This window comes from Balaenoptera borealis, assembly GCF_965194805.1.
Source record: "Balaenoptera borealis genome assembly, chromosome: 1".
Taxonomy (NCBI): domain Eukaryota; kingdom Metazoa; phylum Chordata; class Mammalia; order Artiodactyla; family Balaenopteridae; genus Balaenoptera; species Balaenoptera borealis.
In genome coordinates this window covers 62770283-62892178 of record NC_138860.1, presented here as the reverse complement: position 1 = coordinate 62892178, position 121896 = coordinate 62770283, and the positions used below count along the sequence as shown (strand labels likewise).

The window sequence follows — 121896 nt, the reverse complement described above, 5'->3', positions numbered from 1 at the left end:
GGCACACAACTTAGCTCCCTCTATCCAGCTTCTTGTAGCCAACATTTAGTGTCTTAATGCAATTAGTTGACTGCATAAAAAGGAAAATTTGAATCTTAAAATGAATTTCCCACAGAGAGAAAACTTCAGCTTGTTGAAGACCTTTGGGAGGCATCCTGTTTAACTAGTGTATATGAACTGAGTCTGTGCGTCCCCCTTGAATTAGGAGACAGAGAGACTGAAAGAGAAAGCTTGCGCTATGGTCTCAAGGTATGGCTGCTGTCTTGAAAGGGGCCCAAAATGGGAAGACAAATGCTGGGTCCTTTTCTCCTCTGCTCCTACGTCAAAGAACGCCTCGCTCTTTTCCATTCCACCCTGTCTTGTATTTATAACTTGCTTTTCAGTTTGTAAAGTTACTCTTAAAACAATTTCAAGTTTTAACAGGAATTGGCTGTTTGGTAGAGACAACAGCGGGCTCACAAGCATGAGGACTTGAGAAGGCAAAACCCATTTGTCACGGGCTAAGGCATGAGGATAAAAGCACTGATTCCATTCTGTTACCCTGTAGTCCTTTGTAAAAAGGTTGTTACATTCTAACCCACTCCAGTGGTATCTACCAAGAGGAACTACCCATGAGAGAGTGTGACTTCTCCAACTGCAGCCTCTTCTCTCTCCGAAGACTAGGGCCACTCTCAGCTTGATTGGGGCTTCACTGTGCCGGTGAGCCCTCTCCCACCGGCCTTCTCTGTGCAGTTGTCTTGCACAGAGTCCAGTAAGTCCTCTGCCCCACCCACCCCGGGCAAGCTCCCAGACCCATAGCTTACAGCCAGCTTTCCTCCTACCTCTTGAGTCAAAATCTTGATAGAATTGGGTCAAATTCTTATCTTCAGGCCAGCCATATGGGTCACACAGCCTGGGTGAAACTCAGCTGACCTTAAAACTAGGTATGAGGTTGAGGCTTAACGTTGACTAATAGAGGAAGCCAACTTCATGTTTTATAAAATGCCCAGTTGAGTAGAAGAGAAAGCAGCAGCAGCCAAAATGAGGCTCTCACTTGTCATGATGAACTTCAGTCAGTGGAAAGGCAGCTAAAACAACGTAGTGTGATTTTCCCATTCCTTTGCCCCATGACCAGGTTACATAATCAGGGCTGATTGATAGTTTTCAGCCATTCTCTCCCTCCTCAGAGTCTGTTCCTTCCACGAAACCTTCCACAGCTTCTCCCATACCTTGCCGAGCTCTGTCTGCACCCCTTCATTGGCAGCTACTCACCCCCTGCCTCACTCTGCTTCCACCTGCCTGTCCTGTGTGCATCACGACAGTACACCGTGATGCCGAGTTCTTTACACGGTGTGGATGAAATACAATGACAAAAAGTCCCTAACTCTGTGATGATACTTCTCTAGCTTCCCTGGTAGCTTGCCAAGCGCTGGGCACAGAATAGGAAGGTGCTAGGTCAATACTTGGTGAATGGAACTGAATTCCCCTCTGAGGCCAGGAAATGAATCGAATGCCTTCTCTCCTGGCAGAGATGCACATCACTCCTGTTGGAATCCCAAATGCTCAGGGGCTTTTAATAGCCATGGCCTTCGATTTCAAAGTCTTTTCTGATTTCAAAGTCTTTACCCAATATTAATAGGTGGCTTGATGAGTTAGGGCCTTATAAAACAGTCACTGCAGTTAGAGGAAATACTGCTGGGGACGGGGTCACTTTTTGTGGGAGAACCTGACCTAAAAGACCTCTGTTGTCCCCTCTCCTTCCCCAAACCCTACGGACTGAGGTTTCTGTTTTTGTTTTCTTGGCCACGTTCGTGTCTTGCAGCTTGCGGGGTCTTTCTTACTTCCCTGACCAGGGATTGAACCCAGGCCCCCTACAGGGAAAGCGCAGAGCCCTAACCACTAGACCGCCAGGGAATTCCCCAGACTGAGGGTTTTTTTTTTTTTGTTTGTTTGTTTTTGTTTTTTGTGCTGTGGCATCAGCAGCTGTTCGTAACACCCAGACACCCTCTGACAACGATGCTCCCTCGTCCTGATGCCCTAATGCTCAGGTGGTCTCTCTCCTGCTCTTTCCTACACGCTACAAGCTGGCTCAATGCTGTGAGCCCCGCACCCGGGGAGCTCCCCATCACCTTCTCCTGGTTCCTGCATAAGGACTCCTGGCGTATCCAGACACCATGTTGCCCCAAGCCCAGCCCCCGTTTGGGCCACTGTATGCACCCGGCTCTCCTGCATTTTCCAAGGAGCCATCCTGTTCTCTCCTAGCAGCAGGCTGATCTCCTGATGACTAAATGACCATTACAGGCTTGACTGCCGAAATGAAGCTTACGGTAAAGCAGCATTTTCACTGAAGCATTTATTATGCAAAAAAGTAAGGCTCTAGCAAACCAGTATAAATTAAGACCGAGCAGAGCAAAGAGGGTTTTCCATCCATAGCCGCGTGCCCTTTTATCACACAGCCCTGTTCCAGTTAAGTCAGCTGAGGCTTTTCCCACCGTGCCATTGTCCTTTGGGATCTTTCTAGGTCTGAGTGGTGCGGAGTCTTCTTTTGAGGCCTTTCCCAATACGGGTGTGTCTTTCACTCAGTGTGAGGTGCCCAAGTGCCTGCAAGGAAGGTGGTCTCGCTGCCCCCTCACCTCGTTCACAGTCAGCGATGACACTGCTGTGTTTTTTCACACCGGACTCTTCACAGCTCGCTTTCCTGTGAGAGTGTGGGCTCCGGGAGGGCGAGGCTGGGCTTCTTCAGTTCCTGGTCCCCACAGGGCCTGGCACTCAAGTTCTATCACGGGGAACGTATGCTTGATTGCAGGAGGGCCCCTTCCTGCGCCCCGAGGCCTCTGGCTCCCCTTCTCCCGTCCCTGATCCACCACTGCTTCCCTTCTTCAGCCACCACCAGCTGCCACCTACCCACCCCCCCTTCCCCTGTGCCCTCACCCTTCACAGGGAGGCAGCACAGCCTCCCTGGCCCATCACCAGTTACCGTGGAATGACGGGCTACGCTGACAACAGAAGCCAAGTTTACAGCAGGAGCGAAGCCACTCAAGTACTGACAGGACAATACAGGCCATCAGGACACGCGCTAACATCTGTGGTTTCTCTGGGGACTTTACAGAACACGGCCTGAACTCCTCGGCTGTGTTTGAGAAGGAGGGTGCCCGTCTCCCAGGTAAGAGCCCAGAGCCCCTGGGAGCGGGGCCTGCCCACAGCCTCCAGCAACCAGAAAACCCCGGACCATGCTGCACCCCCAGCAGGCTCCTCAAGGACAGGGCCCAGGGGACGCGCTCCCTCCCGGCGTCCAGGGAAGAAATTGTGTGTGACAGTTTGGAATTGGATATGACCGCACGTTACAACTTGAAGCATCCCGGTCATAAAGAAGAATACTTGGGTGGTGGAGAAATATGAGTGAACTGGGTTGTAAATACTTTATCCTGTGTCTTTAACCATCTGGGCATCTGCAGGTCTGGCCTGTGAGTGGTGAAATTCCAGGTGCTGTTAGCGAGGGGGCAGGTCCTGCATGCGGAGGGCAGCATAGGTGTCCTTGGTGGCCGTGCTGAGCCCCTGGGGAAAGCAAATCAGAAAAGAAGAGGGGGTCAGGAGCCCTGTGTGGGCATGAGCCTACCTGGAGGCCAACAGGTGTCTGCTGCAGCCTGGCCTGTGATCTCCCGCCCAGCTCAGAGGCCCAGGAACTGTCCCCTCATGCCACAGGTGGGGCCTTGGCCCATGCAGCTGCAGCAGAGATGGTCCTGTGTCCCACTGGGAATGGCCTTGGTGCAATTCCTTCCCAGCTAAATTCTCACCTTCTCCCGGCTTCCCAAGTACTGTGCCCTAAAAAGTTGCCTGTCAGACCACAGAGGAAGGAGAGTCACCCAGCTGGAACACTGAGCTGGAAATCAGCGGGGAGACCCCAGACCTGCTCCAGACAACCTACCGTCCCTGATACCGGGGCCTCCAGGAAGCCGGGACTTGTCACGGGGGAGAGAGTGCCTCCTTCCCAGGCCATGCTACTACAGTTATGTTCTTTGCCAGGGAACAGGCAGGCTGGTCCCAATCTCACTGGAACGTCTCCCTCTCTGGTCCAGGAGACAGATCAACAGCAGTCACACGCAGTAAAATTTGGGGGCCCTTTTGACATCACTCTGAACTCAGGGAAGCCAGGTAGCCTGAAACTTTGGAGTCAATCAAGCAAGCTGTGAACAGCCCCAGTGAGGCAGAAAGAACCAAGTAAGAACCCACTGGGGATTGTATTTTAGAGAAGTAGGTTGGCTGTGCTTAGTTTGCATAATTATTCACCCTGATTTGCAAAAACTAGGCACCTGACTACAATAACATTTTCTTTTTAAAGTTACTGTTCTTAATTTGTCTACTTCAATCTTCTCACCCATCTTCCCATCCTATTAGGTGTGAGGATATGAGGCAGAGCAAGGTTTCTGCAAGGGCCCAGAGCAGCGGCGAAAGAGGCAGGAAGTGGCTTGTGTGGTGTCCTTTGCCTGCATCTGCCCTTTGCTCAAGACCACACAGCCTCTTGGCAGCTGCCGCTTGTCTGCTGTGCCCAGTTCCCCCCGGGGCTCCCACGGCCTCCTGACTAGAACCAAGTCATGTGCTTGAATGGCTGAATTCCAGCCCTGCCCCAGGGGCTGACTAGCAGAAGAGTCGCCACAGGCCCGAATGGGTGCCCTGGGCTTGCCCAGCCCAGCTGCTGACAAGAGCTGGCACTGCCAACAAGCAAAACAAGGGAGCCTGACCTTGGCTCTGGTTAGATGGTGCCACCCTGGGAAGAAGGGCCAGCAGCACTCACCTGGTAAAGGCCATCATGTCCCTTGCCTCTTCGCCGCTGGTTCTGTGGGAGTGAGACAAGAAAAGGCTAGAAAGTCAGAGAGTCAGCAGCAGGCTTCCTGCTCAAGAGTCCTACTCAAAGGGCCCCCAGAGAGTCAGAGGTGACTGTCTCCCAGTCAGCACCCCTGCCCCGGGAGAGTAGGGTCCTCAGGTCACTGGTCAGACCTCGGCCTCCGCAGAGTAAGCTGAGGCCTGGCTTTGATGGGGCCCAGGTTTGCTGTGCCTGACTCAGACCCTCACAGGCATCAGGTTCTTGGATCTGGGCCGCACTGGAGCTGGCCACGCTGCCACTGCTTGGAATAAACAGGGCTCCCTGCAGCTCTCAAAATTCTTGGCTAACTAGGAAAAACAGTATGGAGGTTCCTCAAAAAACTAAAAACAGGGTTACCGTATGATCCTGCAATCCCACTCCTGGGCATATATCTGGAGAAAACTATAATTCAAAAAGATACATGCACCCCGATGTTCACTGCAGCACTATTTACAATAGCCAAGACATGGAAACAAGCCAGGCAAAGAAAGACAAATACCATATGATATTACTTATATATGGAATCTAAAAAAACTATACAAATCAACTTATTTACAAAACAGAAACAGACTCACAGACGTGGAGAACAACAGGCTTGTGGTTGCCAAGGGGGAGGGGGTGGGGGAGGAAAGGACTGGGAGTTTGGGATTAGCAGATGTAAACTATTATATGTAGGATGGATAAACAGCAAGGCCCTACTGCATAGCACAGGGAACTGTATTCAATCTCCTGTGATAAACCATAATGGAAAAGAAGATGAAAAAGAGTATAGACATATATGTATAAATGAATCACTCTGCTATAGAGTAAAAAATTAACACACTGTAAATCAGCTATACTTCAATAAAACAAATCTTTAAGAAAATTCTTGGCTAATCATCAATGCTCACTGGGAAAGGCAACCAGGTCATGGGTACAAGCTTGGGCTGTAGAGTCCATTCAAATTCTGGCTCCCTGATCACCAGCTACGTGACCTTGGGTAAGTTATTGGACCTCCTGTGCCTGGTGGGTACACATTTCCCATTGGGTTATTGTGAGAATTAAATGAGACTATCTAGCTGGTAAAGCACTGGCCAGGCCAGCTTTGTGGGCATGCCACCTATGCAGTCACCCGGAGATCAAACTTAGAAGGATTCAATGCTCTGCTCTTACTTTTGGAAATTCTGAATCATTTGTGAACAAGGGGCCCCACCATCCTAAGTGCTGAACATACACTGGCACACATTATTGACTTGATAATTATTATTAACGTTGATAGACTTGGCCTGTTTTTGCAAAGCATGGACCGTCTTAGTATTTAACTTGGTTTTTAATCCTAAAAGGGTATCAGCACTTTCTGAGTACCTAATATACTATCAAATGGATGACAGCTGGATTAACCTTTGCCTCTGGCAGCCACCACGTGGGCTTTTGCAGGTGACGGGAGGAAGGGATGGGACTCTTTGGAGCATGCCCCATACCACCCAATCCTGGGGAGTGAAGAAAGAGCAACGCTCACCTCGCCCTTCATCCCGAGCTCACTGTAGGCCTCCGCCAACTTGTCTTTTCGCAGCTCCTGGAGAAGAAGAGGGCGTGAGACCCTGGTCTTACCAACTGATGTAGAAAACAGTGGGCTCCCCTACAAAAGGAAACCTCTGGATTCCCCAGTTGGTTGGGGGGGGGGTTCCACATTCAAGGCTCCAGAGATTCAAACATTTCTGCCAATAACCAGCTCCAACCCCACCCTCCTCCTCCTCAGCCCTCTGGAATCTTCTCTGAGCTGCCAGCCCTTTGCACTGAGCTCAGAAGCTCAGGTGAGGTTCAAACAGATAAGATGTGGAGTCCTAGCCAAAGGACACGCGTGCTGGACAATGCAAGGGCTCACCCCAGAGCTCCCGCAAGCATGTATCTGAGCAAGTTGTCTCTTCACACAGCCAGCACCGTGGGCTGTGCGTGAGCCAACTGCAGGAGGGAGGAAGAGTAACCCTCTTTGCAGTAGCTCACCCTCTGCAAGGGTCCCCTGTGTGGCAGACCCAGAGCAACACCCAGGATGGTGAAGTTTTCAACAAGAGGCCACACTCAGGACACTCCTCCGGCCCCTAGGAACAGCAGCCCTCAGAGGGGCTTGCCCAGCTTGACCTCGCTGTCCCCCCAGGTCCCCACCAGGCTGATCCGGGAACTCCCGCAGCAGGCTTAGGGGCCGAAGGAAGGAAGGCAAGCCAAGGGGCCTTCCTACGAGCAGCCACGGCACACAGCAAGCAGGTGAGGCACCATTTGGCCAGGGCAGCGAAGGTCAAGTCAGGCAAAGGCCACGGAGTAGGGAGCAAAGCCTTCATCCGAAGCCCTCCTCCAGCCCTACCCTCCAACTTTCCAATGAAAACTGTGCCACGTCCTCTACTCACATTGTACACGACTTCATGGGGGTTCTTCTTCCTCTGCCGGGAGAGACGAGGGGAAGAAGTTAGAGATGGAGAAACAGGGATCCAGGCCAGGAGAGTTCCAGCGCCCTCCCCAGGCCCCTTCCCCACACCCTCTGTGGGCTCTGCCATCCGCCTGTGCCCTCCCCGTGCTCCTGCAGCTGTGCTCCGCCACTCACAGGCCCTCACGGCGATTACCACGCCTCAGATTCCCTCATGCACACGGACACGCTCTCTCACACCCAGGCTGAGCTCTGCTCTTAAGAAGACCCCACTCGGGCCTCCTCCAGCCGCTCCCCTCCCCACAGGGTGTGGAGTCTACAGCCGAAAAGGACAGAGTTGCTGGGAGCCCGGCATAAGGGCCTGGTTGCCGCATTAATGTGTGTGAGGCCCCTTGTGATGCAGGAGGGAGCCAAGGGCGAAGGAGGAGAGGGGCAGCGGCAAACGGGACCCCCATCTGTCTGCACGGCCAGGCCTCTCGCACGTCAGGGTCCAGCGTAGTGGCAGAGTGTGCTGGCATTGAGGACCCCTCTCCTCACTGCCCAGCTGAGCCCTCACACACACTCACACACACACTCACACACACACACGCAGAAACAGCAAGGCCCTACCGGTTTCCCCCCCATCTCAGGGTCCAGGCCCCCTCTCCTATCCAAGACGTCATACTCCTCTCTTCGTCCCAGATTAAGCTCCTGAAACAGAGAGAAAAGCGTCAGAGACCGGAAAGAGAAGCTCAGGAGGATGGGGCCAGTAGGACTGGGAGTTCCTTCTGGGTGGGGGCTCACAAAGGAGCACGGACTGGGAGCTCCATCGGCTACCGTCATCTCGGAGAACATCTCAAAGAACTTATTACCATGGCGGCGGGGGTGGATCATCGATTCAAAGTCCCATTGCACGGAGAGCGTGAAGTCGCTTCTCCACCAAAGGGAAGATTCTATACTCTCCTCCTCCACCCCACCCCTCCAGCCTGTGAAACCGCCGCCAGGCGGGGGCCCGCTAGGAGCAGACACTACACGAAGCAGGCGCCTGCCGTGCATCACACCGCTAGCGCGCCGCGTCCTCAGAGTACCCCTCCGAGGCAGGCAGGCACCATGACTACCCCCGTTTCCGGGGTGAGGAAACTGAGCCCCAGGGAGGTTAAAACAACTTGCAGGGCTGACAGCCGCGGACGAGACCTGCAACCGAGCCCCGGCCGCTGTTTTCCCCACGTCCCAGCAGAGGACCGCACTTTCTCCAGACCGGGCTCTACGGGAGAGGCGGACTTACATTATAGACCTGGTTCTGGCCCTGCTGGTAGGCGGGGACGTCGGCACTCCTGCTGAACTGGACGGAGAAGAGGAGAGAAAGCGCGTTACTCTGCGTAGGCAGCCTCGCTCCGCTCCGCGACGGCCAACGGCGCGCGCCCTGCCTGCGGGGGGGCTGGGCCCTTGCGGGAGCCGGTGGCGCTGCAGCTTCTTTTCTGAGCTCAACTGTCCTTAACACCTCCCAGAGGTCAAGAGCAGCCACCGCAGGGGCCCGCGGCACTGGCCGCAGCTTCCGGTCCCTGGCCCGCGCCCTCGCGCGTGCGCAGAAGCGCCGGGCTCGCGGGCCGCGCCCCCTGGGTTCCGGGAGGTTCTCCAGGCCCCTTCCTCCCAGGGGCTCGGAGCACACCTCGAGGAGGATGGTAGCTGCGCAAGGTCCCACCTCCTATCTTGACCTCTGCAGCAGGGTGCTTTCCGTGTGGCACTGTGTCCTGAGGACCTGCCCCGGGCGCATGGCCTCGATCTGTTTTCAGTTCATGCCCCTCAGCTGAAACTGCACGGTTTCGCAGATTCAGAGCATTGGGAACCACCTGAGAGATCATTTAGGGCAGCGTTGCTCAAACTTAAGAAAATCTATAAGACACTGTTTCTTATAATAAAATCTTTTGCCAAAGTCCAAAATCCAAAAGAGAAATGGGTTGAGGCACGGAGGTCATAACGACTGAGGCCTCCTATCCGGAAGTCCTTCCACCCTCTGCCCAGCCATGGCCACCCCCAGTCCCAGCCCGTCCAAGAAATGCAGGGTCTGCAGGGCACTAGGTGAAAACCCCACGCTCTGGGCCAACCCTCCCTCGTACTGATAAGCAAACAGGTTTGAAGAGAAAAGGCTGGCCGAGCCTGGGTCAGAAGTTGGACAGCAGAATCTGGAAAGAGACCCCCACCCCACTGCTCTTCACTGCCTGAAGCATAACCCCCTTTCCTGCCAGCAGAAACCCTGCCCTGGGACGCTTTGATGTTCACACATCTGTATGTCTCCTCACTAAGGGGCCAGCACTAGGCTCACTGTCCCACTCAGCCAGACATCCCCCCCTTCCCCACCCCCCCCGCAGTGAGCACACTTGTCTGGTCCCTGCTTTGCCCATGTACACCAAGACTCAGGTACCACCCACGCTTGAGACTTTCCAACACCAAGGCCCTCTGCACATCCACCGAGCTGGGGAGCCCATGCCCTCCCCCCAGAGCCCAGTGGTACCCACCTTCGCTCTCAGGAACAGGGCAGTGACAATGACACCGTAGATGAAGAGGATCCCATCCAACAGGTAGCATAGTTTAGGATCGAGCAGGCCGAAGCTCTGTGCCGCTGTATCGAGAGATGAGATTGGTCAGCCAGGCTCAGGTGACGGAACACGCCCTCACAACCCCCGGTAGAGGGGGGGGGGTGTCCCCTGAAGGGTCAAGGAAATCACGACAGGGTGCTGGGTCCATTCTCCATACCCCACCTGCACAACCTCTCTCCCCACCTTGGACCAGCCCCTGGGAAAACCTAACCTGCCCCAACAGTGGACATGGCACCCGGTAGGGCCACAAAGCCTGGAAGGCAGGAAGGTGAATGGAAGGTGAAATTGTCCACTGTGCACAGGGCGGCTGCCTCATGGCACGGGAGCCCAGCTGGGTGTGAGCCCCATCTGAACCACGCATTCCGGAAGCCACCCCAAATTACCAAGGGGCTCCTAATCCCTACTGCCATAACAACCTCGGTCAAACTGTTCCTATGCAAACTGGAGTACAATGGAGTTGGGGAAAGAGATACAGTAAATATTCTGGTTAAATAAAAGTTAGCATTTCTACTTGAAAGCTCACACTGTACTATGAGTGAGGAGACACGGATTTTACTCTAGACTGTTCTTCCTACCAGGTATGTGTGCACAACTCAGGTGTAAAACGGGGCGTAGTAGGCGTCTCACTCCACCCCTGCCTGGTATCAGAGAAGCAGCGGTCCCGCGGCCACAGTCTCTCCCGGGCCCGGGGCGCCCTCCCATGGCCGCCTGCAGGACTACGTCGTGGCTACGGGAATGGATAACGTGCACCGGAACAAGGTCACATCCTTACTAGTTTTGTGACTTGGGGCAGGTTATTTACCCTATTTCGGCTGCCTCTTCTGTTGACCAGGGTGAAAACTGTAACATTTCTTTAGTGTTTACTCGGTGCCGGACACCGCTTTGATGTAATAACTTGTCAGATTCTCCCAACAGCACCACACAGACACGGAGGCACAGAGAAGCTCAGGTTTCGCCAGGAGCACGTACACAGCAAATGAGAAGCAGCCCAGGACAGCCCAGGCAGCATGTCTCCCCTCCTTTCCCCCACTGGCTTCTGCCACAAGCCCTGGGAGCAGGTGATTCAAGGCTGCTCCAGAGTCCCCACCTCCACCTTGTGACTCCCTCTGTCCTCAAACCTTTGACTCCTTCCCTAACTCAGGGGCCCTCCTGGCGCCGGGCAGCTGATCTCTTTGTAAACTTCCCATAGCCCCTTCTCAGAAACCATCCACGAGCCAGTCTTTCTGAGCAAAGTCCAGCCCTGACTTAGCAGCCCAGGTCCAGGCCCCAGCACGCCTTCTCCCCACACTGCCCCTCCTGCTCTACCCGCCTGCCTTTGCTGGGGCTGGTTCCTCTTCCCCGCCTACCATTGCTAGCACCACCCGCTCCACTCAGCTCCTGGAATGGGACTCAGGTTCCGCCATCACAGCCCCTAGTGAGAATTCAGTGTGCTGATGGATTGCAGGGGCCTGCATCCCACAGAGCCCTCTACAGACATAGTGTGTTGGGTTATGAAATTCCCCTCCATCTAGGCTGGAGTAAGTGCTGGAGAACAATGGCTGCATCTTCTTCATGTTTGCCTCTTCCTTCACCCCCAGCATCAGAGCACAGAGCACAGGGTAGACATTCATTAGATATATGGAATTTTCAGGGAAGATGCCAGGCCCCCTACACGAGGTTGGCCTGCCTTCTGGCCCTGAGGCAGTGCCGGAAGCCCCTGCTGACCAAAGGTGGGTGTCTGAAGTCCTCGAGGAGACAAGCCAGCCCCCAGCAAAGGCCACCAAAGCTGGGGTGAATTTTTTTCCTTTTAGGACTGGAGAGGAGGTGACAGAGGCAATTTATGGGGGTGGTTGAGATTCAGAAAAAGGGTTGGGAGACAATCGCTCAGTTGCCCGTCACATGAAATGAGAACAGAAAAATTACCGGACAGTAAATTTGTAACAAATAAGAAGAAATATTTCTTGGTGTTGTGCAGAGCCAGTGCAGTGGGGGAGGGGATTGGGCACCTTCCCAGAGATAAGTAATAGAAAAAGGTTTTCTTTCTTTCTTCCTTTTTAAAGAGCAGCATGATTTTATGACCAAAGACAAGTGTGCTGTGTGTGGTTTGGTCGAGGAAAGGGTATTAATAGCCACACGCTTCCCAGGGTAGGAAGCTTCCCTCTGCCTAGTCCAGCTGTGCCCGTGCAGGGAGGAATGGGACTGAGGAAGGCAGTGATCATCCAGAAAGCTCCCTGAAGGGGCCCAGAACCTAATTCAATTACGTGACTAATTAAATGTTTATTGGCCCTTTGCTTGATGTCAGGGGATATTGAAATAGAAAGAGCCCTGGATTGGGTATCAGATGTGTTCTAGCCCTTCCCCTGCCACTAAGTAGCTGTGTGGTCTTGGGCAAGTCCCCTTACCTCTCTGGGCCTCAGTTTCACCATCTGTAAAATGGTGGATAATCATGTCTATCTTAAGGGTGTGGTGAGAATCAAATGAGAGAATGTATTGGTAGGTGTTTTTGTAAATTTCCTCCATAAGGCTAATGATGTCTAGCATTTGGGTAGGGTCTTCTGAGTCCCTGCTCTCATGGAGCTTATGGTTTAGCTCATGAGGCCACACCCAGGGTGGAGGGGCTTCCCTTGAACAGCAGACAGCTTTCCAAGATGACAACTCAAAGGCAGGAGCCACAGACACTCCCGGTTCCAGCTTCTTCCCAGCCCCCCACCATCCCCAAGGCAGAGACCTGTTCGCCTACTTCTGTGAGCCATTTGTTCTGCTGTTTCTATCCCCACCACATTCGGTCCCAAAGAGAGGTATTTAAAGGGGTTATATGGTGGCTGTTTTCCTAGACAAGTGGAGAAGCTGTTTTATTTCACACTTCCCATCCTCTGTCCCAAGTCCACAGCACCCCAGAGAACCCCAGCATTTGAACAAGTACCCAGATACTGATTGAGCGTTCTTGCTCTCAGTCCTGGCTGCATATTAGAATTAGCCCACTCCCTTATGCCCCCAGGTTCTCATTTAATTGGTCTGCGGTAGGGCCTGGGCATGAGCACGGGCCAGTGCACAGCAGGGTTGAGATTCAGAGCTGCAGCATCACTCGGGTGCAGCCTTCCATAGTGATACAGCCATACCCTATAACAAGTATAAATTCCACGCTAAACTGAGACAAAGAACAAAATTAAAGACTCAGTCTTTCACATGCACTGTAATTTTTGTGTACTTCTGAACTGTGTATTATTGAACTTCTCTAAGTCTTGGTTTCCTCATCTGTAAAATGAGGATTAGTAATATTACCTGTCTCATTAGGTGATGGTGAGGCTTAATTAAGATAATTATCACGGGGTGCAGGACCTGGCATGTAATAAGTGCTCCATACATCAGCCATTGTTATCACCATGATTTTTTTTTCCAAATCACCACCAATACATTTATTTGAGGAAGAAAGGGTCAAATCATACCAAGAACTTTTAAACTAGGTAGGACTAGGGACACGAGTGGTCTTACAGGTGCTCCAGGATCAGGCCTCACGCCAGGTGGCCAGGCTGAGACAGAGGCGATTTAGAGGTGATTCCAGTTACTCCAGGGCAAAGCACGACCCTAATGTCACCTGGAGGAAAAGCAGGCTGGAGCTTCAGAAGAGCTGGCCCTGCATACTCAGGTACTTCCCGCAGTGAATCTGAGATTAGAACACTGGGGACAAAAGGGGACCCAGCCTGCAGCTTGTGTTTTCTCATAGCCAGGAGGTTGCCTGCCAGCATGCTCACTGCAATCCCCACCACAAACTTGGTGCCCCTCCGGCTGGCCAGGGCCTGGCTGAACCGGGAACCCGGATTCCAGGTGTTTCCCAGCCCCCCTGTCATCACACTGTCATCCACCAAGTAGGCACTGGTGAAGTGGGCCGACAGCATGATAAGCTGGAGCCTTCCTGCCAGGTAGCAGGTGTGAAAGGAAAATCAAAATTGTGTCAGCATTGCTAAGAGAGCTCTCTAAAATGGAGCCAGGAGACCATTAAGAAAGTGTGACTTATGCACGTCTCAGCCTGGATGGAATCTGACCTTTTGACCTGATGATGTCATCCAGAACACCTGCCAGAAACTCAAGATACTTTTTGGACCCTCACCCTAAAATAACACATGACAGTCTATCTACTTATGGGACCCGCACTCTAGAACAACTTGAGATTCCTTAAGGACAAATAGTTTCCAACTCATGTCAGAATCAATCACAGTTCTCTCCAGGCAACTCTTAACAGCCTGGTGGCTTTTCGTCTTTATAAGTCCCTGATGCTTTCTCTTCCTCTGAACACTCTTTCAGGGTTACCCGAATCTGTGTCTCCTGAATTACAGTGCTTAAGACCCCAGATAAACTCTTTCCTTATTTGCAGCCTCCTGCATTATTTTTTGGTTGACACAGGATGCCTGGAACACGCCCTGTGAGACTCCAGGGGAAACTGGAGTCAGATCACAGCATATCTGTCCGTACCTTCATTGCATCTAAAAATGTTACGAGTCTTATTAGTGAGAGTGAGCCCAGCCATCTCTATATACCCTTTTGTCATCTTCATAAAAGCCCTGAGTTCAGAAAGTTTCATGGCACTGACCATTAACAGGAAGATTCTGGGGCCCCAGAAGGCAGCCCTGCAGGAGACACCTGCCCTTACAGGGTCTGCTTTCTCTGGGTGAGATGTATTAGAATTGTGTTGTTTTTCTGTCTCTCAGGCAGACTGTAAGCTCTGCGAACAGAGAGAACAGGACTTAATCAACCTGGCCCTGCTGTAGCCCGAAGCTGCAGACACACACTGGTACCCATCTCCCCCTCCAGCAAGTCCTTTATAGGAGCAGGGCATCTGCTGAACTCCCTCACATCCAACTAATAAGGATACCTCTCATTTGAACCCCAATCTGTACTTTTAAAACGACTTCCTGTGCCTGATCAAGTTTGATTCTCATGAGAGCCCAGAAGGTAGGCAGGGTGCTATTACTGAGTCCAATTCACAGGTTGATAAACTGAGACCAGAGGAACAAAGTACCTCTCCTGAGAACACCTGCAGATTAGCAGCAGAGCTGGATGGGATTACTGAGTCTCCCAGTTCCTGGTACTTGTCTAAACTTTCTGCCTTAGGTGCACCTCACCTTTAAGTGTAGGACACAGAGTTTTCGCCTAGCTCTGAATTCACAGCCCTTACTGTTTGCTGGCTTTTGACACTGTCACAGCAGTTTGTGAACTTTTCACATCGTGTCTCCCTCCCCGACAAGCCCTGGAAAGCACAGATGATGCATTTTGGTTTCACTTGCTTATTTCCCCTTCTCACCTAGCACATATGAGGCCACTTGAGAAGAGGAAAGAACACAAGCCTTAGAGCCAGAAAGGCTAAGATTTAAATTCTGAATCTGCTTCTTACTGGCTTTGTGGTTTGGGACAGCTTTCTTAACCACTCTGAGCTTCAATTCCTCCATCTGCAGAAGGGGTTTTAATAAGACTGACTTCACAGGATAGTTATGCAGATGAAATGAGTGACAGTGTGTGGAGAAGCGCCCTGCCTGGTGGCACGTGCTGAGCCCAGGGGTCTCAGGTGACCTTCTTTGCCACGATAGAGGCTCTGAAGATACAAGCAGCAGCAGGAGTGGACCAGGACTTCCCACCCCATCATGCCCCATCAGGCCCAGGCTGGGGACGGAACCTGGTCAGCTTCCCCAGCTCAAGATGGAACGACCCACCTTTCAGGGTATATGAGGATAAAACCAGACAATGCATATGTGTAAAGTACTTGGTATAAAACAGGAGCTCAATAGTGTGTGGATATCCTGAGAACTCCTGGCTTCACCAAATGATAACGAGGTAACTTACATTTGCACTGTGTCCAGTTTAGAGAACTCTTTGTCCTTACGTTATCTGGTTTAATCCCCAGAACAACTCTGTATGATACGGGCAGAATGACTGCCAGTTCTATTCAGAGGAGGAAATTGAGTCTCAGAAAGATCACTCAGCTAGAAAGTTCCCAAATTTCGTCTGATGCAAAGTCTCTCCACTTTACCCTGGTGCGTCTGGGGTTTCTCTCATTCAGAGAGCTTCCTAACTTTAGTAGGAGTTTCTTCTCTAATACCTCCAGCCTCTGCTTGAATAGCTCAGGTGACCAGGAGCTCACCACCCATCAATTACTGGTGAAGAGCTCAAATTTTCGGAGCTTTTAAAAAACAACTTTGGTCTTAGTTCTGCCTCCAGAAGCACAAAGAACACAGATTCTCCCACGTCTATAGGGCCTTTAAAAATCCCACCCATGACCAGCTTGTCTCTGCCTTCATACGAAGCACTTTAGCATCACAGCAAGAGTTAATCCTTTGAAGGTAGACAACTTGAGACCTGGCTCTGCTGCTTAACTAGCTGTGTGAACACGGGATAATCATAGCTACCTCCCAGGGTGGGTGAGGTAAATGGGACGGGCTGGTAAGCTCTCACTACACAGGAGCTAATGGCATAAATACAAATAGCCTATGATTCCGGTAGGAGCAGCTTCCAAGACTCCTGATCTCCTTTTGCATCTCCAACCTTGAGCCCAGGGTCCAGCTGCTGCCCAGCCCCACCTCCAGACTCACACACAATTGGTGATGACATTGCAGGCTAAGAATTTAGAAAACAGGAAGTCATGTGTTTTCAGGAAGGCAGCGGCAGAGCAAAGGGGGTACCTCTGCTGGGTGTGATGCTCAGCCAGCCGACCGCAGCCTCACAGGCACCCAGGGGAGGGCCTGGCGAGTTGCTCTCTTTCACTGAGCAAGTAACTTTCACTGCAGCAGGAAAAATACAGGCTAGACACACAGGGTAATAGTTACAACCACTAGCTGAAGATTTCTTTTGTGCCAGGAAGCATGTGTGAGTTTTCTGATTTGATCTTTACAGCAACTATGATTTTACAGCTGGGATGTCTGAGACTTGGAGAGGTTTAATAACATGCCTCAGGTCTAGAGCCAGGGTTGAACCCAGGCCTGTCTGAATCCATAATCCCGACACTATGTGGTCCAGAGTCCTAACCACCATTTGGTAATACCCTTGGACCACTTTCTGGTCTTCAGGGATGGGGAGAAGGGATCCTCACCAGGCTGTGGAGACCTTCCTTCTCAGAGGATCCGTATGAGTAGTTGACATCCTGACTTTACAAATGACCTTCCTTCTTGGAGGAGGCAAGGGGCTGAAAGGTCTAGGGGGTTAACAGGTACAGCCGACCTGCTGTCAAGTGTGAGGCCAGGACCCACACTGGCCAATGCCCAGAGAGGCTGACCCACTTGGAGACATCCTAATCACCTTGACCTGCAGAACAAGTCTAGGTCATTTATCAGTACCATGTAATTTATTGCTAATCACTTTAATTTGCCAGTCTCCTCAACTCCCTCCTCAGTGTTGGATTTCAAATATTCATGTTTCATTGGAAAGCTAATCATCTGGTCACAATCATCTACAAATTATTTCCCCATAGACAAGGATTCTAAGGGAATGGGGGAAAAAGGGAGCTGTTTGATTTCATAGAGATAATAGGACTATGAGTAAATATCTCCCTTTCTCTATTTTTATTTCCATTAAATTTGTTATGTTTGTGCAATAATTTAAAAATGTTTTCTGTGATCACTTTTTATTTTCAAGTAAATCGACTCATTATAAAAGTGCAGGAAAGTAGAAAAAATCAAAATCACCCGTAATACCATGTTCAAACACAGCTACAATTAATATGACGGCAGATTGCCTTCCAAAGTGTTTGTTATTTATAAACTATAATCATTCTACATAAAAAATTTTCCCTGAAAAAAACATTTTTTCAGTTAGCGCTATAATTTAAAATTATATTTCCATGTTATTTCACATATTCATATTTATATTTCATGTTACTTTACAGTTTTACTAAATATTCTTTTTAAAGGTTGCATCATAATCCTTCCACTATTTATTTAACCATTCCCCAATGGATGGCCATTTGTTTCCAATTTTTCACCATTGTAAAAAATTCTGTGATGAACCACTTCATTCCTAAAGCTTTTTATAGGTTTAGAATTTAGTCAGTAATACTTTGAAAAATGAAAGCTAAGACAACTGGTCCAAGAGAAAAATCAGCTAAAGATATAAAAGTAGGCAATTCTCAGAGGAGGAAAAATAAATTGCTTATAAGCATATAAAAAGACACTCAATCTCACTACTGGTCAGGTAAATAAAAGTACAAAATGACAAAGAGATGGATCCCATTTTCCATAGCTGGTTAGAAGACCACAGCTGTGAGGGTATGGGGAAGAAGGGCACTCTGGGCAGAGGGACAGCAGGTGCAAAGGTCCTGTGGTGACCCCAAGCCTGGTGTGTCTGAACAGAAAGGAAGTGGGTGTGGCCAGTGTGGCATGGAAGAGGGATAGTGCTAGAAGATGAGGTTAGAAGGTGACAAGAGGGTGGGGGCATTAGTTAGAACCTCTTTGGTCAGTGGATTTTACTCTTCATGAGATGAGGAGTAATTGCAGGGTTTTCTCTTTTTACAACAAATACACATTATTTTTGTAATTTCAAAAACATGAATACAATTTAAAAGAAAAAAATTGAAGCCAATTGGATAAATCGGGTTCACAGTTGCCTTGGGCCCTTGGGTTGGCTGGAGATGCAAGACAGGTGAGCTGCAGGATGGGCCTAAGATCCAGGCTGCACTCCCAGGGGGCCAGCCTGCTCTGTGAGGTCCTCCGTGATTTGCCTTCATCCACCCGAATGTAGTTACTTTATCTTTTTCTGCCCTCGTCCCATAAACGAAGCTATGGTTTCCACGCAGAGAGTGGTTTATTTCTGCTGAAGGGATGGATGCAAATCCATTCATTCTTTTGCTCGCTCATTGTTCATTACACTTATGACCACCAAGCCTTTGTTTCTGTTATGGCTGAATTGTGTCCCCTCAAAATTCGTATGCTGAAGCCCTAACCCCCAGTACCTCAGAATGTGATTGTATTTGAAGATAGGGTCTTTAAAGAGGAAAGTAAGTTAAAATGAGGTCTTAGGGTGGGCCCTAATCCATTATGACTGGTGTCCTTATAAGAAGAGGCGATTAGGACACAGGCATGCACAGAGGGAAGACCACGTGAAGATACAGAGAGAAGATGGCCACCTACTAGCTGAGGAGAGAGGCCCTTAGAAGAAACCAACCCTGCTGACACCTTAAGCTCAGACTTTCCAGCCTCCAGAACTGTGAGAAAATTAATGTCTGCTGTTTAAGCCACTAAGTCTGTGGTACTTTGTTATGGCAGCCCTAGCAGACTAATAGGGTTTCCTTCTCTGAAAACAGCCACCATAATTCCTAACTTCTGAGTCATTGTAAGGAGGGGGCATATTGCATGTAAGCAAGAACCTAGCACAGTGCCTGATACATAGTGAGTACTCAAAACACCGTGATAGGCCATCGTTATTAGCAGAAGGTGCAGGCACTGTGCTAGGCAGTGAGGAGAGAGTAAAGACACAGATCCAGCCTCACAGCTGAGCAGGGCGGTGAGCAAGTAAACGGATCTTCCCATTAGGAGAGATGCACGGGGCGCTGAGGAGGCCCCAGGGAGACGACGCCCTCATCAGTGCTCTGGGAGTAACACAATGACAGGCAGTGGTCTCCCTTGGTGAGCAGAATTCACGTTTCAGTTCTTTCCACTCATTCCACCTTCCCAGCAGCCCCTCAAGGCCCGTGGACAAGTCTCTCATTTTAGTGGACAGCACTTGCTCTGTACCAGGCACAGTTATAAGCAAGATACACACACACACACACACACACACACACACACACACACAGAGAAATATATACATATATGTGTATATATACATATATGCATGTATGTATACATATACATCTATATCTATATCTATCGAGAGAGAGAGGGAGAAAGAGGGACTCATTCTTCCCTCTTGCTGCCAGCTTGGACCCGTGGCTTTTCCCGGTTGACTCCAGGGATTGACACTATAACCATTGTGGTCATACCAAACATTTGCTCTACACTTTCCAGTTACAGAACTCTTTTACGTTCTTGATTTCATTTGATCCTAACAAGAGTGAAGTGAAGTTAAGCCGGGAAGATCTTATTGCTCCACTTTGCAGATAGAGAGTCTGAAGGTCAGGGAGGTGAAGTGACTCTCCTGAGGTCCCGAGGTGCACGCGGAGCAGAGCCTAGAGGAGAGGCCATGTCTCTCCAGGCCTCTGTTCTTTCACACAGCACACAGCCCACAGCCCTCTCATTGTGCTCTTGAACATTAGCACCATTTAAAAGAAATTCACCCTAGAGCAAAACCCTCATGTAAAAATTCCAAGCAGGATTTTGCCATTTCTCTGAGACTTTAATTTATTCTGCAGATAAGCCCTCACAGTATGCAGAGATATATGCACAAAGATATTTACTGCAACATTATCTGCAGGAGCAGAAAAAAGAAAAAAAAAAAAGAAGAAAAACAAGGTAAACGTCCACCAGCCAGAAACCACATAAATAAATATTGGTGTATTCACGTATAGTAGTTCAAAAAAACAAACACAACAGATAGTTCTGTGTGTGCTGCTGTGGAAAGATCTTCAGGATAATTAGGTGAAAGGCAAGCTCTGGAATGGTGTGTTTAATATTTGTGTATAAAAAAGAAGAGTTATATTATGTAGGCTGCATATGTATACTTATACGGACATAAAAACGTATCTGGATGGAGTTTCTGTTTGGGATGATGAAAAAGTTCTGGAAACATTCGTGATTATGATAAATCTCTCCATTTAGAACTCTAGTTTCTGTAAACATGGTTTGTGCTTTTCAGTGTACAAGTTTTTGCACATAATTTGTTAAGTATATGCACTTTGTCTGAGGAGAAGCCACTGGCCGGGAGAAAATATTTTTGAATCACACACATAAAAGAGGATTGAATCCTGAATATATAAAATTCTAAAATACATAAGGAAATTGGGGAGGGAAATTGCTCTGTATCCTGTTTGTGACCATGGTTACATGAATCTACCCAAATTTTAAAACTCAAAGAACTACACACCAAAACTAGTGTATTATTAATTATTATTACTATTAAGTGTGTAATTTCTTTAAAAAATAAAAAGTCTATAAGACAGTAAAAAAAGAAAAGAAAAAGTTCTGGAAACAGATAGTGATGATGGTTGCACAACATTGTGAATGTACTTCATGCCACTGAATCATACACTTATAAATGGTTAAATGGCAATTTTGTATCATTTATAACTTACCACAATAAAGAAGTATCTATATCTATCTATCTACCTATCTATATATCTGGATAGCTACACACACAAAATATATTTTCCATGGTTAACTCTGGAGAGGAATGAGTGGAGGAGGAGGTCAGGAAAATTTTACTTATTTTCTACTTTGCACCTTTTTGTGCTCTTTGAAATTCTATGATAGTTTTTACATTTATAATATTAAGCGACCCAAACAAAAACAAATATCGTGAACGCTTAAGTCAAACCAGGTGTGTGTGGCACAGTTCTAAACAAGCAGAAAGTGGAGGGACAGGGACTCGTCCATCTAGCAAAGCACCTCGAGCTTGGCTGTGGCTCCGTACATTTCTAGTGATGACTTGCTGGCATTTGGAAGTATTTCAAATATACAGAAATTTTCACTCTAGTGGCATTTTGGGAAATTTTAATACATTTACGCATGAACATCAAAACGATTACTGCTGATGAATAGCACCATCGTTATTGTTGCTATTATTATCCAGTGCTGCAGAAAAGAGATGCTTTCATACGCAAGTCCCTCCTTGCCCCATCCCTGACGTGAGCACCAGCCCAGCCAGGTGAAAGCAGCTCTGACCCACCCACGGCCTCGCTCCAGCCATACCACTGCTCGCTGGGAGTCGGGTACCCAAGAAGCCAAGCAGGTTTCTGGGCATCAGGAGCTGAGCTGCCTGAGCAATCGAAGGAAGACCATAGGACAGAAGGGAGGCAGAGGGGCCATCTCTGCAGCCCTCATCTGCCCTCTGGAAACCATCCTGCTGGCCCCAGGCGACTGAGGGTACCCCTTCGGGGCTCCGGCAGCACCCACAGTAGAAACCCGTGTATCTATCTGCTTGACTGATGCCGCCTCCAGCTGAGGGCTCCCTGAACCCGGGGCCGTGCCTCCTCCACCTTTGTAGACCCTGTGATGGGCTTCTCTTGCTCTACTGTGGCAGGCTGGGGGCGAAGCCCAGGATGAGGCCCCGCTGAGCAGCTTCCTACTGCATCAAGTTTCAGCTTCTCCGAGATTTGCGGAGGACATGCTATTTCGATTTGAAATCAGACACAAGTACTTTATGGGATAGAGTAAACAGCTCCCCGGGATTTTAAGGAGGCAAGCTTGAGCTTTCTGAGGCCAAGCTCACTGTTCCACGTGTGCGGGTCCCCCCTGAAAGGCGACGGGAGAAGCAGGGGCTGGCTTCCGGGGCTTCTCTAGAGGTAGTCGTGCTCACACCCCTGGGCCCTGGCCACCCACGTCCGACAGAGGTGGGTCCTGCCCAGGCTGTCACAGCCCGCCCAGTGCACTCCGACCACAGCCAAAGCCCAGGTACGCCGGACCGCACCCCAAGGCACCAAACGAATTCCCCAGAGGGAGAGGAACCCTGGGCGCAGTGCAGGGCCCTGGGACCCTTCCTCCCCGCGCGGCCAGGGCGGGCTCCCGGCTCCCGCCGCCTCGCAGTGCGGTTACGGGGAGAGCAGCTCCTCCCCTCGGCCCACAGCTGTCTCCTCGCTCGAGGTTTCCTGTCGAGCGGCGCCATCCAGGGCCTGGGTTATCGCCCGAGATCTCCCGTCTGAACTTGAACTGTTCACACACGCTCAGGCGCCCGCCCCCGCTTGCGGTCCCTTCCCCAGCCCCACCGCCTCTGCGGGGAAGTCGGCGTGGGGCTGGGAGCGCTCGGGGGAGGCTGGATCCGTGCCGGCTCGGGGGCTGGGGCCTGAGGGGCTACCTCCCAGACGCCAGGGGGAACTGTCCAAGGGTCCCCCGGAGAGGCAGGGACCGGCCAGGCCCTGGGGCCTGCGTGGGGAGCGGGGAGGGACAGACAGTGGCCGGGAGAAGGCCTGGCTCTGTGCGTCCCGGCACACGCGCGCACGTGTCCACCGCACGGCCCCGAGGGACACGCCGCTGCCTTCCCATCTGAAGGCCCGGGAGACAGAAGGCCCTTCTGGAGACATAACCCCCCCCCCCCCCGCGGAGGGCCTCAGTCCCACCAGCGCTGCTCCCCCTTCTCAGAGAGCCAGGAGGAGGCACAGGGGTCTCTCTGTTCTCACACAGGGGGGCTCCAAATGTCAAAGCCGCCGCTCTCAGAATCGACGGCTGCTTTCGTTTTGGAGCCCTGAACACTCAGTGTCAGGGCCTTCCCGGTGCTCACGCCAGCAGAAAGCGAGCCCTGGAGTTCATCTGCCCCTCTGATGGGGCAGCTCTCTGCGGAGCTCCTGGGCACACGGGGACTGCCCGTGTCTGGGCTGTGTTCTCTCTCACCCACCCCAGGAGTGAGGGGCCGCGGGGGCGAGGGGAGTGGCCCAGAAGAGAACCCCTGTCGGCTTCTCCTGGTTTCCTCTGGTCGCATAACAGGGTATTATGAAAAATACCGATGCAGAGAATTTTGACTGCAAAGGACCGAAAAAGTCAGTTGAGCTAGTTCCTGGGTGAAGAGGGGCTGCTTTACCCCTCTTGGCTGGCAGCAGAGCCAAAGCCCTCAGCAGTGCTTGCCAGGTTGGTCTGGGGCCAGTGTCAGAACCGCCCCAGAGCGGCTGAATTAAGAGTCTCTAGAGGAGGGTCCAGGGATGTGCATTTTAACATGCTGCTCCATGTTCTCTTGTACGCTTCACTGCCGGCACCACTGCCTTCTGGGTTGGTTGGGTCTGGAAGATTCTATGAATGCATCCACCCCGACCTGAGCATTTGCAGACAGGCTGCTCCTTGAAGGAAGGCAGCCCCAAGGCTCCCTGTCGTAGACACAGAGCAACCCAACAGGGACCAGTACCTCCACACTCGGTCACTTTTGTCAGAGGAACCCAAGGGATTACAGCCCCGACATGGCAGGTCCGTCTTGTGTTCATTCCCCACATTTCATCGTGTTGATGTGTGATCTCATGTGGACATCATGCCGTCCCTAATATGGCTGCCTGGAGTTCTGCTTTGTTTACGATATACTAACGAGGACAGTCCCATAATTTCTTTTTCTCCTTCTGGCTCCGGTTTTTTCGCATCCAGTCATTTGCTGAGGACCAGCTTGCTGAGTGCTGGGGCCTGCCCTGGGAAGCCCTTGCATCCATCCACCTGTGTCCTGGGAGGTTCTGAACAGCTGCAGTGAGACATCGGCCTGGGTGGCGCCAGGAGCTGGGGTGGGCATCTCACACTGCATCAGCACTGTCTTAGCATTGGCCTTTGCTCCTGGTACCAGAGCCACAGCTGCTCTGAGCAATTTGGGGACTCTGAGTGGTTTGCTCAGGGCTGTGTGGAAATAGGATGGGGGGCCTGGGCACCCTGAAGCGTGCTTTACTTCCTGTTGCAGGGTTAGCTGGCCAGAGAACAAGTCCAATTTCCCAAACATACCAGAATGACCAGCGAAGGAGAAATAATGTTGCAGCCGAAACGGAGCTGGCATCTCACCCCTCTATTTCTCCACTGATTTATCCTGGATGGAGAAGGGGCAAAACCACCTACCAATCCTGGGAGATGAGAAGCACCGTGAGGTGAAGCAGGGAGACTGGGGGAGAGTAGGAGGGAGCGTAGGCTTGTATATAAACAGGTACGCGCGAGTTTTCCCAAATGCTTCCCACAGCTCTCCACCCAGATCCTGCCTTTCTCCTTCCCTCTAGTAATCCTTTCCAAACCTTTCTCAGCTCTGCCCTTCCCCTAAGGCTTCCTTCCCCTAGAGCTCCAGCCCACACCAACTTCCATTGCTTTCATTATTTTTTAGCACCAAGAGCACTTTGTTACTCTCATTGTGTCTAAGGGGTTCTTTCCTACTCAGCTAGATTGCACGATGCTCAAGGGCAAAGAAAGAGCCTGGCTTCTAGTTCTTTAGATTCTACCACTGTAGGAAGCCTAGTGGTGGGTATCACTGGCACTCAGTCATTACCTAATTGTTTGGATGATTAAGAGGCTGATTGATTGGTTGATGGCCATTAATGTATAAAACGAATGAATTTTGCCCCCTACATTTCAAAGAACCTATGAGTTGGAAGAGGCCTGAGAGACAGTTTTTATGGGAGCCTGGGCTAATGCTATTACCCAAAGTATGCAACCTTAGGGAAGTGACTTCACCCCCGGTTTCTTCGCCTCCAGAATAAGGGTGTTCATGTAACAATCTCTGTGGTTCCTTCCAGCTGTGATCCAGTGTTCAAGCTAGTCATCAGGAAGAAAACTGCTTAAGATTTCTTAATGAGCAGGCGTCACAAAGTGTCAGATTCCCAAAGTGCCCTCCACCTTCCCTGGTGTCCCTGCGTGCGTGGCCTTGGCATAAGCATAAGTGAGTAGGATGGGATGTTGTAGCCCCAGAGCCTCCAAGGGAGGAAGACTGCCAGGGCCTTTTCTCACAGGTGGGTTCCAGGCTGTGAACAGGCCCAGGCCCTGCCAGGCAGGACTGCCACCCAGGGCAGCATCCTACTGCCACCTGAACAAAGAACAGGCCGAGGTTCACCCGGAAAGGATAAGCCTTCTGGGAGGGCAGCCAATGGCTTCCAGCAAGACTGCTCAGCTCATCCTTCCATTAAATTCTTCAGCTTAACAAAACTTTTACTCATCTTTCAAGGCTCAGGTCAAATGTTACCTCCTCTGGGAAAACTTCTGTGCTTCCTTTAGGCAGAACTAATCTCCCTTCCACGGCCACCTGTTTCTAATCTACAGGTGCCCGAAAAATCAGGAATCATGAGTTAAATTTATTGTCAAACAGAATATCAGTTACATTTTCAAAAAATACATTCAATATGTTCTCCTTCAACCTTCAGATACCTGTTCAGGTGAAATACTTCTAAATTAAAGAAATAGATCCAATTGTTAATCTTGTTTTTAAAAGGTACAAGAAATACAGTACTTTGTCAGGGTTTCCAAGCTTTTTGGACACTCTGTAGTGTATTTCTTGTGTTTTTTTCACATTGACAATTGCACTCATTGCTTTAAACTTAGAAGAATTCCCTGATAAGTTGTCTGGAGGTTGAAGTAAATCCTATTGAGTGTATTGTTTCAAAATGTGGCTAACATTCTGTTTAAAAATAAGTTTATGGTAATATTTCTGACTTATAAGGCTCTAGCTTTTGACACATTTTCACTAATTATTCGATGACAGGTCTGTCCCTGTTAAAAATTCAACTCCACAAGATCTGGAATGTATTTTATTCTTCTTTATATTTCTTTCTCTGCAATCCTTAGCGAGTGCCAGCACAAAGTAGGTGATCCTAAGTGTTCGACGAATGAATAAATGATAAATTCAGCTGGGATTCACCCCAACCCCTGCTCTGCAGCTGAGCCCAGAGTGAGCTCCCTCCCTCATTCCTGTGTTTTCAACTGTCTCTCTCTAATCCCCGAAAGCTTTGACAAGAAAAATAAGATAAAGACTAAGAGCTTTATGTCTCAGCTGTCCAAAAGAAACGTGAGTGGGTGTCAGAAAAATCCGCCCCTGTATGCAGCAAGGTACAGGAAAGGCCCAGCTTCTCACCTCGAGGGGCTGCCGACTAGTCCCGCGGAGACCTCGGGCGAGTTATTTCTGAGCTCCTGTATGTTGGAGCTGGGTCAGAGCTGGGAGCACCAGGGGGAAGGGCCGCGTGCATTCCCAAGCTTCCTGTGCGGGTCGTATGTGAGACAGAGGGGGCTGCTGCCTGGATTGAAGCACAGCCAGAGCTGGAAGGCTTTCCTGGAGGTGTGTTTGTCACTTTGGCAACCCTTGTGTGCCCTGCCCACGCCCCGCGAGCACTCGCCTGTGACGTACTTCGTTCTCATGGATCAAAGGCCCCACAAAGCCTGCCGCCCCTGCAGCTGCTGCGCTGGGGACGCGCTGGGGACGCGGGCGAACGTGGGCTGTCATCTCTGATGGTGGCTCTCTCCCATGAGAGGGAGTTCACCCTGCGGCTTCCAAGCCAGCCTCTGCCCTCCCTCTTCTCCGATGGAGGTACCGCTGTGGGTACGCGGGGTGGGACGGGGGGAGCCTGGGTATGTCACCTCCTCTCTTGCTCTCTCAATTACTCCATAGTTTGGGTCCTCAGGACGTCTCACCAGGACCGCCAGGAATCAATGAGATCTACTACCAGAGCCCATGGGGCTCCTGCAGCACGCTATGGCCCTTCCTACTTGATTCTAAATCTAGAGTCATAAGTATATAGACAGAGATGCAGATATCACTATAGAAAAGCAAACGGAAGGAAATACAGCAAACTGTCAACAGTGGCTTCATCTCTGTTTTGTGAAATTATGGGTGATTTAAATCTTTTTTATGCCTTTCCCTATTTTCCAAGTTCTACAGTATATTATATAAGAATATACAATTTTGAAATAAGAGAAAATAGTAAAATACATTTTTGATGCCTTTAATTTGCCTCCTCCCCATCGTGACGCTCCCCCCCTTAGATGCACTTTAGGTCAATGAATATCTAAATTATTCTGCATTCTTCATACACACACCAACAGGAGGTAGGTAGCTGATGGGATCCTGGAGTTCAAGGCTAGTCCCAGCCACTTCAGAGAGTAGTAGAAGCCCACAGGAGGAAAGGGGGACATTTAGCATGGTATAAATCACACGGAACTTGTCGCCGTCACAGGCTGGTCAGAGCCGAGCCCAGGTCCTCTCCCCGCCTGGGTCTCTTCAAGCCCAGAAGGCAGATGGGAGCACATCTGTCTGCTCATCCCACTCAGGGATTGGCATTCCCCTCTCACATCCCAGGACGAGGACAGGCTGGGGTTTGGGTTGCTCTGGGGTCACAGGCCAGCATTCCTGGAACCCGTCCCAAAACACAGCTCACAGGAGAGGCCTGTGTGTGCCAGGCACTGAGTCTGACTGTGCGGCTGGACCAGTGTGGTTTAGGGAACAAAACCTTAGCAACGGGTGGCAGTGCTGGAAAAAATGGTGTCCCTTGGGTATCCAAACACACAGATGGTGAGCCCTGGATCAGGACCTGGGAGTGTCTGCATGTGTAATGAGCGGGTCTACACGCACAAGAGCCCATGGGAGAGGGCGCGCCCTGCCTCTCAGAAGTGTCTAAACCAGGAAAGGAGGTGAAATATTCCTTTGGGCCGGGGCCAAGCCCCTGCTGGGAGAGGTTGCCGGGGCCCTCCGGACCCATTTACAGAGAAGAGACACCTGGACCATTTCCCAGCCTAGGTTCTCTCTGTCAGAAGAATGTGACCAGCAAGTAGAAGGCAGCCAGACCGAGCCTCTTACCCGTGGGAAGGTCTGACCACCCTGCTTGCCGGGCTGAAGCCCTTCCAGCCCTCCTCCTGCTTCCCCTCTCCTGTGTCATCCTATCTTCAGGCTGATACACCTCTTCCCTCTGGTTTTTCTCTCAGTGGTCTCCTCCCTGCATTCCCCTTGATTCTCCCCACCAGGCTTTGATTTCTCTGTCACCTCTCCACCTCTCATCTTTCATCAAATGGTCCCTTCCCAAGGTGGCATCATTCCCTTGTCACCTCACACAGACTTGCGTGACATGTTGCCAGCAGCCCTGGCCCTAAGGACTTGGGGACTGCTCCATTGGCTTGATCCAGCTTTCAGGAGGACGAGCAGTCACCCGGCCATCCTGGCAATCCTTCCTGGTGTCTGTGTGCGGCTTTCCTGTGTGACCACTGAGCATGAGCTGCTCTGGGCTGGTTAGCATGGAGGCCACACTGTCCACTCTGGTACAGGAATCATCCAGGGAACTGCAGTCAAGTCTGCAGTGTAACCTATGACCTGAGGCCAGCAAGCCTTTCTTAATCCCCAGAAAGGCCAGGTACAGACGGCAAACTCAGAAACCTGCAGTCACATTGCCTGTCTTTTGTATTAGCACACCAGGATGCACCCAATTAGTATCGCGCATTCCTGCCTCTCATCTGACTTCAAATGGCCAAAGCCCTTCATACCTGGAAGCAGAGACCTGAAAATGTCATCATTTATTTTTTTTAAAGGAGAACGGGAAAGGGAGGGTAACACACATACACTTATTCACACACACAAAAAAGTCAGTTTCACGGAGATAGTCTGCTGGGATATTTAGAATCTAGGTTTGTAACTTGCATCTCTTTTCTCTTGAGCCTGCATTTTAGCCTCCAATGTAGTGGGAACTTGAAATTGCACTAAGTTATTAGTTGAACATCAAGTTCAAAGAGCCACTATGTTTTGGAACAACATCAAACTTTTAAACTTAAAAAAATAGACCCCATTGAAATGAGTGGTTGAAATTTGATCTGAATCTACATCAATTTATTTCCTAAAATTATTAAATTAAGGAGAATGCCAGGGACTTCGCTGGTGGTCCAGTGGTTAAGAGTCTGCCTTCCAATGCAGAGGACGAGGGTTCAATCCCTGGTCGGCGAACTAAGATTCCACATGCCGTGGGGCAACTAAGCCCACACACCACAACTACTGAGCCCACGGGCCTCAATTAGAGAGGCCGCGTGCCGCAAACTACAGAGTCCACGCGCTCTGGAGCCCCTGTGCTGCAACTAGAGAGAAGCCCGCATGCCACAGCGAAAGATGCTGCATGCCACAATGAAGATCCCGCAACAAAGACCTGAAGCAGCCAAAAATAAAATAAAATAAAATTAATTAAAAAAAAAAAAAAAAGGAGAATGTCACCCTATTGCCTGAATTAAAACCAGTGGTTCATTTCAGCTAAAGAAGTTTCTTTTTCCAGGAGTACTATGCCCTACAAACTTAAAGGGGGATGGTCAGAGTAATGGTGAAAAAGAAAAGGTTTGTTTGTTTGCTTGTTTGTTTGTTTGTTTGTAATGTTTTGGTTTCTGATTTAAGAAGGACACCACCCTGGAGATGGCCTTCTCATTCCGTGGGACAGCAAGACACCCCCAGAAATCCTGACACTGCTAATAAGACACAGGCCTTTTATAACTGCCTCAAAAATAAACCCCTGTAGTTGACTATGTCGTATGTTTGGTTGTGCATTGTTTTTCTCCAGAATGTGCCAATTGTGGCCGATAGCAATTGTCTTTTCACTGGGCAATAATAAAGCTATTTTTACATTCCCTTCCCTTGAGAAGCTTAATTTATAAACGGAAATAGTAAGTTTATAATTATTTCCCCCTGGCAGATGCCAGTCTCCTTGAACGAAATCACCCCAGGATTGCAACCACACAAGGATGAAGTCACAGTTTTTCTGCATTCCCAATTTGTGCTGTGCCTGGCAGGCAGCTGATTTATTTCCGCAGCCTGTGTTTGGGACTGGCTTTTCACAAACAGCGCCAAATTCAGAGGCTGCCTCCCTGCTGCGTGGGGTGTGAGGGTTCCTAAACACCCCTGTTTTTCTTCAGGGGAGGAGGAATTTAGCTCTAGTTCTGAACGTCTCTTGGTGTGGCTTCCCTCAAGAATGGCTTGGAAATAGTCCTGTTAGCAAACTCCCTGGGAGAAGTGGCTCTCAGGCTCGGGACTGGCGGTCTCTCCTTTGGGCAAGGGTGCTGGATCCTGAAGCAGTTAAGAACCCAAATACCTTGAACTCCCCAAAGCTAATTTTCTCATCCCTTTTCTGAAAGCAGAAAGAAAGTCGGGCAAGCAGGAAGCTGGGTAAGTGAAGGAAATTGGAGAAGAAAGGGAAGAATTTCGCCTGTAGTTGTTCTACCTTCAAACCACTGGAAACGGAGGGTGACAGCACTAACCCAAAACTTCAGTTGTCTGTGTTTTAAAAGCAAATATTTTTAAATTAATGTAAGAACAAAGCAAAGGGGAAGAATAAGAGAAATACAATTACTGAAAAAGTTCGAAGATTGCAGTATTTATCTGCAGTGTGAGTTCTGTAAAAAAAAAAAAAGGTGCCTATTACTTTAGAGCTACCTAGTATTCATTCCTTTCTCTTTTCTCTCTCTCCCTCTATCCTCTCCCTCTTGCTCTCTCTCTTCTGATCTTTTATTTCCTTTTTTAATTGATATCACTGTCTCTTACCTTTCTCTTTTCTCTCCTTCTACCTCCCATCTCCAATCTCCCTTTCCATATATCCCCTTCCTTCCTTCCTTCCTCCGTCCCTCCCTCTGTCCCTCTCTCCTGTCCCTCCTTCCTTCCTTCTTACCTTCCTCCCTCCCTTCCTTCCTTCCTTCCTTCTTTCCTTCCTTCTCTCCCAGCCTCCTTCCTTCCCTTCCGAAGACCTGTCCAGAGGCGGAATATGTTTACAAGCCTCATATTCAGAGTTCTTGGAAGACCTCCCACTCCCCCCACCACGCCGGCCTCGCTGGGCTCACCAGCCCCTCATAAACCAGCAGGCAGTGAGACAGAAATCTACCAGCGGGTAGATCCCCTCCCCCCTTCCCTCTACTCTTCCTACAGTGTTTCTCTAGCTCCTTGTAGCTGAGCAACTGGGAAGTGATGGCATTGGTTTCCCTGAAATATTTCAGGGAATTTATTTATTTCACAGCAGGAATTATTTATTTAGCCCAGGCTGCCAGAAAATTCCGAGCATCTAGTCATTTGGAGGTCACTGATGACTGGTTGCGCTCTCTCCATATTTCTCTGGCTACAGTTAAAGCAGTTCTTTGAGCAGTCAGCTGCATGATATTAACTCCCCATCCTTCTTCTCTGCTAATCTGAGTGTTCAGATGATACGTAGCCAGGCACAAACACACTCCTGACAGCAGTTGCCAGGGAATATTGCTTTCTTGGACTTTGACACCAGCTCCAACTTTGAGTGGAATTTAAGTGATATTTACTGCATAGAAATTCCTCGTTGGAGCTCTGCTCTTCTGGCTTAGCCTGCTGACAACACATTAGATTTATTCTGGCATCAACCAGCCCAAGGCTCAAACTTAATTAACTTCACTGGGGGCTCAGGTTGCAGCTTTGGGGTTTGCAGCTCAGCACAGATCTCACGACTGGTACCAATCATTGCACTTAGAGAACCTCAAATCAAACAAATTAACAAAGAAAATTCTTCATATTTCCTTCTTCATATTTTTCTGACCATTTGCCAGGTTAACTTTGACCTCCTTTAGGGGAAAAAAAAAAAATCAGTTTGCCTTTGGACTAACCCAAGGAGCTACATGGTTTTGTGTATTAAATTTAAGTCCATCTTTATATGTTGTACTACTTTAGACTTTCTTTAATATTAGAATTTGGAAATAATGTTTTGGGGGAAATTTTCATTTAGAGTTGAGCTACAAAATAATCATTTTCCTGCCCTGCCTTTCCAATCCCCTTTTCCCCTCAGTTTTAAGGGTCACCTAGATACTGAAAATAAGGTGTAATTCAGTTTCATTTATGAGGGAAAACATATGCGTGTGTATGTATATGTATACATACACATACATATATATACACACATAGGTACCCATGTATACACATATACACATGCATACACATATATACGCCGAGCAGCAATTTCAATGTTCAAGGGTGGGGGCTGTTAAACCAACTGAGTAATAACTGGATAGCAAGAGCCAGACAGGCTGGAGCACCTTGATTAGCTAGTTAACATACAAAGGCATCAGAAGGCCTGGCTCTTGTTCCAAAAGTACTTCATCCTTTTCAGCATCCAGGCCAGAACCCAGAGGCAACCGAAGATTTATGATGAATGCTCATTGTGGTGCATGCTCGCTTTTTAAAATTTACTGTGGACTCCAAGCCTGTTAAGATAGTTTTGCCCTTTGCTCCTGGCTAATTCTGAGGTGAACATAATCTGATTTTCAGCATCCCTTCATGCAAACACAAAGTCATAAAGTCCCCAGTGGAGGGCCTCCGTGTATGAATCACCTATTTGCCACCTCTGTTTACCACCGGAAAACTCCCACCTCCCATCTGGAATGTTCAAAGGACGTGAATTCCTTAGGGGGATTTTCCATTCGACAAATAATTCTGTTGCATTGGGTTATTACTGCCTTCCATCCTGCTTCTCTGCCTTAGTGACTCAGAAGATGGCACTTTGCAGATAAATAGGAAATGCAGTAAATGTTTACATTCCCTTCCCGGGGACCCTAAAGCTGGTTGGCGCTTGCTCTAATTGTCGCTAGGGGTGTAGGGTACAGACCTAAGTGATGAGAGCTAGCTTGTTGTGACCAGCGTCTTTGTGGGCTTGCCTGGTTTTCAGTCATTGTTTTGGCCAGTCCTGGGGTTCTGCTTTATTCCTAGATTTATGGGTCTGCCTGTGTACGCCCCAGCACCCTCTGGCCCCGCCTCCTAACCCAGCCAGAAGAAACCCAGCAGAGTTGCTACATCCCAGTGACCTAAGGCCTCTGGCTGGTTGGTTTAATACCCATACGGTACGTCTGTGGACTATTTCCCACCCCAGACACTTCCTCATTCCAGACATTTGGTAGCAAATCGAAATTGCTGAGGCCACATTACATGGCATAGTTCTCCAATCCCTTTAGCCAATTCATAATTGACTTTTAAATCATTTAGGTGCAAAAGCAAATAATAATAGCCCCCTGTTCAGTAACTAATAAATTCTAGCTCATGAAAACTGAGGGAGAAGGCTTAGACCATAAACATTAAATATTTATATAGATACTACAACCACATAGACATATAAATGCACATACACACACATTTTAGGCATCACTATTCATTTTTAACTTCTTATGTGATATCCAATAAGAAAAGATTTCCAGCAAAAAAAAAAAAAAAAAAAAGGAAGACTTGTTGCCTCCAGATTAATACAGGAAAACATCCCTGTAATAGCTACCTCTTCCCCCAGTAAAAGAAAAAAAAAAAAAAGAATACAAAAATACTGAATTGACAAAATTATCTTTTCTCTATTGTGTGAAAGGTGAGTTAATATCCATAAAGAACTTAGAGCTCCCTCAGCTGAAGGATGTGCTATAAATACAAAGCATCATTATAATTTATTATTGAAGAGCCAATTTTTTCATCCGAACCATTTTTCAAACCTCTCACAGCGCAGGCCCATCTGATGAGAGCTCTGACACGAAGCCAAAACACCTCTCCCAGACACGGAGAGACTATCAATCACTTTAATGCAAAGGCTCCTCCAAGTCAGCCTCCTAGTAACCCAGCAGGGCTGTCTTAGAGCTGCCTTCCTTCAATTAAGTCCAGTGACTTACACAGTGAGCCCACATCGCTGGGAAAGGGCTAATCTTTCCACCCTCACTACCTTGCTCCCAAGCAGGTAAAACCAAGACTAGGGAACCCTCCCTTTTCTCTTCCCACCTCCACTGCCAGCCCTTCCTTCTGCTAATTCTAACCAACAAATCTATAGCAGCTAGTACCTCCGTTCGTGGTCAACCGGTCTCTCCTAGACAGAGATCCTCCACCTAGCTAATCCATTGTGAATGAAGGGGATTAAAAAATAAAATATTCTCTCTCCTTCCAAGCAGTGGAAGGAAGCCACTCTCTCAAGCACAGAAAAAAAGCAAACTGCTTTATCAGCTATAAATTACATAATAATTTAACATAAAGCAGTTTTCTAAATTTAATATCATATGTAAAAGTGCTTTAAACTTAAGGCAATAAATAAAATGCTATACATTTACTTTCTTTACTTTTTTACTTTTTAAAAACTTCTCTTGTATCACCTGCCCCCATACATGCACAGCCTCTCTCCTTATGGACGTCTCCCAACAGAGTGGTGCATTTGTTGCAGTTGATGAACCTACATTGACACATTATAATCATCTGAAGTCCATAGTTTGCATTAGGGTTCACTCTTGGTGTTATACATTCTGTGGGTTTGAGCAAATATAATATTATGTACCCATCATTATAGTATCATAGAGTGTTTTCACTGCCATAAAAATGCTCTGTGCTACACCTATTCATCCCTTATCCCTTCCCCCACGAAAACCCTGACAACTGCTGATCTTTTTATTATCTCCATGTTTTTACCTTTTCCAGAATGTTATATACTTGGAATCATACAGTACATAGCCTTGGCAGATTGGCTTCTTTCACTTGGTAATATGCATTTACGTTTCCTCTATGTCTTTTCATGGCTTGATAATGCATTTCTTTTTTAGCACTGAGTAATGTTCCATTGTCCAGATGTGCCACAGTTTATTTATCCATTCACCTACTGAGGGATATTGGGTTGCTTCGATGTTTTGGCACTTATAAATAAAGCTGCCATAAACATAAAAAAAAAAACAAAAAAACAAAAAAAGGAGTTCCTAAAACTAAAAAGATGTGATCTGGTTTGGAAATAAATCTTTTTAAAAAAGTTTGGCAAGCAAGATTTATCCATTTGCAGGGCTGAGTCCATTTAAATAGTCCAAACGTGTTGGCTCTAAACCAAAGGCCCACAGGACTAATCAGTTTAACTGGAAGATGGAGACTCTTGATTTTTGGTTGTAAGATTCAGTTGCACATTTACTCAAGGGGACTCACTGGAGAAAGGAATCAAGTCTCGGCCTGGCCTCCAGTACTGGATTACTTCCCAGTACACTGAAGTGGCTACTGTTGGTGGTGATAAGCGTTGTATCAGCGTTTTTTAATCTGGCATTTTTTGTTAGCCAAACATGGTTTTATTCAAGAACGATGCATGCCCCCCACCCCACCATTATTCAAGAATTGGGCCTGAAAGGAGAGGGAGAGATAAAGGAACGGGTGCAGGCAAATGATCTGAGGTTTTAGAATAAATCAATCCCTGGAGTTCATTTGTTTGTTCCTTTAGTCATTGCAGAAATGTTTCTAAGTGCCTGCTCTGGGCACCGTGGTGGTAGCAGGGGTACCGTCTCTTTTGCTGATGCCTCTGTGTCTCCCAGATGTCTTAGAGAGTCTTGAGGGTCAGGCCTTGGACCTCTTCTCTAATCTTCTTAAACTCATTCCTTTTGTGATCTCATCATTCATTCTCAGGGCTTTAAAATCCCATCCATATGCTGTTGACCCCAAAATATTTGTATCTGCAGCCCCGACTCTCCCCCAAAATCTAGACTTGAACATCCACTTGGAGATCTAATGAACACCTCAGTTCTAGCCTGTCCTAAGCAGGACTCCTTACTTCTCTTGCCCCAAACCTGCTCTTTCTCAGGTCATTGGGTAACATCAGGATGAATTTGATTTCTCAATTCAAAAGTGAGAGAAATAATTTTTATATTCTATATAACTTTTCTGATAACAGGAATAGAAATGTTAATGATAGAAAAATTGGAAAATATAGAAAAGCATGAAAAAGAAAAAGAAAACTTACCCACAACCCTAGCACTCAAACATAATCACTGTTAACATATTGCTATTTTTTTAAATGTTTATTCTAATGCATTTTTTTCAAAACCTTAGGGGTTTTGTTTGTTTGATTTTACTTAGGACTACCTTTTTTTTTTTGGCTATTTTTGTTATATACAGTTATTTAGCCATTCTACCTATTATTAGAAATTAGGTTATTGTTGATCTGTATTATAAATAGTGTTGCAATACACATCCTTAAACATAGATATTTTCATCCCTCTGATTATTTCTTAAGAAATAAATTAAGACACAGGAAAATGCAGCCACCGGGAATAAATATCTTTGAAACTCTTTAAGTTTAGGGCTGAATTACTTTCCAGAAAGATGGTGCCAATTTACCCTGAGCAGTTTTTGAAAGGCTCTAATTCATTGCAGTCTCACCAACACTGGGTATGATCATTAAACAAACAAAAACCAAAACAGCCTACCTGTAAGCAAAAAACAGATTCTAATTTTACATTTTGCATTTCTTTGATTATTAAATGTTGAACATTTTTTTCATGTGTGTTTCTTGTTTTAGGACTGGTGTGGTGATGACTTTTGCTTTCTTTCTTTCTTCCTTTTTTTTTTTTTGATGTGCTTTCTTAAGTGATTTCTAAAAACATGTTACATACTGGAGATATTCACCCTTTTCCCATTGTATATATTGCGAATATTTTTCCACTTTGTCATCTACTTTTCATTTGGTGTCTTTGACACATAGAAATTGAAATTTACAACATGAATTTTTTTGCTTTTAGTCATATGCTTAGAAAATGTTTCCTCATTTTGAGATCAAATATATACTCACTTATATTTTCCTGGAAGTACTATTTTCAATGATATTCTGAGCAACTTTCACAATAAAAAACTTAGGAAGTGTTTTAGGCAGCAGCCCAGGTTGGCAGAACCATACCTATTGCTAAGTGTGACTGTACACACCTATACACGCAGTGTGTGCACACACGGAAAAGCAAGCCTAACAAAACTGACTTTATCTATTGAAATGCAGCAAAATTAAGAAGGAAAAATTTAGGACTTATGTCAAGGGGGCAGTAACAACATAACCAAGATCGCTGTTTTATAGCCACGTTAGAAAAGATGTAATTACACTTCTACTAGAATTTTGCCATCATTAAAATCGGGTCCTCCTGCAACTTTTATATTTAATTTGTCATGGTTTTTTTTAAAGAAATAAAAATCAAAGGGGACAGAGGCATGTATAGGAAGTGCTTTAAATGCGTACATATTCGTGAGTGAGATCGCTGCCCATCTTGTGTCTGGTCATGCCCCTCCCGCATAGCATAACTGCTAGACAGGCTTGGATGGCCCCATGGCTTAGAACTTCCCTGTCCTGTTGGCCTGGTTCATGCTCTGTGCAGCCTGGCACTCAGGGTTGTGGGACACGTGCCGGTGCTTGGAAACCCTCCACTCTGGCCCCTGCCTTCTGGCCTCCCCGCAGGTCTGCTCCTCGGGCCTTTACCCTCCAGCTCAAGTAAATGTTCTATAGGTCAGGCCTGGAAGGATGCCAGGTGTGGACTCCTCAGGTGTCTGCCACCATTCGTTTCCTTTAAGTTTTACACACACACACAAACACACACAGCTATCGTCTTACAGAGAAATCTATTCTGAGACCTCTATTTGAAAAGCAATATTTCCATATTCAGACTCACTATTCGGGCCTCTGGGTGATTCTATCTTCTGAAATGACCAGCTTCCCCCCAGAGCCTCCATCCACTGGCCCGGGGGGCAAGTTTGGCTTCTTCCTCCCTTTGCTAGCCAACTCCCCCACGCTGGGTCTTTCTATCATGCAACTTCATCTGGGAGCAGTTTCAACCTGCACACTGTTTTGAAAACAAATGCAGTTGCTTCTTGCCTATCTGCAGGTTCCCCAGCACAGACGTGAGGATCATTCAGTCATACCTCCAGGATCCCCAGAGTTTCTCAGCCCGCCTCTTCTTTAACGTAGCCTTGAGGGTGAGGCGTGATTATTACCCCCACTGTGTAAAAAGGTGAAAGGAACTGACCAAGCTCACACAGCTGGTGTGTCCAACCGCGAGCCCTGGGTCTTTTCTCCTCCGCCACAAAAACTCCATGTTCTCTCTTTGAGTATGTGTCCAGTCGTCATACGGGAACCCCCTTCCCAAACATTCCTGACGGGAGCTCTTACAGACCTTTCGGAACTCTCATTGGGAAGGGAACTCCCTGCTTCATGGGGCAGCTCCCCACTCCATCACTGGGTGGTTCTACTTGTCACCAGCCTCCCTGTCACACTGACCCACAGGGTCTAGTTCTGCCCTTGGACGTTAACCAGTATGGGCTGTCTTCTACTTGGTGGCGCCTCACGTATCTGAAGGCCGCTCTTGGCCGATTCTCCTTTAGTCCTCTGTGCCCTTCCGTCTCACATTGTCTCCGGAGGGCTCAGCCTGCTCTGCACACCTCCCAACTGCCCCAGCAGATTGGATGAAGCTAGGTAAACCGGAGTACCCCACTGCTTCCTCCCTAAACGTTTCTCTCTGATTTACTGTGTGAGATAAACCTGCCTAAATTAGGTAGGTAGATAGATAGATAGAGATACCGAACACTCACTGCCCTCCTTTCCTTCTCTCTGGTTCTGAGTCTGGGGGTGGGGCTGAGGCTGGAGAGGGGGAGCCAGCCTCAAGCAAGTTACTGCCTGAGCCTTAAAAGTCAGATTTTAATCTCCCTTCCCCTCCACCCACCCACCGGCACAGTCAACGCATCGCCGAGACACCTGCTCGGGTGGGGTGGGAGCGGAGCGGCAGTGGGGAGGTGAAGGGTGGCAAAGGCACGCTTGTTTGGTGTGTAGAGAGGAAAATTCTGCTACTGGCAACAGAGTCTAACTGGAGCCTCTAAGAGATCTTTTTTCATAACAGTGGCCAGGCACAAAAAAGACTCTTAGGGAAAGACAGAGCCCTACCGTGGAAATATATCCCAGGTCTGGGTAGGAGACACACAGTGCAAATAGGACTCTTGTCATACTGAAAGCAAGGATGCTATCAAAGACCACTGGACTTGGGTCCGAAAGAACTTAGGCACCAACATGAAGAGGCTCCCACTGGCCAATGATAGAACCACTTAAGCATCCATAAGAAAATGGCTGCAATGGATTAAAACACTTAAATGTGTTTAAGTCCGTGCAGTCATCATGACACTAGAACCAACCAACACAGTCACTGCTTTCCTTTGTAGGATGCTTGGGAACCAAGTCCTTTCTTAATAATTTTACTGAAAAAAAAAACAAACAAAACCCTGCGTTTGGTTATAAAGTATAACAAACACACACGAAAGTAGAAGAGTGGAATGAACCTCCGTGCACTTGTCACTCGAGCTCAGCAATGATCAACTCATGGCTCTTCTTTTTCTATATGCCTACCCACTCCCCCCTTCCCGGGATTATTTTGAATTCAATCACAAGCATCGTATCCATCATTTTATCTAAAGATGACAAATCAGTATAAATAAGGGTTTATCCTGGGTATTTATCAGGGTAACCAAATAGTTAATGAGGACTTTATAGAAATATGCCACCAAATAAATGAATAAAGAGCTAACCCCTAATGAAATAGCAGCTCTAAGCCATGATCATCAATTGCTTCTCATGTCATGTCACCAAAAGAAAGACCTCGGGACATCATGAACCTCCTGATGAAATACACCAAACCACCTTGAAGTATTTTTGCTACAATGTCAAACCTGAATCCCATCAAGCCTCCAGATCCAGCTGCCAGTTTATACAATACAGGAGGCAGAGGAACATGTCTCACAACACCACAGGGGTGCAGTCAGCAAAATCCAGGCTGTGGGAGACTCTATGGGATAAACAACCTGGCTTCCTCAACAATTCAGTTCAAGGAAATAAAGAGGGTTGCGGGGAGGACGGGGTATGGGGAAGGAAACTATAGATACAGAAGATGAAGCAGCATATAAGCCAGTTGGCTCCTTATTCAAACAAACACACTGTAATGCTGAAAAAGGAAAAAAAAGATTGGAGAAAATTAAACCCTGACCATATATTTGATGATATTAAGGGATTATAATTCGTGCAGGTAGGATAATGGTATTGTGGTTATGTTTTTTTAGAAAGTCCCTAACTTTTAGAGATACATACTGAAATATGTACATACAGCTCATTATATTATTTTCTCTATTTTATATGTGTTTGGAACAGAAAGAGCCACCCTGGTTTCCCCCTTCGGAAGACAGGGAGCTGGTTAGAAGTGAAGCTTCACTGATAGGTACAATATTATGGGTTGAAATGGCACCTCTCCCAGGCTGCTGGCACTTTCTCTGCGATTCTGGTGAGCTCCCCAAGGTGGGCTCTGATTCTGGGGCTTCTCTGTGCCTCCAGGGTGCCAGGCCCAGGGCTGTGCCCCTGGGCTCTCCCTAAACCCTGCCGAGCAGGGGAAATGAACAACCCTTTCAGAGAGCATTCAGCTCTGCTCCACTCTTACTTAGCTGCATACATAATTTCCTTTCTTTACCTATCAAATCAGAGCAATAAAACTAAATTCAGAGGGTTGTCATAAGGATAAAATGGCATAAGAAACGCGAAGCTGCTTTATAATCAAATTAATAACTCACAGTAATAATAAGAGCTAACATATATTGAAGGCTAACTAAGTTCCAGCTTTAATTCTAAGAGCTTTACGTGCATCTTCTCATTTAATTCTCAGAAAACCCTATGAGGGATGCATTATTATTATCCTTATCTCACAAATGGGGAAATCAAGGCCCAAGGATATAAAGGATCACTACCGGGTGTGTATATGTATTCTTAATGCACAGAGATGAAGAGGCTGCCGGCCACCCTGTTGTAATCTGAGGGACAGCAGGAAGTCCCCTCTCAGAAAATACCTTCAGATGGAGGCACCTGGGTCTCTAAGAGGTCTCTGTTAGAATGGAAATGACCCTGAGAGGGGTAACACATTAAGCTTCTGTGCACTGTGAATGCCTTACTATGAAACTGTTTATCACATTGCTGTCCCTCCTCTATCAGGACCCTGAGAGAAAGGAGGACTGACCAGGCCAGGAGACCCCAAAGGGAAAAAGGTATTAAGGACAAAGTCCATGATCTTGGCAATTTTACCTGCAGCCAGTCCTGACGCCAACCTCAAGTCAGTGCCAGGTGACAGGCAAGCAAAGCTGCATTTCTTGTTCTCACACAGACCCAGGGAAGGGGGAGAGCCCTACTGGATGTGCCATCTGTGCTGTGCCAGCACCCACCCAGAAGACCCCTTCCTCACTGCCCTCTCCCACCCACTCAGACTCTCGCAGACTGGCTCTTGTGACGGCTGATGCTTTCCTGGGAAGCCGTCTGGAGAACCACAGGTGCTACTGGGGCAGCTGCCAGCCCTGCAGCCAGATCTGGGTCTCCCCTCCTGCCCCACTGACCCAGGCCGGCCAGACACTGTCATTTTGATCCCCGCCAGGTTGTCCTGGAAGTTCTCAGCCCAGCCACACTAAGGCCCTTGTAAATCCCTAAATGCCTTTCTTCTGGGATGTGCTCTGCAGGACCAGGCAAAGAATCAAAAGGCTGGACAAGCTAGGCCATGGAGCTGTGAGGGGCCAAGGGATTTGGAGAAAGCACTCTGCTATGGTAGTTCAGGTGTTATATGTAAAAGCCAATGCACTTCTGGCTACACTGGCAGGTGTCCAGTGTCCAGCACACACAGGTTGAGAGGCTGGCTGCAGCCAGCCTTGAGCAGATTACCCCATGGCCCTGCTTTTGTTTCTAGTTGCCCAGTTAAAGGGACACAGAAGAACTTGGACCTGCCTGAGTGAAGGGGAATATGGCGAAGGGCTTTCAAGCCATGAAGAACGGCTGAGGATGTTAAGGCTGGCAAAGGCAAGACTTGGGGACCTCAGAGATGCTTTCAATATTTGAAAGTCTGTCTCATGGAAAAGAGTTTCCATGAGACACACATACTGTGTATGTGTGTGTGAGTGTGTGTGTGTGTGTGTGTGTGTGTGTGTGTGTGTGTGTGTGTGTACTTGAGATCAGTAGAAGAAGCTTCACTGAGAACCAGTTGGAGAAGTCATATGGTGGGCAGGAGTGCTGGCTGTAGAGTCAGAATATCCAGCTTCAAATCCCACCTTCTGTGCCTCAGTTATCTTGTCTGTGAAATGGGAATGAAAAATAGTACTAATCTTCAAGGGCTGTTGTGAAGATTAAAATGAGTGAATATATATAAAATGCTTTGAATGGCCTTGTTTCTTCTAAGTACTCAATAAATGTTAGGTTAATATAATGTTCACAACTGTCAGAAAATGGAAACTTGTATGCTACGGTAAATGAAGATAGCAAATCCAACTTGTATGATGTGATTCCAATTTTGTTTTTAAAATGCACATTATTTTGGAATAATACTAGGAGGAAATACTGCAAAATATCAACAATAGGTTAGGTGATTTCTGGACAATAGGATTATAGATGATTTAAATTTTTACACTTTTAAGTTCTGCATATTTTCTAGGTAAGCATATATTACTTCATAAATGGAAAAACATTTTTAAAGCTATCTCTCTTTTCAAAAGGTGTAGTATGCTTAAAGATGTAATGAGATCCTGGTCACTAAAAGCGTTTAAAACACCCTGTCACTAAAAATATTCAAACCCATATGGCTAATGGACAGTTGCGTCATACTGTTTAATCCCAACCATGTAAAGAAGCTGGTGCATAAAAATAAAGACTGGAAAGAAATCGATGACCCTGGTAACAATGATTATTCTACAAAGATGGATAATGACTGGGGTTTGTTTGTTTCTTTATTCTTCTCTGTACTTTAAACATTTTCTAAATGAAATATGCATGACTTTGAAAATGGTAGGGGAGGGGCATTAACTGGAATGAAAACTAAACCAGAAAGAAATCAAAAGAAAAGGAGGTCAGTCTCGATTAGCTCGAAGGCCCCCCTAGATCTGCCGATCTAGTTTCCACAACCATGATTCTGTGACCACAAGATGGTGGCAATTACATGATGTGACACATCCGCCTCGATCCGCCACAAACTGCAGCCCAATGGTGGTCATGCCCCCCTTCCCTCCCCTTCCCCTTCAAAACTCGCCTAGAAGTTCCGCTTTGCTTTTGCATCACATTGCAAACCTCCCACCCTTAACCCAACTCCCCCCGCCGCCATGTGGCTTCAGCGCCTCATACCCTGGTCACCCAACCTTCCACCTATGTCCCCTGTCCACATCTCTCCCCCCCAGCCAGGTCTGCCTCTGTGCGGCCTCACTAACACCTGCCCCCTCCATGCCCGGACCACAGCTGATCCCTCACCCGGGACCCCTCCTCCCTCCTGTCAGTACACGGATCCAGGTTCTACCAATCAGTCAAGGTTGCCTGAGTTCCTCCTGCAAACGCCCAGAATTCTTCTTCTGCACCAAGCAATTTATCACGACTACATTCTTTATTGCTCTTGACCCTGGGTCTTGCCTTGCCCATTTGGGAGTGAGCTTCTTGACTGTGGAGCCACATTTTCTACTTCTCCGTTGTCTCCCATGCCTCAAACCAAAACACCTAGCTCCATGCTGAGAGGTGCTGGCTGGACCATGTTACTCCATGGCCACTGTCCTGTGGTCTGTCACCCCAGTCCCAGCCCAGGCCAAGACCCAATTAGGCAGACATCCAATGGATCTGAAAAGATAGTAGAGCTGGACCAGGTAAGGGTAATTTGTCAGGGTAGCCCTACGGTTAAGACACAATCCTGCCCTGAAGTCAAAGAAACACAGTTTTCACTTTTCCCTGAACATTCAGTGTTTGGTTTAGAACTTCTCAACGTGTGCCAAATGGAGAAGAACTGGAGAAGTTTCGGTAGGGGCATGACAAAGGGAAACAGCTTGGAGAGTGGAATAAAGAGGAAAGAAAATAGGGTTAATTTAGCTGGAAAAAGAGTTGACACGAACCCACACTAGTCTTTAACATACAAAGAAAACCGTAGCAGCTGTGCCCACTATAGTGCTACTTCACCTTTCAGAGACCGCCCCCTCTCCCCAGTCAAGGCCCCCATCACCGCTGGAGGTCTCTTCCTGTTCAGCCAGCCAATGAGCCATCTCGAGATCTCTCCCAGCTCTAAAAGTTTAGTCTGGAACCTCTTAAACCTAAGACAGTAGGCTCTGGAGCATGTAGACAAGGGTGACTGTGGAATATTCTTCTCAGGTAACTTTAGAGAAAGTAGAGACATTTTAGAGAATGGTTTAAGCAGGACCTTTTGAAACCTTTTCACTCTTCCATCCACTCTGCTTCAAATCAAACGTGAAGATGCATCTGTGTTCCCCATAAAATATATACTTATTTTGTTTTAAAAGGTTCGACTTTTATCAGGCACTCTTGGGAATTTTTATAATGTGAAAAAACTCCAACCTACAGCTTGTTTTCACATGTAAGATTTATGTGACTATTTAAGTAAACAATAAGGCTGGTATAAAGCACAATTATAGTATTGCCTGAGACTCTGCCTAGTGCATTGGTTCTCGACCATTATCCATTAAGAGGTGTGATAAGAACATTGTTATTTATAATAGATAGAATACAAAAACTTGGAAATAACTTACTTACACCTATTACAAAATTTAAAGTGCAGTCAAATTATGCCTGTGTTAAAATCATTTTCATTTATTTGCTTTCCAAAAGTTTTCTTGACCAGGGGAGAAAGTTGGAGGTAGGGTGAGAGTGGGATTTCTGTGAGCCCACGGGGAGCACAGATTCCAGTGTCATCCAACTTGGGTTGAGATTGAAAGAAAAATTCAGAATTACTGCTCTGATTATTTTGTGTGAAATGTCTTATTTCTTTCTGAAACCCTAAGTTTCTTGAGGATAGATTCTGTAAGGTCATGATGCAATCCAGGACTGAGCATGAGGGGCTTAAGAAATAGCTTATTGAGGGACTTCTCTGGTGGCCCAGTGGTTAAAAACCCGCCTTCCAATGCAGGGGACGAGAGTTCGATCCCTGGTCGGGAAACTAAGATCCCACATGCCACGGGGCAACTAAGCCCGTGCGCCACAACTACTGAGCACACACACTCTAGAGCCCATGTGCCACAACTAGAGAGAAGCCCTCGCGCCGCATAGAAGAGCCCGCGCAACTAAGACCTGATGCAGCCAAATAAATAAATAAATACATTTAAAATAAAGAAAAAGAAAAAATAGCTTATTGAATTGACTGATACTTAGTACTCCAGATGGAGACACATCACAAATGACACCACTGTCCCAACTTTCTCCCAGAAAAGCAGAGGGAATCACAAGATCATCACTTCATTTAGCCCCACGAGGCTCGTCAGGAAATCCTGTTTGCCCATTTTACAGGGGATACTAAGGCACAGGGCAGGTGGGGAAAAGCCCTATACTGGGTGCTGAGAAGGACCCCAGGTCTCCATTGAAGTTGGTTTCCGGCCTTTGGCAGCAGGCTTCTCTGTACCTTTCATTGGGTGTGAGCCCTGTCTAAGCAACCTACCCACCCCCCTTCCCTGGGGACCTGCTCCAGTCACCCTGCGGACCACTCTTAGAAGGAGGCTCAGCGCTCTGAACTGTCTCAGCAGGACTTAGAGGCCTTCCCCTGAAAGGTCCCCTGACTTGAGGATGATCTTGAACCCACAGCAGCTTCAGGCCCCATCCCCCACTGCTCTGGGATGAAGGGGTCAAAATGACATCTCCTCTCTCTCGTGATCTTTCAGAACTGTGCTCACGAAATGTTGAGCTCCTGCAGGTACTGGTGATAAAGAAAGAAGGCATGTGGGTCCTCCCCACCGACAGCCAAGAGGCTACTTGGCTGTCAAGACACTGACTTTCGGGTCGTACCTAGGTCGAGTGAGCCTCTCTCCTCTGTCAGTGTCTCCCAAACACGTTTCTGCACAGTGGGTTGGCACTCCCTTCCTTCCGCTCCTCTGCCCACATCCCTCTCCCGTCTCTTGCCCTCACCAGAAGCAAAGCCCCTGCAGGCTGGGGCCGGGTGCTGACCTTTAAGAGAGCGGAAACCCAGCTGCTATGGAAGCAGCAGCCCAGGGAGGCCCAGGCCTCAGGCCTCCCACCATCGTGGAGGACCGGAGTGACTTTAAGGAATCCTTCTGGACTCAAGTCCCAAAGGCCTTGTGTCTCTTCTACTGGGAGAGAGCCTGGGAAGGGGAGGTGCGGTGGCGGGCAGTGGGAAGTGGCTTATCCTACACATGCTGTCACAGTCCTTTAGGGCAGAGCCCAAATTTGCCTCAAGGTGGATGAGTAGCTAAAATTGGGGGAGGGAGAGGCCTGGGGTGAGCCCTGGTTTGGGCCCTTTCTGAGCTGCTCAATCTGATCTAATACTCCCCACAGCTGTACCCATTGAGCAGCTAGCCAACATTCGAATACCTTTAACTTATCAATTACAGCGCCCAGTGGAGAAGACCAAGCCCCTCTCGGGGATTTGTCACCTAGACCCTAAGAATAGCCACCCTCTCCTTCCTACTCTGCTTTCCCACCAACCTCAGATGCCCTTTAAAACATTCATGCTAGTTTTTCCCCACAAGGGAGCTGGTATCTATTACTATCTCCTATGTTCCCAGGACTGGTTATAAAAGTGTATTTAATTCTCAGAACCCTACCAGGGAGATGGGTCATATTCTCCCCATCTTACAGAGAGGAGGCAAGGATCAGGAAGGTTAAGTTATTTGCCCAAAGTCACACAGCTGGTAGGCAGAGGTGCTGTTCTGTGAGGTGGCAAGGCCCACGTCACCCGCCACAGAGCACCTGCTTCTGGAGGCCAGCTGGAGGGCTGGTGCACGATGTGCCCAGTCATGACAATGACAATGACACCGAAAGTATTTTACATTTGCACGGCACTTTCCAGCAGCGCTTCTCGGCTCTGAATTCGGGGCATGAACTGAGTCCGAGAAGAGGTGTTGGTCCCCTTCCCTCCTCCAGCCCAGAGTCACCTCAGCCACTTCCCGAGGGACATGAGAGATCGTTTGCCCACTGGATTGGCCGCAGCAGGAGGTTTGCTAAACAGCAGCTGCCCGGGCTGCCCACAGCAAGGGTCCCTCTGCCCTGCACTGCCGGCACCCAGTGTACGGGGCTGGGGGCAAAGGACCTCAGTCCCAGCTCTGCCCGAGGGGCGGGCGGGCCAGGGCTGGGTGGAGAAGTGGGATGGGAGGCGGGGACCATGCTGGTCAGTGCGCAGGCTGCAGGCACAGCTCTCCCGTCCTCATTCCTTGTGCTCTGGCACAGCGGCCAGTGACCCGCTTCTGTTTTCTTCCTGTTTCTCTGAGAGCAGCTTGCTCTTCGGGAGTCTGATTCCTTTACCCTCAGTCATCGTTCAGATACCACCTGCCCACCCTGCCCCCTCTCCTCCCTCTGTTTTCTCCCTTCCGCATGCTGCCTGTGGGCATGGGGGCCCCTTAAGCTTCCACCACAGTCTCAGGGGCAGCCAGGGCTCCTGGCTCTCAGCAGCCCCCCTTCTTGTCCCTCCCCCTCAGGGGCCCCAGAGGCCAGGGTGGAGGTCCTGGAGGATGAGGTGCCACCTGGAGCCCTCTGGCCAGAGCATCCTGAAGGCACGTCCTACATTTAACTCCCACCGTTGCTCCTTCAGGAAAACAGAGGCAAGCGAGGGTCTGAGTGTTGGAGGGAAGACGTCCCTGCCTGAGCAGGTCTGCAGATGGCCCGGGGCGCGGCACAGTGGGGGTCAGGGGTGGTGTGAGTGGGCCTGCCCCTCCCCGCCGGCCGCTCCTCACTGGACATGACGGGGTGGAAGCCCTACAGCTAGTAGAACGATTTACAGTTCAGCAGCTGCACTTGCAGAAACTCAATCCTGGCCTTGGATTGCTGGAGACTCAAGAGAACGATCTGTTTAGACATCTGCCTCTGCTGGGAGCTCCCCGCAATCAGGGCCCACGTCTTATTCCTCCTGCAGTGCTGGCTGGCACACGGAGTGCCAGGCTCCTGTGGGGAGGATTCCCACCTGGCATGGCTTGCCTGGCGGTTAAAGCCTGGGCAGGGGTCTGGAACATGAGGAGCGGAGCTCAGGAAGCCTTCCTTTCTGGCCTGCTTCCAGCCCCAAAGCCCCACAGACACTTTGGGTGGGATTTAACGATTTCCCACCAAGAACGATATGAATTTCGCTCTCTGCTTCCCTCTGGCTGAGCCCCAGAGGAGACCAGTATGGCCATAGGGTGGGTATGGGGGAAAGAAGACAAGAAGGTTGAACAACCAGGACATTAACCAAAAAGGAAATGACAGGAGGGCTGGCATGGGGGGAGGGGCAGGATTTGTGGTCCGCCACCTTCCAGAGCCTCCTTCCCCTTGCCTCCCTGTCCACACTGCCCCTCGGACCCCTTCAAGGACACACCGCCATGCTCCGAGGGGCAGGTAGCCCCAGCTCTGCTGCTCCCAAGAGATAACGAGAGAAGAGGCACCGTCCGCCAAAGAAATGAGCAACGTGGAAAAGTCAGTGGAAAGAAAACATGTTTTGATCACAGCAAGATCAAGAAACTGGTTTGGTTCTGGCCTCAACTCCCTCATTTTTCATATGAGAAATCAAATTCAGAAGGGACACAGGACCTGCCTGAATCACTGCAGCTCTTGAGACACAACGAAGGGAGGTGGCAAGTGCCCTGGCCTTGGGGGCCAAAGCGCTGTGGACCATGGGCAAGTCACTGAACCTCTCTGAGTATCACGGGCCAACTCCACAGGGTTGTGGTGGGACTCGACAGAGATTGCTTCTGTGAACATACTGTGTCAACGGAAATATAGAAATAAAACAGAAGGGGGTCAGTGGCAGAACTGGGACCAGAGCCCCGACCTCCTCAGGCCCAGGCCCCCATCCAGCGCCCCACTTGAGCTCAGGGCAGAGCGTACACTCTGGCAGGCACCCCTCCAATGGCAGGCAGATCTGTTTCCCACGCTGCAGAGGCCAGTCTCTGCTACCACATCCTCTCTCTCTGGCTTGTGGGACCTGCCGCCTACTGAGAGGGTCAGCACAGGAAAGCCCCCTCCCACCTTGTGAAAGAGCTCTGACCACTAACACCGGGCCACGGCCAGCTGTTCGTGCACCTCTGCATGAGTTAGAAAGAGGCCTCTGTGCGGAGGCCGGCCCTAGGCTATCAACACCCCTCCTTCAGGTGGGTGCTCCTGGGCGCCCACTGTGAGGGGGCACAGGAAGCTTCCAGGACCCACCGGCAGCCTCAGCCTGGTGCCTTTGTCCAGTGCTCAAACTGATAACCACACTCGGCCGTTCTGACCAAAGGGGTCACTAATCTCACACAGCCGGACCCACCATCCTTCCAACAGTGCTTTATCCAGTGTTTTTTGTGACAAGGCAGCAGGGCCAAAGGGAACGAGCACTGGACCGGGCATTGGAAGATGCAGGTCCTTGTCCCACAATATTGCTCGCTAGTTGTGTTCCCTTAAGGAACTCAGTCAGCCACCCAGAACCTCAGTTTCCCCATCTGTCAAGTGGGAATGACAATCCCTCTCTCAAAGGGTTTGTGAGGAGGCGCTGACGAGATAATACTACGAGAGTGCCTTGTAAAGTGGAAATCAGAATACGGCTCTAAGATATTATTAGCATATGTACTAACAAAAATTTTTAAACAATTTCATTGCTAAGATGACATAATGGTAATCTTGAGACTTTTTTTACAAAATAGAAAAAGACCCTCTCTGATGGAGCAAAACCAATATATCCCTTTCTATATGTGCAGGCATTTTTTTTTTTTTTTTTTTAAGTTATGGCTGTGTTGGGTCTTCGTTTCTGTGCGAGGGCTTTCTCTAGCTGCGGTAAGCGGGGGCCAGTCTTCATCACGTTGCGCGGGCCTCTCACTGTCGCGTCCTCTCTTGTTGCGGAGCACAGGCTCCAGACGCGCAGGCTCAGTAATTGTGGCTCACGGGCCTAGTTGCTCCGCGGCATGTGGGATCCTCCCAGACCAGGGCTCGAACCCGTGTCCCCTGCATTGGCAGGCAGATTCTCAACCACTGCGCCACCAGGGAAGCCCTGCAGACATATTTTTATGCCACATATGGGAGCATATTCTGGTAATTCAAATAGTTCTAAATTAAAACTTGGGGCAGGAAGAATATGGTGAGTACAGGGAGGAAGCCTGCCCTGAGGGTCTCTGAAGGCTGGTCTGTCTTTGGGCGCAGCCTCTTCTAAGAGGGAGAAAACAGCTGCTTCCCCCTCCATTTCATTAGTCCACACCTCGTGGAGAGGCAACTTGAAAAGCAGGGCTGAGAAGCACGTAATGGATTTGTGAGGTTTTAATACCTGACTGCCTACAAAAGACTAATAAAAATCCAGGGCAGGATTTTCTCAAGAGGAATGTGCCACTGTGGAATAAAAATGGAAGAGAGAAGGGAGAGTTCCAGGAAGGATTTTCCCCCATCCTCTGTGTTTTATAGGTACAGGTTTTGTGTTCTTGTACGACAGTTTAAAATATACATGGTGTTAAATTAGCAGTCCAATAACAAAAATAAAAGGGCTCCCACATCGCCTTCTTTGAAGATATGTATTCAAATAGGATAAAATGTTATCACGGGCTTTTGCGTCTGGAAACAGGGTTAATTAAAGATTTCCTGTCTGCTTTGTTGAATAGGTGACACAACCATTGAGACACCAGCAATGCCCTGTCTACTTAGTCGGCTCTGCTCATTTTCTTTCTATTCATCTGGTTTGGTCGTGGAATTCCATGGAAGCATGACCCCGTTCAGGGACCAGAGAAGCAAAATGCTGCTGTTCACCTAGAGCCTGTGTTTGCCTAGAAAACTGATACGTTGGGGATGCCAGGACACAAACCCAGAGGACAGGGACTTGGGTCTTCTTTCCTGAGATCTGTAAAATGTGATGTGACTGGCCCGAGGGAAAGAGGCTGAGGGGTTCCTGGCCGATCGGTTTTCAAAGGGCAAGAGCCCAGCTGCTGGGCAGCGGCGGCTTTGTTGGACCAAAGCCCAGGGCGGCCCCTCCCAGCTCTGAGTTTTCCCCACCTCCTGCTCTCTCACAGGCGCTTTCCCTGAAACGAAAGAACCGTGATGCATTCGTTCCTTCAAAAGCGGCTTTAAAAGTGCATGAAACACGAGATTGAATGCCACCCAGCCCTGCGTCTGATCTGTGACCACGCTGGGGTGTTGGGACAGGCAGACCCAGCGAGGAAGCCGGCCTCCCCGCCTGGGACACAGAGCCGGGGTAGCCGCCAGATGCCCCCCATCTCCACCCCCTTTTTCTGACCTTCTGGCCCAAGTAAGGAACAGCAGCTTGTTCATCTTTGTGTCCCTCCCAGCACAGAGAATCACTGCAGAAAGCAACCCATGTCCCTCAGAAAAATATGTACACACAGGCGGGAGGGCTGGGGCGCATCTGGAGGGCCAATGGCCTCCTAATGCCAAAAAGATTATTCTAGGTGCTGCCCTCAAAGCCCTTTCACCTTTTCTCCTCATCTTGCCCCCATTTTACTTAATTTTTCTTCTCCCATTCTCTCTGTTTTCCCCTCTCTTTCTCTCTTTTCTCCTTTGACATCTCAGAAGGAACTTACATAAGCAGTTATTATATTTTTATGTGTTAAACTCATTAGTTTGTTAAATTAACTTGTCATTTTTTTTTGTCATTTTTAAATAGTATATTTTATTCTATATTTATAAATTCTGAAATCCTAGCTTTGGCTTCTCTTCCTTTTAAAAAACTTTAGACCACCTCACATCTATTAAAATGGCTATTATCGGGCTTCCCTGGAGGTCCAGTGGTTAAGACTCGGTGCTTCCACTGCAGGGAGTACGGGTTCGATCCCTGGTCAGGGAACTAAGATCCTACATGCTGTGCGGCACAGCCAAAAAATAAATAAATTAATTAATTAATTAAATAAAATGGCTATTGTCAAAAAATAGAAAACAACAAGTATTGATGAGGATGTGGAGAAATTGGAACACTTGTGCATTATTGGTGGGAATGCAAAATGGTGCAGCCACTGTGGAAAACAGTTTGGCGGTTCCTCAGAAAATTAAAAATAGAACTACCACACAATCCAGCAATTCCACTTCTGGGTATGTACCCAAAAGAACTGAAAGCAGAGTCTAGAAGAGATATCTGTACACCCATGATCATAACAGCATTATTCACACTAGCCAAAAAGTGGAAGCAACCCAAGTATTTACCAACAGATGAATGGATAAACAAAATGTGATATATACATACAATGGAACAGTACTCAGTCTCTAAAAGGAAGGAAATTCTGACACATGTTACAACATGGGTGACTCTTGAGGACATTATTCTAAGTAAAATATGCCAGATACACTAGGAGCAATACGGTATGATTCCACTTATATGAGGTACCTAGAGCAGTCAAATTCATACAGACACAGAGTAGAATGGTGGTGGCCTGGAGCTGGGGGGAGGGGAGCAGGGAGAGTTATTGTTTAATGTGTATAGAGTTTCAGTTTTGCAAGATGAAAAGACTTCTGTGGATAGATGGATGGTGGTAGCTGCACAGTGATACAAATATACTCAATACCACTAAGTGTCTACATAAAATGGTTAAGGGGGTAAGTTTTATGAGTATTTTACCACAATAAGAAATGGCAGGGGGGTGCGGAATTTAGAAGCACATACTGTTAAAATTGTCTTAGGTGTTAAGACTGTCACATTCCACGTCTGTGAGGGAGGAGGAGAGAAAGAAGAGGTGAGCAGCCTGCTTGTCCACAGAAAGGCTTAACCCTCATAGCGCTGAGGAAAGCAGGAGACCTTGCCTCTATCACCCCATCCATTATTCTCCCGTGCACTGTCACTTACTTTTCTGAGTCCAACATGTTCCACTGCTTTCAGAGATAAAGGTAGGCAACAGCTTGTAAAATTTAGAAGCTGATATGTATGAAGAAAAAAAAAAAAACAAAAGAAAAAACCACCAAGAAAACAACAGGCTGGTGAGCTCTGTGAAGCCTCTTACTAGCACAGAGGGGAATTTCCCGCTCCCTTCACGTAGGCTGTCGTCTCCAGCTTCAAATCATCGGCAACCTCCCTGGCCAGGGTTAGCCCCAGGTGGGGGACACCACATCCCCCCAAAACCTCTTCTTGAACTGACAGTTCATCTTGCCCCAAGTGGGATGTGAGAAACCACTCAAATCCATCTCAAAGGGACCCCGCGGTGGGTGGGTGTGAGGGAAGGAGGCTGAGCCAGCGGTCTTGTCCAGGGACATCCAGCGTGGTGTCAGCTTGGAGGAGCAGGTCCCACAGTGACAGAAGGCTTCGTTCCCCGGATGCCATGAGGTCTACTGGGGGCAGAGAGGAAGGCGATGGGGAATGGCAGGTGGGGGGAAGGGGTTGGGTATTTTTTTGGATTCCATACATATTCCACTTCTGGGCAGGTGAAAATGATTCCACTGCCACCCTCAAACCTTTCCTGCCTCCCCTCCCCCCATTTTCTTAAATTTTCTTCTCTTTTCTTTCCATCTTCCCCTTTCCTTCTCCAGCTTTCCCCTTTCTGCTTCACAGAGTAAGCATCAAGAGACAGCTGTTACGACATAGAGATCAGACTTGTGGTTGCCAAGGGGGAGGGGGGAGGGAGAGGGATGGACTGGGAATTTGGGGTTGGTAGATACAAACTACGTATTACATTTAGAATAGATAAGCAACAAAGTCCTACTGTCTAGCACAGGGAACAACATCCAATCTCCTGAGATAAACCATAATGGAAAAGAATATTTAAAAAAGAATGTCTGGGGCTTCCCCGGTGGCGCAGTGGTTGAGAATCTGCCTGCCAATGCAGGGGACACGGGTTCGAGCCCTAGTCTGGGAAGATCCCACATGCCGCGGAGCAACTAGGCCCGTGAGCCACAACTACTGAGCCTGCGCGTCTGGAGCCTGTGCTCCGCAACAAGAGAGGCCGCAATAGTGAGAGGCCCGCGCACCGCGATGAAGAGTGGCCCCCACTTGCTGCAACTAGAGAAAGCCCTCGCACAGAAACGAAGACCCAACACAGCCAAAAATAAATATAAATAAATAAATAAATAAATTTAAAAAAAAAGAATGTCTATATGTGTAACACTGAGTCCCTTTGCTGTACAGCAGAGATTGGCACAGCATTGTAAATCAACTATACTTCAATAAAAAACAAAAAAGCTGCAAAAAAAAAAAGAGAGACAGATGTTACTTAGTTGAGCTCTTTCTCAGTGTCGCCCCTGGGTCAAGGGCTAACACGCGTTACGTCTTTGGATCCTCACAACAGCCATGTGAGATAGGTGTTATTGCACCCATTTTACAGATAGAGGTGCTGAGGCTTTGAGAAGTTAAGTTAAATGCCCAAGGTCACACAGTTAGAATATGGCAGAGCAGGATTCGAACGCTGATGGTCTGCCTTCAGAGCCAAGACTCGTCACTCTGTTGCTGTATTTTTTGCAAATTCTCTTCCATTCTCTCATTCCTCTTCCACATCTTCCGCCTTCCCTTCCTTTTCCTAACGAAGTATGTCTGATGATAATGGTGTCAGTGGGGAATGGAGAAGTCTGACTGATAAGGAGAGGAAGAGAAACCCTTCTTGGTCTTGACCACCATAGTTACAAATGGCCATCAGCTCTGCCCTTTGGAGAGCAGGCCAGGAGGGGTGTGATGTGTACCCTGTCACACGTGAGATCTCCAACAGATGGAGATAGGCCTGGAGTTTAGGAAGCTTCACGAGGAAGGTGGGTGATGCAAAGTTTGGGCCCATGAATGCACCAGAGGCAGGCTCCAGGAAGCAGGGACACTGAGGGGAGGGGAGACATAGCAAGTCTACCGCCGGGAATTTATTCCAAGGAACTAACCCCAAATATGGATATAGATATATGCACAGGAATGCCCACAGCAGCACTGTTCATAATGCATCAAAATGTGAAGCCATTTAAATGTCCAACAATAGGCAGTGGTGGCATAAATTATGGCACTCTATGGGCACTAAAATTGATATAGAGAAATACTTAACAAGAAGGAAAGATGGCTATGATTTATTGTTCAGTGAAAAAAAGTTACAAAACTAAATGCACATATTCAAACCTCGAAGGATAGTCACCAACATACTAATGAGTCTTGGTAGCAAAATTTTTTAAAATGATTTTTGTCTTCTCTTTGTTCTTTTCTATATTTACTAAGTTTTCCACAATAAGTATGCTTTGACCTTGTAATCATTAAAATATTAAAAATGTTGTGTTTTAAAGTGTGTGTGTTGGGCTTCTCTGTTGGCCCGGTGGTTAAGAATCTGCCTGCCAATGCAGGGGACACAGGTTCGATCCCTGGTCTGGGAAGATCCCATATACCAGGGAGCAAAGCCCATACACCACAGCTACTGAGCCTGCACTCTAGAGCCCGCGAGCCACAACTATTGAGCCCGTGTGCCGCAACAAGAGAAGCCACTGCAACGAAGAGTAGCCCACGCTCACCACAACTAGAGAAAGCCCGTGTGCAGCAACGAAGACCCAACGCAGCCAAAAATAAAATAAATAAAAGTGTGTGTGTTGTAGGTTCTAAAAGCAGGTAATAAAATCCACCCAGTTTTAAATAGGATGCAGTAGAATTGCTGACTTCCAAGTCATCTTTTGCTTATTTCTCATTTTCTTTAGTATTCTAGGACAGGAGAACGTTTCTTGGTGGTGAATTACTACTTTTAGGGGCAGCATCAAGTAAATAAGGACACAAAGATTGTAAATATTGCTGGTATTTGATTTGGAAACAGTACTGATCTCCTTGGATACCTATTATCCTAGAATTTAGAGTTAAAATAAGACACAGGGATGGGGGAAGGAGCACTGGGCTGGGAGTCCATCCTGGGCTGAAGATCTAGAACCACAAACTGTCAATTGGAACAAACCTGGAACTCCCTATAGAAGGGGCACCGAACCCCATCCATGACCTGAATTGCACCTCCAGCACCTTTCTGGCTCAACCACCAGCTTCATGATTCTGCTACCTCCTTTCTTGGGGCCAGTGAACTAAAGGGATTAGGACAAAGGAGATCTCCTAGCTTCTTTACCATGCATAAATTCCATGATGCAGAGGGGAAGAGAGATGGTACTAAAAAAGTCTCCTTTATCATTTTACCCAGGGCTGTCCTGACCAAATAGTCTATTGAGGGTCTGGTCCTTTCTCCTTGGTGCCTAGTATAGACCCTGTTGCAGATGTGTGATGGGTGCTAGCAGCTTGGCCTTGGGATCCTGCCCGTGGCAGCTCTCTGCCACCCTTCCTGTCCCTCAGCCTCTCCTCCAGCCCTGGCCAGGGCAGCGACTTCTGTGCTGCTCAGGTCAAGAGCTGCCTTCCCATCTGCCCATCTGTTCACATTTCTATCCCTCTGTGGCTTAGTGACTTTGGTTGTTTTTCACACCCCAGAACAGATCAGCTGCTAAAACCAACAATGCTTTGACATATTTCTACATGAATCCACACCTTTCCGACCATTTGTTCTGGAACACTCAGGTCCCTTAAGAGTCAGAGGAACAGGGACATTGGAGAGACAACAGGTGGAGAGGGCCTTGAGGGAGCTAGAGATGGGCACATGCTTCAGAGATCATCAGAAAACACTTGAGATTAGCCCAGACAGACCTGGCCACTGGCAGACACTCCATTTGACGTTTCTAACTTTATCTGTTCAGGCATTCATTCTTTTTTTATTTATAGTAATAGAAAACATTTATTACAGTGCTACTATGTGCCTAGCTCCATCTGAGCCCTTTATACACATTATCTTTAATTCCCAAATTCTTTAAGGTAGGTAGAGTTATTTTGATTTTATAAAGGAGCAGACAGTTTCAGAGAGGTACAGTCACTTGCCCAGGGTCCCCTAGCTAGGTAGTGATAAAGCCAGAATTTCGATTTAGGTCTGGTTGCCTCATAAATCTATGCACTTTCCACTTCCTGCTGAAACTGACCTCCCTCAGTCCCACAATCTGGATGGAAATGCAAATGGAAGACGGAAGGAGGCACTTGCCAACTGTGGATACCCAATGTCAAGTGGCTGCTTTCCACGATTTATAGCTGTTGCCCTTGGGAAGAGCTGTCAAAAAGCCGTTCTCACAGGGCAGCCCTGTGGGGGAAAGTGAATAGCAATGGATCTATTGCTAGCCTCCTGTGCTGGTCAACTTAATGACCAAAATGAAGTCAGACTAGATTGTCCATCAGGGCCTAACCCATCAATGAGTGTTTAACCCACAAAAATGATGACTTTAATCCACCGGTTCTCAACCAGGGGCAGATTTTGCCCCCTAGGATTTTGGCAACATCTGAAGACATTTTGGGTTATCACAACTTGGAGGTGCTATGGGCATCTAGTGGCTGGAGGGCAGGGATTCTGCTAAATGTACTACAATGCACAGGACTGCCTCCCACAGCAAAGAATTATCCAGCCCCATATGCCACAGTGCAGAGGTTGAAAAGCCCTGCTCCGAGCACTCAATCAAAAGGTATTTGACACACCTGGAGACCAAATATCAAAAACAGTAGCTATTTTGTTCCTGCAAAATTGTCGCTAGGGTTAAACTGTACAAGAATTAGTGGTGACCAAGGTGTCCACACCCTGTTAGGCTAGTCATTTGGCATTGTACATTTTTTCCAGTTTGCCTTCTTCGAGAGTGGGCCATGGAATTTACTTAGCCCTTCTTTGGGTTAAAATCAGGAATGGAAAATTTGACCTCTAAGAGGAAAATAAATAGAAAATGAAAATAAGTGTAATAATGGAAGCTCATGTGCAAATTTTAGTTGAGTGTATTCTTTTCTATAAGAAAAGAATTGCCTTGTCTATGTGCAGATTTTCTGTAGCCTTAAAGGAAAAATAAATAAATAAAAGAGTGTCGCAGGCAGTTTCCACTCAAAAAAAAAAAAAAAAAAAAAAAGTGCCACCGCTCCAGGCCACAGATATACCTACAACCTGTCCACACGTAACTTTCTGGGAGAAGAGCTTGGATTTGGACCCAGAAGAATGGAATTCAATTTCCAGCTCTACCAATAACTAATCTTGAGCAAATCACTTATATTTTTTAAGCTTTAGCTTCTCCACCAATAAAAGGGGGCTAACCTATACATTTCAAAGGGATGTGAATTTTTCATGAAGTAATTTACATTAAAGCACTTGGCAAAACTATAAAGTGTGATCGAACCACTCACAAGATGACGATCACACACAGAGGGCTTCTCCTCCATGGGGCATGTGGGTTTTCTTTATTAGATTTTTCCACATTATCACTGCCTATGTAAGTTTCTCCTGGGTGATATTCTATTTCTTATGCTGCACTGGAGAAATACTCATTATATCATGAAAGGGAAACAGAATTCAACTTATTTTACTCATGTCCCAAAGGAGATTACTGCCTCTGAGAAGACAATACATTCGTTACAATGAGAAGGCTTGGGATGATTAGGCAGATGATGTTTATGATGTAGCTTTCCATTTCCCCGATGATGAGATCTTGACAATACCCAATTCTTTTTTTTCTTTTTTTTTTTTTTCCTCCATAGAAAGCAGAAAAATAATTTATTCCAAAAGAGGGCAGAAATAAGAAATTCATCCTGAAAATATACTTTGGTATAGTTCTGGTGGGACAGATTTTCCCTCTGAACATGTTCTCCTACTGACTGCCCCACTGGAGTCTTATTGTCATGTAACAGTTTTTAAACACGTCGCTGATTCTCATATTGTAAGCAGGCAGGAGCCATCTTCAGATCCACAGTTCCCAAGGAGAGAGTAATGTCATTTCTCAGAAGAACAGCATTTTCTATCTCGGAAGAGTACATAAACATTTTATAGAGGCAGCACAGTTTAGATTCAATAGGCACATCATTCATCAAAGTGTAAAAAAGGTGACAGGAAAAAATACTGCTTTGTAGAATAAATATTCAAATGTTGTGTGAATGTTTAAGGCAGCTGACGGCCAAAGCGGGCGACTCAAGGAAGGTGGTCTGGGTATGGAGGTGATTTTGCATCTAGAGGAGTTTTCTTTGTGACCTCAATGACTGAGCACTGGAGAGCAGGTCTTCTTCCTCAAGGCCAGTGATGCTTGATGTACCAGATGATTTCATTTTTCAACTGTGGTCCAAAGAGAGGGTTGAGTTGGGCCAGAACTGCAATCAGCCAAAAGAGATAGCAGCGGGCTTCCCTGGTGGAGCAGTGGTTAAGAATCTGCCTGCCAATGCAGGGGACACGGGTTCGATCCCTGGTCCTGGAAGATCCCACGTGCCGCAGAGCAACTAAGTCCATGCACCACGACTACTGAGCCTGCGCTCTAGAGTCTGTGAGCCACGACTACTGAAGCTCGTGTGCCAGAACTACTGAAGCCCGTGCGCCTAGAGCCTGTGCTCCGCAACAAGAGAAGCCACAGCAATGAGAAGCCCGTGCACCGCAACAAAGAGTAGCCCCTGCTCGCCGCAACTAGAGAAAGCCCACGCGCAGCAACGAAGACCCAACACAGCCATAAATAAATTAATTAATTAGTTAAAAAAGATAGCAGCAAACTGAACAGGTCATCAACATGGTGATGATAACTTCCCGGTTGGGACCCTTAGGGATGAACCAGGGCACCAGGAAGCCGACGAAGCCCCAGAAAACACTCATCACGACGAGAGGCACGGTGAGGCCGGTATATGCCATGGTTGCGGCGGGAGGTGCCAGCCCCTGCCCCACCGCCTCACTTTGGTCCCACCGGAAGTCCCAGTGCTTTCTTGTCCTGCAATAATTCTTACCACATTGAGCCAGACTCTTACTGCTCTATAATTCTCATCTGTTTTTGTCTTTATTTAACTTAACAGGATGCTGGATTTTTACTTTCAAAATCAACACAATTTCAAGGGTTAAAAAAGGTTGAAAATAGAATATGCCATCCTTTTATTATAACCTGAACTTAAGATTAGAGAGGTGGCCTGTACACGTACGTATGTTATTAATTAACTTTTATCTGATGATCTCGAAGCATGGGTAGCAATTCTAACACACATGATTTCTCATAATTGCCCCCCACCCCTTGCCTGTAAAGGCTTGTTATGCAGGGCAGAATTATTATGAGGACAATTAAGCTGTGTGTTGTGATGTGCTGTGAGTTCCTGAGAATAGAAACTCCTGTGACTAAACTCTCCATGAACAGAGCGAATCAGAGAATAATAACAAGTGCATTTATCACTCAGGCCAGCCGAATCACATTGGGGTTTCCATTTCACTTTAGTGAGAGAGCTATCGACCTTGAAGATACTCCCCCAGCAAATGTAGGCCATTTTTTGTTTTAAGCTCACACCTGTGCTATCTGCTCACCGAAGCCAACCACCCACTCCAGCTGTGCAGCTGCCTAGGGAGGGCACCTCAGGTGTCTCCCTGGTACTATGGGCTGGGATCAGGCAGAGATGGGCAGACACTTACTGACAGGGCCTCCTTTCAGACGCAGAGCTGGAAAACTAGGCATACGAAGTAGTGGAGGTGGATTTGGACCCAAGCTTCTGACTTCTGATCCCATTGTTCTTAACCAGGGGTGGCAAAATATGGCCTACGACCCAAATCTGGGCAGCTGCCTGCTTGTAAACAAAGCTTTTTGGAACATCGCCATGCTTACTGGTTTGCATATCATCCATGGCTGCTTTGTGTTACTCCAGCAGAGTTGAGTAGTTGTGAAAGAGACCTGTGGCCCATAAGCCTAAAATGTTTACCATATGGTCCTTTGGAGAAAAAGTTTGCTGAGCTCTGCTTAACCACTGGGTTTCATTCGAGAGAGTCCAATGGTAAATACTTGAGGCATAAAAAGAACACAAACAATGTCAGGGCCCTTGCCTCCAGAATCTTTCACTTGGAAAAGCAATGTGTAACTACATACATAAAAAGTTAATTAATAACACAAGAGTTGAATGATGATGTGAATCAGCAATCAACGACAGCCCAGGGCGCTAACCTTACGAGCTGGTGTATATCAGCTGTTCATGTGCTGCACACCAAGCCCAACACTTTTCATGCATTAAAGACTTTGTTCCTCACTAAACCCCTCTGAGGTAGGTATCATTACCCACATAAAACAGATGAAGAGTCCCAGATCCAGAAAGCCTTTATTTTCCTCAAGGACACACAACTGGAAAGTACCGAAAGTAGACTCTGAACCCAGTAAGTGTGACTCCAGAACCCATGCTCTTCACCATTGATTGAGAGGGGCAGACGGTGAAAGCCTGAGGAGTTCAGTGAAGGGAGGGATTATTGCGAGCTGGGTGGGCTGCAAAGGCTTCAAAGCAGAGATGGGGTCTGAGCAACGCCAAGAAGGATAGAGGAGAGTCTGAGAAACCATCCTCCCCATCTGAGGGAAGACCACGCCGCACATTAGTCATGACCAGCTAGCCCTGGGGAAGGGACTTGGCCAGAGGACAGGTCTTTCCTAGGATTAACCACTCCTGGACCCATTCAGAACATCCAGTAAGTGTTTACCAGCAGCCCTCGATCAATTGCATCCAACCCGTTACCACACGTCAGTGGGTGGGCCCTGAGCAACTGCAAATGGTCCTGGCAGGAGGTACGGGCTGCAGGTGGCTTGGTGGTTGTCCCTGTGCCCCAAGGAGAGAGCCTGGGGCAGGTCGGTCTTAAAGCCTATGGGGAGACATATAGTCAGAAGCACCCTAATCGCCCAGAGAGAGATTCAGACCTGGTCTCAGCATCCCACACCAGAGCCCCCTCCTCTGATGGCACCTCTTCCTGCAGTCGTATTCATGGTGGAGCTCAGCACAGAGAACCCTGGGAATGGCAGGCATCAAACCTAGGCAGCACCACTTACTAACGACAAGTCCTGAGACTAGTCTCTTAGAGCTTCTGTTTTCTCACCCATAAAATGCAGTACTGATGCCGAGTACCTCATGGGGTTGTCATAAGACTGAATGGGCCATGTGATGGGACCCTATGTGGAAACACCGGGTGCACGCAGGCAAGCGATAAACATCGTTAGAGATGGAAGTTAAAGGTAAATGGAAAGTTGGCAACAAGGGAAAGAATCTGAAATAAATGAAGACGGTTCTGCTTCAGGATGTGGTTCCTTTCTCCTGAATCAGCTGAGCAAGAAGGACTCCTTGTTGACGATGTGAACCTCACAGAGTGGCCTTCTCTCACAAAGGAGGGGGCCGTTTTCCAGCAGTAGAATAAAAGCTGTGCTGCTTCTAGTCAACACTGTCCTCTCACAACCTCCCACACCCACAGCCCAGAGCTCCCTGAGGCGCTGGGCGCTAGCAAGAAGAGAAAAGGAATCCTAGAAATTACTTTCTTTGCCATGAATATCCTTTTAATACATCTTCTTGTCCCTTTCCTGCCTCCTAATTCTCTCTCTCTCTCACACACACACACACAATCTTCTTGCAACAGCAGAGAAAATCAAGGTCATCCCTAGTCCTGGTCTACATACCTGTGTTTGTAAACAAGCATGTCTCACTAGAATCAAAATTTATTCTTAACTAAAACACACTCACAAGGCCTTTCCTTGCAGTCAGGGCCCTCATCCAGTTTCTCAAATGCTCATGGACTGCAGAAAGCTACAGAGCAATGGCCAATTCCTGGTGACTCTTGACAAGAAGAACATGTTTGAAGCATTTCTTGACTCAGAACTGAACTGGAACCACCCTGCCTCACAGCCGGGGCCCCCGGCAGCTGTGACCTGGAAACACAAATTCGTCTGTTCTTCCTTCACCAGCCAAGGAGACCACACAGAAGGCAGGAGGTGCCAGCCACAGCTGCCACCCTAGCCCTTCCTCCTGTCAGGGTCCCTCTGCCATCCAGACCACTGCTATGTGGAGTCGAGATGGAGCTTGGGAAAGGAGGGTCTGGAGCAGGTAGAAGAACTGTCTCAAAATCCAGAACAAGCCCTGCCTCTTGAATTACCATTCAGATTCATTTCGAGATTGCAGAATGTGCTGGCGATGTTTTTCTAAAGGGCAACCCCGGTGCTCCTGAGATGGGAAGCACCCTCCCCTCTGACATGTTTATTCCATCTTCCGGAGGGAGGGAGGGGACCAAGTTGGCCCAGCAACCCCACAGTCTGCATCTACACCGGTCACTTCCGCAGGAGCTTGACAGTCAACCGGGCTGGAAACGAACACCTATGCCTTGAGCTAGAAGTGTCCTTCCCTTAGAGATACCTAATGGCAAAGACCCCGGTGCATTTAACATGTCTCTTTCCCTTCCTCATTGAGCCACATTATGGTGAATGACAATCGGTGTTCAAAACAAATAAATCGAGCCATCATAGAAACAACTCTTCCAGATAGTCTTAGGAGAGGTTGAGAAGTATCTTCTTGTATTTAGGTAAGAAATTAAAATGATGACTCAAATCATAATTTCAGCAAGGGACTTGTTACATGGTACTTGGGAAGTTTCACAATCTCTCTGTACCCCTGAGGTACTGTTTTCAAAAGGGTGTCTTAGTTTGGGTTCTTCCAGAAGCAGACCCTGAGACAAAGATTGGAATACAGGTACTTTATTTGGGAGATGTTCCCAGGAAGCATTGGTAGGTGTTATGGATTGAATTGTGCGCTGCAAAAGATTGTTGAAGTCCTAACCCCCCTCCCACTACCCAGTACCTGTGAATGTGATCTTATTTGGAAATAACGTGTTGGCAGATGCTCAGTTAAGATGAGGTCACTGGAGTGGGCTCTAATCCAATAGGACTGTGTCCTTATAAAAAGGGGATGTTTGGACACAAAGACAGACTGGGCCATGTGGAGATGGAGACAGAGATCAGGGTGATGCATCTACAAGCCAAAGAGTGCCAAAAATTGCCAGGAAACAGCCAGAAGCTAGGGGAGAGGCATGGAACAGATTCTCTCTCAGAAGGAACCAACCCCGCTAACACACTGATTTTGGACTTCTACCCTCCAGAACTGTGAGAGAATCAATATCTGCTTTTTAAGCCAACCAGTTTGCAGTACTTGGTTACAGCAGCCCTAGGAAATGGATATTGTAAATACGTGCGGGAGTCTGGCAGGAACAGGAAGGAACTCAATAAAGGGAGCCTTATTGGCTAGTTACCCCTGTTAACAACGGGGCTTCATCATGCTGGCAAATTCAAGGAAACAGCACGGAACAGGGAGTGCAGAGTTACCACACGTGACGGCACAGCCTTTTGGGTTAGAATTCAGTCACTGGCTGAGGGCTGCCCCAGCAGGGCATTAATTCTCCTGTACTGGCAGCCTGTAGGTGCCCAGGGTGGAGCGGACTCCAGGGCCAGAGCTAGGCCTCGGGCCACGAGGTGCAGATGGTGACAGCTGGAAGGCAGGCCAGGTGCTGAGGGGGAGGCCAACGTGGTATGAACAGGCACCGCCCGCTACAAAGGACGTGCTAAACTTTCCTCTGCTTTTGGGAGTTTCTGTTGCAGAATTTAATACATAGGTTATGTAAGAAGAGTAAAGTATCATTGGCCCCTCTTTTCATTGGAACAATCCTGCCAATCAGTGCCCCCAAATGTCCCCCCAATCCTTTGCCTGTCCTGATTGCCATGGAGGTGTGAGTAGGACACGAGAGCTGCTCAAAAGGGACGGAGCTTCTAAGCCCTTACCTGGGCATTTGCACTCATGCTGCTGTCATGCCTTTGATATATACTTCCCTTTCCTGGGGTGTCTTCCTCTCCTCTGCTTTGCATTAAGTCCTATACATTCAAATCCTTTGACCCCAAAGTGCATTCCTTTACTCCTCCAGCCTAGCTTTCTGATAGCCCTCACATTTTGAACCACTCAGTACAGTCCTCCATTGAGCTTTTCTCGATCTGTATTCTGTAGGCCATTTAATAGGGGTTCCCTGAAAAAATAAATGCCAAATGGGGTCAAATCAATTAGCACAGCACTGCATGCTATATCTCCCTCTCTTCCTCCTGGAGATGTGTGAGGCACGTTTGCAGAGAGAAGGTTCTGACAAGTCCTGCAGTGAAACAACAACAAACAAAACCTTCCTTAAGTTTGCTCAGACTAGCGTTTCCAATACTTCTGTCCCCTCTTTCTCTGGTACAGCATTCCTATCTTGCAGAACACAGTTTGGGAAACAATCCCTTTGTTATAAACTTCAGTACAAGGCCTTTAGGAGTCAGCTCCTTTAGATGAGGAAGGTTGGCTCATGTGAGCAGCTGGTCCCAGGGAGGCAAGTCAATACTGGGCCTGGAGTGGGTGTGGGCTACGTGTCTCAGTCCCAAGGGCCATGAGTGGAAGGTGCCCCCAGGCTCTCATCCCAGAACCATCCTGAGGGTGGGGAATGAGTTTCCAGGGATGGGCAGGGGACTACTAAGAGCCCTAGCTGGTGTTTCCTGATTTCCTGAGGTAAGACATCCTGTTCCTAACACCAGATCTGCCCTTTTCCAACTTTTTTGTGGCAAACAAACCTCAACTCCTCCCTCTAAGTCTATGACAAATGTAGGCTCTTATCCCGCACCCAGAGGGTATATGGTTCACAGTGGGGGCCAAGTTGACGGGGGTCAAAGTCCACCTCTGCTAGCTTTGTACCCCTGGGCCTCAGCTCCCCACCTGCATAATGAGGACACCAATAAAAGTCCCACAGGATTAGCTGACCTAATGCATGTAAACAACACAGAAAACAAGATCCTCTCAACGAGTGTTAACTGTTACTGCAGCTCATATCACTTTACCAGACTATCTGGATACATCTATCAGCCCTCGAAACTGTGAGTTCTCCAAGCGCAGCAACTGGGATTTATCACGGTGCAGCACCTGACGTGTAATAGTGCTTCCTCAGAAAATACATTTAGGAGGAATTAAGGCACGGCTATGCTCTGCATTTTATTTCTACCTCTGATAATATTTCCGACAAGGAAATGTATCGTTAAAACATACCCTCTTCACTCATAGAAAGATTACCTGATTTTTCTCTCATTGGTTTTAGTCTTCTCTCTCCAGCTAGATTAACCTAAGAGATGCCCTGTCATGACTACAGGTGAGTTTGGCTGCCAGGGCATTGGATCAGCGGGTCACTGTCTTTGTGGTCACCATGGTCCCGGGGCAGTCACAGCAGAGATGTTTAAGATGCCGTTGAGTTATCTGCACAAAGAGGTAATTTATCTGTCTCTCTTAGTCATGAATGGGGTGCCAGGCAGAGAGGTGAGACACCCAGGTAGAGTCGCATCACAGAAAGCTCTTAAAAGGAAATTCTTCCAAGTCCAAGGGGTCAATCCTGCTCACCCCAGGGAGGTCGTCCATTGGTGAACAACTGACAGGAAAATCTGGGCACATCCCTCCTTAAGAAAATTAAATGTGTCTGTCTATGCTATGATAATCCAATAAGTGAAAATTCACACTCATGAAAATAGCTAAATTAGAAAACGAACCCTTGCATTACTAAATGATTCGATAACACTCTCCTAAGTATATTTTAAGTGTTGTTATAATATTCTCTTCCACAAAACTTTCCAAGGGCCTCATCTAGCAGGGGAAGGTCCCCTTGTATGTGGCTGATATTTTCTTTTTTAAAAAGCAGCTTTGTTGAGGTATAATTTACATACATAAGGCATTTTCTGAACCTATATGTACTAATAATATACGGAATTTGGGTCACTTGTTCATTCATTACACTTTTATTTTATACCAATAAAAAGCACTCTGGCTCTATGTGTGTGTGTGTATGTGTGTGTGTGTGTGTGTGTATTTAGCTTTCTTTTTGCCTGTCCACTGTCTGCCTGTCTCCTGACAGGATTCTGGAAGGAGTGCTGACTTTATCTTCTCCCAGAGGCTGCAGGAGAGTAGGTCCTGTGAAGCAAGGCCCTCAGACAGCCTGCTGTCTTGTAGGTGGGCAGGTCAGGGCCTGTGACATTAATAGGCAAAGAACTTAAAAACAATGGGAACTTGATCAAATGAGGCTCCGCAGCAGTATCAACTGTCCCCATCCGGGGTTTCCTCACGGTAGGGATGACCCAGTGCTTTTTTGCGCCTCCTGAAATAGTTGAAGGCTGTCCCCCTGCTCACGGAAGTGGCCAGTCTGCCACCGTCAGGGCCTCATGGCTAGGATGAACTAACGTGGTCCAGCCAGCCGCAGCCCTCTTGCAGTTGCCATTCCAATGTGAGGCCTCGTTGCACACACCTGAGACCCAAGTGCCCAGCTCAGGAAACACCACTCCTTTACAACAGGGCAGCCTGGTGGCCCAGAGGAACGATAGCTGGGGCGAGAATCAAAAATCCTGGGTTCAAGAGCTGACTCTGCTACATGACATTTGGCTGATTTATTGATCTCTTGGACCACCATTTCTTCCCTGGTAAAATCCAGAAGTAGAACTTGAAGGTATCTATCCTCTCCAGCTCATATATTCCGTGATTCTGTCATACCAGAGCAAGGTCACAGAAAATCTTTGGGTCACAGAAAATCTTTCCCGAGAGGCTCCGTCTACTGTTCTTGTCACTGAAAGTACAACTCACTGACAGCATTCCCCATGCCCACCTCAGCTAATCACGATATTATCACAGGCCCCTTCTGATCACGAAGTAGTTACACTACATGAGAGGTGCATTCCTGATGATTCTGCAAAATTCAAGTTAATTTCTCACAGGAATAAATACAAAACCGGAGTCACAGTATTGTAAATAGTGCACATAAATTGAGACCTTATTAAGTTTTTGTATTGCATTATTTTGAATTTGCATAATTCAAAATCCCATTAAATGTGATTTGTGTATTCCCTTGGAAAGGATTTTTTAAAAACCTTCGGGAAAAAGGAATGAAGGTGATGGGAGAGAAAGATAACGTCATAGGGTCAAACTTGGAGGAAAACCATGGGTTTGAAGGAACTCTACGCGGAAAGCATCCAGGACGATAGAGAGGACTCCCTAGAGAGGACCCAGTGGCACAACACCTGCTTCCCTGGGTGATCACTCTGCACTGAATCTGAGATGATTAGCCAATTTTGAGGTTAGATTTCTTTCTTTTTTAAGTTGCAATTACTCCAGGCTTGAATGCTGCTGCAAAATATTCACCCCCCAAATTTTAAAATCCCGTAGCAGCCAAATCCTCTGTTAATCCCTTGGCACGGAGGAGCCATTCTGTGCTCTTCAAAATGGCTGACAGGAATTTTCTGAGGAAGCTATGGCCTGAAACCAAACCAGCAATTAGATCGGCTCTGAGTCTGAGGCTTTATGTTTAGAGCCACAGCTAGAAACAAACAGTTGTGTTTTTTTTCCAAACTAAAGAAATCAAGAAATTGTCATGAAGATCAAAAACTGCTCTCCAAACCTTCCCTTTCACATCCTCCCCACTGGCCATTTTGGGTTGCAAGAGTTTGTGATCATAACTTTATTCACAATCCGTTTTTGGTTTCCAAGTACCTCCCTCTCCAAGATGAAATTACAAAGCTTTGAAAATTAGAGGCACCCTTCCCCTCACCCCGGAGCGCTATTCCTGACGAGATACTCTGTTGAAATGGAAGGAATTTGCTTTATAGCAGCCTCCCTTGTGGAATTATGGATGGGAACATTTAACAATACAGCATTTGCAATGGGCAGGTGAGAGCTGGCCAAGTTTTTAAAGGGGATTTCACAGGCCAGGTCAGCAGGGAGATGGATGGGTGAGCTGCGGTGGATACAATTATTTGACTTTCTGAGCTGTTCTTTTGAAGCCTCTACACTTAATAGAAAGAAAAAGAATAAGCCTCTTTGCCAACCTTTTGTAGCTCAATCTTTATTGTTCCCACCGAAATCCAAAGAAAACAGACAAGATTCATTTTGTCCAGAAAGCATTTGTGTATTTTATATAGGTCTGGGTTTTGAAGCATTGATAGTGAAGTGGGAGAAAAGACAAAGATTTCTCTCTAATCTGAAGAAATCAAAGGGGGAAATTTCTGAAGCTCTCTAGCCTAGCTCAAAATAGTCTTGGTTGTATCTCCTGATATACGCCTCCTTTGCTACTAAACTCAGCATGGAAATTAGCACAGGCTCACAAAATGATGAAAATTAGACCACACCATAAAGAAGCAAGCCTGTAGGGAAATTAAGACTTTTTCATAAAACCTGAGAACATGACCTACAGAACTAGGGAAGCTTTCTTTTACCTGTGGGCTCTCAATCACTCAACATCCATCTCCAAGACACGGGCCTCGTCAATGGACTGGTTGGGCCAAGCATCTACAGAATTGTTTGTTTTCCTTGGGGCACAAGAGAAGTGCTTGGTAAATATTTGCTCATTGATAAGTCAAGTGGTTTACCAGATGATTTGTTTTATTTTGTTTTTAAGTTAAAAATTCCTTAATTTTTATTCCTGGTTACCAATATCACAATTTATAAGACAAGATACTGATGTAAGGAAATGAAAAAGACAAATCTACAAGACGTAAAAGACCTCAGGAATGTACATCTAATTGACACAACATTGCAGTAACCAATAGCTACACTTTTTTGCAAACTGTGGCTATGACAGCCCTGAACAAGAAGTTTTCCTGTTCAAGCTGCAATAACTTTTCTGACTACGGATCCTTGTTCCTTCTGTAGCACATTTTTACAGTTCCTCTAATGCATTTGGGACGACTGCCTCACAGCAACCTGCAGCTTTCCTGACGACTCCTCACTCTCTCCTGCTAAGAACTTCAACCCTTTTCTGCTGAGTTTTTAGAAACTTCTGATACCATATCCACCCCTCCACTACCAGATTCATAACCACCAACACAGGGACTGCTCAAGCTTCTTCCACCAAAACTGCCCCCCTTCATGGGCCCATAATTTGATTACTGTTGTTCACTATAATTTCCAAAATCATTGTAGTATCCTCCACTACCATAGCTACCACCGCCAAAATGTCCTCCTTCATTATAATCGTCATATCCTCTGCCACCGCTAGCATTTCTACCACCTTGGTTTGCATATCCTGGTCCACCACCACGTTAGCTTCCTCTAAGGCTATAACCAGGACCATCACAATAGTTGCCACCATCACCTCCAGATCCACTATAACCACCGTCATCCCGCTGCCACCACATCCACAACCACAGGCTCCTCTTCAACCAACGTGTCCTGCATGACCCATAAAGTTGCCATATCTACCTCCACCTCTCTGCAATCCCACAGACTGCATTTCTTGCTTAGAAAAGGTCTTTTTCACTTCACAGTTATGCCCATTGAAAGTATGGTGTTTCTGAACAACAGTTTTATCAACTGTATCATGATCACCAAAAATCACAAAAGCAGATTTTTATCTTTTTTCCACTCTGCCTGTCTTCCATAACGTCTATGATTTCAGTCTTGCTATACTTTTCAAAGTAGTCTTTCAAATTATATTCTTCTGTGTCTTCTTTAATGCCACCAAGAACAATTTTCTTCACTGTTAGATGGACTCTACAGAAGCCTCTCTAGAAAGAGCTCTCTTTGGCTTCACCACATACACATCAGCCTTGTGTGGTCAGGTACACATTGCCGCATCCACCTCGTGTGACTACAAGAGTAAGTCACAAAACCAAAGGCCCTGGGATGTTTGGTTTGGGGGTCTCTCATCACCACACAGTCTGTGAGTGTGCCCCACTTCTCAAAATGTTCAACACTCAGACCACCAATGAACAGTTTTCTCAGTTGCTCTGGTTCCTTTGGATCATGGCCATGGTGCAAAGATATGTATAATTCTAAGTACTTTAGCAAGAATGGCAGATCAAGAAGTATTTTAAAGCAGCAAACTTTTTTTTTTTAATTCATATTTTCAACTGGCTGTTGCAAAGAAAAGACAGGACACAGAATTAAATTCTCGTCGCCTTAGAAAGGTCTGTAAGGCCTAAAAATGCACCATTTGCACCATTTTCTGCCAGGCACCTCCTCCCTTTTCCTTCCAATTCCACGCTCTCTTTCCCAATGGAGGAGCAAGGCGGCCCTTGCGGGCAAATGTGCCATTCAGATGGTTTGAATAACCAGATATTAAAAATAGCTATCAGTCTGGCGATACCAACTCTCGACAGCCAAAATAGGGCACCACAAGCCACCTTATTGAATTGTTTATCTATTCTGAGGGCAGGAAGAAAGAAAAGCATCAAATGTATTTTGACTCTTTTAGTCAAAACTCAGAGGATGGCCACTGTGGGAGGAACTGGTGAGAATTTGGGGAGCTGGTGACATTTTCTGCTGACGGGTACGTGTTCCTGAAACTCTGTGTGCTGGGCCTCCACTCTGAGAAGGGCTCACCGTAGGGAACTATTTGTGTTGGGTTTTTAACCTTGAGTTATGAGAACAACAATTTTCCACCTTCCTTTGTCACCTCAACGCTGGTAACAATGCCAACAGTGGGTCTGGGAGATCCCCAGGTATCTGGACTTCGTTATAAGGGGAAGACAGGGTTTCCACAGTTCGGGGTGGGAGTAGGGTAGGCATTCTAAGTAGAGGGAACTGGGAGGAAGACGGAAAGAAAGAAAGACAGCAGGCTTACTTGGGAGATGGCAGAGTTCTGAGGGCAGTTGGGAGACCTGAGACGTCTCTGCATCTATGAAGAAGCTGCTCCCACCTCTCCATGATCCTAGAGATTCTAGCTTGGACAGAAGTTTTCTTGACTCCCTTCTGCACAGAATGCCTGGAATGGGCTCAGTGACGTCTCAGCCCTGCCATTCTCCTGCCTAGCTCGCCAGTTCTAAGCTCAAGCAATGTTTGCCCTTCCTTCTACAGAGCTGTCCTGCTGCCACCAATCTCCTCTTACATGCACACATTATACACAGAAAGCCACTCACTGGTGCACACAGAAAGACTTACCTGCAGACACAAGACACGTCCATCTGCATACAGACAGGCGCACACACAATGCCCCCACACGCTGGGACACACTGGAACACGTGCACAAACACGCAGCCTCACACACACCTTCACATGCACACTGGGGCACAGACATCTGTACCCCCAGCAGAGCACACAGGTAAACACACACCAGCACATGTGCGTGCCACACCCGCGCCGAGCTATAACCCGCAGGACGGGGCCTGGACACAGGCTGGTCCCACGCTGCAGCCCCCGTTCAGCGGCCTTCTCCCGGGAGCAAGCTGCTCTGGCCAGTCTGCCTCCCACAGCCGCAAATCGAAAGCCACCCGCCCCACCCCCAGGCTGTCTCTTCTACTCTGCCTGTAATACCTGATCCCTCCAAGTCTCCACTGCCACTCCCAGCCTGCATGAGGAAAAGGCAGTCCTAACTCAGGGCCGACATTCACATGATGGCTTCGAGCCAGTACAACATCTCATGCTGGGGACCTGGTGAAATGAAGGAACACACAGCTGACTTTCTAGTATCTACAGCGACAGAGAGAAGTGGTGACTTGTTTAATCCTAAATAGTGGTGTTGGTTTGTGTTCTGAGCCATCTTCCCCAACTCCAGGGTTTGGCAAAGGCAATGCACCTATAACCCAGCAGCCCTGAAAATAGCTGGAGAACCTCTCAGAGACTTCTCCTTTCCCAGCCCTCCTCCCAGTCAGCTTGGGGAGTGGCCCCACTAAGAGCCACCGATATTCACAATCTGGCAATTTAATGCTTCTGCTCTGAGCATCAGATTTCTTATCTTGGTTTGCTTTGCTCCAGTCAACAGCAAAAGGGTTTGCACTCCCTGAGCTCAGCCCAGGCAGATGCAAGTGGACTCAAGGCTAAAATCTGACATAAGAAGTTAAGAACTGAGGGCTTCCCTGGTGGCGCAGTGGTTAAGAATCCGCCTGCCAATGCAGGGGACACGGGTTCGAGCCCTGGTCCGGGAAGATCCCACACGCCGTGAAGCAACTAAGCCCGTATGTCACAACTACTGAGCCTGTGCTCTAGAGCCCGTGAGCCACAACTACTGAGCCCGTGTGCCACAACTACTGAAGCCCGCACACCTAGAGCCTGTGCTCCACAACAAGAGAACACAACGAAGAGTAGCCCCTGCTCACCACAACTAGAGAAAGCCCGCGTGCAGCAACGAAGACCCAACACAGCCAAAAATAAATAAATAAATAAATAAAATTTAGAAAAAGAAATTAAGAATTGATTATAGATATTTGTCATTTAAAGGTAATTCTCCCAGTCCTTGAGGATTTATATAAAAAAACAAATCTCAACCCAGCATCTGTGTGTAATAGTGTGCTATTCTTTTAGAAAACCTCGCCCCACAAAACCTTACACACTGCATGAAGATACATTCTTACCAAACAGATTTGTTAATGGCTACTATTTAAGATCAAGTCTTCTCAAATACAATTTAATTTACACTTTGATTTACACATTTGAGTTCCACCTATGCATAACGTGGTCGGCGGGAGAGAGGACAGGGGGGCGGTACCTGCACACACAGAAAGGGGTGTGTGCAAAGTGAGGCCGGTCCCTCTCAAGAAAAGCTCCAAAATAGGTATATTTATTAACAGCAAAACAGAAAATATGGATTTTACCAGTTGGGGAGAACATGATATCAGAACTACAATAATAGGCCAGAGAAAAATGCAATTCTATATTAACAACCAAATTAACTTCACACTCAGCAGAAAAACGTATATTTAAATGAGAATATTCAGCATCAAAACAATTATTTCTTCAGAAATTGAGAGGAAAATCATAATACGTGCTTACTAAGGGGAATACCTTCAAAAATCTGCTTCAGAATTCAGTCATCTGATGTATAATACTGCAAATTGACAGCAGGTCTGGTAGACAGGCTGCATGGAACATTCGAGAGCACAGACCTCGAACAAGGGATCAGAGAAACCGTGTTTGGAGCCTGGTTCTACTCTTAGGCGAGTCACCAAACCTCTGAACCCCATTTTCTTTGTTTATAAAAAGAGAATCTTAAAATCAATACTTTTTCTGCTACTTGCCATTGGATGGTTATGAATGAAGGCGCTGGAAAGCATTTTGTAAATATAAAGGGACGACTGCACTAACGGAACAGTGGTCTGGACCAGCGAGGATCCTGCCTGTCCTTGTTTGAATGCTTTCTATTTATTTTTTTCCCCTTGGGCCTGCAGATTAGTTGCTGAGTAGCACAAATCATAACAGGCAAGCAAAGCGGACGGTGGAAGCTCCTAACATTTCCACCACTGCAGTTTGGCTGCTTCAGACCTCACTTTGCTTTCTCTTCAAGTCATTGCTCACCAACAAAGTCCTTGTGTGGCCATAAATCTGCATCCGACGCACAAGCATAAGGCACAAGGCAGAAAATGCTGGAATCTGTCCTTGGATTTTTCACAGCAGAGGCTCCCACTGGAGAGTTAAAATTATTGTGATAAGGGGGAAGTCCGGAATTTTTTTTTAAAGTTTTAAGTTTATTGTTTATTTGGAGCTTCAGGGAAGAATGAAGTTTAGGTTCCTAATTCTAGGAGCCAATACCAGTGGGGTGGGAGGCTAGGTGACTTAAACGTTCTTAAAAACTTGGTAATTACAAGACCATACGCAATTCATTTCACAGATGCGAAAACTAAAGAGATTCCTGCCCAAGTTTACTGCAATTTAGTGACAAGGGAAGACAAAGAAAGCATGTTAGTACCAGGGTTTCCACTTTCTTCCACTGGGAAAATGATATCCTTTATTTTGTAGGTTGGGAAACTGAGGCACACATGATAATGACTACTGCTTTTCGAGCACCTCTTGTGTGTAGGCACTTCCGAGCAGTATCTCCACTCCACGGTGCTCTGCGTGAGGTAGACATGGTTACCGCCATCTCACAGAGGAAGAACGGGGCTCCGAAGGTAGGCAATTGGCCACAGATCAGGACTTGGATCCAGATCTTTCTGGTTCCACGGTCTCCTCTCTCCCTCCACCCTATCGCCTGCTCCAGAAAAGGCAAGAAACACTTGCAGATGGTCAGAGAGCTAGGGAAAAAACTCTCTTTCCTTGACAGAAAAACTGTTTTAGACTTCAACAGAAGTCTAAAGTACCCTGTGAAATGTTCCTTTACTTTAACCTATTCCTTTAATTGTCAGCCCTGGAGAAATTAGCCCAAGGAAGTAATTCAAAAGAAAATTTAAAAGCTACAGATGTAAAGATTTTCTTGCAGCATTAGCTATAATAACAAAAATTAGAGACAGCCCAAATGTCCAACAATAATAAAATAGTAAAGAAAATAGGATGCATAAACTATGGACATTTACATAGCGATTAAAAACAATCATGAAGGCTAAGTATCAAAAAAGATGCTCAGAATAAAATATTAAGGAAAAAAAGCACTTGAAATTGTTTTTGTAATAACAACTATATAAAGATATTTAAACACTTATAAAAATACTGGAATGGAATATTTTTTTAAATGTATAACTTCCTCTGATTTTATGATATTTTTGGTAAAATACCTCAAATTAAGAGAGAGAAAAAAAAATGATAGCTAGTTGGGATATTTACTCAGTAACTTAGACCAATTTGGACTATAATGATTAGATATCCTGCTTTTTTTTTTTTCTTTCTATATTTTGAAGCAGTTGGGCAATTGAATAATGCGATTTATGCTATAATCCACAAACTCTTATTTTTCTCCTTGGTGCCTTTCATTAGTTTATTAATTCATTAGTTAATCTCCAACGGTCGTAGCCTTCTTTATTTTCTGCTTTTCCCTAGTGTTAAAGCCAAGTCAGAAAAATGAGCATCTTTCTTTGTCTAATTTGCAAGATATAGTGTTAGTTGAATCATATGAAATTATCATTTTTGTAGGTCCCAAATAAATGAATATAGGAAATTTCATACGGTCCAACCAGAAAATTTTAACAACGGTAGGATTTTGTCTGAAACTGTCCTTGTAAATCATTTTGAATCCGTCTGTTTACTCAAACTGCCCTGCCCCCTCCACCAGCTTAGTTTCTGTGTTTTTTTAAAGTACTTTGTTTAATGCTAAGTTCTCTAGAAGAAAGGTCCCAATAATGCCACTCCAATATACGACCCCCCTCCATAAACCATTAAAGTGAATTTAATCACATGGAAAGGTCTAGATTTCCTTCATTCACCCACCTTTCAATTCACTCAACAAATATTTACTGCGCGTGATCTCTGCTCCAGGCACCATGCTAAGTGCTGGGACACATCCCTGAGCAAGACTGAAGCGTCTTTTCCCTCAGAAAACATAGACTGTGTTTGAGGCTGGAAGGAATGGCTATGTATGTGCAGTGACTAAACTGACTGTTTTGTTTCAATTAACAGATCAAATGACTAGTTTGATTATTTTTTAACCAAATGGACTTTATGTTTGCTCAAACTGATTAAATCTACCGTCACTTTAATGTTGATAAGAACTAGCCCTGGCCCAAGCAGAGAAGAAATTTATTTTGAACTATCGTTGCTATTTATTTAATCAGTTAGCTGACCCATAGGTAAATAAGGTTCAGGAGAAAAAGGATTACAGAGTGTGTGTTTGGACACCTCTAAAGCAAGACAGTTCCCTAACGGTGCCTGAATCCTTCAAAATAAAACAAGACACAGTGCCCAGGGATTCTTGAAAGTAAAAGCGTATATCCAGTAAAAAATTAAATCTAATTTTTTAAAGACAAAGGCAAAAATAAAAAGAATTTTAAAATAAATTCAGCAGTGGTCATTCACCTAAACAAGAGTTTCCCAGCACCGTTTCTGGGGGATGTTTTGCAGCAGCAGATGTGTAAACAGGCCAGCAAATCTGAGAACCACCAAGGTAGAAAATGAAGTAGATCATCTGGATGAGCAGAGCCAGATGACCAGAGGTCAAAATAAACCATTGGTGAAAATGCCATCGATGAAAAACTTTTCCTGGCATCACGCAAAAGCTTCCCTCAAGCCCAGCTCCAAGCAGTTTAAGCGAAGGTCTGGTTTCGAGGAGTGTTCATTTAAATACCCTGGTCACTGTGCATCCACACCAGACATTTGGCTGCAAATTCTGGATGGCAACCTTGACCAGTGATGACCAGGGCGACTGTGTTCTAATTTGCTCCCCCTAACTACTTATATGCATTGTGAGTCATGTTTTCACTTTGGGGGAATATCGCTTACAGAATAAGTGTCTCAGAAAAATAGACATGGTAGCTGTAATGCTCATCCTGTGGCCCAGCAAGGTTTTGATGCTTGTTCACAATTGGGCCCACCACTGGGAGGGACCACCGCTATGTTCCTGAGCTGTTACAGGTATGCTCAGAAACCAAAAGAAGGACGAGCTGCATTTCAACAGATGGAGAAAATGCCCAGTGCTGCTTTACAACACAATCAAGAGCAAATTAAGACTCCTAACCATGGGTTTCCATTTCCTGTCCCTGGATAATGAGAACAAGAAAACAGGCCAGGATGTAATAATAGTAAGAATTAATACAACTTTCACGTATTGACTGTTTAGGACATATCGGGCACGTAACATTTACTTCTCATTTTCACAGCTCTGCAATGAAGGTTATTCTTACTTTAGAGGTGAGAAAACGGAGGCCCAGAGAGGTTAAGTAACTTGCCTAAGGTTGCACAGCTGGGAAATTGGCAGCACTGTGACTGGCCTGACTCTTCCCACCACACCTAGGAGCATGCATTTCCTGAGACTTTGTGTCAAAGCTGCATTTCCTTACAAATGACCTCTGTGAGGCAGGGAGTTAGAGGCACTGAGCAGTTGAGGGCTCTGCAGGCAGAAGTCTGCCCATGCCATTAGACATGCCATCTTAATCTCTTCCAGCCTCGGCTGACCGTCTTGGCAGACTCACCCAGGGAGACCTCCTCAGGTAGACAGACTGGGTCGTTATTTGCCGTGATCTTAATGATCTGGGCATTTGCAAGAAAATGCAAATGGAAACGTCTTAGCAACAAGAAGATGCTTTAAAAGGGTTCAGGGATGAGTAGCTTAACTGAGCAAGAAAAGAGGGAAGACCTCAACTCGAATTCCGTCAGTCAACGGCCTTTCCTCCAAAGGAAATCATAGAGTGTGTCTTCTCAGCCAACACGGGTGCCATTTGTGGCCCTCGGTGTTAAAGGCCTCTCTAAGCCTCCCCAGCCTTCCCTCAACAGGGCTAGGACACTTTGGAAAACTTTTATCCAGGAACCTTACCTAAAAATAGCTGAAATTTCAATCTCCACACCAGCAAAGCAAGTGGCATTGAAAGATGAATCTAAGGCTTTTCTTTCTGTCCACACCTTGTGGAAATGCGGCATGGCCCCCATCTTGTCTTCTGGGTGGGGTTTTGTTTACCACTCCTGGCAGCCACCAGCACCCAAGCAGCTTTTATTTTCTCTTCTAATTCCATTGCCCCAGCCTTGGACCCAAGACCCAACACCAATAGACCCTTGAGGAAACTTCACATGGTAGAATTATCTACCAAGTGCCGTCCCCCAAAACTGAAGCCCAGGGTCTGAATCTACCGCTGTCAGCGGTTCCCTCTGAAGTCATGGAATTCACAGGCCATTTTGGCGTCTTGGGTCCTCTTGTGCCCTGCACACGAGGATGGGCTGCTCTGGGCTTGCCCTGGTGTTCTTACCTATGGCACCGCGTGACTCATACCCAAGACGGCTTTTCTGAGAAGAGAGCTGTGATCTTACAGAAAACCCCGCGATTACTTAGTCCTCGAAACCCCCGAGGTGCTAGGCGGCAGCTGTGCCATGTTCCCTGGCAGGAACAAAAGCGCCAATGGCCTTTCCTGCCCTCCCACCCTTGTCGCCAAACTCCCTCCCACACCGAGGTGAGCTGTAAAGTGGAGGAAGGACATTGGTTTGTGACCACTCTCCTGGCTTCTTTAGATTCAAATACAGCTTGTCCCATGTTTTGTAAAAAATGCCAGGACGCCAATGCCCAGAGGCAGCCCATTTTGTCTTCTTTTCACTTCTTCTTATTATCTGAGCTAGAAAACACGGTAAGGGTAAAAGGATTCAGGCAAAGCCGGATTCTAAGGACTGGAATGAAGTGAGGTGTAGGCTCTGTTGCTGGTTGGTTGTTCCCCGTGGTGACCGCTTAACAAGTCACATCCTCTCATCTGTCCCCTACGTTCCGTCAGCATCTCTGGCTTTTTGGCCTCAGACAGAGAGCTGCCTGAAGCAAGAGGCGGTGGGTTAGTCACTGAGCCTGGATGGGTGTGTCATCAGGCAGCCCTTGGCTGTGGGGTACAGAGGCAGCCAAGTCAGAGCTAAGCCTAGACACAGACCCTGAAGAAGGCCACTTCCCTCCTTCATTAACCCAGTCAGCCCCTGGCCCATCAGGGTGTTTCAGGTCAGCCAGGGCCACAGCCATGACCCTCTCTAACCAACAACAAATGCAATGTTCTTTGTTGGAGAAGGAAGAAGGAAAGGGGCTGAGTGACGGAGCCAGCAAGGGTGTGAAAGAAGAATACATAAAGACTAGAAAAGTGTCTCGGCACGAAACATGGCCTGGCTGACATTTTCTGGTCCCTCCCGGCTTCTGTTAAATACCCCCTCTCCTCTTGTCCACACGGGGCCTGCCTCAGTTTCTCCTCATCCTTTCCCCACCACAGACTTTTCTCTCTCCTTTTATCACTGGAAAAATCCATACTTTGCACAGGTGTGTTTTCAAGCAGCTGGCTCTGAGCTGATGCCCAGCTTGGCCTTAATGAGGCAGATGCCTGCATCAAGCTGGACCCCTCCCCACTCAGCTGCTCATTGATTTGGGGAGGGCAGGATTTAAAGGAGACACTGGCGCCTCACCAGCCCTCTGCTATCTCCCTCCACCCCCGACACACGTGCACAAAGGGTTCCGAAAAGTTCCTTGCCATCGATACATCCGATACATCCGACCTTACCTGTAATTGGGAAGTGTGCCTGCAGGGTGGCCACTGTAACAAGCGCCATCCGCTTCATCTTGTCCTTCCCCAGGATGGTGCCTGGGGGCAGAGGCCGAGGCAGCCGTGACTGGACGAAGAAGAGAAAAGCAGTCTCTTCGGCTGCAGCCTCCTCAGGAAGTGGAGGACGATGGGGCCTTTGAGAAGGCACCTGCCAGCAGGGCCAGGAAACTCACACTCCTCCTTTCGGTTCACAGGCAGGAAGCTCTGGAGGTTTGAGGGTTTGGGGGGGGGGGTGTATGTGCACACACGTAGGTGTGTGTGTGTCTGTCTGAATTTTTGCTTTTTTTCTCATTTAACCGTTGTTTTACTTTCCTTTTTTCCTAATTTTTGTCTAATTTTCATCTAACTCCTATCTTGATTGGTGAAGTCAGTCCTTAGGCAACTACAAGTTCCCAGTGCATGTAAGAATATCCGCCACTTTCCTAGATTCGTGTATTTTATGGAGGTTGGTAAGATGACAGAGCTCTGGATTCAGAGTCAGGCGAAATGTAGAGACAGAATACTTGGGCCATAGTGCCATCTCTGCTACCTACCTGCTGTGCAGCCTTGAGTAAGTCACTCAACATCTCTAGACCTCAGCGTCCTTACCTATAAAGCAAATTGCTGGAGTAGATTTGAGGTTGCAGATCTGAACTTGGCCTGAATTTGGACCATAGAAAATAGTATAGCTCACATAATACTTCAAACACTTTTGTTAGTTGTCAGCACCTAAACGTTAGACTTACAATAATAGAAAAAGATTAATACCAAGAAATAAACTTGATACAAAGTGTAAGATCTATGTGAAACAAACTTTAAAGTGTTACTGAAGAATACAGACAGGACTTGGGTAAATGGAAAGGTGTATCCTGGTCTTTGATAAAATCTCCCTTTTGAGAAGACCACGATTCTCTCTAAATTTTTTTTAAATTTTTATTTTATTTATTTATTTATTTGGTTATGTTGAGTCTTAGTTGTGGCATGCGGGATATTTTTTGCAGCATGCGGGAACTTTCGTTGTGGCACGTGGGTTCAGTAGTTGCGGCGTGTGGGCTTAGTTGCCCCATGGCATACGGTATCTTAGTTTCCTGACCGGGGATTGAACCCATGTCCCCTGCATCAGAAGGTGGATTCTTAACCACTGGACCACCAGGAAAGTCCCTCTCTCTAAATTAATCAACCCATCCCTCTACAAATGCCAACAAAAGTTTTAGAACAAGATAACCTGGGTTTATATGAAAAAATTAATGTACAAAATCAGCCAGGACACCAAAAAAGCACAAGCAATCTAAGAAAAAATAGGTAAATTGGACTTCCTCAAAATTTAAAACTTTTGTGCATAAAGGACACTATCAAGAAAGTGAAAAGACAATCTATAGAAAAAATATTTCCATATCATATATTGATAAGGGTATAGTATTCAGAATATATAAATAACTCCTACAACTAAACTAGAAAAAGAAAAAAAAAAGCAAAAATCTGCCAAAGATCTGAACAGATATTTCTCCAAAGAGATATACAAATGGCCAATAAGCACATGAAAAGTTGGTCAATATCTTTGGTCATTAGGGAAATGCAAATCAAAACTACAGTGAACTATTACTTCATACACACTAAGAGGGCTAAAATTTAAAAACACAGGGTGTTGGTAAGGATGTGAAGAAACTGGAACTCTTGTACATTGCTGGTGGGAATGTGGGATGGCGAAGCCCCTGTGGAAAATGTGTGTGGCATTTCCTCAAAAAGGAGAAGTTACAACAGACACTGCAGAAATACAAAGCATCCTAAGAGATTACTACAAGCAAATCTATACCAATAAAATGGACAACCTGGAAGAAATGGACAAATTCTTAGAAAGGTATAACCTTCCAAGACTGAACCAGGAAGAAACAGAAAATATGAACAGACCAATCATAAGTAATGAAATTGAAACTGTGATTAAAAATCTTCCAACAAACAAAAGTCCAGGACCAGATGGCTTCACAGGTGAATTCTACCAAACATTTAGAGAAGAGCTAACACCCATCCTTCTCAAACTCTTCCAAAAAATTGCAGAGGAAGGAACACTCCCAAACTCATTCTATGAGGCCACCATCACCCTGATACCAAAACCAGACAAAGACACTACAAAAAAAGAAAATTACAGACCAATATCACTGATGAATATAGATGCAAAAATCCTCAACAAAATACTAGCAAACAGAATCCAACAACACATTAAAAGGATCATACACCATGATCAAGTGGGATTTATCCCAGGGATGCAAGGATTCTTCAATATATGCAAATCAATCAATGTGATACACCATATTAACAAACTGAAGAATAAAAACCATATGATCATCTCAATAGATGCAGAAAAAGCTTTTGACAAAATTCAACACCCATTTATGATAAAAACTCTCCAGAAAGTGGGCATAGAGGGAACCTACCTCAACATAATAAAGGCCATGTACGACATACCCACAGCAAACATCATTCTCAATGGTGAAAAACTGAAAGCATTTCCTCTAAGATCAGGAACAAGACAAGGATGTCCACTCTCGCCACTATTATTCAACATAGTTTTGGAAGTCCTAGCCACGGCAATCAGAAAAGAAAAAGAAATAAAAGGAATACAAATTGGAAAAGAAGAAGTAAAACTGTCACTATTTGCAGATGACATGATACTATACATAGAGAATCCTAAAGATGCCACCAGAAAACTACTAGAGCTAATCCATGAATTTGATAAAGTTGCAGGATACAAAATTAATGCACAGAAATCTCTTGCATTCCTATACACTAATGATGAAAAATTTGAAAAGGAAATTAAGGAAACACTCCCATTTACTATTGCAACAAAAAGAATAAAATACCTAGGAATAAACCTACCTAGGGAGACAAAAGACCTGTATGCAGAAAGCTATAAGACACTGTTGAAAGAAATTAAAGATGATACCAACAGATGGAGAGATATACCATGTTCTTGGATTGGAAGACTCAATATTGTGAAAATGACTATACTACCCAAAGCAATCTACAGATTCAATGCAATCCCTATCAAATTACCAATGGCATTTTTTACGGAACTAGAACAAATCATCTTAAAATTTGTATGGAGACACAAAAGACCCCGAATAGCCAAAGCAGTCTTGAAGGAAAAAAATGGAGCTGGAGGAATCAGACTCCCTGACTTCAGACTATACTACAAAGCTACAGTAATCAAGACAATATGGTACTGGCACAAAAACAGAAATATAGATCAATGGAACAGGATAGAAAGCCCAGAGATAAACCCATGCACCTATGGTCAACTAATCTATGACAAAGGAGTCAAGGATATACAATGGAGCAAAAACAGTCTTTTCAATAAATGGTGCTGGGAAAACTGGACAGCTACATGTAAAAGAATGAAATTAGAATACTCCCTAACACCGTACACAAAAATAAACTCAATATGGATTAGAGACCTAAATGTAAGACCGGACACTATAAAACTCATAGAGGAAAATGTAAGAACACTCTTTGACATAAATCACAGCAAGATCTTTTTTGATCCACCTCCTAGAGTAATGCAAGTAAAAACAAAAATAAACAAATGGGACCTAATGAAACTTAAACGCCTTTGCAAAGCAAAGGAAATTACAAACAAGACGAAAAGACAACCCTCAGAATGGGAAAAAATATTTGCAAACGAATCAACGGACAAAGGATTAATCTCCAAAATATATAAACAGCTCATGCGGCTCAGTATTAGAAAAACAAACAACCCAATCCAAAAATGGGCAGAAGGCCTAAATAGACATTTCTCCAAAGAGGACATACAGATGGCCACGAAGCACATGAAAAGCTGCTCAACGTCACTAATTATTAGAGAAATGCAAATCAAAACTACAATGAGGTATCACCTCACACCAGTTAGAATGGGCATCATCAGAAAATCTACAAACAACAAATGCTAGAGAGGGTGTGGAGAAAAGGGAACCCTCTTATACTGTTGGTGGGAATGTAAATTGATACAGCCACTATGGAGAACAGTATGGAGGTTCCTTAAAAAACTAAAAATAGAATTACCATATGACCCAGTAATCCCACTACTGGGCATATACTCAGAGAAAACCATAATTCAAAAAGACACATGTACCCCAATGTTCATTGCAGCACTATTTACAATAGCCAGGTCATGGAAGCAACCTAAATGCCCATCGACAGAGGAATGGATAAAGAAGGTGTGGTACATATATACAATGGAATATTACTCAGCCATAAAAAGGAACAAAATTAGGTCATTTGTAGAGACGTGGATGGACCTAGAGACTGTCCTACAGAGTTAAGTAAGTCAGAAAGAGAAAAACAAATATTGCATATTATCGCATATATGCGGAACCTAGAAAAATGATAGAGATGAACCAGTTTGCAGGCCAGAAATTGAGACATAGATGTAGAGAACAAATGTATGGACACCAAGGGGGGAAAGCGGTGGGTGGTGGTGGTGGTGGTGGTGTGATAAATTGGGAGATTGGGATTGACATGTATACACTGATGTGTATAAAATGGATGACTAATAAGAACCTGCTGTATAAAAAAATAAATAAAAGAAAATTCAAAAATAAAATAAATAAATTTTTTAAAAAATCTCAGGAAATGATCTAATTGGCCCAGCTTGGGTCTTATGCTCACCTCTTGGATCAACCATTGTTTCCAGGGAGACAAGATTGGAGATAGGACACTATGATTAACAGCCCTACCAGAATCATTTGTCATAGAAGAAAGAAAGGGAAAGGATTCTGGGCATGTGTAAAACAATAGCTGTCCACTACTGCCAGCCTTGCTCTGGTGAGTGCAGTGGGTTGGGGCTGGGACCTAGAGGAGGACACAGACACGGTCAGGAGCTGAGAGAAAGTCCAGGTAGAATATAATGACCAGCAGCTGTGATTTGCTTGTGAGAAAGATCTGGCTATTCCTCATGATTGAATCTCTAGTTTTCAGTACATTTTCGATGGGTGGGTGAATGGGTGAATGGGAACATCCAGGATGGCAGGAAGGCCAATACTGAGTAGGAGGCTGCCTCAACTATAGAGAAGAACACAGCAAGAGGAATCCAGAAACTGGTGAATGGAGCTGTTCCCAGGTTCCTGATCACCAGAGAAAGAAGCACAAAAGGAGGATTGGCTTCTGTCCTTGGGGTTTCCAGAGGCAGTCACTCCCAAGGTTTCTCTGGAGGAGCACTTCCCCATGCTTTGAGGACTCAGTGCACTGACCCAAGCCCTGCCCACCCCCTCTTCAGCTGACTGGTCTTGGACTGACAAGAAGCTGGAGGCCAGCACTTGTTGTTTCCTGAGGGGTCTCCGTTGGAGCAGAAATGGCTGCCAATTCCTGCAGGACCCCACCCAAACACCTACATGGGACCTCATCTTTGCCGCTTCACCGTGCTGTATCCAGAACTTATTTACCTCATAACTGTAAGTTTGTAACATTTGACCAAAATCTCCCTATTTCTCCCACCCCCAAGCCCCTGGTAACCACCGTTCTGCTCTCTGTTTCTGTAAGTTCAGCTTTTTTAGATACCATACGTAAGTGATATCAAATAACATTTGTCTTTCTCTGCGTGACTTATTTCACTTAGCCTAATGCCCTCAAGTTCCATCCATGTTTTAACAAATGGCAGAATGTCCTTGTTTCTCATGGTTGAATAATATTCCATTGTGTATATATACCACATCTTCTTTATCCATTGACCTGTTGGCAGACACTTAAGTTTTTTCTGTCTTGGCTATTGTGAATAATGCTGAAATGAACATGGGACTGTAGATATTTCTTCAAGATCCTGATTTCATTTCTTTCAGATATATAACAGAAGTGTGATTGCTGGATCAGATGGTAGTTCTATTTTTAATTCTTTGAGGGACCTCCATACTGTTTTCCATAGTGGCTGCACCAGTTTACATTCCCAGCAACAGTGCACAAGGGTTCCTTTCTCTCCACATCTTTGCCAACACTTGTTATCTCTTGTCCTTTTGATAATAGCCATTCTAACGTGTGAGGTGATATCTATTGTGGTTTTGATTTGCATTTCCCTGATGATTAGTGATATTGAGCATCTTTTCCTGTACCTGTTGGTCATTTGTATGTCTTCTTTGGAAAACATTTATTTAGTTCCTTTGCCCATTTTAAAATCAGGTTCTTTGGTTTTTTTACTGTTGAATTTCATGAGTTCCTTATAGATTTTGGATATTAACGCCTTTTCAGACATATGATTTGCAAATATTTTCTCTCATTCCATAGGTTGCCTTTTCATTTTCTTGATTGTTTCTTTTGCTGTGTAGAAGCTTTTTAGATTGATGTGGTCCAATTTGTTAATTTTGCTTTTGTTGCTTGGGCTTTTGGTGTCATATCCAAAAAATTGTTGCCAATACCAATGTCAAGGAGATTTTTTCCCTATGTTTTTCTTCTAGAAGTATTATGGTTTCAGGTCTTCTACTTAAGTCTTTCATCCATTTCAAGTTAATTTTAGTGAGTGGTGTTAAGAGGGGTTCAATTTCATTCCTTTGCATCTGGTTATCCAGTTTTCCCAACACTGTTTGTTGAAGAAACTATTCTTTCCCATTGAGTATTCTTGGCACTCTTAAATATTAGTTGACTATATATATATATAGAGAGAGAGAGAGAGAGTTTATTTCCGGGCTCTTGATTTTGTTCCAATTTTTTTTAAAAAACAGCTCTTAGTTTCATTGATCTTTTCTATTGTTTTTCTGTCTCTATTTCATTTATTTCTGCTCTGCTTTTTGTGGTTTTCTTCCTTCTGATAACTTTGGCTTCTTTTTTCTGGTTCCTTGAGATGTAAAGCTTTGTTGTTTATTTGAAATTTTTCTTATTTTTTAATGTAGGTATTTGTCACTATAAACTTCCCTTCTTTTTTTTTTCTTTTTTTTTCTGTGCCACATGGCTTGCAGGATCTTAGTTCCCCAACCAGGGATTGAACCTGGGCCATGGCAGTGAAAGCTCTGAGTCCTAACCACTGGACTGCCAAGGAATTCCTAAACTTCCCTCTTAGAACTGCTTTTGCTGCAACCCATAACTTTTGTTATATTGTGTTTCCATTTTTGTTTGCTTCAAGATATATTTTTAAAATTTCTTCTTTGACCCATTGTGTGACCAGAAGTGTGTTGTTTAGTTTACACATTTTGTGAATTTTCCAGTTTTCCTCCTGTTGTTAATTTCTACTTTCATACCGTTGTCATCAGAAAAGATACTTGGTATAATTTTGACCTTCTTACAGTTGCTGAGACCTGTTTTGTGACCTATCATGTGATCTATCCTGAAGAATGTATCATCCCACTCTCCCCCTGCCTGTAAAATTTCTGCTGAGAAATCTACTGACAGCCTCATGGGGTTCCCTTGTAAGTTACAAGCTTCTTTTATCTTGCTGCTTTTGAGATTCTCTTTCTGTCTTTGATTTTTTACAGTTTTATTTTAATGTGTTTTGGAGAATATCTCTTTGAGTTTGATGACCTATGAGCTTCATAAACTTGGATTTTTCAATTCTCTCTCCAGATCTGGAAAGCTTTCAGCCATTATTTCTTTAAATAATCTTTCTGCCCCTTTCTCCCTCTCTTCTCCTTCTGCAACTCCAATAATTTGCAAATTGTTTCTTTTAATGATATCCCATAGATCACATAGACTTTCTTCACTATTTTTTCATTCTTTTTCCTTTCTCCTTCTCCTACTGGATAATTTCAAAGTTCCTCTCTTCTAATACACAGATTCTTTTTTCTGCTTGACTCATTCTGCTGTTGATGTTTTCTATTACATTTTTCATTCATTGTATTTTTCAGCTCCAGAATTTTATTAAATTTATAAATAATAAATAATATAATAAAAGTTATAAATAATTTATAAAAATTATTTCTATCTCTTTGTTATACTTCTCATTTTGTTCATGTACAATAGAAAAGATCAATGAAACTAAGAGCTGTTTTGTTTTTCCTGATTTTGTTGAATTGCCTTTCTGTGTTTTCTTATAGCTCAATGAGAGCTATAAGAAAAACTTAAAATAGCTATTTTGAATTCTTTATCCAGTAACTCACTATCTCCATGTCTTTAGGAGCCACACTGGAAGATTACTGTAATCCTTTGGTGATGTCATGTTTTTCCTTGATTTTTCATGTTCCTTGAAGTTCTGTGTTGCTCTCTTCACATTTGAAGTAGCAGTTACCTCCTCCAGTCTTTACTACCTTTGGGAGAGAAATATCTTCCATCAGCACTGCTAGGTATGCTGAGGCTTTCTCAGACCTTCCATGGATATGCCTGTTCCTTGCTCCTTGCTTCCTCTCATGGCAGAATTCATAAACTTGTATGCTTTTTCTTAATCTTACAACACACCAGGCCAAGTGCCAACAGCTTCCCTTTTGCTTTCCCAAGGGTGGCACTAAAGATTAAATTTCTGGTCTTTCCCTGGCCTGCAGATTCAAGTCGACTTTCTGTGCATGCTCTCTAGCTTGCTTGCTCTTACCACCACCATCAGGAGTGCACAGAGGGAGCCAGGTGTGTGGGTGAGGTGCACAGAGCACTGGGATGTTCATGGGCCAGTTGGGAGGATCTGCAGGCAAGACATCCCCAGTGGTTCATGGACTGGCTTCTTGATGGAGCCCACAATGCACTTAGTAGGATCCACAGCCCTTTAATGCCCCCCAAGAGTCCTATCTGCCACTCTCCCAGTTTCTTCCTGCTCCCTAGTCATGTAGATCATGATTCAGTCCTCTGAGCCAGCTGCTAATTCACATGCTCTCTCTTTGCCCTGTAGGAGAAATCACAGGACTGAGAAGATATCACTTACCCCTTAGCTATGCCACCTCAGGAGAGGGATGATGCAAGTAAATTAAAGCTATTCCTCTTACCTACTCCAATGCATCTAAACTCGTATTTTTGTTGTTGTTGTTCAACAGAGTGCTGGAACTTCTCCTCTGGAACCTGGACTTCCACAAAGGGTCTCTTGTCTATGGTGATTGTCTGAGAGAGTGTTCTCCAGGGTCTCCCAGACCATGGCTGAGAGGAGCTGGAGCCAGTTCATGGGCCACTGTAGGGTCCACAGCCAGGACCAGGGTCTGTATGCCTATTACCCAACACACGTGTGGGCAAGACGGCTCCTGGATCCTTTGGTGTATGGTGCTGGGTCCCACAGCTGCCACAAAGGCACTTCAGTCTATGAATGGATGTCAAATTGTTGCTGTTGAGAGTGGAACATAAACGAGGGATGTCTTACTCAGCCATATTGTTGATTTCACCCCACCAGTTTTGCTTTAAAGAACCAACTATTCACCCTTGGTTACAATCTTCATGAGGCTGTCATGTAAAGCCAGTCAGCTTCTTTCTCCCTGGAATTTGAATCTCGAGAGAGTGAAAAAAGACCTGGAAACATCCCCTGTTCAGTTCTCCTGCTTGGACCCATCCCAAGAGCTGTTCATGATCTGTGGCTTTATGAACGCTGTTCAGGTAAAATTTTTTGCTTGGGTCACCCAGAGTTGCTTTGTGTTGCTTGCAACCAAAAGATCCTAACTCATACATTAGAATTTTCAGAAGCTGTGTTAGCTTTCTACTGCTGCATGACAGAGTATCAAAAACGTAGTGACTTAAAACAACACAAATTTATCTCACAGTAATGTAGGTCAGAAGTCCAGGCACAGCATGAGTGGGTTCTCTTCTCAGGTGCTTACAAGGATGAAATTAAGGTGTTGGCTGAGGCTACAGTTCTCATCTGAGACTCAGGGTCTTCTTCCAAGGTCACTGGTTGTTGCCAAAATCTACTTCTTTACAAATATAGGACTAGGTCTCTATTTTCCTGCTAACAATCGGCCAGGGACTATCTCTGATCCTAGAGAGCACCTGCATTTCCTTACTACGTGGCCCCCATAGGCAGTTCACAGCATGGATGTTTGCCTTCTCCTAGGCCAACCAGAGCACATCTCTCTGACTTCCTCTGCAATCAGCTTGACAAAACTCTGCTTTTAAAGGGCTCACCTGTACACCAATATGTATAAAACAGATAACTAATGAGAACCTGCTGTATAGCACAGGGAACTCTACTCAGTGCTCTGTGGTGACCTAAATGGGAAGGAAATCCAAAAAAGAGGGATATATATATACATATAGCTGATTCACTTCGCTGTACAGTAGAAACTAACACAACATGGTAAAACAACTAAACCCCAATTTAAAAATATACAAAAAATAAATAAAAAATAAAGGGCTCACCTGATTGGGTCAGGGCCACCCAGGATAAAATAATATAATCACAGGAGTGATATCTCATCATATTCACACGTCTTTCCCATAATCAAGGAGATATACAAGGCATATACATCAAAGTGTGGAATCTTGGAGGCTGTCATGATTTTGTCTCCCACAGAAGTGCTATTAGAAAAGATGTTTCTTCCTTCTTTCTCTGTGAGGATCAGGGACGTCTGGTATCCATCCTTCTCACCAGATGGAGGAAGCTTGCCCAGTAATGAATCCAACCCAGAGGAGAGCAGAGCAAGAAATGTGTAAAGACAGGTTGACAACTCACTGCGTCCATTGAGAACCTGGATGATGCCAATACCTAAAGGCCTGCCCACGGGCTCTTCCGTTTCATAAGCCGATAACTTTTTTCTTAAGCTATTTGACTTTGGTTCTGTACCTTGCAATTGAAGTGGCCTTGAATATTACAGATACTGAAGATGCAGAGCCACTGAAGACATACTTGTAAATTTCACAATCTTGCCTGGGTCTACTTTGTGGGAGTTTTACCTAAGGGGCCCTTCCCTTCAAAAGGTTATTTGTCCTTAAGAAAATAAAGTCACAAAATTTTCTTTAAGGAGACATTAAGGAGGAAAAGCATGCCTAATGTCCAAACACAAGAAAAACATAAATGAAAAGACTGCACAAGGATATAAACGATTTTTTAAATGGCAAGAGATGGTAAAAATAAGCTGGGGTGTGGGTAAAATTAAAGAGATACTATCAAGGGTTGAGATGAATTATAACCTACTAAATATCACTGTTGATGGTCAAAGACCTTCCACTGAAAAAGAACCTTTTCTGCTTTGGGGATGCCTTATATCTGTGTGTCACTTTCACATAAATTGTCATATTTCATCTTCACAGTGACTCAATAAGGTAGTCAATACTGGTATACAGTTTCCACCTTATAGTTAAGGAAACTGAGATTCAGAAAAATTAAGTAATTTGCCCAAGGTCACAAAGCTGGTAGTGGCCAAATAAGCTTTGTGAATCAGCTAAAAAACCAGAACTCAGCTTTTCTGGGTGTTGGTCCGTGGCAGTGGAAGAACATGAGCTTTAAAACAGCCAGACCCAGGTTCAAATTCAAGCCCTACCATTTACTAACTCCCTGGCTGTTGACTACATTAATCATGTTTGAAACTCCTTGTTCCAAATTGGCTAACAGTACCCTCCTCATTGGACTGTTGGAGGAATGAATACAATGATACTTGTTATGTCCCTGGTATAGAAGGTTTTGGGGAAGAGTTATTACCTTTTTACCTTTTACGTCATTCAGAGGAGGTGAGAGTCTCCATCATTGCCTGGGGAAAGGACCCCAGAGGGCTGTTAAATGTTTGGGGCAGATGCTGGGGGCAAAATCTTTCTAGGAATAGGGGGTGGGTCCCAGCCTCTGTGGAGAGAGTGGGAGACGGAGAGGAGCAGATGAGGGGTGAGTTAGGCAAGCCCTCCGGCTGGGAGGGGAGGCCCCACCTCCCAGAGCAAGGCCCTGTGTGCTCCCTCTTTTGGATCCTGCAGCTCTTGAGCACCAGGTCAGAACTTAGGGCACCTGCCTCATGTTTGTTATGAACATGTGATTACAGTTCCTGGGCTGGTGGAGGTGATGAGTTTAGCTTCAGAAGTCTTATAAAATCCACTCCTGGAAGCAACCTAAATGTCCATCAACAGATGAATGGATAAAGAGGATGTGGTACATATATACAATGGAATATTATTCAGCCATAAAAAGAATGAAATAATGCCATTTGCAACAACGAGGATGGACCTAGAGATTATCATACTAAGTGAAGTAAGTCAGACAAAGACAAATATATGACATCACTTATATGTGGAATCGAAAAAGATGATACAAATGAACTTATTTACAAAACAGAAACAGACTCACAGACTTCGAAAACAAACTTATGTTTACCAAAGGGGAAAGGTGGGGAGGAGGGATAAATTAAGTTTGGGATTAACATATACACACTACTATATATAAAATAGATAATCAACAAGGACCTACTGCATAGCACAGGGAATGCTACTCAATATTCTGTAATAACCTGTACGGGAAAACTATCTGAAAAAGAATGGCTATATGTATATGTATAACTGAATCACTTTGCTGTACACCTGAAACTAATACAACATTGTAAATCAACTATACCCCAATATGAAATAAAAATTAAATTAAAAAAGAAGTCCACTCCTGGGCATCTGAGAAAACACAAAATCATCTTCTGAAATGAGCAAGCTTCAAACTATGGGGCACCAGGACATCCAAGAGTCCGGTTTATAACTACATTAGAAGCAGTGGATTTTCTCAACTTCTTTGCCTCTGACGTGGATTAGACTCACTTCTGAGTCTACTAAACGGTCTTCCCTCAGTGTGGTGCCACAGAGAGCTGCTGCTATTGGAATCCACAGACCCGGGATCTGCTCCCAGCTTTGTCCTTAACTTGCTGTGTGACCTTGACCAAATCACTTTCCCTCTCTGGGTCTTGGTGTCTTCAGCCATAAGCGAAGGGGCTAAATTTTTAGGTGGATTTTCCATTACTTGAGACTGAAAAACATCCTGAGAAATAGAGATATTTGGGTTCCTTTGTCAGAAAAGCAGCTCTTGGAGGGCTACCTAATCCCACGAGACCTGGTACAGTGCCTTGCACATTCTTAAGGCTCAGTAAATATTTGTTACATAAAAAGTGGCCTTGATTTGTATTTGTAATTGAAACATGAAAAAAATAAAACACCTTTCTCCTCCTAAAAAAGATATATATAAAATAGATAACTAATAAGAACCTCCTGTATACCACAGGGAACTCTACTCAATATTCTGTAAAGGTCTGTATGGGAAAAGAAACTAAAAGAAGAGTGGATATATGTATATGTATAACCGATTCACTTCGCTGTGCACCTGAAACTAACACAACGTTGTAAATCAACTATACTCCAATAAAAATTTTAAAAATAAAATAAAATATAGATGACAGAAACCTGAAAGAAAATTTAAAAATAAATAAAATAAAATTCAAAAATTCAAAAAAAAAAAAAAGGGGGGGGATGAAAGAGCTGGACTACATGCCCCTCCCAAGTTGTCTTCCATCCAGAACTTACATTTAGGTTTCACTCTTCCTGCCTCTCCAGTGCCCCCTTCCCTTTCAGCCCTGCCAGCTGTTATCTCCCCACCCACCCCAGCCCCGACCAGGGTGAGGCACAGGGTGTGTCCTGGAAGCTGTGATCCTGCCGCTCTCGGCTGGTCGCCCACACTGACCCAGGAGCAGGCCCGGTGACCAGGCTTCCATACGAGGTTCTGGCTGTTGGTTTGCAGGGCTCTGCCCTGTCTGATTATGCCTGAGATGCTCTGACTTCATGCAGATCGCATTTCTTTCACTTGCAAAGGGGAAGGACTGACTGAGTTTGCAGGGGACAGAGGCAGCTGGCTGGCTGGGAAATCCTCTCTAAGCCCAGCCTGGCCCTTGGGGACCCCCCCCTCTCCAAAAATAGGCCTGTGTCTTCTTGCCCCAGAAACTAGCCTGAAGGGGGCCCACCTCTAGGGACTGCTGGAGGGGGACAGGTGGGTCCCCACATTAGACCTTTACAGTCCCTTAGGACAGTCACCAGCTTAAGGGGAACGCAGGATAGTTAAAAGACAAAGGGGGTCCGGAATTCCAGCGGTGCAGCTGGTCTGGCTCCAAGACGGGAGGATTTGGGAGGATTTTTCTGCTCTGGGCCGACCCTCCCTAGGCAGTTCAGTGCAGTTCCACAGGGACCTCTAGCGACTGTCATGTCAAACTACAGTTTCCCCGGCTCTTGCACAGCTGGCTGCTGACCTCTGACCAGGTTTCATCACAGGACCCCAGAGCTCCCCACCCCTGCTCTGCTCCTGCATGGCACGCACCCAGCACATGATGGGGGAGGGTGTCCCCCAAGGCCCAGTGGAGACCAGTGACTGACACATGACAGGGGAGACCTTCCTGCAGTGTTATGACTGAGAAAATGGCTGGTCCTTTGCTCCTCTACAGCCTGACCAGTGCATCCATGTGATGAGTGGCCTTGGACTATCCCACATTGTGATGGAGGCTAAATAACGCTAATAACCAGCCCCCCATCCTAGATATCATCCCCGACTTACCTACCCAGGGGACCCTCTTGCAGAGCATTTGCCTAAGGCCAGCCGGCTAAGTGTTTGAGCTGGGATTTGAAGGCAGCCACCTGACTTCAGAGCTCACACTCTCTCCTGTATGCCCCACCGCTGGCCCTGAAAGATGTCAGCACACTACCTGTGAAAACCTAGGGTTTTCTTACACATGGCCCTTGCCATGTTTTTTTTAAACTACACACCTCTAATACAAATGGCAAGACATTTCTTCAAAGGACCCAGATGTCACCAGCAGGTGAGGGGTCACTGGATTCTTGGAGACAGAGCTAGATTTAAGGACAGGGTCTGACAGGCAACTGTGTGTACTCCCCCAAGCTGACCATCTGGAGACTCCAATCTCCTCCCCAAAGTAAGGGAAATAACATGTCCCACTTACTTCTTGGGCTTATTGCAAGGATTTGATAAAATGCTGTGAAACAACCTATTTTATAAAATTAAGTCCTATGACAATCATAACTTTTATTTTTTTAGAAAACTCAACCTATAGTTACCAACTGATATTTGAAGCAAAGGAAAGAAAAGCAACTAGTGTTTATTGAGGTTTTTTGGTAGTGGTAACACTACCTAAGAGTTGCCAATTAAAATCACACAGTACTATTCTTACCTATAAGTTCAGTGCAGAGTGAGCACTTTCATACACTGTTTGCAGGACTGTTCATTGATATAAAGCCTTAAGGGCAATGTGTAATAGGTCTCACCAACTTTTTTTTTTTTTTTTTTTTACGGTTGTGTTGGGTCTTTGTTGCTGCGCGCGGGCTTTCTCTAGTTGCAGTGAGCAGGGGCTACTGTTCGTTGCGGTGCACGGGCTTCTCATTATCGTGGCTTCTCTTGTTGAGAAGCATGGACTCTAGGCCCGCAGGCTTCAGTAGTTGTGGCTCGCGGGCTCTAGAGCGCAGGCTCAGTAGTTGTGGCTCATGGGCTTAGTTGCTCTGCGGCATGTGGGATCTTCCCGGACCAGGGCTCGAACCCGTGTCCCTTGCATTGGCAGGCGGATTCTTAACCACTGCGCCACCAGAGAAGCCCCCCCCACCACCACCACCTTTTTGCTTGGGAATTCCACTGCTGGGAATCTCTCCAAGGAAACAAACAGAGATGTAGAAAGTACTTCATGCATAAAGATTTCTGTCTTATAACAGGGAAAAATTGGAAGTAACTTAAATGTTCAAATACTGGAGACATCGGTAACAGCCCTTAGCTTTTGCCTGTGCAGTCTCCCTTCAGTTAACATAACTTCTTCTTTCCTTTCAGGAGCTCCACTTCAAAATTCTCCCAGTCCCCATGGTTCTGACGAGTGCTGAGCTGAATCCCCAACTGCAGGGGAAGACATAGGATGGAATCTCGGCCAATGAGGGAATCCCATTCCCAGACACAGGGATTATTCAGGAATGGCTCCCTTGGCTGGGAAAGATGCATCCTCTTTGCTCTAAGATTGCTGACTGTAGTTAAAACCAGCACAGTGGAAAAAGGAGCCAGGAGATGAAGAGAGAGTTCTGAAGGAATATTTTAAGATCAATGAACTCTTCTTTTTGCTTAAACTACTTTGACTAGGGTTTCTGTCACTAGCAACAGAGTGCTAACATAGACCATTATTTGGTAGCCAAAGTAGATCAACCTGATGAAATATTTGCGGCCATTCTAAGCCATCCTTATGAATGGTTTCTAGTAACATAAGCTCATGATTAAGTGAAGGAAGCGTGATACACAATCAACTTTAGCATGATCTTAATTATATTTAAACATTTCATGGAAGCAAAGATGTGTCTTCTAAGAAAACACATCAAAATATTAGCAGTCATGCTGGCTGGTGAAATTATTAATTTTTAAACTTTTATTTTGTGTATCTTCCACACAAAAATATATATCTTACAATAAATAGTAAGGGAAAAAAAACTAAGGAAAAGATACAGTTTTACTGGTTACTCCCTTAATTCCAAAAAGGTTATCATTGTCGTCTCAGATGAAAATACATAGAGCACTTTGTTTTGAAGTGACAGTTTGGAATTTCCCTAAAAATATTGACCTACCAGTTTTACACAAAGTAGAACGTTATTTTTTTCAGTACTAAAACTGAAAACATGCCCCACCACAGGAAAGTAGGGTCTGCTCTTCAACGACTTTGTGATCTTCAGTCTGAATATTACTGAGAAGGGAAACGTGACATGAACAACCTCCAATCAGAATATGTATGCATTGGCTCATGGAGCCCTGCCTCATGTCATAAAGGACTTTTCCCCACTCCACCTCATACTTGAAAGGAATTTGAACCTGGACTAAAAGACAGAATGAACCATGACTATTGGCCACAGCCTGGTAAAGATAAATGGCCTTGAAGACTTCCCTGGTGGCACAGTGGTTAACAATCCGCCTGCCATTGCAGGGGACACGGGTTCGAGCCCTGGTCCGGGAAGATCCCACATGCCGCGGAGCAACTAAGCCCGTGCACCACAACTACTGAGCCTGTGCTCTAGAGCCCACGAGCCACACTACTGAAGCCCACGTGCCACAACTACTGAAGCCCACGTGCCACAACTACTGAAGCCCGCGTGCCGCAACTACTGAAGCCCGTGCGCCTACAGCCCGTGCTCTGCAACAAGCCACTGCAACGAGAAGGCTGCGAACAGTAACGAAGAGTAGCTGCCGCTCGCTGCAGCTAGGGAAAGCCCGCGTGCAGCAACGAAGACCCAACGCAGCCAAAAAATAAATAAATAAGATAAATTTTTAAATAAATAAATAAATAAATTGCCTTGACCAGCGGAGCACAGATCCAAGGCCAAGACGACATCCGCCAAGCGCAGCCCCCTGGACTCAGCGGCTCGGGGTTCCTTGGCTACTCCCTCTTCCTACTTCTGATTTTCTCTTTTCTTGATCAGGGCCTGCCTTGCTCTCTGGGCCAAAGCTAGTCGCCGACCAAGACACTCATCCCCTATCTGGTTCGGGTCAGGACCCTGCCCCAGTCCTGCAGCAGGTCATGAAGTGCTTGACAGGGAGGGATAGATCCATGAAAGCCAATCAGCAGCAGTATGAGACCAGGCCTCGGCTTCTCCTCTTGCCCTGCTGGGCTGGCTTTACTCCAGGGTCATCTCATCGAGGCCATTGCCCCCATCCCAACCCATGGTGGGCTTGATTAGCTCTGTTATACCGTAGTCCCCTCTTATCCACAGTTTTGCTTTCTGCGGTTTAAGTTACCAGTGGTCAACCTCAGTCCTAAAATATTAAATGAAAAATCCCAGAAATAAACAATTCATAAGTTTTAAATTGTGTGTGCTGTTTTGAGTAGCGTGATGAAATCTTACACCACGAATCAGCCCTTTGTCCAGCGAATCCACACTGTATGTATCAATACTACCCGTCACTGGGGTTATCAGATGGGGTTATCAGATCAACTGTCTTGGTATCACAGTGCTTGTGTTCAAGTTACCTTTATTTTACTTAATAATGGTCCCAAAGCACAAGAGTAGTGACGCTGGCAATTCGGATAGTCTCTTACTGTGCCTAATTTATAAATTAAACTTTATCGTATGTATGTATAAGAAAAAACATAGTATATATAGGTTTGGTACCATCCTGGGTTGCAGGCATCCACGGTGGGGGTGGGTGGGGGGAGGGGTGGTCTTGGAACGTATCCCTGCATATAAGTTCTCGATCTTACTGTACAAGAACCAGCATCTGCACAAAAAGTGGTCCACAGTGCCCTCTGGTGGTCAATCATAACATAACGGGAACAATCTGCACATTCAATTATAAAGGAATCTGCAGTGCCTTCCGTGAAAAAGTGGTTCACTCTACTGTGATAATTGGATCTTACCTGAATACAAATGTTTTTACATGGTACCAAATGATGAAGAGAAAACTCACAGTGACTGGGTAAAGGGAGAAATACAGATAGACACTCTCAACCTACTTCTATCACAAGGTACCTTGGCAGCCAAGGCCCTGAGGGAAGATCCTTGACAAAGGCTGCATTCTGGCCAATCCCCAAATTTTAAGACACAATGAGCTGTTTACCAATAGGAAAGAGTCAAATTGTTCATTTTCAGCTTTGAAGCAGCCACAAGTTGATTATAAAATAAAAACACAAAAGGGTTTCAACAGTGGAGAGTGAAAAAACATGTAATAAATATTAACATCTCTGTGTAAGAAAATAAATCCAACATATTTCATGAAAATAATGCTTTTAATTATTAATGCCTTGGATAAGAAACCTACTCTACCAAGTTTAAGATACATCATTTTTCTTAAAGAGAAGCTGTTTGCTCGACTTCAGATAAATTCATTTTGTAGTCTTCAAACTCATATTCAATTTCCTCTCTCTTAGCCATTTAAGGATTCAGTTGCTTGACTCCTGACACACCTCTTTATGATGGATCTCATACAGTCTTCTGAAATCATGTATATAGGTAATAAAAGCAAACAGTTTTTTCCCTTCTGAAGAAATGTGATTTCTTTTCTAAAAGTCATGTTGTTTTCCCTCTGATGACATGATTTAGGTAGTAACAGCATTAGAAGCCATTCAGAGATTTGAAGCAGCTGAGGAAGGCTTAGTTCATTGTTGACAGTAGCATTAGAAAAGAAGCTAGAGAGAGTGGTTGGGAGATGGATTTGGGCCCTGGTTTAAACTGGTCCATATCTGCGTTCACTTAACTTAGAAAAGAACACGAGAAACAAATTACACACAAAATCCCCTCCTTTCTTTTCTTTCTTCGCAATCCATTTTGGGGCAAAAAAAAAAAAAAATGTATGCTTGTTTCTATGTCTTTTGAGTGGAGGAAACTGATTATACAGTGTCCACCTAGCTGGGGAAATCAAATTCAGAAAATTTTATGAACTTCCTTGATTAAATCAAATTCAGGAAGTTTTATGAACTTCCTTTGTTCTAGATAATTATCACTTTAGACTTCAAAAGCTTTTTTTAAAGTTCTTTATAAGAAACAGTCTTGCCCTGTGTTGGATCAACAACACCCAGGACTGTCAGACATAAATGAACCATGAGTGAGATGCTCCGTTTGTGTTTCGTCACTGTTCGTTTGCCTCGGCAAGATTTATTCAGGTGCACTGTAACAGGAGCCAAGCCCTCAATACAGGCTCAGGCAGCAGCCCGTGGAGGCATGACACCTCTCCCCAGCACAGTGGTTTTCAGTAATTAGAAACACGTACTTGAGTACTTTCAAATGCCAATGGGCAATCTGAAACTGGTACCCACTCCTCTTTAAGGAGCACCATTGGCAAACTATTTGGAATTGATGGAACAAAACTTCTTTGATCATAATGAATGACATGTCTCTATGAAAATGGCTTCAAAATACGGAAATATATATAAATCTATCCAGCAATCTCATCTTCCAAGAAATGCGGTACCAATCCATCTCAATTCTGTAAACATGCAAGCAAGGGAAGAAAACTGTCTAATAACCTGGGAAACTTTCCATAAAGAAACATGAAGCGCTTTAAGTCTGCATGAAACTTCCTAAGAAACTTCGCACATGAGGTTAAATTCGCCATATGCTGCTTCACCTAGAGAGAGGAAGAGAGGGGAAGAAAAATTATTTCATTAAACTGAGTTGACAAATCATAAAAGTTAATTCATTCTAGGGAAGGACTAGAGAAACTTCTGAAAGTTTAAGATCTCGAGTTAATTTCAGCCACTTTAGTGTACTAAAGAATCATCTGGGAGAGGAACCAAGATGGTGGAGTAGAAGGACGTGCTCTCACTCCCTCTTGTGAGAACACCAGAATCACAACTAGCTGCTGGACAATCATCAACAAGAAGACACTGGAACTCACCAAAAAAGATACCCCATATCCAAAGACAAAGGAGAAGCCACAATGAGATGGTAGGAGGGGCGCAATCACAGTAAAATCAAATCCCATAACTGGTGGGTGGGTGACTCACAGACTGGAGAACACTTATACCACAGAAGTCCACCCACTGGAGTGAAGGTTCCAAGCCCCACGTCAGGCTTCCCAACCTGGGGGTCCGGCAACGGGAGGAGGAATTCCTAGAGAATCAGACTGTGAAGTCTAGTGGGAATTGATTGCAGGACTTCGACAGGACTGGGGGAAACAGAGACTCCACTCTTGGAGGGCACACACAAAGTAGTGTGCGCATCGGGACCCAGGGGAAGGAGCAGTGACCCCAGGGGAGACTGAACCAGACCTACATGCTAGTGATGGAGGGTCTCCTGCCAAGGTTGGGGGGTGGGGTGGGGGCTGTGGCTCACTGTGGGGACAGGGACACTGGCGGCAGAAGTTCTGGGAAGTACTCCTTGGCGTGAGCCCTCCCAGAGTCTGTCATTAGCTCCACCAAAGAGCCCAGGTAGGCTCCAGTGTTGGGTTGCCTCAGGCCAAACAACTAACAGGGAGGGAACCCAGCCCCACCCATCAGCAGTCAAGTGGATTAAAGTTTTACTGAGCTCTGCCCACCAGAGCAACAGTCAGCTCTATCCACTACCAGTCCCTCCCATCAGGAAACTTACACAAGCCTCTTAGATAGCCTCACCCACCAGACTGCAGAGAGCAGAAGCAAGAAGAACTACAACCCCGCAGCCTGTGGAACAAAAACCATATTCACAGAAAGATAGAAAAGATGAAAAGGCAGAGGGCTATGTACCAGATGAAGGAACAAGGTAAAACCCCAGAAAAACAACTAAATGAAGTGGAGATAGGCAACCTTCCAGAAAAAGAATTCAGAATAATGATAGTGAAGATCATCCAGGACCTTGGAAAAAGAATGGAGGCAAAGATCGAGAAGATGCAAGAAATGTTTAACAAAGACCTAGAAGAATTAAAGAACAAACAGAGATGAACAATATAACTGAAATGAAAACGACACTAGAAGGAATCAACAGCAGAATAACTGAGGCAGAAGAACTGATAAGTGACCTGGAAGACGGAATGGTGGAATTCACTGCTGCGGAACAGAATAAAGAAAAAAGAATGAAAGAAATGAGGACAGCCTAAGAGACCTCTGGGACAACATTAAACGCAACAACATTCGCATTATAGGGGTCCCAGAAGGAGAAGAGAGAGAGAAAGGACCAGAGAAAATATTTGAAGAGATTATAGCTGAAAACTTCCCTAATATGGGAAAGGAAATAGCCACCTAAGTCCAGGAAGCACAGCGAGTCCCGTATAGGATAAACCCAAGGAGAAACACGCCAAGACACATAGTAATCAAATTGGCAAAAATTAAAGACAAAGAAAAATTATTGAAAGCAGCAAGGGAAAAAGGACAAATAATGTACAAGGGAACTCCCATAAGGTTAACAGCTGATTTCTCAGCAGAAACTCTACAGGCCAGAAGGGAGTGGCATGATATACTTAAAGTGATGAAAGAGAAGAAGTTACAACCAAGATTACTCTACCCAGCAAGGATCTCATTCAGATTCGATGGAGAAATCAAAAGCTTTACAAACAAGCAAAAGCTAAGAGAATTCAGCACCACCAAACCAGCTCTACAACAAATGCTAAAGGAACTTCTCTAAGTGGGAAACACAAGAGAAGAAAAGGACCTACAAAAACAAACCCAAAACAATTAAGAAAATGGTCACAGGAACATACACATTGATAATTACCTTAAACGTGAATGGATTAAATGCTCCAAACAAAAGACACAGGCTTGCTGAATGGATACAAAAACAAGACCCATATATATGCTGTCTACAAGAGACCCACTTCAGACCTAGGGACACATACAGACTGAAAGTGAGGGGATGGAAAAAGATATTCCATGCAAATGGAAATCAAAAGAAAGCTGGAGAAGCTATACTCATATCAGATAAAGTAGACGTTAAAATAAAGAATGTTACAAGAGACAAGGAAGGACACTACATAATGATCAAGGGATCAATCCAACAAGAAGATATAACAATTATAAATATATATGCACCCAACATAGGAGCACCTCAATACATAAGGCAACTGCTAACAGCTGTAAAAGAGGAAATCGACAGTAACACAATAATAGGGGGGACTTTAACACCTCACTTACATCAATGGACAGATCATCGAAAACGACAATAAACAAGGAAACACAAGCTTTAAATGACACAATAGACCAGATAGGTTTAATTGATATTTATAGAACATTCCATCCAAAAACAGCAGATTACACTTTCTTCTCAAGTGCGCATGGAATATTCTCCAGGATAGATCACATCCTGGGTCACAAATCAAGCCTCAGTAAATTTAAGAAAATTGAAATCATATCAAGCATCTTTTCTGACCACAATGCTATGAGATTAGAAATGAATTACAGGGGAAAAGATGTAAAAAACACAAACACATGAGGGCTAAACAATACGCTACTACATAACCAAGAGATCACTGAAGACATCAAAGAGGAAATCAAAAAATACCTAGAGACAAATGACAATGAAAACATGACGATTCAAAACCTATGGGATGCAGCAAAAGCAGTTCTAAGAGGGAAGTTTATAGCTATACAAGCCTACCTCAAGAAACAAGAAAAATCTCAAATAAACAATCTAACCTTACACCTAAAGGAACTAGAGGAAGAACTTCAAACAAAATCCAAAGTTAGCAGAAGGAAAGAAATCATCAAGATCAGAGCAGAAATAAATGAAATAGAAACAAAGAAAACAATAGCAAAGATCAATAAAACTAAAAGCTGGTTCTTTGAGAAGATAAACTAAATTGATAAACCATTAGCCAGACTCATCAAGAAAAAGAGGGAGAGGACTCAAATCAATAAAATTAGAAATGAAAAAGGAGAAGGTACAACAGACACTGCAGAAATACAAAGCATCCTAAGAGACTACTACAAGCAACTCTATGCCAATAAAATGGACAACCTGGAAGAAATGGACAAATTCTTAGAAAGGTATAACCTTCCAAGACTGAACCAGGAAGAAACAGAAAATATGAACAGACCAATCACAAGTCATGAAATTGAAACTGTGATTAAAAATCTTCTAGCAAACAAAAGTCCAGGACCAGATGGCTTCACAGGTGAATTCTATCACACATTTAGAGAAGAGCTAACACCCATCCTTCTCAAACTCTTCCAAAAAATTGCAGAGGAAGGAACACTCCCAAACTCATTCTATGAGGCCACCATCACCCTGATACCAAAACCAGACAAAGATACTACAAAAGAAGAAAATTACAGACCAATATCACTGATGAATATAGATGCAAAAATCCTCAACAAAATACTAGCAAACAGAATCCAACAACACAATAAAAGTATCATACACCATGATCAAGTGAGATTTATCCCAGGGATGCGAGGATTCTTCAATATACACAAATCAATCAATGTGATACACCATATTAACAAACTGAAGAATAAAAATCATATGATCATCTCAATAGATGCAGAAAAAGCTTTTGACAAAATTCAACACCCATTTATGATAAAAACTCTCCAGAAAGTGGGCAAAGAGGGAACCGACCTCAACATAATAAGGGCCATGTACGACAAACCCACAGCAAACATCATTCTCAATGTGAAAAACTGAAAGCATTTCCTCTAAGATCAGGAATGAGACAAGGATGTCCACTCTCACCACTATTATTCAACATAGTTTTGGAAGTCCTAGCCACGGCAATCAGAAAAGAAAAAGAAATAAAAGGAATTCAAATCAGAAAAGAAGAAGTAAAGCTGTCACTGTTTGCAGATGACATGATACTATGCATAGAGAATCCTAAACATGCCACCAGAAAACTACTAGAGCTAATCAATGAATTTGGTAAAGTTGCAGGATACAAAATTAATGCACAGAAATCTGTTGCATTCCTACACACTAATGATGAAAAATCTGAAAGAGAAATTATGGATACACTCCCATTTACCATTGCAACAAAAAGAATAAAATACCTAGGAATAAACCTACCTAGGGAGACAAAAGACCTGTATGCAGAAAACTATAAGACACTGTTGAAAGAAATTAAAGATGATACCAACAGATGGAGAGATATACCATGTTCTTGGATTGGAAGAATCAATATTGTGAAAATGACTATACTACCCAAAGCAATCTACAGATTCAATGCAATCCCTATCAAATTACCAATGGCATTTTTTACGGAACTAGAACAAATCATCTTAAAATTTGTATGGAGACACAAAAGACCCCAAATAGCCAAAGCAGTCTTGAGGGGAAAAAAACGGAGCTGGAGGAATCAGACTCCCTGACTTCAGACTATACTACAAAGCTACAGTAATCAAGACAATATGGTACTGGCACAAAAACAGAAACATAGACCAATGGAACAAGATAGAAAGCCCAGAGATAAACCCACGCACCTATGGTCAACTAATCTATGACAAAGGAGGCAAAGATAGACAATGGAGAAAAGACAGTCTCTTCAATAAGTGATGCTGGGAAAACTGGACAGCCACATGTAAAAGAATGAAATTAGGACACTCCCTAACACCATACACAAAAATAAACTCAAAATGGATTCGAGACCTAAATGTAAGACCGGACACTATAAAACTCTTAGAGGAAAACATAGGAAGAACACTCTTTGACATAAATCGCAGCAAGATCTACCTCCTAGAGTAATGGAAATAAAAACAAAAATAAACAAATGGGACCTAATGAAACTTCAAAGCTTTTGCACAGCAAAGGAAACCATAAACAAGACGAAAAGACGAAAAGACAACCCTCAGAATGGGAGAAAATATTTGCAAATGAATCCACGGACAAAGGATTAATCTCCAAAATATATAAACAGCTCATGCAGCTCAATATTAAAGAAGCAGGCAACGCAATCCAGAAACGGGCAGAGGACCTGGGTGGACATTTCTCCAAAGAAGACATACAGATGGCCAAGAAGCACATGAAGGGCTGCTCAACATCACTGATTATTAGAGAAATGCAGATCAAGGCTACAATGAGGTATGACCTCACACCAGTTGGAATGGGCATCATCAGAAAATCCACAAACAATGGGTGCTGGAGAGGGTGTGGAGAGAAGGGAGCCCTCTCGCACTGTTGGTGGGAATGTGGATTGGTGCGGCCACTGTGGTGAACAGTGTGGAGGTTCCTTAAAAGACTAGAAATAGAATTACCATATGATCCAGCAATCCCACTACTGGGCATATACTCAGAGAAGGCCATAATTCGAGAAGACACATGCACCCTAATGTTCACTGCAGCACTATTTGCAATGGCCAGATCATGGAAGCAACCTAAATGCCCATCGACAGAGGAATGGATAAAGAAGACATGGTACATATATACAATGGAATATTACTCAGCCACAAAAAGGAACAAGATTGAGTCATTTGTTGAGATGTGGATGGATCTAAAGACTGTCATACAGAGTGAAGTAAGTCAGAAAGGGAAAAACAAATATCGTATATTAACGCATGTATGTGGAACCTAGAAAAATGGTACAGATGAACCGGTTTGCAGGGCAGAAGTTGAGACACAGACGTAGAGAACAAACATATGGACACCAAGGGGGGAAAACCGCTGTGGGGTGGGGATGGTGGTGTGCTGAACTGGGCGATTGGGATTGACATGTATACACTGCACTGATGTGTATAAAATTGATGACTAATAAGAACCTGCAGTATAAAAAACAAACAAAGAAGCAAACAAAAAAACAACTAATACTAAACTTTCTTTGGGTTATTTGTATGGAAATATGTTAATATAATTGTTTCAGACATTACATGAAATTTCTAAAAATCTTATATGTTCTGGTATAATGTTATAAGTCATAATTCTAGTTATTACTTTAAAATGTACATCTCAGAAATAACTAAATTTCCCTGTCAATTGCATTATTATGAACTTTCATCAAATCTTTAACCGTGGTCATTTTTAAGTCTTTTGTCATTTACAGACAGTTCTGGGTGTACTCTGATGCTTTTGCAAAAATGTTCCTATAAAAGGGTTTCATCTTCAAGGAATTCATGGAAAAGACTCTGACAAGTACAGGTTTCTGGTAACTTACTATACTGCTGAACTGAATGAATACGCATTTTCAGAACTCTAATGGAAAACTGATAAATTCATAAAAGTGCTAACAAAAGATCAAGATAAAAAAAAAATTAATTACATGGGACTGAGTGAACTGATGAGGATGATTATAATTTTTGTGACTTTGTTTGAATAAAAAAAAAAATATCCCACAAGGACTCAGAGGCAAAAAATATACAAATCAATTTTCACTGCAAAGTAAAGGAGCTGTTACAGTGGAGGATTACTAGACTGAATGTCAATATTATGACATAGTGGGAGTGTGTTTCGTGTTTGGTAATTGCAATCATTGTTGCTTTTGTTGTGGTCATCCATTTATAATGCTTGGTGTCAGTTTATTTATCTCTTGTAAAAATAAAATACAGTGTGTGTGTGTGCGTGTGTGTGAAAAAAAAAAAAAGATGAGAAACTGAGGCTCGAAGTCACAGAGCAATTAGTTCATAAAGTTAGGATTGTAGCTTATTGATCTCTGACTCCAAAGCTCAGGCACTTTTGACTAAGCCATACTAGCTCTACATTCCATTCTCAAAATATCTTCCATTTACGTAGATCGTGTAACATGTTCACACCACATACAGGCGACTGTGTGTACACACATTACATCAGTGTTATTCTTTCCTTAAGCATGGCTTTCTCTCTCATCACATTCTGATGAGGAGGCGTCCTTTGGAAGATGTGGTCTATAATGGCTAGACTGCAGCTTGCAGCTGAAGCCAAGTGAGGTGTCAGCTGTGTGTCGGCAGAGCTTATGCCCCATACAACATACACCAATTTATGCTGCCCTAGAGATGATAACAGGCAGACTACAGAAATAAGTAGCTATCTTCCTCTCATTATGTGTTGTGGGTGGATAAACCGTAAACAATATTTCCTTCATTTGAAAGTTGTAAATGCAACAGATGGGGAAATTTCTGTTAATAGAGTTGAGAAACCTTACGTATCTCTATTTCGTTTGTAAATACAATCTTGTTCTGAATCACAGTGATTTTGTGCAAGTCTGGGTGTGGTGGACATTACTAGGCCTCCTCAGTATCCATGCCCTCCCCATTTCCAGACACACAGAGACCATACTTCCCAGGCCCCGCTTGCATTAGGAAGGGCCACGGTACTCGTCTGGCCAATGAGCTGTAAGCAGAAGCAGTGTGTGTGTGGCTTCTAGAACAAAGTAACTTAGTTCCAGATGGGTAACCTTTCAGAACTTTTTTCTTGTAACAGCCATTGTGGAAGCATGTGTTAACATGGAGGTGCCACAGGGTCCACAGAGACCAGACTGCGGAGCCAACCAACATACAGAGGATAATTGTCCTGGAGAATTGCCCAAATCCACGGCAGAATTTGCATAAATAAAAATAAACTTTTGACTTTTGTTTTCTTAAGCCACTGAAATTTAAATGTCGTCTCTTAACAACGTAAGAGACATGACTTGGACCCTCCTGACTAACGCTGTGGGTGAGGTCATTTCACTCGTACTATAAAACAGCATACACATCCTTCTGTCCTAATCCAAAGTAATATATGCGTTTTAATCTCATACTCAACATCTTCTACAAACTGGCCCAAACCTACCTTCTGAAATTACCTTCTACCATCCTCCAAGTGAAACTAAACACCATTCTTTGACCACATCTCACAATTCCTTGCTCTTTTTTTAAATCTATGTTGTTCCCTTGCCTAGCATACTCTCTTCCTTTCACACATATCAAATTGCTATCTTTAAAAGGCCCAACTCATATGCTAACTCTTCCAATGAAACCTTCCCTAATCCCACTATTCCGAAGTAATTTCTCCTTCCTTCAGATTTTCATATTTCTTGCTGCTCCTTCTAACTGTATATTTTGTATTATGCTTATTTTACACATAACATTATATTAGTTTCAGGTGCACAGCATAAAGATTTGAAATATGTACGTATAGTAAAATGATTACCCCAGGCTACTTAATTTCTATCACTGCACATAGTTACGTTTATTTCTTGTGATGAGAACTTTTAAGATCTACTCTCTTAGCAACTTTCAAACATACAACACAGTATTAATAACTATAGTCACCATTCTGTACGTTATATCCTCATGACTTATTTTATAACTGGAAGTTTGTACTTTTTGACCCCCTTCACCCATTTCACCCACCCCCGCCCACCTCCCACCTCTGGCAACCACCAGTCTGTTCTCTGTATCTATGAGTTCAGGGTTTGGGTTTATTTTTAATTTTTTATTTCTATTTTTAGATTCCACAAATAAGTGAGATCATACAGGACTTGTCTTTCTTCGTCTGATTTTTTTCACTTAACGTAATGCCCTCAAGGTCCAGCCATGTTGTAGCAAATGGCAAGATTTCCTTCTTTTTTATGACTGAGTAATATTCATAGATATGTCAAATCCTTTGCCTGTTTTTTAATTGAATTAATTATATTTTTATTGTTGAATTATATACTGTAAGGTTTTAATGTGTCTTGCCAGAATTTTTTTTCTATTACTAGAGTATGTTATTTTTACTATATGTTTTTAAATGGCATTTATGACACATACAATCTTGTAACTTGCTTTTTAAATTTAATATATTGTGATCATCTTTACATGTCTATGTCTAATTACATCACTTCCAATGACTGCTTTGTGGTTCATTATATGAATGTTCCATAATCTAAAATCTAATGCTTTTTTTTTTTAACATCTTTATTGGAGTATAAAATCTAATACTTTAAATTAGATTTAAAGTCCATGGGACTTTCCTGGTGGTCCAGTGGCTAAGATTCTGCACTCCCAATGCAGGGGGCCTGGATTCTATCCCTAGTCAGGGAACTAGATCCCACATGCCACAACTAAGAGTTAGCATGCCACAACTAAAGATCCCGCATGCCACAACTAAAGTTCCCACATGCCACAACGAAGATCGCGCACATAGCAATGAAGATCTCACATGCCACAACTAAGACGCGGTGCAGCCAAATAAATAAATAAATATTTTTAAAAAAATGTTTAGGGCTTCCTTGGTGGCACAGTGGTTAAGAATCCGCCTGCCAATGCAGGGGACAGGGGTTTGAGCCCTGGTCTGGGAAGATTCCACATGCCGCAGAGCAACAAAGCCCGTGTGCCACAACTACTGAGCCTGTGCTCTAGAGCCCGCAAGCCACAACTACTGAGACCACGAGCCACAACTACAGCGCCCATGCGCCACAACTACTGAAGCCCACATGCCTAGAGCCCGTGCTCTGCAACAAGATAAGCCACCGCAATGAGAAGCCCAAGCACTGCAACGAAGAGTAGCCCCGCTCACCGCAACTAGAGAAAGCCCGCGCCCAGCAACAGACCCAGCACAGTCAAAAAAAAAAAAAAAAAAAAAAGATTTAGATTTAAATACAGGATTTATTTAAAAGGAAAAGAAAAAAATGCCACACTGCATCTATATCTTTGAACACTTATACAATCACTTCTTTTTTTAATTGAGGTATAATTGACATATAACATATTAGTTTCAGGTGTACAACATAATGATTCCATGTTTGTATACATTGAGAAATGATCATCAGGAGTCTACTTAACGTCCATCACCACACAGAGTTACAAAATTTTTTTCTTGGGATGAGAACTTTTAAGATCTACTTACTCAGTAACTGTCAAATCTGCAGTATGGTATTATAACCTATAGTCACCATGCTGTATATTATATTCCCATGACTTGTTTATTTTATAACAGGAAGTTTGTACCTTTTGACCCCCTTAACCTGTTTCACCATCCCGCCCCACCCTGCCTCTGGTAGCCACCAATCTATTCTCTGTACCTATGAGTTTGCTTTGCTTTGTTTTTTTGTTTGTTTGCTTATTTGTTGTTTAGATTCCACATATAATGCAGTATTTTTCTTTGTCTGACTTTTTTCACTTAGCATAATGCCCTCAAAGTACATCCATTTTGTTACAAATGACAGGATTTCCTTCTTTTATATGGCTGAATAATATTCCTATATCTATATAGAGAGATACAGCAATCACATTTTCTTTTTCTATCCATCCATCAATGGACACAGGTTGTTTCCCCGTCTTGGCTATTGCGAATGATGTTACAATGAACATGGGGTGCATACATCTTTTCAAATTAGAAAAGATGGACTTGCTGGAGGTTTTCATTTTCTTCAGATAAATATCCAGAAATGGAAGCGCTGGAAACATATGTTAGTTCTGTTTTTAAGTTTTTGAGGAATCTCCATGCTGTTTTCCATGGTGGCTGTGCCAATTTGCATTCCCATTAACAGTGCATAGGGGTTCCCTTTTCTCCACATCCTCACCAATACTTGTTATTTCTTGTCTTTTGGATAACAGCCATTCTAACACATGTGAGGTGATATCTCATTGAGGTTCTGACTTGCATTTTCCTGATGATCGGTGATGCTGAGCATCTTTTCAGGTACCTGGCCATGTGTGTCTTCTTGGAGAAATGTCTAATCGGATCCTCTGCCCATTTATAATTGGATTGTTTGTTTTATTTGCTATTGAGTTGTATGAATTCTTTATATATTTTGGATATTAACCCCTTATCAAATATATGATTTTCAAATTAAAAAAATTTTATAAATAAATAAATAAATAAAAAAGAATCATCTGAGTTTGCTAAAATGCAGATTCCTGAGTTCTGGTTTAGGGTCAGGCCTAGCTAGGAATCTTCATCTCGGCCATCATTCCTCCTCTCCAAGTATGATGCTGACACACTTAGCAAACGCTGCCGGGATGAAAGATTCATCAGCAGCTGTGGCTGCTGTGATAATTTCATTCAAGAATATCTGAAGATTTAAAAGACAAAAACAGGGGATTCCCTGGTGGCACAGTGGTTACGAATCCGCCTGCCAATGCAGGGGACACGGGTTCGAGCCCTGGTCCAGGAAGATCCCACATGCCGCGGAGCAACTAAGCCCGTGTGCCACAACTACTTAGCTTGCGCTCTAGAGCCCACGAGCCACAACTACTGAGCCCACGTGCCACAACTATTGAAGCCCACGCGCCTAGAGCCCGTGCTCCACAACAAGAGAGGCCACCGCAATGAGAAGCCCGCGCACTGCAATGAAGAGCAGACCCTGCTCGCTGCAACTAGAAAAAGCCTGCGGGCAACAACGAAGACCCAACGCAGCCATAAATAAATAAATAAATCTGTAAAAAAATAAAATAAAAGACAAGAACAGTCGAGAACAGAAGGGGTCCTGAACATTAGGGCAAAAGAGCAGCAATCAGCCAGCGTCCAGCCGTGGACGTGACCTTGACCCATTTTCCTGTTGCGGCCCCGACCACTGCCATCAGGAAATCCAGCTCCAGGTAAGGGAGAGCGGGCAGGTTTGTAATCTGTGACCTCTCATTACCTCTGTCTTTGCCAGGGAACACGTGGGCAGCCCAGAGGCCTGCTACTCAGACTTAACAGTGAGAGGAAGCAATTGCTGATACTTATGAGAACTGCTTACTCAAGCATGAGTGTAAACACTTTGGGTAAACATCAACCTTCCATTCAATATGAGTCCAGCAAGGCAAGAACTATTGTATACTCTCTTGGGCTATTGAACAGTTCTGATGGCAAACCTGGTGGGTGGGATGGTGGGGCACCCACTCCTGGACTCTGAAATGGAGTCAGAGGCACCTGTTCGGGAAGGTCACCTTCAAGTCACTGCCCATTCCTAGGATTCTGGAGTCCTGTCTCAGGAGGGGTCACTCCCTGGGCTAGTCTTCTGTCCTCCTCTCAGAAGGACAGGAGCGAGTGCTCCCTTTTATCTCTGAGCTGCAGAAAAGGCCCACTCGTCTGTGTTAAGTGGGAACCTCAAATTTATCTATTTTACTCACTTATTCAGTGTGGAGACTTATGGGAAAACCCGGTTTTATTTTGTTATTAAAGCAAGCATTGCCCTCGGGCATATTATTTATACAAAGATAACTGTACTTCAGAGATTGTTATGTCCTGTAAAAGTGAACTTTAATCTCAAAGAGCAGGCCTATTATCTTACTGGCCGTCCTCCTTGATAATTTGTTGCCCTGCCATAATGTTGTAATTGCTACCTCTGTCTTCCTATAAAGTAAGATGGCTTTTCGTGTCCAGGAGACAATCGCTGGCCCAGGCCTCTTCTCCTGCATGCACGGCAGCGGAATAAACACCATGACTCTTAGATTCTTTATTCAAACAAGGAAGTCGAGAATCTTTGTCTCAAAGGATCAGCCTAACAAGTAGCCAGTATTTATTAAACACCTGTTCTGTGCCATGTACTGTCCTAGGTCCAGTTTGGAATGAAAAACCAAAACTAAAACCTGAGCTTTGCTGTGAAGAGGCTCACAATCATGGTGGAAAGTCAATAGTTCACCACAGAACTGTTGTACAATAGAATAAGACAGAATAAACGAATGCTGAGAATTTAAACCCAAACCTGAGCTGCAACCTACAGGTCTAGCTTAGCATCGTCACCTGATCTCCACAAACAGCAGTCAGTCTGCTACAAGTAGAAAGTGCTTAAATTACACTGGAATTGAAGCCTGGTCAGCTGCCAGGAAGGTAACCAGAGGGGCAGCAGAACATCTTGGTTAGAAGCAAGTTGAGGGCTGTGGAGCTAGAATGCTGGGGTTTGCATCCCAGCACCATTGCTTACTGGCTGTAAGGCTTTAGGCCAGTTTCTTTCTTTTCTGTGCATCAGCTCTCTATCTCATAAATGAAGAAAAACACTACCTAACTCATAGAATTGCAGTGAGAGTTCAGTGAGTTCAGACATGTAAAGCTGCCAGTATAGCAACAGCCAGCAATGCTCAACAAACGCTACTGCTACTGTTATTGTCGTCACCGTCCGCTAGACCTTGAGGCTGCCAGACATGCCAGAGTGACCTGTGTCGCCTGGGAAAAGTACCAGTCCCTTGTATGCCTTCATTTGTTTTGGGAGGGGGTTTTGTTTTGTTTTGTTTGTTTGTTTTTGGCCATGCCTCGCAGCTTGCAGGAGCTTAGTTCCCCAGCTGGGGATCAAACCCAGGCCCCCTGAAGAAAGTGCGAAGTCCTAACCTCTGGACCACCAGGGAAGTCCCTGTATTCCTTCATTTGAACCCTGACCTAATTTCAAAGGATCTGATCAGACCCTTCTTTCCTGTCCCTTTCCCATCTTCAGGTTATGTTCTTCTCGTTCATTCTCTCCCATGACTCCTTCCCTCTAAGTATCCGCTTCCTGGCGGGATACACCACACACCTCCACCTCCAACCCTCACGGGACTGGGGGTTGAGGAGACAGGGGTCACGTGCTCAGACTCAATGTGGATCCTTCATGGTCTGGAAGCACCCGGGTCTGATTCTCATGAGAAAATGCCATCACGGGTCAGAACTGGGCTCTACCCAGGGCCCCACAAGCATAGCCTTAAAATGGGGTCTCAGGAATTCCCTGGCAGTCCAGTGGTTAGGACTCCACGCTTTCAATGCCACGGCCCAGGTTCAATCCCTGGTCAGGTAACTAAGATCCTTCAAGCCGTGGGGTGCAGACAAATAAAAGAAAAAATAACAGAATCTCCACCTGGTGTCCTAGTTTGTAGATAGAGTTCAGGGGGTTTGTGACGGGAAAAAACTGGGATGGAAAAAAGTTTTCATTTTCATTAAGCTCTAACTGAAATGTATCATTCTCTTCAGTGATGAATGTAGGCAATAAACCACAGTGGTGACAGTGTTATCTGTGACGGCCAGCAACAGAAATATAGAAATCGCAGATACTCTCACATCATGGTAGAGTTGCTGCAGATGTCTTAATATATTCAGTTCTCACTACTCTGAAAGTGCAGAGAAGTTATGGACGCACTACTAGACCTTATTATTTAACGTATTCATTAAAAAGCCAACATATTACTACACTACGCATTTTATAAAATATTTTTATAAAGGTATTTCAATATAGTTGATTTCTTTTGTAATCCTGTGTACTTTATGCATTTAAAAAATATTTTTCCTAGGGGAGTTGTAGGCCTTACCAGCTTGCCAAAGGGATCCATGGTACATGAAATGGTTAAGACCCCCTTGCTTTAGAAGGTTGAGGAACACTGAAAAGGGCTGTAATATTAGAAAGATGAAAGACATGCAAATACTTACTGAAATGTGGCATTATAATATTCTTCAGGTGTCACTATTTTTGGTCCACCAAAGTAGTCCAGGACCCAGATATTGGTTATATTCAACTTAGCGAAGAACCAATTATGGCTGGATGGCCAGGTTTTCATCTCAGGGTGTCGAATGAATAATGAATTCTTTGCAACGTCCATTTCTGCTTCACTCACCTAAAAGACAGATGTAAAATAAACCTACTCATAGCAGTGACATTTTGTTTTCTTGGCTGTTAAGAATGTGTGATTCTAGCATTCCACAAATCCTAAAGAGTTTATTTAGTTATAAATCCTGATTTTTTTAATTTTTATTTTTAAAATTAATTATTGACCTATAATTGACATATAACATTGTATTAGTTTTAGGTGTACAACATAATGTTTGATATGTGCATACATTGCAAAATAATCACAAGTTTAGTTAACATCCATCACCACACATAGCCACAATTTTTTTCTCATCTTTTTTCTTTTTCTTTTTTTTTCCCTTGTGCTGAGAACTTTTAAAATCTACTATAAATTCTGATCTTATGGAATCAAGAGGAAGTAAAGGAAGTTCGAAGAAATGCAGAGAACAATGGAGATTTCAAATGTTGGTGATAACACATACTATAATAAAGTGGGAAACCATCATGAGTACCAATTTTCACTGCTAAATAGCAATTTTGAGCTATCAGAGTAATTGGCACAAAGTGCTATAATAAAATGCTACTGGTGGTCATGCTATGTAGCATTAGCACTTTTATCCATTACATGCACATGTTAAACACGTAGATGAGTGTACACAAAGGATAAAAGTCTTTAGAAGAAGCACAGTGGAACTCAAGAGTATCTGCTGCCCCTCTTTCTCTTGCCAGTGAAGGACACTCAACTCTAGAGATGCATCCACATAGAATTTTGAGACCACAGATAAAACTTATCTGAGGTATTCATGATTGACAAGGTCAAGAAGCTGGTCTGCTGCTTGGCGATCAGATCAGTTCCCATGACACCTCGCCCTTTGCCCTTCCCACGATTTTATTTAACCTCTTCCCTCTAGCACTCACCCCAAACTGTCTAAATTCATTTCTAGTATTTAATAATGGATACTCCCCTTTTAACCTACTAAATCCACTCTCTGCTCTAAGCCACTGTTAAAATATGGAGACAAGGAACCCAAACATGGGAACTATTGTACAACGTACAACATGGTCAGGAGTATAAACTTTGGCTGGGCAGATGTTCCTCATATACGCGCTTAATAGCTGTTATATCTGTTCGGCTTCAAAAAATAGTTCGTTTTCCTCATAAATATCTTATTGAACACCTATATGAAAGCAACTGATTAAAACCGTTAGCTTTCATGAAATTACATACCAGGACATATTCTAACTCTGTATCTCAACCACAAATCAATTTTATTTTATTCTAAGATATCTCTTCCTGCATTGTTAATAACATGATGCTCTTCTAAAACAAGTATCTGTTCTTGTAGGATAACTATTTACCTTGATAACAGTTCCTGATAGTATTATGTGAGCACAGAGGGGACTTTGGGGATCAAATCCATATTTCCTGCAGAAACTAGTCTCTGCCAAAGACATGGTCAGCGTAGCATATGGATTCTCCTGTAGAGAGAAAATGAAGACCTCTCTTGTGAAATACTGTCTCTGGAAAGGTAATAAATTTCACAAGTTACATACCGTCCCCAGAGCTTGACCGTTCTTCCATGAAACAATGAACTGGAAAATACCACCTTCCACTTGGGAAAATTACTACTTGGATAGAGACTGATCTTTACCCTCTCTCCAAAAAAGGTGTGTTGGAGGTTGTTTCATATTTAAAATTAATTGACTTGGTAAGAATTATTTTAACGCTTTTTTTCTCTTAAACTCTTAATTTGTCCCATATTCACCAGAGGAATTATATAATTACAGTACCACCCAAATACAAGGCTGATCTCTAGTCTTCACTGAAAGACTAAAGGATTAGACTAATGTGAAACTAGTGCATAAAAATACCACAGTGGCTCAACTAGCTAACTGTACAATTTAAGCAAGAAAGTAGCTGAATCATGCTTCTTGGTTATCTTATGCTAGCAGAAACTGTCATGTGATTTCAAAACTGGAGAAGTTGCTCATTCCTGTTCTAGCAATAAGAGAATTCTTAGATTAAAAATGTGATGCAAGCAAAATTCCTCTTTCTTATTCAGAAATCAGCTTCATAAAAGGCACTGTTGACAGATTACAGTAAAATTCACATGTTGTATTTAGTGTTTTAAACCCCAAGTGTCTTGTGTGGGGAATTGTGCCATCTCACAGTGACCCATCAAAACAGTGAGTCATAAAGAGATCTCTTTGGAATCATTAGGCCAAATATTTGCTGTCAACAAACTATTAGGTAAGGCACTATAGGAGACCAAAAATAAGGGAGGGGGAGACTCAGATAAGGTCTTTCCCTTCTCTGTAAGTTTATAATCTGGTTGAAAAGTCAGACATAAATAAAATTTTTAAAATGCAACACAAAGACACAGAATAGGTCAAAAAGCAGCACATAACTAATTGCCAAGGGAATGGTACAGTTAAGTGTATTTGAAGTTCAGAGTAAGAAGATGTCAGCACAGCCTAGAGTGATATGGAAACCCTAGAAAGCCTTATAAGATAGGCAAATCAGCACAAAAGTGGGAAGACGTATTAAAGGTAAAGGGAATGGTAACTGCAAAAACACAGAACTGGGAAAGTGTAAGACACAACTGTGAGTAGTGAAAACCCAATTTGCTTGAAAGAAAGGCTTTCTGAGGGAAGGGGGTTGGGGACAAGGTTGGGGGGAGGTCAGGGGCTGGGGGTAGTAAGGGTGGTTCACCTCCAAGCTAAGGAGTCAAGATTGTATTTTATAGGCTGGCATCTGTCAGTGCTTTCCAAGAACCACTTGCCTGGAGAGCTTGTTAAAATGCTGATTTCTGGGCTCCATTCCCAGCCCAGGTATCTGCATTTTTAACAAACACCCAGGTGAATCCTATGCAGCTCTACGCAGCCAGATGTTGTTAAAGGTTTCTGGGCAGACGGCAATGCTGAGTGGTATTTTGTTCATGTAAATCTGGTGGGTAGGGTATACAAGAGCAGACAGGAAGAAGACAGAGGTCAGAAGGAGGAGGAAAAGTAGAAAGCAGAAACCAGCTTTGACTGGTTAATTGCCCGCATCAGAGTCAGACTAATTCTGATGTGGCCATGCCTTTTCACTGCAATCACGGACCTGAAATCCTGGGTAAGTGCCTCACCACTGTCTTTTTCTAGAGATGTCAAAGACCTGAGCTCAAGTTCCACCTGACAGCCATTAGCTGACTAGTCACAAGTGAGTCTCTGCACCTCTGAGTTTGAGTTTCCACATTTCCTAAAATGAGGAAGATATATCAGCAGAAGTTTAAATATATTCATGTGTAGCAGTGGTTCTCACTGCCCTCCCCCAATATTAGAAGCATCAGGGAGGGATTTGGGGTGTTTTTTGTTTTTTTTTTTTTATAAAATGTGTTTTTAGTAAAATGTCTTGGAATTGCCTTTTTAAAAGTCTTCCCAGGTGACTGTATTTGCAGCCAAGTTTGAACAGCACAACGTGGGAGTGGAATGAGCTTGCTCTGAGCAAATGTCTAAGGGAGTGGAGCGGAGTGGGCTGGGAATAAGAAAATGGTGAAGGGGGTGTATGTGTCTTGGCTAAAGGAGGCAGCTGCTTCTGGTTCTGCTCAAAGAATGCAGGCCCCCAGTGCCACAGAGCTTCCAATTTTTCAAGAAGTTAGAAATTTAGACGTTTACTCGCAATCTCCATTTTTGAATGTTGAGAATTAATTCAGATTTATTAAAAACAAAACAGAACTCTGCGTGGGCCAAAGAAAACCAGTCTGTGGGCCTGATCAGCTCATGGGCCACCACTCTATGACCTGTGTTTTGAAGGCAGATGGATCTGGGGTGAAATTCAAGTGTGGCCAAAGTCTTTGGGCAAGTTACATAACCTATCTAAGCCTCAAGTTCTTCATCTGCAGAATGAGGATGGTAATACCCCCCTCAAAGGGTTATTGAAAGAGACAATGAGTGAAAGATGAATGGAAAGGTCAGCCTGGCACACGGTGAGTGCTTCAGCAAATATCAGGTTTCTTTCATCTTATTTCTATCAACAGTGTTAACCTCAAACCTGGGATCTTTTGTCAAAAGAACCTTCCCCAAATCAGGCTCCATTCCTGGACTCAGTATGGCTGTATGGCTCTAGTCTCCCAAGCTGTGACACCGCTCTTGACACAGCAGGGGTCCACCAGAGAGGTGTTAATCTGGCCTTGCCCCAGATGGTGGGCAAAGGGTAAGGACATGGCCCTCCAAAAGGTCTGATCCCTAACGGGGAAGCTCATGCACACGAGGCCTAAAGACTGCAATAATCATTCACGAAGTTGTCTGTTCGCTTCATGCTGTTGAAGGGAAAATCCTTAGTTCAAAAGAAGCGGTGACAAAGAGAAATCCCGAAGCCACTTATACAAAGTGCTAAACTACCCAACAGCCTCTACACCCGGTAAAACTTTTAATAATTAGAGCCCAGTTAATGAGACACCGTGCCCCAAGACGACTCAGGGCTGAGAAGTCTTCCAGGTGCTGGTAAAGAATTCGCCCCAAGTGCGTGGCGCGGTGGCGAGTGCGTGTGTGAAATTCCTGGTACTTAGTTGCCCAACAACTGGAAAGCTGCAATGTCAGCCCGGCCAGCGCGGGAGAGAAGAGGCAGGGGTTTGGGCTGGGTTCACATTCTTATCTCTACGAGGCTGGCTCTCCTTCGCAGGCAGAATTCAAGCTATAGTCGAAAAGCTCGCGCTCCGACCCGCGGAGCCACACGGCCCCGCCCGCTCACCTTCAGGTTGCCCACCGACTGCTGCAAAGGGCTCAGGTAGAAGTAGGGCACGCCGCTGCCCTTGGACGGGGGCCCGTCGCTGAGCGATAAGACGTCGGCGAAGGGCCGGCCGCGCACCCCCTCCTGAGTGGAGATGGTGGCCAGCGCGCCCCAGTCGCAGACGTTCGTCACGAAGCGAGCCACCAGCGCCGCGTTCTCGCGGGGCGGCAGCAGCTCGGCGGCGCCCCAGTCCCCGTGGCCCCGGCCACCCCGGCCCCGCGCCGGCGCCACCAGCAGGGCCACCAGCGCGGGCGCCAGCAGGAAGGCGAGCACGGCACGCGCGGACCCGCGGGCACACCCGGCCATGGCGATGACCCCAACGAGAGTCCGGAGCCCTGCAACCTAGGAGGTCCAAAGCTAGCCCAGCGCTACCGGCCCCGCCCTGCGCTACCGGCCCCGCCCTGCGCTACCGGCCCCGCCCACCGCGGGCAATCCGACCCCGTCCCTCCGAAGAGGACCAATCGGAGTACGGGAATGGTGGGCGGGAGGGCGTGTCCCTAGGCCGGCTCCTCAGCCTGCTGGGACCCGGCTGTTTATCCACCTTCCTACCGCTCCGCCCCGCCGCTGTCAGGACTGGGAAATCGTCCTAAATGGGATTTGTTTTGTTTGACGGATGGAAAAACGGAGGCTTAGAGAAATTAAGCAGTTGCCTAAGTCATACTACTAGGAAAGGACCAGTCTCTTCACCCGTACGCCTTCCTTTAATACCTTTGGATATGACTACCTGGCATCTGAGAGGAAATGCTGCGTTTTCCACGTATGCTCCTCCTTTCCGTTTACTTCACTATCCGCACCGAAGAGCAGGAAGGGTCCCAGTGGGACAGATAGAAGCCCCCAAATTTAACACCTTATAAACTGCTCCTGGCCCAGGGGTCTCTCAGACAGAGACACTCAGGGATTATCAGGATTCCATGCACGAATTTGTTTGTTTTTTAACATCTTTATTGGAGTATAATTGCTTTACAATGTTGTATTAGTTTCTGCTGTATAACAAAGTGAATCAGCTATATGTGTATATATATATCCCCATATCTCCTCCCTCTTGCGTCTCCCTCCCACCCTCCCTATCCCACCCCTCTAGGTGGTCACAAAGCACCGAGCTGATCTCCCTGTGCCATGTGGCTGCTTCCCACTAGCTATCTATTGTACATTTGGTAGTGTATATATGTCCATGCCACTCACTCACTTCGTCCCAGCTTACCCTTCCCCCTCCCCGTGTCCTCAAGTCCGTTCTCTATGTCTGTGTCTTTATTCCTGTCCTGCCCCTAGGTTCTTCAGAACCTTTTTTTTTTTTTTTTTTTTTTAGATTCGGCATATATGTGTTAGCACCATGCACGAATTTGAACTCATGGAAGCCAGTTATGGGCCTAAGTCATCAGGCTTGGAGGCAGTGGTTTCACAAATGTCTTGCCCTTGCTGACCCCTCACCCCATGTAAGTGGCATTTCCCTTTGTTCCTCCTAAAAAGGTCTCTTCAGTCTCTTCAGGGGTGCTTCCTCTTTCTGATACTCTGGGAATTGGTAAGTAAGCTCATACCACCTAACCTGCCGTCTTTATAATTATAAGCTTCGGTCACATCTCCTCAGGGTGAGTCCTCATCTTTTTGGCCTGGCCTCAAACCCCCATTTTCATCGTTGTTATAAATGCCGCGTGGTGGTGCTGGTGCAGGAGTTTGTCAGCTCTGGCTCGGGCGGACCTGGCTCTCTTAGGTGTTCAGCAAAGGTGAGGTAACTTCCCTCAGCTGCCCTGGGCCAGTCACCTGAGCAGGTGGGGGCTACAGGTGTGTGAGCCGAAGCCCCGCCTCCATTTCCTGCCTCCAACTCCGCCTCCCCATATTCTCAGGAAGATTCTCAGGCTACCGCATCAGAACTTGGGTACAGAAATGAGAACTTTTACTCTGAGTAGCAGCCTTCAGTTCCCTCTGGTGGCCAAAGTGTGTTACACACACTGCTTGCACATTCGGGTAAGGGGGTGAGCACCTTAGTCAAAGTTGGTTTCCTTTTTAACAACTGAATTTGGGAGAGCTTCGAGCTAGATGGAAAACTAAGTGGGAGAAATCTGAGAGGAGGAAAATCAGGTTTATCATTTTCAGAACAAATATTTAATACAAATTATTTGAGTGCCTACCAATTACAAATATTTCATCCCTAACCTGTTAAGGAAAAAAGCATATGGAGTTTCAAATTTGGAGTTCTAATCTCAGCTCTGCCACTATCAAGTCATGTGAACGTGGGACTTCCATCTCACCTTTTTGGACCACTGTTTTCGACTCTAAAATGACGATTTGGATTAGATGATATCTGATACCTCTTTTGGTCCTATACTCTGTTTTTCTGTTAACATGCAAAACAGGGGCCTTTTGTAAGTTTTAGAACATGAATACTTTTTTTGCAAGAGGACTACCAAATCTTTCTTGTTTATTGCTATACCACTATTGCTAGTCTATGAAATAACAGTAAGCCCTATTATAGCCCCATTACAACACAGGTGCCTAGAACTTGGCCTTATGCATCTGAGCATGAGAATAAGGTCTAAAAACCTCCAGTTTTAAGCACCTCCCCTCAGTGTCTGTCTTTGCACTGGCTGTTAAGTCTGCACAAAATGCTCCTCCCTCAGCGGCGGGCATGGCTACCTCATTCACATCCAGATCTCCACTCAGATGTCACTTCTTAAAGGTGCCTCCCTGACCACTCTTTCTAAGAGGTCTTCCTTGGTTATTCTCCACTGGACAACCCTGTTTATTTCTTTCATAGTGCAGTAGTTCAGAATAAGTCGCCCCAAGATGTACCACTTTGGCATGTGAAATTGTTTTTTTGGAGATTTCTGTTTATTCATGAGGCATTTTCTTCCTAGTAAACAATGTTGGTGCTTCTTTGGTCCCTTCAAGAAGCTCTGGTATGATTGCATCATCCAATCTAA

The 121896-nt window shown here is 45.3% G+C and overlaps 1 protein-coding gene and 1 pseudogene across 6 annotated transcripts; both read right to left on the bottom strand.

Moving 5' to 3' along the window:
- Positions 1 to 2317: 2317 nt before the first annotated feature.
- LOC309613768 (T-cell surface glycoprotein CD3 zeta chain) lies at positions 2318 to 119382 on the bottom strand (the record flags this gene model as incomplete). 5 transcript variants are annotated; one of them, XM_082361081.1, is made up of 8 exons in its annotated part: positions 79617 to 79719; positions 9734 to 9837; positions 8503 to 8559; positions 7848 to 7928; positions 7222 to 7254; positions 6339 to 6395; positions 4772 to 4813; positions 2318 to 3534 (listed from the first exon to the last, which is right to left on the bottom strand). In XM_082361081.1, exons 1-8 carry the CDS (start codon positions 79672 to 79674, stop codon positions 3469 to 3471), a joined length of 498 nt encoding a protein of 165 aa, XP_082217207.1. In that variant the 5' UTR covers positions 79675 to 79719. The 5 variants fall into 5 exon arrangements, with proteins under 5 accessions (XP_082217207.1, XP_082217206.1, XP_082217203.1 ...); XM_082361077.1 differs by lacking the exons at positions 2318 to 3534; positions 4772 to 4813; positions 6339 to 6395; ... (2 more) ...; positions 8503 to 8559; positions 79617 to 79719 and adding exons at positions 114069 to 114253; positions 115567 to 115686; positions 118940 to 119378 and having other exon boundaries at positions 9753 to 9837; XM_082361078.1 differs by lacking the exons at positions 2318 to 3534; positions 4772 to 4813; positions 6339 to 6395; ... (3 more) ...; positions 9734 to 9837; positions 79617 to 79719 and adding exons at positions 98191 to 99546; positions 114069 to 114253; positions 115567 to 115686; positions 118940 to 119377.
- LOC309606758 (V-type proton ATPase subunit e 1 pseudogene) lies at positions 51705 to 60388 on the bottom strand (annotated as a pseudogene). The gene is made up of 2 exons: positions 59486 to 60388; positions 51705 to 59248 (listed from the first exon to the last, which is right to left on the bottom strand). The product of its transcript is annotated as a V-type proton ATPase subunit e 1 pseudogene (transcript).
- Positions 119383 to 121896: the final 2514 nt, after the last annotated feature.